Below are 144,179 nucleotides of genomic sequence, written 5' to 3'. Positions count from 1 at the left end.
ACACCTGATGCTGATAATGGTGAAGAAAAGGACGGACTGCAATGTTTAGAAATATAGTCTGTTTCTCTCCAGACAGTCTGGTTGCCCCCTCAGGTACTAGGTGTTGAGGGAAAGGTATGCCTGCTAAGTGGACACCCATGCTGGTGTTATCTGATCTGAGGTTTGCAGGTTCAGTTGTTTCATCTCCCTCATCTAGTCTTTGTCTTCATCTCCTCTCCCCAACACACAACACAGCTGAGGAGATTGCGTTGCAAATGCTGCTGGAGCAATAAGCACAATCAGACAAAACAAGAATCTGGGCTTTCCACCAACAAACAACAAACCAAAGACATTATTAAATCATGTAATGTCTGGTTTGTAATCTCACATCAAGAGAAGGTGTGAGGGATGGAGGAGATAAGAATCTGACCAAGTCAGTGAGGACGATAATGGAAGGAAAAAGACAGGGCAAATGAGTGAAAGATGAGGAGGAGAGGAAGGGGAGAAGAGCTAGATGATTCAGTAGCTTGAAGGAGAAGTTCACTGTGGTCTGATTGGAGGACCATCTGAGGCCAAATTTGACCTTTGACCTCTTAAAATGTCCGGCCAGACATTGGTAGAGAACAGGGCTCTTGTGTTGGAAAACCAGGTAGGATTGTTACACGCACTAACACATATAGACTCCATTGGTTCATTATGTCATACACTGTCTCTGGAACTCAAAACTCCGCTAAAATCAACAACCTATCGAAATAATACCCAATATCCTAAACAAAGTTGAATGGTTAATAAATAAGTTAGCGCCCGGCTCAGGTAACTCACTTCCCAATACGGCTATGCGATTAGAGGGCTTGTGTTGTTTTTTCAGCGTGGTTTCTTTTTGGCCACGTGCACAGCTGGTGCAGAGCACAGCTCCAGTTAGTATGGCAAGTGCTTAATGTGTTATCCAGTTGGCTCGAATGACTGTATCAACAAGACCTGTTCTCTCTGCGTACAATGAATTAGGGCGATACCCTTCGCCAGCAATCCCCACCGGAGAGTCACCACGGTGAGTTCCAAAGCAAGACTCTTAAAAACTGTACCTTGTCACATGTCTAGATTTAGACATGATAAAACCACCCACTTTTTATACATACCTTGCGCAAGAAGGCAGAGGAGAGAGAGAGATACATTGATTGATAGGGAAAAAGTTTCAGGGTCACTATTGAAGACTTGGAGTCTACAGTGTACTAGTGGCTCTTGGCCAAGTGTTTCCCTTTGGTCTGGAGCTTCTGTTCTCCTCTTCAAGAATGTCTGGATCTCAGGACCTCTCTCTCTTTCTTTCCTTTCTCTCTCCTTTTCTCTCTCTTAGTATAAAAAATAAACACAAAGTAGAACAAATAAACAAGCATGGGCCCCATGAAAGAGAGGTCAGAGAGAAAGAGGTAGTGAGAGAAAGAAGGAAAGAGAGCAGAGAGAAAGAGGGGTAGAGAAAGAGAGCGTGAGAGAGAGAGAGAGCACTGTTCCTGGCTGAGTAGCGATGTCTGGAGCTCCAGGTCGGTCCTGAGCTCCTGATTCCACTCCAGCAGTAGGAGGGAGAAGAGAGGATGGAAATGATGGAAAAGAAACAAGAAGTGGGAGGAAAGAAAAGCAAATGTGCAGGAGAGGGGCTAGAGGAGAGGGGCTAGAGGAGAGGGGCTAGAGAGGAGGGGTTAGAGGAGAGGGCCTAGAGGAGAGGGCCTAGAGGAGAGGGGCTAAAGGAGAGGGGCTAGAGGAGAGGGGTTAGAGGAGAGGGGCTAGAGGAGAGGGGCTAGAGGAGAGGGGCTAGAGGAGAGGGGCTAGAGAGGAGGGGTTAGAGGAGAGGGCCTAGAGGAGAGGGGTTAGAGGAGAGGGGCTAGAGGAGAGGGGCTAGAGGAGAGGGGCTAGAGGAGAGGGGCTAGAGAGGAGGGGCTAGAGGAGAGGGGCTAGAGGAGAGGGGTTAGAGGAGAGGGGCTAGAGGAGAGGGGCTAGAGGAGAGGGGCTAGAGGAGAGGGGCTAGAGAGGAGGGGTTAGAGGAGAGGGCCTAGAGGAGAGGGCCTAGAGGAGAGGGGCTAAAGGAGAGGGGCTAGTAGAGAAGTGTAAGTAGAGGGGCTAGAGGAGAGGGGCTACAGGAGAGGGGCTAGTAAAGGTTCTAGGGGAGAGGGGCTAGTAGAGAGGTGCTAGAGGAGAGGGGCTAGAGGAGAGGGGCTAGTAGAGCAGTGCTAGAGGAGAGGAGCTAGAGGAGAAGTGCTAGAGGAGAAGTGATAGAGGAGAAGTGCTAGAGGAGAAGTGATAGAGGAGAAGTGCTAGAGGAGAAGTGCCAGAGGAGAGGGGCTAGAGGAGAAGTGCTAGAGGAGAGGGGCTAGAGGAGAAGTGCTAGAGGAGAGGGGTAAGACAGCTGAATTGAAAGGACAAGATGGTAAAGTGATAACAGGTAAGGAGAGGAGAAGAGAGAGAAAGAAAGGATTGATGAGAAAAAGACGGAGGACGTGAAAAGAGAGGGGAAAAGTGATGAGTCAGCCGGGGTAAATATGTGAGTCGCTGCCTGCATGACGGCCGCCAGGGTAGGCAGCATACACACAGACAGTGATATATACAACGAAGTATCCTGCAGAACCAGCGGGAGCCCCAGGCCCCGACCTTGCCAAAATAAAAGAGCGGTAGTTGTGGTTTGTGTACATGGTGTTACCACGTCGTAAATTTTAACCGTTCCTGTGGCGTGCGGGTCTGGGTGACATCGCCGCACACCGCAGCTTAACTGTGACACATACACACAGTACTGTCAAGGTTGTCATCGGTTGTCTTATTTGATTGGAATAGTGTAGAGATTTGGGTTTGTTCACTTAGTTTACTGTTTGCACTCTCCTCCTACAGTTTCTCTCGTTTTCCCTCCCCGTCACTTTTGATTCATCAGTCATCTGTTTGTCCCACTCCATCCTCTCTCTGTATCTTATTCTCACTCGTTTCTCTCCTTCTCTCTTTTAGTGGTGCTCCAGAACTTTTGTATAATTTCAGACAGTAGTTTTAAAAGCGGTGATCACGAGCAAAAACTGGTCCCCGTTTTGTGTATACTACGTCATCCAATTCGTATAATATGTTATTCATCTAATTTGTACAATATGTTACGAATTTGTTGTACATAAGATCCCAGACTGCATCTTTAAAGACCATAACAGGTACATAGAGTATGTGTTTGTGGTAGAACGGTTTCCACCCCTCACTCAACACCACTGACCCAGGCAGCACTTCCTGTCTGTGACCCCTATCAGATCACAGAGGTGAAAGGTCATACCACTGGACAGATGTCGCTCAGTTAACCTACCCTGTAAACCAGACACACTCTACCTCTCACTTCCTTTCCCTCTACATTCTATCTCTACCTCTCATTCTCCCCCTCTTTCTACCTTTTCTCTCCCCCCCACTCTCCCCCTCTCGCTTTTTCTCCATACACAGTTCCAACCACTCTAACCGCTCCCATGCAGTGAACCTAGAGTAAACCTTCAGTCTCTGCAAGTGAGAGAAACAGAGTGCTGGTCCCGGACCGATGAAATGGAAAACCGCCGCTCTCCCAGGTTTCCCATTTGGGATTTATTGGCTTGATGGATGCAGCCAGGGCATCGGTGAGTGTGGTGCCCAAGGGCTTACCTGCCATCTGGGGAGGAATCCATTTTCAACTCCCCTTGCTCCTCTCATTCCCCATTCTCACTCGAAGCCTCAGAGGCGCACAGAGGACGTGTCACACGAAGATAGGGGCTACTGCACTAGCTCAAACAGTGCAGGCTGAAAGGGGAGAACTGGAGCGATAAGGAGAATGAGAGGCTGTGAAAGAGAGTGAGAGCAAGAGAAAGGGGGAGAGTGAGAGAGAGTGAGAGAGCAACAGAAAAATATCCTCATTTGTGCTACCTATATCCCCCCAGTAGAATCCCCATACTTTAATGAAGACAGCTTCACCATCCTGGAGGGGGAAATCAATCATTTCCAGGCCCAGGGACATGTACTAGTCTGTGGTGACCTAAATGCCAGAACTGGACAAGAACCTGACACCCTCAGCACACAGGGGGACAAACTCCTGCAGCTCTGTCGCACGCTGGGTAGGTGCACAGTCAATGGAAGTCTGAGGGGCCTCCTATGGTAGGCACACCTATAGCTCATCTCTTGGCAGTAGTATTGTAGACTACTTTATCACTGACCTCAACCCAGAGTTTCTCAGAGTGTTCAGGTCAGCCCACTGATACCCTTATCAGAATCACAGTCTACTTGAACAGAGCAATACTCAATCATGTGGCATCAAAGCCAAAGGAACTGAATAATATTAAGAAATCCCTTTTAGACAACTTCCTGGACAAAACGTTCCACTGTAATAGTGAAGGTGTAAACTTGGCAGTAGAAAATCTAAACAGAATATTTGACCTCTTGGCTTCCCTAGCAAATAAAAAAATGTCAAACAGAAAACCGAAGAAAATGAATAACAATGACAAATGGTTTGATGAAGAATGCAAAAACCTAAGAAAGAAATTGAGAAACCTATCCAACCAAAAACATAGAGACCCAGAGTTTACACCTTACATCACTATGGCGAATCACTAAAACAATACAAAAATACACTATGGAAAAAGAAGGAACAGCACGTCAGAAATCAGCTCAATGTAATTGAATAATACATAGACTCTAATCACTTCTGGGAAAATTGGAAAACACTAAACAAACAACACGAAGAGTTATCTATCCAAAATGGAGATGTATGGGTAAACCACTTCTCCAATCTTTTTGGCCCTATAACAAAGAACAAACAGCAAAAACATATACATGATCAAATAAAAATCTTAAAATCAACTATTCAAGACTACCAGAACCCACTGGATTCTCCAATTACATTGAATGAACTACAGGACAAAATACAACCCTTCAACCCAAAAAGTGCTGTCGTGTTGATGGTATCCTCAATGAAATTATAAAATATACAGACAACAAATTCCAATTGGCAATACTTCAACTCTTTAACATCATCCTTAGCTCTGGCATCTTCCCCAATATTTGGAACCAAGGACTGATCACCCCAATTGTAACGGTCGTCGGAGGAAGTGAACCAAAATGCAGCGGGTACGTGAATGCTCATATTTACTTTATTACGAACACCACACAAAAACAACGAAACGAAACCACAGCTAACAGTTCTGCAGGCTAAACATAGCAGTGCACGAATACAACTTCCCACAAAGGGACAGGTGAAAACAGGCTACCTAAGTATGACTCTCAATCAGCAACAACAATGTACAGCTGTTCCTGATTGAGAGCCATACCAGGCCAACACAAAGAAATACACAACATAGATAGAACCTAGAATATGACACATAGAACATAACCCAAAAACCCCGGAATACTCAAACCAAACACCCCTCTACATAAACACACACCCCGAACCGCATAAAACAAATACCCCCCTGCCACGTCCTGACCAAACTACAATAACAAATGACCCCTTACTGGTCAGAACGTGACACCAATCCACAAAAGTGGAGACATATTTGCCCCCAATAACTACCGTGGAATGTGCATCAACAGCAACCTTGGGGAAATCCTCTGCATTATCATTAACAGCAGACTCGTACATTTCCTCAGTGAAAACAATGTACTGAGCAAATGTTAAATAGTTTTTTTACCAAATGGCTGTACGACAGACCACGTATTCACCCTGCACACCCTAATTGACAAACAAACAAACCAAAACAAAGGCAAAGTATTCTCATGCTTTGTTGATTTCAAAAAAGACTGACTCAATTTGGCATGAGGGTCTGCTATACAAATTGATGGAAAGTGGTGTTGGGGGAAAAACATAAGACATAAAATCCATGTACACAAACAAAAAGTGTGCGGTTAAAATTGGCAAAAAACACACACACTTCTTTCCACAAGGCCGTGGCGTGAGACAGGGATGCAGCTTAAGCCCCACCCTCTTCAACATATATATCAACAAATTAGCGATGGCATTAGAACAGTCTGCAGCACTCGGCCTCACCCTAATAGAATCTGAAGTCAAGTCTCTACTGTTTGCTGATGATCTGGTGCTTCTGTCACCAACCAAGGAGGGCCTACAGCAGCATCTACTGTAGATCTTCTGCACAGATTCTGCCACATCTGGGCCCTGACAGTAAATCTCAGTAAGACAAAAATAATGGTGTTCGAAAAAAGGTCCAGTTGCCAGGACCACAAATAGATTATTCCATCTAGACACCGTTGCCCTAGAGCACACAAAATACTATACCTACCTCGGCCTAAACGTCTGACTTCGTCTGACTTCCCTGCCACCAGTTACACACCCCTTACACAAACAAAGTATTGAATGAAGTGTATGAATACTTATGTAATGTGATATTTCAGTTTCTTGTTTTTTATAAATTAGCAAACATTTCTAAAACCTTGTTTTTGATTTGTCATTATGGGGTATTGTGTGTAGATTGATGGGAGGAAAAAACTATTTAATCAATTTTAGAATAAAGCTGTAGCGTAACAAAATGTGTAAAAAGTCAATGGGTCTGACTTCTTTCCAAATGCATTGTATTTGTTATCCTGGCCATGCATTAGCCAAGTAGCCTATCCATAAAAGGCTTCTATATGGTCTATTCGTGAGGCTTTGGCTATTATGCTTTTGCATTATTCACAATTCACCTGCAGTGCATAAGCTACTCCATTCAGGTGTCCCAATTTTCAAAGAGCGACTCTTGTCTGGTTACCAAAGACATGCTCCTCCAAACACAGGCTATTCAAATGATTAATTCCTATAACACCACATCAATGGTCGACCTAGGCTACAGTGGCTTGCGAAAGTATCCCACCCCTTGTCATTGGTCATTTTTCCTATTTTGTTGGCTTACAACCTGGAATTAAAATAGATTTTGGGGGGGGGGTTTGTATCATTTGATTTACACAACATGCCTACCTCTTTGAAGATGCAAAATAAAATAATGTGAAACAAACAAAAAATAAGACAAAAAAACTGAAAACTTGATTGTGCATAACTATTCACCCCCCCAAAGGCAGTACTTTGTAGAGCCACCTTTTGCAGCAATTATGGCTGCAAGTCTCTTGGGGTATGTCTCTATAAGCTTGGCACATCTAGCCACTGGGATTTTTGCCCATTCTTCAAGGCAAAACTGCTTCAGCTCCTTCAAGTTGGATGGGTTCCACTTGTGTACAGCAATCTTTAAGTCATAACACAGATTCTCAATTGGATTGAGGTCTGGGGTTTGACTAGGCTATTGCAAGACATTTAAATGTTTCCCCTTAAACCACTCGAGTGTTTCTTTAGCAGTATGCTTAGGGTCATTGTCCTGCTGGAAGGTGAACCTCCATCCTTGCCTCAAATCTCTGGAAGACTGAAACAGGTTTCCCTCAAGAATTCCCTGTATTTAGCACCATCCATCATTCCTTCAATTCTGACCAGTTTCCCAGTCCCTGCCCATGAAAAACATCCCCACAGCATGCTGCTGCCACCACCATGCTTCACTGTGGATGGTATTCTCGGGGTGATGAGAGGTGTTGGGTTTGCGCCAGACATAGCGTTTTCCTTGATGGCCAAAAAGCTCAATTTTAGTTTAATCTGACCAGAGTACCTTCTTCCATATGTTTGGGGAGACTCCCACATGCCTTTTGATGAACACCAAATGTGTTTGCTTATTTTTTTCTGGTCACTCTTTCGTAAAGCCCAGCTCTGTGGAGTGTATGGCTTAAAGTGGTCCTATGGACAGATACTCCAATCTCCACTGTGAAGCTTTGCAGCTCCTTCAGGGTTATCTTTCATCTCTTTGTTGCCTCTCTGATTAATTCCCTCCTTGCCTGGTCCGTGAGTTTTGGTGGGCGGCCCTCTCTTGGCAGGTTTGTTGTGGTGCCATATTCTTTCCATTTTTAATAATGGATTTAATGGTGCTCCGTGGGATGTTCAAAGTTTCTGATATTTTTTAATAACCTAACCTTGATCTGTATTTCTCCACAACTTTGTCCCTGACCTGTTTGGAGAGCTCCTTGGTCTTCATGGTGTCGCTTGCTTGGTGGTGTTACAGACTCTTGGGCATTTCGGAACAAGTGTATATATACTGAGATCATGTGACACTTACATTACACACAGGTGGACTTTATTTAACTAATTATGTGACTTCTGAAGGTGATTGGTTGCACTAGATCTTATTTAGGGGCTTCATAGCAAGGGGGGTGAATACATATGCACGCACCACTTTTCTGTTTTTATTTGTTAGAATTTTTTTAAACAAGTAATTTTTTTCATTTCACTTCACCAATTTGGACTATTTTGTATATGTCCATTACATGAAATCCAAATAAAAATCTAGTTAAATTACAGGTTGTAATGCAAGAAAATAGGAAAAATGAATACATTTGCAAGGCAATGTATATATTGCTTATTGAGAACGTGCTTCACACATAAATTACAATTTATGGGGAAAAAATATTTTTTATTTGAGGAAAGTGTGATACATAAAAGCCAATTGCCAACATTTTGACTGTCAACAATCCAAACATATTTAGCAAACACTGGATGTTCTTGTTTACTGTTTAATAAACTGAATTAATCCACAATGGACTATGAAGTGAATATTCCGTGCCCCCAGACGAATTTGAGTTGATGACAACACAAAGATCATCACTAGAGACTGTCAATAACCTTGAGACAATGGCATGCAGTATTAAGCCATGAAACACATTGATTAGCCAGTGAGTGCCAAGCCCTCATCACACCTATAATGTCACGCCCTGATCTGTTTCACCTGTTCTTGTGATTGTCTCCCCCTCTTCCAGGTGTAGCTTATTTTCCCCAGTGTATTTATCCCTGTTTTTCTTGTCTCTCTGTGCCAGTTTGTCCAGGCTCTGGTTAACGATGTGCTCCGGGACATGTTGAATCGGTTTGTTTTTGTATACCTCGATGACATCCTGGTTTCCTCCCGTTCTGCCCAGGAACACGTTCTCCATGTTCGACAATTTCTTCAGTGCCTCCTGGAGAACCAGTTGTTTGTTAAAGTGGAGAAGTGCGAGTTCCACCGCTTCACAATCACTTTTCTGGGATACATCATCTCTGAAGGGAATGTTCAGATGGATCCGGAAAAAGTGAGAGCGGTGGTGGATTGGGCCCAACCCACATCCAGAATGCAGCTACAGCAGTTTCTGGGTTTTGCAAATTTTTACCGACGTTTCATTCGGGGCTACAGCTCCCTGGCGGCTCCCCTCTCTGCACTCACCTCTCCCAAGGTACCGTTCACAAGGTCACCAGCAGCAAACAAGGCTTTTGTGGATTTGAAGCAACGATTCACCACTGCCCCATCCTCATCCATCCGGATCCGACCTGTCAGTTTGTGGTGGAGGTTGACGTTTCCGACGTGGGAGTAGGGGCCGTTCTTTCCCAGCGATCAAAAGCTTCATCCTTGTGCCTTCATGTCCCATCGTCTCAACTCGGCGGAGAGGAACTATGACGTTGGCAACCGGGAACTCCTAGCAGTAAAGATGGCCCTGGAGGAGTGTAGGCATTGGCTGGAAGGGGCGGAACATCCATTTTTTGATTGGACCGACCACAAGAATTTGGAATATCTCCGCACAGCCAAGCGCCTTAACTCTAGGCAGGCCCAGTGGGCTCTGTTATTCACTAGGTTTAATTTCACCATCTCCTACCGCCCAGGGTCTAAAAACGTGAAGCCGGACGCCCTTTCCCGCCTGTACAGTTCGCTGCCACACCCTCGGAATCAGAGACCATCCTCCCTGCTTCATGTTTGGCGGCTGCGGTTGTCTGAGTTATTGAGGCTCTGGTTTGCAAAGCACAACGTTCCCAGCCGGACCCTGGGGAAGGTCCGGCTAAACGGATGTTTGTTCCTGATTCAGTCCGGCCCCATGTCCTGGAATGGGCTCACTCCTCCAGGCTTACCTGTTATTCTGGTGCTCGTCTTCCGACAGCACTTCTGGTGGCCCACCATGGCTCCTGATGTCTCGGCCTTCGTCGCCGCATTCATGGTGTGTGCTCAAAGCTAGACTCCACGACAAGCTCCGTCTGGTCTCCTTCAGCCACTTCCTGGTCCCATATTTCCCTGGATTTTGTCACTGGGCTTCCTCTGTCAGATGGCAACACCACCATCCTGATAGTGGTTGACAGGTTCTCCAAGGCCGCCCATTTCATCCCTCTTCCTAAATTACTTTCCACCAAGGAGACTGCCCAGCTCATGGTGCAGCACGTCTTCCGAATCCATGGACTCCCGGTCAACATTGTCTCAGATCAGGGTCCTCAGTTTTCATCCCAATTCTGGAAGGTGTTCTTCACCCTTATCGGTCGTCAGCCAGCCTGTCCTCCGGGTTTCATTCCCAGTCCAACGGCCAGTCAGAGCGAGCTAATCAAGATATGGAGAGGGCACTCCGGTGTCTTGTTGCCAGTAACCCCACCACCTGGAGTCAGCAACTGGTCTGGGTGGAATATGCCAGAAACACTCTCCCCTGCTCGGCTACTGGACTAATGCTCCATGGAATATCAGCCCCTGCTCTTCCCAGAGCAAGAAGCGAAGGTCAACATACCTAAGCCCTTGTCTCAGTCCTTTGTTTTCCGTTTCTAGGCCCATCCCTCCCCAATGGGTCATTGATGGCCAGCCGTAGTATACGGTGAGACGCCACCTGAGGGTTCGACCATGGGGCAGGGGTTTCCAGTACCTGTTTGACTGGGAGGGTTATGGTCCAGAGGAGAGGTGCTGGGTTCCTGCTATAGACATCCTGGACCTGGCCCTCATCGTCAATTTTCATCGCCGGAACCCCTGTCAGCCAGTTATGCACCCGGGTAGGACACCAGCTGGCATCCCTAGGGGGGTAGGTACTGTCACGCCCTGATCTGTTTCGCCTGTTCTTGTGATTGTCTCCACCTCCAGGTATCGCTTATTTACCCCAGTGTATTTATCCCTGTGTTTCCTGTCTCTCTGTGCCAGTTCGTCTTGTATGTTTTCAAGTCAACCAGTGTGTTTTCCCGTGCTCCTGTTTCTATTCTCCTTTTCTAGTCTTCCCGGTTTTGACCCTTGCCTGTTTTTTTTATGGACTCCGTACCCGCCTGCCTGACCCTTCTGCCTGCCCTGACATCGAGCCTGTCTGCCACTCTTTACTTTCTTGGACTCAGAATCTGGTTTTGACCTTTTGCCTGTCCACGACCATTCTCTTGCCTACTCCTTTTGGATTAAATAAACAACAAAGACTCTACCCATCTGCCTCCTGTGTCTGCATCTGGGTCTCACCTTGTGCCCTTATATTATTTATTTAACAAAACCCAGGCCTTTAGCGCCACCACAAGCTATTGCGCTTCCTCATTCCAGCAATGAAAATAGCTAAAATATTTATGACACACCCCCAGACCTATAGCCCCACCACAAGATTTACAATTGCATTAGGTTTGTTAAAATGGAGCCCCAAGAAGGGGCTGGACCATCCATAAAAATATATCACGCTCCTTTGGTAACTCTAATGAACATATCCTCTGCAGCAAAGGTAACCCTCGGTCTTCATTTCCTGTGGCGGTTCAGGTGATTACCTCATGAAGCTGGTTGAGAGAATGCCAAGAGTGTGCAAAGCTGTCATCAAGGCAAAGGGTGGCTACTTTGAAGAATCTCAAATATAAAATATCTTTTCATTTGTTTAACACTTTTTTGGTTACTACATGATTCCATATGTGTTATTTCATAGTGTTGATGTCTTCACTATTATTCTACAATGTAGAAAATAGTAAAAATTAAGGAAAATCATTGAATGAGTAGGTGTGTCCAAACTTTTGACTGGTACTGTATATAAACAGTCTCCTTTTCCTTTCTTTGGAGTGGCACGTGGCGGAAGAGGGTCAGAGCGGGGGCCATATGAGGTAATTCATCCCTGCTTTTAACAAGATCCCCACCTCACACAAAGGAAGCCCACTGTGGCCACTGGGTCTATTTTTAGCTGCCAAACTGCATTCTGGTCCAGGTGGAAGTGTATTAAGTGAGCTAGCTGAGCTCGGGATGTAATCAGTGAGCCTCAACACACACACACACACACAAGCTCTGACACTAGATGAATGAGCACTGTTTTCACCCAGGCACACTGACCCTCTTTCACCATACATAAACCCTGTTTAAAAGAGCTTTTTTACCTCAATTTATGGCCTCTCTCATTGGATAGTATACACGGCAAAGGTGCGCTACAATGGTAAAGATAACACAGGACTGTTTGTGTGTGTGTGTGTCTGTGCATGGGCCCCTGGGCATGATGGATCTGCAGATGTGTGTCTGAGACGTGTCTGACGAACTAGTCAGATGCTTGACATGTAATGAAACATGTAATGAAACATGTAAAAACACATTATAATGCCCATAAATATAAACACATACACAATCTCATACAGTGCTTTCTTGAACAGTTTTGCTTCATTCCCCTACTAATATGGCCTATGTTTGGTGTTGGATTGCGGTCCGTGGTTCAACACAAACTTTCCCAGTACCAGTCCGTGTTTTCAGCAGAGTGGCTATTTTGCAATGCCAAAACAAGAGGGAATGTACTAATACGCATCCACACACAGCAGGGATAAACAAAACCAGGTGAGTTGTATTATTGGTTGCGTCAGGGCTGCAAAGGCTGGATGTATGCGACAGGGCAGTAGTGCCAAAGCCAGGGAGTGAAACAAACACACACACATCTGCACGCATGTACACACTCATGCAAACACACACATATGCATATGCTTGCATGCGCACACACACACACACACACACACACACACACACACACACACACACACACTCCTCCTCGTACCCCCACAAACACAACGTGTGTTTGTAATGAGTGTTCAAAGTTTACAGTGATCGTCAACTGATTCATGGGCTCAGCATATACATCTGGCTAACCGACTATACGGGTGTAAAAAATAATATTGGTGCATCCTGGGAAATGGGCCCTGGCTGGAGGAAAGCCTTCTGATGATAAGGCTGACTGAGATGGATAGGTAGATTAGGAGAAGAGAGCGAGAGAGCGGCCGGCAGGCAGGCATGCACAGACAGACAGCTAAAGGAAAGTTGCTGGATCATCCTCCCACAGTTCATTCTAGCAGACTCCCACAAAAAAAAGACTAAAAAAAGAAACATGCTAGATTGGCTCTATGAACCCAGCAGGCCTCTCCACAGCAGAGTCACAGAGTCTCATATAGACAGTGAGCCAGCTACCCTCTGACTGGTCCTGTACGAAAACACAGCTGTGCCGCTGTGCACCGTGACAGGAAAGGCAAGGTCGAGACATAACGTGGGCTGGATAAGGAGAAGGTCTGGAACCATCGACTGCGGAAGAGAGTGTGGGACGGAGCATGAGTGGACAGTGAGGAGAAAATAGAGAAAAAGAGAAAGGGAGCGTGATAGGATAGTTACAGTCTGTTCAATGTATGTTTGGTGGGACGTTGATGGAATATTCTCCTAACCCTCAGAAAACTGGACACATGAATATTCTTGCGCCGTTCTCATGAAACGTGTTTAGAACATTCAGATCTTATATTCTGGGAACATGGCAACCATGCTCTGTGTATGTTTGATGTGACGTTGATGAAATATTCTCCTGACCCACAGAAAACTGGACACAGGAATGTTCTTGCAACGTTCTCAAAAAAACGTGTCAAGAATGTTAACCTTCAGAAAAATGGACATAGGTATGTTCTTGCAACGTCCCATAAAATGTGTCTGGGACATTAATGTTGTATATTCTAAGAATATTGTAACCACGTTCTAGATAAACTCTGCTTGACATTAAGGGAATGTTCTAACTTTAACACCAAAACATGCTAAAAAAGTTAGCAGAATTGTTTTGCTAGCATAGATAGCATGTTCCCCTAATGGAAAACTGGACACTCAAACATTACGGGAACATTACCGGTAACATTACAAAAACATTCTCTCTCCCTAGAATTGTTAGCTGGGGTTACCATTAAACAGTAAACACATACTCTATGCATTAGCCATCACTATCCTGTGTTTAACAAAGCTTGTTTGAAAAGAGAGACCTTATAGGACATTAAAAATCCGACACTGAATCGTATTTAGTGACCATCATTAATCAGAGAAACGTTAGCTGACACACATACACATCTCTGACAGCGCTATAGGCCTAGCATAAACATCCTGTGGTGTGTGTGCGTGTATATGACATAATAAAGCATTAGGGGTGTGTGTGTGTGTGTGTGTGTGTGTGTGTGTGTGTGTGTGTGTGTGTGTGTGTGTGTGTGTGTGTGTGTGTGTGTGTGTGTGTGTGTGTGTGTGTGTGTGTGTGTGTGTGTGTGTGTGTGTGTGTGTGTGTGTGTGTGTGCGTGTGTGTGGGTGCGTGTGTGTGTGTGTGTGTGTTAATCTCCAGCTGTTGCTTATGGAACACTAGGGAACACAGGCAAAGTGCCAGGAGGGTAAGTGTACACATCTGTCACTAAAGGGATAGAATCTGTCCTCTCTCTCTCTCTCGCTATCTGCTAAGACCTGGGAGAATGAATTTGCTACAAACACTTCATCATACTGTGTGTTGACAGCATAACATCAGCACACAAACCTAACACCTCGCATGCCATGTGCTGGTGGGAATTTAACGTTTCGATTCACAAAATAAGTGGTGGCCAAACTTGATATGGTATTAAATAAATAGTACTTATTTTGAGAATCTGTCATTATACACATTTGCATGTAAAGGGGGAGTTATTATACTTGAATGATGTTGTTATAATGTTTTGTTGCGGTGTTTGAGAGCCAGAGTGTGATTTTCTATTTATACAATGATAAAATAGTAGTAGTTTAGGCCTAGTGGTACTGGGAACTGGACTCAAAACAAGTAAGCCATTCAAAAGAGTTGCTGACACCCAAAAGAGAGAAGAGAAAGACAACTCTTTTCACTTTTTGTGAAATAGTATAACTTTTACTCTTGAGAGGACTTCATGCCAGCAACCACAGTCTCTTTTGTGAAACGTAACACTGGTGCTGAGGTCTTTGGATACAATTATTGAACAGTTAGATTGCACAATCTGAAAAATGACAGCTGGTTGGTTGGTTGGTTATTCAGTGGGCTGGGATTGGACCAGACTCAAGCACCACTTGGCCAATACTGTTGTTCAAGGACAGAGGGAGGACCACCAACTTTTATTTTTATCGTCATTGGAAAGTTATCACATTGTTGCTAATTTAAAGCAGAGACTTTGTTCAAATTCAAACAGAAATGTGAGAATGAAGGACTTTGTTGCATTCGTAGGCCTATTAAAAATATATATACAGTGAGTATACAAAACATTAAGAACAACCTTCCTTTCCCACTCTTTCCACATAGACTGACCAGGTGAATCCAGGTGAAAGCTATGATCCCTTATTGATGCCACTTGTTAAATCCACTTCAATCAGTGTAGATGAAAGGGAGGAGACAGGTTAAAGAAGGATTTGTAAGTCTTGAAACAATTGAGACATGGACTGTGTGTGTGCCATTCAGAGGGTGAATGGGCAAGATAAAAAATGTAAGTGCGTTTAAACAGGGTATGGTAGTAGATGCCAGGCGCATCGATTTGTGTCAAGAACTGCAGCACTGTTGGGTTTTTCACGCTCAACAGTTTCCTGTGTGTATCAACAATGGTCCAGCACCCAAAGGACATCCAGCGAACATCACACAACTGTGGAACGCTTTCGACACCTTGAAGAGTCCATGCCCCAACGAATTGTGGCTGTTCTGAGGGAAAAAGGGGGGTTGCAACTCGATATTAGGAAGGTGTTCCTAATGTATGCAATATTCAGTGTATATACAGGCCAGGCTATAGGACCATGCGTTTTTCTTGATCATATGACCTGAACAGGAAAAACTCCAGACCATATATTCAGTCACATGGTCAGGAAAAACTCCTGGCTCAATTCATTACACCTCCACATATTGGAAAATGAATCTTTGTCACAGCTAACCTGTGTGAGGCCTAAACTAGTCTGCAGCCTCTTCAACGCTATGAGAGACATCTGGTACACTTTAGGTTTTTACAAGGTCCTCTCCTTGTCCTGTACTGTACTTGATCGAAGGCTAGGTAACCTTTGCTGTGGCACCGGGGAGTACCAGGACTGGGGAAAGGCTATCGGCTATATTTTACACACAAACACAACCCTGCTATGGTGTATTCTACACCTCTTAAATCCTGCATTTAGTTGATGGGCTTTTGTGTTCTTTACCCTTGTCTGGATGTTCACAGAACTTTCATAACTTATTGATAGGATGATGAACATCATGCCTGTGGTAGGGATAATGCATGTTTCAATGACCAACGTGTGAGTACTGTGCAAAAGATAATTTCACTGTTAGGTCATATTGCCTGTATGGTTATCCACAGTACCAGGAAAGAGAACGTGCTTTCCATAGACAACATCACATTTTCAGGTGTGGCATTATTCCTCAACAGTGTTGTGACATCTGGCAGATGATATAGTTATCGCTGGAAAAATGTAAGATTGTTGCACATATGGTTTTTGACTTGATGGTGTGTTGTAGCTCATCTAAAATGAAAAAAGACAGACAAAGTGGTGGTCAAAGGCAGGCCACTGGTGAGAGGGTAAAGGGTAATGGGATCCTTTCATATTTACAAATAACTTTTCCCAGCAGCACTATTGCTATCTCTAAAAAATAATTATGATGAAGAAGATCGTAAAACCGCATGATTTTGTAGTGGCCTATGAATTAAACAGTAAAGGATAATGGTGTTGAAACAGTCTAGAGTAAGAACATGTTGAGAAAAAAAATGGAATGGTTAAAGCAGTTGCTACATCCATTATTGGATTTATGAATGAAATGATATGCACCCATTGACTCTTGAAGAATATAACGTATAAATGACTCATGAGTTTAGTTTAACTGTCTTACCTTATCAGAACTCAAAATATAAGCTTGTTTTACAAACACTGTATAGCCTCAAAACATGGTTAAAACTATGATTTTGATATCATGGATGATCAGTCCTTGCATCCATACACTGTCTGTGAATTTGAGCGATTACATTTCTGCAGCCCCATCCCTCAGCTTTTTACCGAAACAGTGGCGGGGAGTCGCTTTGTTATTGTTGTAACTGCTGATTGGAAAAGCATATGCTATGTCTGGAGGCTTCTTATACAGTATAATGGCATGGATGAGAAATTACCTGCAGAAGTTTGTAAATCTCTAAATCTAGTGAACATCGCCCTCTAGAGTAAAAAAGCCAACATTGTTGAAAACGTCATCAACTATGCGACACGTTGGTAAAACGCATGCGCAGGAAGTCCAACGCTAACACATTTCAAACTGGGTGGCGGGTAGAAAGATCTGACGAGAAAATACAATACAGTAAAAGGATATAGCTAAATAGTTCAATAATGACGAGCACACTGAAAGGTATTACCCTGAAAGGAAGCGCTGAGCTTGTGGCCGAGTTTTTCTGTAAGTATTTCACCGACTTGGTTTTATTTGGGCAGTTTTTGTGACTGATCAACAAAAAAAAGGAAAGGCATGCTGCATGAATAACATGGCGAGGATTTTCTTTGTGGACGCTAGCTAACATTGTTTTCAGCTACCACATCCGCATTTGTGCACGGCCATACGTTGTAAATGTATTTGCTTCAATCATAGTTATCAACATTCTGTATTTTGTAGATACGTTAACTAGCTAACTTAACTACCAGTGTGGTTGGTTGTAACGTTTAGCTAGTTACGTTGTTTTTCTCCCTGCAGCATTCGGTATCAACAGCATCCTGTACCAGCGAGGGATCTACCCTCCGGAGACGTTCTCCCGAGTCACCCAGTATGACATGAGCCTTCAGCTCACTACTGACACCAAACTGAAGAACTACCTGACCAACGTGGTATCTCAACTCAAAGGTACAGAATTAAATAAACGTCATTTAGTTGAATTTAGCACATGCGCAGAACGTTATTTGGGGACAGCGACTGCCATATCACACAGTACAGTGATTTTATCTCTGTGATCTTAACTCCGAAAAAACTATCCAATTGTCATTCTGAAGTAAAAGTAGAGATACCCTAATGGAGAATGACTAAAGTGAAAGTCACCCAGTAAAATACTGCTTGAGTAAATGTAGAAGTCATTTAAACTTCCGTATATTAACGGCACCATTTTGTTGTTTTTATTTATGGGGGCCAGGAGTCGAGGGCTGCGGAACCTGCAGTTCTCGACAGAGATCATTGCGGCGCGTTCGGTGTTTTTTAGGCTGGGAGTGGGCGATCAGATTAGACAATTTTGTGAAGAAAATCATTTTGTTGTCCCGCAGATTATTTGGAAACTAGTCTTTATGCTTCGTATGAGTTAGCCTAAGGTTACCTATTGTATGAAAAGCACATCATTGTTGCATTATTTACACACTCAGAATGCACCGCTTCAAGTTAAATCGCCCACCTCTCCTCTTTGTTCACATTGGCAGTGGTGTAAAGTACTTAAGTAAAACATACGTTAAACTGCTAATGTTACTTAAGTATTTTGGCGGGGATAGGTGTACATTTATATTTTTTACAACTATTACTTCACTACATTCCTAAAGAAAATGATGTACTTTTTACTCCATAAAGTTTCCCTGATACCCAAAAGTATTGTTTACATTTTGAAAGTTTGGCAGGACAGGAAATGGTCCAATTCAAGCACTTATCAAGAGAGCATCCCTGGTCATCCCTACTACCTGATCTGGCGGATTCACTAAACACAAATGCTTCATTTGTAAATTGACTGAGTGTGCCCCTGGCTATCCATCAAGTTAAAAAAAACAATGATGTCGTCTGGTTTGCTTGATATAAGAAATTAGAAATGATTTATGCTTTTACTTTAGCATTTACTTTTGATACTTAAGTAGTATTTTACTGGGTGACTTTTACTTTAGTCATTTTCTATTACGGTATGTTTACTTTTACTCAATTGGGTAACTTTTCCACCGCTGCACATTAGCAGTTTGATCCTATTTATTTGGATATCCGATTTGAATCTTTACTTTTTCCTGCAGTCTGAATAAATGTGGCTTGCTATAAATCTGTATCCTGGCCATTTGAATTGTCTGAATGGTCAAATCTGATTGATTTGCATGCAAGTTTTTACTTTAATTTAACCTTTATTTAACTAGGCAAGTCAGTTAAGAACATTTTCTGGCCTACCGGGGAACAGTGGGTTAAACTGCCTTGTTCAGGGGCAGAACGACAGATTTCTTTTTCCTCGTCAGCTCGGGGATTCGATCCTGCAACCTTTCGGTTACTCGCCCAACGCTCTAACCACTAGGCTACCTGTGGCTTGCTAGCTACACTGTTGACATGGTTTACGAACAAATTAGTGAATGTGCTAAATCAAAAGGGGTGCGGTCAAAAGTGATTGATTGAAATCAAATGGAAAGACCCAAGAGCCTTGCCAGACTCTGAAGGACTTTGAGTTAGGGTTCAGCCAGACTTGGGTTTTCACCATCTTGATCATTGTTTTCAATTTTCATTCCCTCACAGTATATCTGTTTTCTTACTGTAGTCTGGTGTATAACTTGTGTCTCTGTATTGCAGAGTGGCTGTTTGACTGCACAGTGCAGAAGCTGGTGCTGGTGATCACATGTCTGGAGACCAACGAGGTGCTGGAGAGGTGGCAGTTTGACATTGAGTGTGACAAGAGTGCCAAGGAGATCAGGTAATGGAGGATAATCCATCAGTGGACCTGACCACCACACACAGCCACTACACTACTTAGAACACGCTGGACTATTTGTAGCCTTATAGTACTTCCCACCAGGCCACTAGGAACAGTGTCATACTTTGAGAATGTGGGTACTTTTTATGAAGAGGTAATCACTTTATGCCCTTTGGCTATTTTTGTTGCATTTGCTATTTCACCGCTTGCCAATGTTGACTTTTCCTATCATGCAGATCGCTGCAGTTAGGACAAGGTTAAGTCATGCCTGACCACTTGGTGCAATAGTGCAGTATGGTTTGACATTGAGAGTAAATGTGTGGTTGTCTTTGTGCGTCTCTTCTCTCAGTGCTCCCAGGGAGAAATCCATCAAGTCCATCCAGGATGAGATTCGCTCAGTCATCAGACAGATCACCGCCACTGTCACCTTCCTACCCCTGCTGGAGACTGCCTGTGAGTACTGTGTGTGTGAACCAGTGTTTCTGTTGTCCGTTAATTGGTGGCTTTTGGCCAATAAAAAATAAAAATTAAATATAAGAAGGCAGACAAACCAAAATATTGCCGGACACGTTGTGTGCCAGAAAATATCCTGATGAAAACAAATATCCTATGTGGTCTTTCTAGAAATAATGAGGCCAATGTGTGACATTGGGATAAAAAAAATATTGTGAAACACAACATTTTAAAGGATTTTCATGCAGTTCCACATGTGTACTGAGAGAAATAAAAGTGAATTGACCCACAACAACAGGCCTAGGATACATCCTTTAATCAGGGTTCATACAGACATCATACAGTGAAATTCAACGACTTTCGGGATTTTTTTCCAAGCACTTAATTGTAATTATAAGGGAGCAGGAGAACTTTTAAATTGGCTCCAATAATTGCAAGGACCTTTCAAGCACCAAATTAAGGAAATGTCTGATTTTCAAGGTAGACCTAAGAGATACTTGAATTTCTGAGCTCCAAGTTCAAGTAGGCTACGTCAAGCCCCTTGTATTGTTTAACATTGCATTTTGTTTTTTGGAAAACAAAATGTATTTGTAATGTTATTTCATTACCACTAGGCTATGTAACTTGTCATTATATCCATAATAATTCATAGGAATAGCTTTGGGTGTTGTGCAATACTCTGTCCTCCACAATTGCGCACAGTGAATGTGCACAAAAACATGAACACATTACCTTGATCCTTCATCTGTTAAATCTAACGAGACCCTGCTGTAAGTCAAGCAGACAATAACAATAACCGACCATCAACGTCAATTTGCTAAGGATATTAGATTCAACGTGGATCCAGACACAACTGTCTTCACCGGCATAACTAATGAGACACCAAATACTCTGGACGTTTCTCACGAACACCTGTTTTCACATGTGCTATCACTACAGCTGTTTGGCACTTGACTGTCATTCGAAAAATTCCTTCCTGGATCAGATGTGTGAAAATATCAAAGCGTAACTAATCAGCTGGACACCAAATGCGCATCCAACAAGTATTGTGCATAATTATTGAAGAACCACGTTAATGACAATATCGATTTAAGTTTTAAGTATCAAGGTAAGATGACTATCGGTTAGAAGCATTCATTTTTGCAATCACATTTATTATTGTGGATTTGTGTGCCTGTGAAACCTGTTTTTGCCCTGTAAACATAAGGAGATATGAAATGTTATGTAGTTATACTGCATTTCTGAGATCTCTATACAAACAACTGTCTGACAGCTAGATCCAGGATTCTTACAGGGTTCAAATTCAATGTCTAATTGAACTTATTAATGCATAAAATATGATAACGGCAACTTACGACATAAATGCAAGGACAGAAAAGGGTTAAACAGGTTTTAAATAAACTTGTGAATTTTTGAATAAAGCTATGATCCCCCTCCCCTATATATTAATGTAATGACAAGAAAAAAATTGGCAGATTTGTTATCAATGATTTATCAACAGCTGTAACTAGTTGTCCAGCGTAGGAAGTCCTCACTGGTACCCTAGGTTATAGAAAGACCCATTGACTGCTTTGTACAAAGAGCCTATGTTGAGTTGGTAGGCTATCATTTCTCCTTGCATAATTGTTGCAGTCACTTCCATGTGGTGTTAATGACATTTTACCACGCTGCCTGATGATGACCCTTGAGCTTTCTCCCCAGGTGCCTTCGACCTCCTCGTCTACACCGACAAGGACCTGGAAGTGCCGGACAAGTGGGAGGAGTCAGGCCCCCAGATCATTGACCAGTCGGAGGAGGTTCGCCTGCGCTCCTTCACCACCTCCATCCACAAGGTCAACAGCATGGTGACCTACAAGAGGACCGACTCAGCCTAGAACCTGACCTCTAACCTATGACCCCCACTGTACATAGTTAACTTTCATGGTCTCCTCTCCCCTGCTGCGTACTATAGGTATGTTGGAGATTGACTACAACTGATCTACAAATCATACTCGGTAGGCAATTAGGATGCCAGGTGATTTGTAGATGAGTCAGTTTGGAGTCGCCGGCTGCAATCTCAAACGCACACAATGCATATGAAAACACTGCCCTCTTCTCCCTTCAACTCATGTCTCTCATTATCTTTACATACAGTGCCTTCAGAAAGTATTCTGGCCCCTTAACTTTTTCCACGTTTTGTTACAGACGTATTCGTATTATGTATTCAATGTTATTTTCCCCCTCATCAATCGTCACACAATACCCCATAATGACAAAGCAAAATAGTTAGAAAAAATTTATTTTTGCTAATTTATAACAAACTGAAATATCACATTTACATAAGTATTCAGACCCTTTACTCAGTACTTTGTTGAAGTACCTTTGGCTGCGATTACAGTATCAAGTCTTCTTGGGTATGATGCTACAAGCTTGGCACACCTGTATTTGGGGAGTTTCTCCCATTTTTCTCTGCAGATCCTCTCAAGCTGTCAGGTTAGATGGGGAGCATTGCTGTATAGCTATTTTCAGGTTTCTCCAGAGATGTTCGATTGGGTTCAAGACCGGCTCTGGCTGGGCCACTCAAGGACATTCAGAGACTTGTCCCGAAGCCACTCCTGCGTTGTCTTGGCTGTGTGCTTAAGGTCGTTGTCCTGTTGGAAGGTGGAACCCCCCCACACACACAGTTTTTCATCTCTCTGTACTTTGCTCCGTTCATCTTTCCCTCCCAGTCCCTGCCGCTGAAAAACATCCCCACAGCATGATGCTGCCACCACCATGCTTCACCATAGGGATGGTGCCAGGTTTTCTCCAGACGTGACACTTGGCATTCGGGCCAAAGACTTCAATCTTGGTTTCATCAGACCAGAGAAACTTGTTTCTCATGGTCTGAGAGTCTTTAGGCGACTTTTGTTTTTAGGTGCCTTTTGGCAAACTCCAAGCGGGCTGTTGTGCCTTTTACTGAGGAGTGGCTTCTGTCTGGCCACTCTACCATAAAGGCCTGATTGGTGGAGTGCTGCAGAGATGGTTTTCCTTCAGGAAGGTTCTCCAATCTCCACAGAGGACCTCTAGAGCTCTGTCAGAGTGACCATCGGGTTCTTGGTCACCTCCCGGACCAAGGCCCTTCTCCCCAGATTGCTCAGTTTAGACGGGTGGCCAGCTCTAGAAAGAGTCTTGGTGGTTCCAAACTTCTTCTATTTAAGAATGACGGAGGCCACTGTGTTCTTGGGGACCTTCAATGCTGCAGACATTCTTTGGTACCCTTCCCCAGATCTGTGCCTCGATACAATCCTGTCTGAGCTCTACGGACAATTCCTTCGACCTCATGGCTTGGTTTTTGCTCTGACATGCACTGTCAACTGTGCGACCTGATATAGACAGGTGTGTGTCCTTCCAAATCATGTCCAATCAATTGAATTTACCACAGGTGGACTCCAATCAAGTTGTAGAAACAACTCACGGATGATCAATGGAAATAGGATGCACCTGAACTCAATTTCAAGTCTCATAGCAAAGGGTCTGAATATTATGTAAATAAGGTATTTGAGTTTTTTTTATTTGTAATACATTTGCAAAAATTGCGTTATGGGGTATTGTGTGTAGATTGAGGATTTTTAAAATGTAATCCATTTTAGAATAAGGCTGTACTGTAACAAAATGTGGAAAAGGTCAAGGGGTCTGAATACTCTCTGAAGGCACTGTGTGTGTATAAATAGTCCTTTTATACTGATGATTCTGTCCTGTCTTTTTCTCTGTGTATCGGGATACTTTGTTCTTCCTGGCTCACTGCTTTGATGTACATATTGCCTGTAAGTGGTCACTGATCCACTTTACGTTCATTTTTTTCTTGTCTTCTATCCAGTTCTGAGCCTCTCTGTTTTAGAAGCTAGTGGTTTGTGTTGTATTTTTAAGAAATATTCCTGAAATATGTGTCCATTTGATCGTCCTCAAGTCTGATCTGTGTGTTACTACTGCAATTGCCCAGAAGGTGGCAAAGTAACACGTTTTTTTTAGTTCTGCTTAGTTATCATCTCTCTGTAAATGTAAAATAAATGGTTGTTTAGACAAGTATGACATTATCCAAAGTTTGTTTGCACAAATGACATGGCACATAGAAAATAAGGAGTATCTTTTTAATGGGATGTACCATTCAACTTGTCTCACAGTGTTCTTCAGAGTCAACGAGAAGGGGGGGGACCCTTCATGTCTTCACACGGAACCATTTCTACATGTCATATTACCTCAGCCTCCACTAACAACCAACAGGTCCGCTGTCCTGTGACTACACATAGCCATCTTTATAGATGCTGTTACTTCACATGCAACACTACAGGTCTATCATTGAAGTAACACATCTTCTCTAGAAATACCAATCTGAGACCAAAGCTGTGTGGAATTGAAAAAAGGAAAAGCAACTATCCTCTTTTTTTCTTTTTTTTAAGCACAAATTCAGGAACTACAGTATTTCTGGAAACTTCTTCAAGTACAAAATACAACCACGGTAACAACTGTGGTCCTCGGAGGGACCACGTACTTCTACACGGATAAGTGCTGCAGTTAGGACATGGTTAAGTAACATTTGGATGAGTTTCTCCTGTGAATGACAGTGACGCAGTTCACATATCTCTACCTGAAAACTACTATAGTATATCATGTGAATGTTGGAGGCAGAAAGTTTAGAGAGAGTGGGTGATTATTCAGTCCTGTCATTCCCTGTATCGGAAGAAATGTAAAATAAAAACTCTATAATGCCATTTTAAAATGTTCCACTACAAATACAAATTACCTCAAGGTAGACTGACATTGCAAATTGATTTTGGGCTTTGACTGTCAAGCTCTGCTTTCAACTAGACACCCCAGCCTCACATTCAACACGTTTCAAAAAGGACCACCTGCTGGGCTCGTCCATTATGAGGGCCAACAGGGTGGACAAGTGGCTACATACAAATGGGTTATTTTTTAAGTGTGAAATTGGACCTTTCATACCTATCATGTCACAGGAAGGCAGTGGAATCTTCTAGACCACGTGTCTAGTCTTTGGCTCCTTTACAATTTGCAAAGTTAAAATAATATAACACCTAAAAATACACATGAATGGTCGAGTGACGTTTTCAAAGCAGAGACATTTGGATCGTTTGGTAATAAAAGATACATTGTTTTATAAAGACGTGTGAGTGTGTGTGTTCTCAACATGAAACTGACGATACAGTATAGAAATCTAATAAATATATAAAACATAAATATGCAATAGTTATAACGAGTGACAATGTTACAAAAATGTACGTTCTCTCAAAACCTTTGTGGTGTGTGCGTGCACCCTGGTGTTACAAACAAGCTTCTTACTGTGGTGCTGTACGGTGTGTAGAAAGTAAAGTTGTATCTGTACTAAGACCTGGGTTCAAATAGTATTTGCAATCTTTAATTGAGCTTTCCTGGTGCAATGGCACCAGTCCATTGTACAAATCCTGCCCCGTCCATCTGGCACTCCAGGCAAGCTCAAATTATTTGCAAGATTTCAAATACTGTTTGAACCCAGGTCTGTCTGTCTACAGTACTATGGCGTCATATTGATCCCTCGGAGCTCAGTAGGCCAATGGTAGCCGCGCACACGCAAACCTCTCTCCTGTCCAGTCTACTTCACTTCTTCCGACTAAGGGATATACTATAGTGAGACTTCCTTCATGTAGGGAGTCGACTTTGTGCAAAAATAAAAAAAGACTATGGTAATAAATATAGCTTAGTGTTGATGCGGTCTGCTCGGGGGTGGGGTGGTGTAGGGTTGGAGTGATAGTGGGGACGGCGGGACGTTGACCATTTCTACACCACTCCGTTGAAGAAGCCTTTGTCGCCCTGTTCGGCCAGAATCTTCCAATTCTGTCTGTTCTTCTGGCAGCCCTCGAGTAGTGGGGAACACGACTCAGACATACCAGCCAGGGTCTGATAGATAGATAGAGAGAGAGAGAGGGGAACAGGGAGAATGATAGCGCACCTTCCTTATGTCAGTGTTTACATGTCATACATGGTATATGGCCAATTGCATTTTTCTTAAACATGACAAAGATCAATCACTGATGTGCCTCACCTCATACAGCTGTGTACAGATGGCATCGATGAATGACACCTGCATGCTTGGAATCTTATCGCGCTTTTCCCGATTCATCAGATCCTAGGAAAGGAAACGAGCTTCAGAAAACATCGATTTTTTTTTTTAAGTCCAAATCTAATTTGCTCTCAAATTGATATCTGACTTATCTTGCCAACTTGTCAAAACCTAGCTCTGCACAAAGTCAGCATGTCCACATGCCAGGATATTACAATCAGAGCCTTGTAATTCAATTTCACAAACCCTGATTTCCAATGGTATTGGCCCAAGTGAGCAATGTAATAGTGCAATACAGAATAATAATTGCAGGTGGTAAGGCATAGAAGAAGTGCTTACTATTGGCTCAATGTTGAGTTCTTGTCTCTCCTTGTCCCCTTGCTCAAAGAACTCTGTAGCCACTAGCTCGGCTATCTGCAAGAGAAGACGGAGAGAGACAGACAAAAAAGAAAGGCAGCTTTTAAAAGTGCCTCAAAGTGGAATGATGTTTCAATCGGGTAAAGGACAAATGGAACCCTCATAGTCTTTTCAACAACCGCGTGCAGAGTCCGGTTTGATAGGATACAACCCTAGGATTGTGTCTGAATAAATGCTTCAGCCAATCGTTTGTCCTATTCAGGCTTTTTAGTTTGTTCGTGCCGTTCGCAGATATCTATGCATTTCAATGGAGTTGTTTTAAATGAATGTGATACGAGGCAGGTCGAGAGGGAACGGAGGCTGGATCGGCAATCGTCCTCCTGTTATGTGGATCAAAAGGAAATTCTCTGTTGCCAATTTGATCTGATGCCCCACAATAGCACTCGCTCAGCGCCCTATAAAGTGTGCCTTGACATTTCTAGCACGGGAATGATGCAATAGCGAGAGAGAGAAAAAAATATAGATAGAAAGAAAAAAGCATCATGGTTTCTGCTTCTGAACAGAGCAACAGCCCTGCTGCATTGACAGACTGTTTCTCTTAACAAGGGATCAATAAGATCTGACTAGGGCCTCGGGTCCCCAATCAAGGAAGTGTGTGTGTGTGTGTGGCAGCCATCTGCGGAACACTGATTGGAGCTGTGTAATCAAGACTAGAGAGCCGCGGGGGTTGGGGGGGAGGGGGGAGGGGGTTCAGTTGAGGAAAGGAGAGAATGCCGGGGGGGGGGGGGGGAAGGAAGGAGAGAGGAGGAGAGACATTTTTGTACACATCTTGGCTGAAATAGCATCAACTCTAATAATATCTACTGAGCTCAACGGAATATGTATGTATGTGAAAGAGACTGTGTGTGTGCACAGATTTTCTGTTAAGACTGTACTGAATTGCATTTGTGTGTGTGTGTGTGTGTGCGCATATCGGTTCTGTAGTTATTATGTAAGGGGAGGAGAGGACAGGGCTACAGCAGTTTGTGTCTATCCTCTAATGAGCATCTAGCTCTTTGATCACACACACACACACACACACACACACACAAAAACACACGGCTAGAGGCCTGTCTGAACCTCTCCCTCCATTGCACCGAGGGAGCCTAATGAGGAACAGGAGAAACAGACTTACACAGGGGAGTTGAAGTGAGACGGGTAGAAGGAGAAAGAGAGCGACAGAAAGAAAGAAAACATAATCTAGTGGGAGAAAAGAAAAGGCAGAGGTACTCATAAAGGAGAAAGACACGTTTGTAAGGATTTCAAAGGAGATACCAGTAACAAGACAGTTTGGTTGATAAAGTGAGTCTTGAGTGTAGTGAAAGTTATCTAACTGGACAGTCTTACCCTCTTCTGTATTGGCCAAGGCTTGGTAATGGCAGAAATATCACATGCAGTCATCAGCATTGACCTTCAGGGGGTAATAAACCAACACAAAAACATTGTAAGACAAGTCGAGAGCTTTACACTGAGTGTTCTTTCCATGACATACACTGAACAAAAATATAAATGGAAAATTAAACAATTTCAAAAATGTTGCTGAGTTACGGTTCATATAAGGAAATCAGTCAATTGAATTAAACTCATTAGGCCTGAATCTATGGATTTGACATGACTGGGCAGGGGTGCAGCCATGGGTGGGCCTTGGAAGGCATAGGACCACCCACTGAGGAGCCAGGCCCAGCCAAACAGAATGTGTTTTTCCCCACAAAAAGGCTTTTCTGATGACAACCCCCCCCCCCTCATTATTAGGAAGGTGTTCCTAATGTTTTGTACACTCAGGTATATTATACACCTGGGTTTAGTGATGGGGGAAAAAAATGTATAGTTACAACTCTCACTATATTTTTTGGACAATATTATATTGATACTTTGACTCCAACTATCGATTTGTTCAAAATAATGATATTTATTTTGCTAGGTAGCGTTAGCTAGAGCTAGTCGGCTGTACCTGCAGCAAAACTCTGGTATTTTCATCCTATAGCTTGTTCTCATCTTCTTTTCAAATGGTGAGTCAGCATATTTTCAGCACTTTAATCCCATGAATAATCAAAACTCACTTTCTCATGTTCTCCTTTGTCTCCCTGCAGCAGACATACTGAGCAATATGTTTTGGAACATCAAATTGCAATACATATCTTATCCGCACCTAAGTGTTGTGATAATATCGTATCGTGAAGTCCCTGGCAATTCCCAGCCCTACCAGGGTTCATGTCAATTCCATCTCAATCCACTCAATTTAGAAAGTGAAATAAAAAAAAAAGGCATATTATTTTCTATGGGGACTTTTTCATTGGGAATGTTTGATAGGGAATTTCAATTGCCTTTCGAAATTGACTGAATTGAAATGGAATTGATCCCAACCTTGACAGACACAGATAATCTATCCCCAGGTGAATGGTGAAGATGGTATACTGTAGGTAGTGTCCACTAACCTCAGTAAGTCTTTATGGTAGTCATCGTCCCAGACAAACTGGCTGTTCTTGGTCAGCTCAAAGAACTCTCCTCTCCTCCTGAAAAGATAAACAGATATCCAATTAACTGCATATCTCCCCTCCGCCTACAGTCTAGTTATACGCCCACACTTCAGACAGGGAGAGAGGGGAAAAAAAGAGAGAGAAGGAGGGAGAGGGAGGGGATATTAGGAGAGAGGTGGGTGTAAAAAAAAGAGATAAAAGTGTGATAGAGGTGGGGGGGAGAGAGAGATACAGTAAATCACAGTTTCAGCACATTATCATAGGATCTTCTAATGAATAAGCCAATGGGTTTCCACTTCCACCTTAACATTTTCCACAGCCCATCAACCTAAGTTGAAGTTATAATGAAAACTGCATAAAATTCGACTTGAATGGGCTCCCTCTGTGAGCGTCCCAGCTGGGTGTGACATTTAACCTACTTCATGTACAGAGCCAGGTCCGTTGCCAGAATAGCCCTCTCGATCATCTTCAGAGTGGCCTTGTACTCATCCAGAGACAGACTGCTCAGAATCTGATTCCCCTGGGGGGGAGAGAGGGAAGGGACAGAGCGAGAGAGAGAGAGGGAGGGAGATGGAGAGAGAGAGAGAGGGAGGGAGATGGAGAGAGAAAGAGAGAGGGAGGGATATGGAGAGAGAAAGAGAGAGAGGGAGGGATATGGAGAGAGAAAGAGAGAGAGGGAGGGAGATGGAGAGAGAAAGGGAGATGGAGAGAGAAAGAGAGAGAGATGGAGAGAGAAAGAGAGCGAGAGGAAGGGAGATGGAGAGAGAAAGAGAGAGAGAGGGAGGGAGATGCAGAGAGAAAGAGAGGCAGGGCGTACAAGTTATTGAGCAAGTTCAACTATAGCATGGGTGCCATGGCAACACAAATTCCACAACACTCGAAATCAATTCAACAATTGGATCTGCTCTCCTTTCTTTGCGATGTGTGTGTATAATGGTGTGTTTGTGTGTGTCAATGTGTGTGTGTGTCTACTACATCCCAGATGAACTAAGTGTTGCTCTCCAGTGAATCTGTGCCCATAAAGATGAAGCACTGCTTTATTACACCATAGAGGAGTGTTATCTCTTGGAGACTAGCAGCTGGAGCTCGTGGACCGCAACCCAAATGACATACTCCCTATACAGTGCACTACTTTTGACAAGGTAGTGAGTGGTAAGAGGTAGTGCACTATATAGGGGATAGGGTGCCATAGGGCACATGGAATTGGCACTAAAGGGGAAATGAGGAAACACTAGCATCCTGCTATGTATCTCAAATACGTTATGGTGAATGATGCCGGCCGTTTTATTGTTCCTGAAGAATAAATGCAGAACTGACTGAATGAGTTACGGTAACAGTGTATTTGGATAGCCCATCTGGAGATGCTCTACAATAACATTTCAACTGACTATCTACTAACCCTAATCCTAACCTTAACCCCTTATCCTAATCCTAACCTTAACCCCTTATCCTTATCCTAATCCTAACCTTAACCCTTACCCTTATTCTAACCCTAAACTTAACCCTTATTCTAAACCTAACCTTAACGTAGCCTTAGCAAGCAGACGCTGATCAACAGATAGTTTGTTGATAATATGACCATCTGTAGAGCATCTACAGATGGACTATCCAAATCAAGTGTGATCTGAGTTCCTGAGTAAATAATGGAATGAGTGAACGTGTGTGTGTGTGTTCTTACTGGGCTGTTGAGGATCATGAGACACTGGTCAAAGTGGTGGTGCTCCATGGTGGAGTGGCAGTAAAGCTGGGCCAGGGGATGGTCACTCCTGATGGAGGTAGTTACACACAAGAACTGTGAGACACACACACACACACACACACACACACACACACACACACACACACACACACACACACACACACACACACACACACACACACACACACACACACACACACACACACACACACACACAATTACAGCCTACCTCTGTATGTAGGAGTTGTTGACTCCTCTGTGGTCCAGGTCGTGACTCAGGGTGGCGATCATCAAGGCCAGGATCTCCAGCTCACTCATATTACTCTGACAGACAGAGAGATGGAGGGAGAGAAAGAGAGGGAGAAGAAGAAAATGAGGCACACCATCCACAAAGATGTCCGTGGGGTTTCCCATTACAAAGACCAAAGTACTAACACACACACACACACACAGACACACACAGACACACACACACACACACAGACACAAGCACCCACGCACCAACTTCCATCATAGGAGGCCATAGGAGGCTACCAGCAAACAAACATAGACACAGGTTCACATATGTACGCCGTATGCATGCATACATACACCCACACACATACATACACATACATGCGCTTTATCTTGGCCAGGTCGCAGTTGTAAATGAGAACTTGTTCTCAACTGGCCTACCTGGTTAAATAAAGGTGAAATAAAAAAATTAAATACACAAACCCACATACATACATACACCCACACACAAACACCCATACATACACCCATACACATACACCCACACACATACACCCACACACATACACCCATACATACTCCCACACACACATACACCCACACACATACACCCATACATACTCCCATACTCCCACACATACACCCATACATACACCCATACATACACCCATACATACACCCCCACACATACACCCATACATACACCCACATGCATACACCCACACACATACACACTCCCACACACACATACACCCATACATACATCCCCACACATACACCCATACATACACCCACACACATACACCCATACATACTCCCACACACATACACCCATACACCCATACATACACCCACACACATACACCCATATACATACATACACCCACACACATACGCACATACATAAACCCACATACATACATACACCCACACACATACGCACACATATATCCCCTCCTCTCCACTACCTCGACGAACGAACACACAGGTGCTTATCAGTCATAAATACGACCAACGAGACACAAATGGTTAGGCAAACAAACTCACACGGCAACTCTCGACAAGCACGCACACACAAACACTCAGACACACGCACAAACAGTTAGTCTCATTACAGAGAGGGGTGTTAGGCTCTTAGCACTGTCTGCTTGAGAAAGCAGCTTACACATGAACTCAACAGCTATTTGTTAGCAACAACGGGAGCGTAACGTTTAACCTACTACTTCCTCTGCATAGTCATCAGAACAGAGCTGGGTGTGAGCACCGAGGGGAACCGGGTTAAACTGGAACTGTGTGTTTGGGATATGTTGAGTTCTGTTTATGTCTGAGACAGTGCTTGCTCAAGTGTCCGTTCAAGTGTCTTCGACTTGCTATTCGTAATAACAATATTCTTCATAATATCTGATCACTTTCAGTTAAGATATCAGAGTAACACATTCAGATGTAGTGGAGAATATTTGGTGTTTTGGTATTTAAATATGGCGGTTACTGGAAGCCAATGCTGACTTGACAAAACACAATGGTCGGACTGACCCAGCCATGGCACAGTTACAGCACGGTGACTCATTAGCCACTGATCAAACTAACACACGTAAGACGTTGCTGCTGGGGTCGGTTATCTACTGATTGGACGGAGTGACCCGGCACCCCTGCCATGCTGGCCATTGATTGGCTGAGCTCACCTGTAACTGGCCAGATTTGAACAGGGCGAACATGCACTGGGAGGTGTTGAAGGCGTGTCTCCAGTTGTGGTAGGCCACGTTCTTCCTGTAGTTCTTCTTTACGCTCAGGATCCACTGGCACAGACTCTACAGAGAGAGAGGGGGGGGGGGATTTTGAGGGATCGCATTAGGAGATAGACAAGAAAAAGTGGGGAGAAAGAGGGAAAGATGTGGGGGAGGAGGAGGAGGAGGGGAGGCCAAAAACAGACAAAACGGAAAACGGTGACAGTGAGTATCTGCACATCCTCATATCGGTAGGGCTTTGATATAATCTGGCCAGCCTGGCATTCTGGCTGGCATTATAGAGAAAACCTTGGCCACACTGCTAATCAAATCAATAGATTCTGTTTATCGTATCTTTATCCAATCTTCCCATGTCCTTCCATTTGCCGGCATCAGCTTCCAAATCAAATCCCCACTAGTTAATGCATAGTAGTGGCTAACACTTTTCACATGACTTGCCAATAATCGAAATGAATTTGATTGGCATTTATGTTGCCCTTTCCTCAACCTCAAAATGCTTTGCATTGTATACTGTTCAAGTCCAATTTATTGTTACTGCTGAAAGAGAAGGTCACTACGGTATCTCTCATACTGTATCCTCTCAATTCTCAATCGTATGGCTGTTCTGAGGCCAGTGATGGTCAACCATGCCTCATAGGAGTGCAGTGGAGCGATCAGCGAGGTACAGCCTGACACTGGACTAGAGAGCTGACCTGCTCTTATTTATACACTTGGGTGGTCAGCATGCCTGCTCTCACTCACAGAGCTGAAGAATAACCGGGCGCTGTGTAGGGCCCTCACAGCCAATCAAAGGCTCTCTTTATGAGCCGTCCGCGCCGCGGGCACTCTGGAGGGCAACTGTGTCGTAAATGGACCTCTTAATAATATATAATGGGGTGAGGGGCTGTATTTTAGGAGGTAAAAACACACACATCTACGTCAACACTTGTATGCACAGTCGCGTATACACACACACACACACACACACACTACCATCAACACACGCACGTCGGTACGCACATATGCGTGCACGCACGCACACGCACACACACACACACCTACCTTGTATTTCATCTGGAAGTTCTGGACCAGGTTGAGGTCTACAAACATGCGTATGGTGGCCTGAGTGGTCTCAGCGTCGGACAGCTCAAAGTCACTGAAGCTGAACTCCATCAGACGCAGAGACTGGGCTGACGGAACAGTGGCTGCCTTCAAACCCAGAGGGAGAGAGAGAGGGGAGAGGAGTGTGTGAGACGGATGTACGCACGCACACACACACACACACACACACACACACACACACACACACACACACACACACACACACACACACACACACACACACGCACACACACGCACACACACACACACACACACACGCACACGCACACGCACACACACACACACACACACACACACATTCATATACGATATGCACGCATGTACACACACACAACACATATACTGTAGGTATGCACACACGCACGCACATAGACACACGCATGCACGCACGCCCACATACCCTCCCTAAACACCAGGGATCTATAGCAGGCATTAATAATCGATGAGAGTCTAAGGCACACAGGAGGAGCATCTATCTGTGTTCGGCTCGCCTCCCCTATAACTGACAGACGGCACATCTACACAGAGCAGACAGGACACCCCCTAATGCACACAGGATCTCTCGCTCTCTCTCTCTCCTCTTCTGCTGTCTCTATCATTCCGTCTCTCACTTCATTTCGGATCACTTCCTCTTTTATCTGTGGTTGTATATTAATCCCCTTCTCCTTCTCCATTTCTGTCCCCCTGTCACCGTCTATATCCGCTGCAGTCCCTCTCTTCCTCTCTCCATCTCTCTCTCTCTCTCTCTCTCTCTCTCTCTGCCCCCTCCTTTCCCCATCTTGCATATATACACTGGCATTTTCTTGACCTCTCTGTCTGGTCGTTTTAATCTCTATCTCTTTCTGGCAGCAGAGCCAGCTCAGACGGAGAGAGACAGAGAGAAGCCGTTGGGACTGAGAGAGATAAAAGAGAGAAAGCAGGGGAATCCCATAATATTATTCTGTCAGACAGAAAGCATAACAGCTTTCGCTACCACCACAGATACAGTATATGCAATTTAGCATACGCTTTTATCCACTTTTTTTTTTACACATGGGTGATCCCAGGAATCGAACCCACAACCCTTGGCATTGTAAGCATCATGTTCTACCAACGGAGCTACAGAGGACATAGAAGTCTGCGCATAGATGTGGACTGTATCATTCTAACTAGGGAAACATCAATACTTCAGAGAGTCAACGCCTCAGCAACAGTGACGGAACACTGCCTGGGGAGGGGGACATGGCCTAAAAAGGAGTCCGTGGCCCAGATTTGATACTGTGCTGTCCCTCCTCAGCCACCATACTACAGCCTCCACTGCCTCAGGGAAAATATATAATTAGATTTCGTCATCAGGCCATTTCATCTCAGGATATGAAAATGCCGTATTATCTTTGGGAAAAGGTCACGCAGTATAAATGAGCATCTAATAGTGTTCGGAGCGGGACCAAGTTTCATAGAAAGCAGTATGGATTTATCCGAAAATGCAACAACAACAAAAAAAAGAAAGGAAGAGAAAGAAAGAAAAGAAGAAGGAAACTAAAAAGAGACAAAGTAAAAGCTAATGAAGGCATAGCCTTAAACAAAGCCCTTCTCCCTATGTGGTCGTACTGTCTCCTCTTGTGCACAGTCAGAATATAATTGGACAAGTCATTAAATGAGTCATATTAACTAAATAGCTGCAGAGCTAAAGACTCTCCACCTAAATGACTTCATAAGGAGTTAAATATGCTGACATCTTAGCATTAGCAGGCAGGAGTCTGATTATTCTCTTAACCCCAATTAATCCTTGAGAATCTTAAAAAAGCAAATGATTCGGGCCTTAAATAGGCTTTCTGGAATGGGTATTGTGCATACTTTCACTTTTGAACCCTAATGTGGCTATTGTGGTCTTTTCGTGATCTTTTTTTCTTCAGTCCATTATCCCCATAGGCCTTAATGTATGTATCAGTGTGAGAGTCGGCCATATTGTGTTACTAATTGGTTGGGTTTACATGCTGAATCAGCGCTGGGTCTCGTTACATGATGGCTGAAGTCCACTCATCTTTGCACTGCCTGAAGGAAGGCATCTGTCTGGCATTGTGTATGGGCGCAAGTGTATGTGTGTGTGTGTGTGTGTATAATGCTAAGTTAATAAATTGTAATTTACCGCGGTTACCTGCAGCGCCCGTGTCTCTTCTTCTGCAGCAGAGGCGTGATACGAGAGGACCTGAGAATGACACACACAAACACACAGCGACTGTTATCCTTAAAAGTCAACACGATCGCTCTGACAAGACTATACAAATAAAAAAAAAATGATTTCACATTTTAGTAGCTGACACTTTCACAGATTTCTTCCCCCATGAGATGTTCCTGACCTCAGGCAGACAGCCCTGCCACACACACACATCCTTCAACCCCAAGTCCATCCATATCAGAGGCCCGTCATTGATAATTGGGGGAGAAAAACTGAGAAAGCTAGAAGAGGTCAGTCCTCGTGACGGCTACAGCGCCGCTGGAGAATGGGCTGAAGTGGTGGCTGCTGGGTAACGGCGGGGAGAGTGTCAGCTGCAGCCGAGAGGGGACGTCACCGGGGAGCCCTGACAGTGACAGCTCCAGAATAGAACAGTCAGGGAGAGAACAGGAGAGGGGGAGGAGCGGAGGAGAGGAGGGGGATACATACGTCACCGAGGGCCGAAGAGGTCTAGGATAGCGTCGGAGTGATTACGCTAGTTCTGTTTTAACGCGGGGGGAAGACGGAGCAGAGCGTGGAGAAGACTAGCCAGACTTTCCTAATGGCAACCATCGCTGTTACTCTCGATCCCCCATGTTTCATGTCTCCATATTGTAGTCGCCTACAGAGGCACCGAGCTAACACTATCTGACAGTACCTTCCCTCAATATTATCGTGAACCATTAGGATGTAAAAGTCCAAACTGACCTGAGACCTGTGTCTCTTACCTCCAGTGTGACCTCCTGTTTGGCCATGGCTCTCTCCACTGTTTCATACATCTGGGTGTTCTGTATACCCAGGCCACAGAAGATGGCGAAGGCCTCCAGGAACTGTTCATCGTTCCGGTTGAAGGACTTCACCTTCCCCGATGCCTCATCCATCTTGTTCACCAACTGACACACACCTTCAAGACCCGACATAACGGGTAAATGTTGGAAACATATCAGGACGTTAATGACACACACACACTCATGCACACACACACACACCAGACAAAACATCGTACTGACACACAGGACAAAAAGGTTTTGTGCTTCTTTTATTAAGTTTCTGTTTTTTTCTCCCACGAACTGACAAACATTCCAGACACTTAGGGGACAAAACTTTCGTTTGCTTCTCATTTTCAATATTCAATAGCTTTCTGTGAGGGACCTCTTGTCTGAAACTAAAAGCTCCATCTACTCCATGACTAATAGTCCCAGAAATGTTTGTTGACAGCAAAGTTCTAATGTATAAAACACCTGCCCTATCCTCAGCCTGGAGACCTACTTACTAGTCACATCATGGAAACGTGTCATCACCAACGCTCTGATCCTTCCCCTTTACCTTCAGCTGCCCTTTCTCCTACACATCCTGCCTGACATTATAGGTGGCTTAACTAATGCAAAGACATAAGTCACATTTTAAAATGTGACTTATCCGGAGCGAGTTACATTAGGGAAAAATGTATATTGCTTCATTAATGTCAGTGTCAGAGCTACTGAGAACATAGAATGTCCACGTTTGAATCAATAAATGAATTCGAAGGGAATTAAGTGGAGTAGAGAAGGGGAAGTATGGTAATAAATTGTATATTAAAGTCTAGTGGCAGAAGGTTGTCTTTTGATCTGAGTGTCTCCTGGACTCTTCAGGCAGTTGGTGGAGAGGCTAAAGGGACCTGTTCTGTTTGATCATTGGGGAGTGGGGGGGACATACATTATGGTTACACCACTGCCCAGCTAATTAATTGATCTATTTGTGCCTTTATTCATACATGCAATTCAAATCTATTTTACAAAAAAGACCTGTTCAGGTCTTGTAATGATCTCAGCTAATGATGTTTGGTTATAATGCAAATGCAAATTATGCTAATGCTAAGGATGCGTTAACGAATGAGAGGGAAGATTTTTGGTTGCGACTAATGAATGAGGATACCATAGGGCAATATCTGTAAACACAAACCATAAGGAGAGAGCGGGAGAGAGAGAGAGAAAGAGAGAGAGAGAGAGGTAGAGAGAGAGAGAGAGAGAGGTAGAGAGAGAGAGAGAGAGAGAGACAGAAGGTAGAGAGAGAGAGAGATAGATAGAGAGAGAGTAGAGAGAGAGGAGAGAGAGATGGTAATAGAGAGAGATAGAGAGAGGAGGTAGAGAGAGAGATGAGGAGAGAGGGTTATATAGAGGAGGAGAGAGAGGGAGAGAGGGTAGAGAGAGAGATGAGAGAGGTAGAGGTAGAGTAGAGAGGTAGAAGAAAGAGAACAGAGAGAGAGCACAATAGAGAGAGAGAGTAGAGAGATCGAGTATAGAGAGAGGAGAGAGAGAGAGAGAGAGAGAGAGGTAGAGAGAGAGGTAGAGAGAGAGAGGTAGGTACCTATTACTTTATCCTTCTTCCCGTTCCTGATAGGAGTACAGAGCAAACTCTTGATCTGGTTACTGGGGTGCTCTGGGTTCTCACTCTGAAGGAAACAAAGAACCACGACTAGAGGCTCTGGACAACAACAAAAAAGATGGCCGACATAGGATCAACATTCTGGAACAGATCATGTTCAGTACTGACCGTCCAGGGAAAGCGTTGGTCTTTGGTGACGTCAGAGATGTTCAGAGGTTCCATGGTGTTCTTCACATACTGGGCATACATGTAGTTTATCTGACTCACGTCACAGTCCCTGCGGGGAACACAACATTGAAATACTTGTTTTATTAGACTGTTGACAACTTCTACATTACTTACACATAAACACCCCAAGCATCCTTAGCGTATGACTGCTCTGTTGAGTTGGGTGGATCTCATCACGTTGCCATTGCATTGGCTGTATTGCATTGTATTGTTTTCTAAGCTTCAGTGAATACGCATGTACATAAGCCAGCGCTCTAGCCAGTGCTGAAGGCTCCATACCTGGACTTAAGAACATCTTGGCTGATTGTCAGAAGGAACTGACTATGATTAAGCTTGGCCAGGCCTGTCACGGCATAATGACTGTTTTTATTATCTCAACTGATGCCAGTACAGACAGAAACATGAATAACTAACACATTCATATACTGTATAATATCCCATTTGTACTACTGCATATGTCTTTACAGACAAGCTCTAACTGCAGCAGCAAAGCTGTGGCACGGTTGAGAAGATGGCCAAAAGACGGACAAAAGCGGAGAACCTTTGTTGCTGTGCTCCGCATCAGCCGGCGTGACGGGAGCGAGTGATATGTCTTTATTTGATCAACTCAGGGTAGGATGAGGGTTAAGGATTAAGAATCGTCTGCAGTGAATTTAAGTTAAAAAAAGTCTACTCTTTTCCAATATGGTTTGCAGTCGCACACTGTTACTTTTCAGTGGCGACACGTCATTCAGGAGCCCCACGTTAGTAAGTTAATAAAAGACTCCATAAAAACATTCTCTTTTTTTGCTTTATTGAGCAAGGTAGCTGCAAAATGCAGGTGTTTCAGCCTAGCTCAGTGCTTTCTGTGGTGGTGGGGCAGCCAGCGGAAAATATGGAGCGTAGGGCTTGGGAATGTTTTCTAGTTGTGCCATAATTGGCTCAGTGTTCTGTCACTCATTGGGACACTACGTCTGCCAAATCTAAGGGTAGAGCTCGAAATTCAAGCCCCTTGGGTGCTGCCATAGAGTTACATTAGAAGTGCCCATCTAAGAAGGCTCAAGGTCATTGGCCACAGATAAAATTACATTAAATCACATTATATATACAGTAGCTTTGATTGGACTGATCATGTCAACATCATACTTTCAAAATCTTAGCTAGCAGTCATCATCATGAATCAAGTCGACAATCTACTGGCAAATCCTTTTTAATCCTTGTCATATGAAGACAAATAATAAAAATAAAATGAAGATAAAACATATCGGTGCTCATCGGCCATTGGACATTACACAACAAGTTGGAAATCGCAAAATCCACAATGAGTGGTTTGAAAGGAATCAGTGGCGAACTGCAAGCACTGCAAAGCAATCACTAGCCTGCTATTCAGTGGAGTGGCTGTGTGGTCCCTATTCTGGGTTTAAGGGTCTCTATTCCAAGCTTAAAATGATAAACATTCAACATTGGCCATGCTCAAAACAACTGTTAACTCGGAACTGGGAAATCTGACTTTAATGAGTTCAAGACAACTGGGAACTCTGGGGGAAAAAACGAGCTCTAACTGGCAAAATATGTTTTGAACGGTCATCCAACTCGGAATTGTTAGTCGGGAACTCGGGACTCTTTCTAGAGCTACCACCCCGAAGATCACTCACGTCTTCATGATTCAACTTTTTTTTCAGTTGCCAGTTGTCTTGAAAGCACCATAAATCTTGAGAATTCTAGACTTTGATGACAAAGTTGTCACACCCTGATCTGTTTAACCTGTGTTTGTGATTGTCTCCACCTCCCTCCAGGTGTCACCCATATTCACCATTATCCCTTGTGTATTTATACCTGTGTTCTCTGTTTGTCTGTTGCCAGTTCGTTAAGGTTTGCAAATACCCACACACAACACACTTGTTATGACTATTTGTTGATGTTTTTAAAATACTATGTTTGATTTGTGTGTTCTATTTCCTTTGGGTTTAGTGAGTTCCATTTGTCTTAGTGCCAAGGTATCTTAAAGGGGCATGCACACACATAGAATTTTCAGAAGTTTTTATTTTCTCAGTTTTAATTAAACACATTAATTATTTTGATAAAGGACTGTAATAAAAACCTGGAATACAACATGTAAGAAATGTTTAACTGTTTTTCATGAATTTGTCTAATATAGTAAGAAACACTTCTTTGAAGGGTTTGTATGACCTCTGACCTCTGTCATGACTTTCCATTGTGGTTTGATCACCTTCATTGGAAAGCCATTTGGATAATGAATTTAAGGTCGTTTGTAATACTGATTTCAAGGTCTTTTGTACTATTGATAATTATGATGACTTTTATACACTGCTCAAAAAAATAAAGGGAACACTTAAACAACACAATGTAACTCAAAGTCAATCACACTTCTGTGAAATCAAACTGTCCACTTAGGAAGCAAAACTGATTGACAATACATTTCACATGCTGTTGTGCAAATGGAATAGACAACAGGTGGAAATTATAGGCAATTAGCAAGACACCCCCAATAAAGGAGTGGTTCTGCAGGTGGTAACCACAGACCACTTCTCAGTTCCTATGCTTCCTGGCTGATGTTTTGGTCACTTTTGAATGCTGGCGGTGCTTTCACTCTAGTGGTAGCATGAGACGGAGTCTACAACCCACACAAGTGGCTCAGGTAGTGCAGCTCATCCAGGATGGCACATCAATGCGAGCTGTGGCAAAAAGGTTTGCTGTGTCTGTCAGCGTAGTGTCCAGAGCATGGAGGCGCTACCAGGAGACAGGCCAGTACATCAGGAGACGTGGAGGAGGCCGTAGGAGGGCAACAACCCAGCAGCAGTACCGCTACCTCCGCCTTTGTGCAAGGAGGAGCAGGAGAAGCACTGCCAGAGCCCTGCAAAATGACCTTCAGCAGGTGGGGTTTGTGCTTACAGCCCAACACCGTGCAGGACGTTTGGCATTTGCCAGAGAACACCAAGATTGGCAAATTCGCCACTGGCGCCCTGTGCTCTTCACAGATGAAAGCAGGTTCACACTGAGCACGTGACAGACGTGACAGAGTCTGGAGACGCCGTGGAGAACGTTCTGCTGCCTGTAACATCCTCCAGCATGACCGGTTTGGCGGTGGGTCAGTCATGGTGTGGGGTGGCATTTCTTTGGGGGGCCGCACAGCCCTCCATGTGCTCGCCAGAGGTAGCCTGACTGCCATTAGGTACCGAGATGAGATCCTCAGACCCCTTGTGAGACCATATGCTGGTGCAGGTGGCCCTGGGTTCCTCCTAATGCAAGACAATGCTAGACCTCATGTGGCTGGAGTGTGTCAGCAGTTCCTGCAAGAGGAAGGCATTGATGCTATGGACTGGCCCGCCCGTTCCCCAGACCTGAATCCAATTGAGCACATCTGGGACATCATGTCTCGCTCCATCCACCAACGCCACGTTGCACCACAGACTGTCGAGGAGTTGGCGGATGCTTTAGTCCAGGTCTGGGAGGAGATCCCTCAGGAGACCATCCGCCACCTCATCAGGAGCATGCCCAGGCATTTTAGGGAGGTCATACAGGCACGTGGAGGCCACACACACTACTGAGCCTCATTTTGACTTGTTTTAAGGACATTACATCAAAGTTGGATCAGCCTGTAGTGTGGTTTTCCACTTTAATTTTGAGTGTGACTCCAAATCCAGACCTCCATGGGTTGATAAATTGGATTTCCATTGATTATTTTTGTGTGATTTTGTTGTCAGCACATTCAACTATGTAAAGAAAAAAGTATTTAATAAGATTATTTATTTCATTCAGAACTAGGATGTGTTGTTTAAGTGTTCCCTTTATTTTTTTGAGCAGTATAGTTCTTAGCCATATTTGTGATTTGGACCAATGTGAAGAAAGAGAGAGCGTTGCCTTTGACTATGGGTAGGCTGCCTTACGTCTATTTTCCTATGACCGTATGGGTACAATTATTTTTCTTTATGGAGTTCTTCAGACTAGTGATTTTAGTTTGATTTTGTTATTTGAAATGTTGTTTTCTTTTTTGACCAATAGTTTTTTTACAAATTACTCACATGGCGAGTTATGTGTCAAAATGGGGGAGGGTACAGTCCTCTGAGGTTTTGGATTGAAGTTTACACACCTTGCGTGATGTGTAGGAGTGTATGGAGTGATATGTGAAGGAGTGTATTGTTGTGTTGTTTGTTCTGTTCTATTCCCGATGGGTTATAGGTATAACTTCCTGATCCTGTAGCTCTGCGATGAAGTTGACAGTGTGATGGGGAGTATAAGCCAATTTGAAAGAATAGTTTCAATAGAATGTGTTGTTATTCTCTTTCACATATGTTTAGACATTTGTAGTATGAATAATTGGTAAAAGTAATAATTTATCATATAGTTAATGAACTGAACTAAACTGTTGTTCTGATCTGTCCTCTCAAGGTTATCATGAAAAGTGACATCAGATGGTATCTTAATGCATGGAAGAGATAATTGGACCGAACAGTGTGTGTACCTCAAACCCCCCTCTAACTGTCTGAAGAAGAGTGACAAAGGCGTTCAATACGGTCCTGTCCGCACAATGAAAACTGTTGACACAGCAGATACTGTCTGCTATGTATTATAGGTATATTTCATACAAATCTGAACCTTGTGAACCATTCTATAGATCTGTTGTTTGTCATGTAGGTTGAAAGGGGTATATCTTGGCTTTAAAATACCTTTGTACTTTTGTCTCGGGGCTCTCAACGAATCATTTGATCTTGAATTGTCGACCAGCCATCATTATCGTAGAGCACTCAATCGATTAACTTTATATGTGTGCGTTGTATTGACCTGCTCCCTTATTAATAAGTGATTAAAGATTTAGTTTAAGTATAACTCTGACTTGTGTGATAAGTTTGTCTCTCCTCATTTGATAGTAAAGAAGTGAACCACCACATCCTGTCTCTCGATTGTTCCTGTTTTCTAGTTTTCCTGGTTTTTACCTTCTCTGTCTGCCCTGACCCTGACCCTGACTGCCATCCTGTACCGTTGCCCCACCTATCTGGATTACTGACCCCTGCCTGCCTTGACCTGTCTTTTGCCTGCCCCTGTTGGATTAATAAACTGTTGTTAATTCGACGTTGTCTCAAACCTGATAGTACGAACTGGCCCTGACTCATCCAGCAGACCCAGGCCAGCTGCGCAACGCCATCTCCTCCCAAGGAGCCACCATTGGTAGGCACGAGGAATTGCTTTGTGGCCTTATGGAGGGGGTTCAAACGTTTGCTAAACGCCATGACCGGGCATTGGACATTTTGCTGGAGCAATTCCACGGGTTGTCTGGGAGGCAGCCTACCATGGTGGTAACAGCAACTCAGCTGTTAGCAGCGGCGTCTCATCGGTCACTCCACCTTCTCGGGAGCCCCACTTACCTCCCCCGGAATGCTTCAATGGAGAGCCGAGCACGTGTCGGGCGTTTCTAGCTCAGTGTGCCCTCATCTTTGAGCTTCAGCCTTCCTCCTTCCCCTCAGATCGCTCCAAGATAGCCTATGTCCGGGAGGACTCTCACCTGGGCTACTGCTATATGGGAACAACAGCCGGCCATATGCGTTAGTCTGAAGGGGTTCGGGGGAGAGGTGAAGAAGGCTTTTCATGGCCCGTTCTCTGGGAGAGAAGCTGCCCGGAAGCTAATCCAACTGCGGCAGGACTCCCGCAGAGTGGCAGACTATTCGGTGGATTTCCGCACGTTGGCGGCGGAGAGTGCTTGGAACCAGGAAGCGCTGTTTGATATGTTCCTGCACGGCATCTCGGAGGTGGTCAAGGACGAGCTTGCTGCTTGGGAGTTACCTATGGATCTCGATTCGCTCATCGCGTTGACCATCTGCATCGATGGGCGATTACAGGAACGACGGAGGGAGAGCAAATTCCACCTTGCCTCCGAGTCAACCCGGAAGTCCCCGATGGTCCCTTTGACGAGAGAACCCGAGGCTTCCTGATCCTTCCCCGAGAGTCGCAGAAGCTGGCCGAGTCACCGCTTCCCGAACCTATGCAAGTAGGCAGAGCTGGGCTGTTGCCAGCGGAACGGCATTACAGGATCAACACGAAGAGTTGTCTGTATTACGGGACTCTTGGTCATTTTGTGTCCTCTTGTCCAGTAAAAGACCAGGTTCACCGGTAGGAGTGAGTACTCTGTTGCGCCAAATTGAGAACTTTTCTGCTTTTGGTGCTCGCACCCCGTTTCATGCCATTCTGCTGTGGGGAAACCAGTCTAAATCTCTCCGGGTCCTCATTGACTCTGTGGCCGATAAGAGCTTTTTGGACGCTACACTGGCTTCCGAGCTGAACATCCCCACTCAGCCTCTCTCCATTCCCATGGATGTTAGCACGCTGGACGGGTCACTCATAATACCACTCCCATCAACCTACAGGTGTCAGGGAATCACAGCGAGACTATTCAAAGTCTCCACAGGTTCCCATGGTTTTGGGATTCTCCTGGCTACAATGACACATTCCCCTCATCAACTGGTGCCATTATGGGCTGGAGTCCATTCTGGCACGCCCATTGTCTGAAGTCAGCGCAACCTGCACCGGGACGTCTTCCTGGGGGCTCGGAAGGTGCCCCGGACCTTTCCACCATCCCTGTGGAGTACCAGGACCTTGGGGAGGTGTTCAGCAAGGCCCGGGCCACTTTGTTTCCGCCGCACCGACCCTATGACTGCGGAATTGACCTTCTCCCTAGCAACTTTTATCGCGGCTTTATCCGGGGTTACAACACCCTGGCTTCCCCCGTCTGCACTCACCTCTACCAAGGTTCCATTCACGTGTTGATCTGCCGCTGACCAGGTGTTCCAGGACCTCAAACACCGCTTCACCACTGTTCCTGCACCCCTGCACCTTCTTCTCCCACTGCCTCAACGACACGGAGAGGAACTACGATGTGGGGAATGGAGAGCTTCTCACGATGAAGATGCCGTTGGAGGAATGGAGGCACTGGCTGGAAGGGCCGGAACATCCGTTCATTGTGTGGACCGACCACAAAAACCTGGAGTATCTCCGCACCACCAAGCGCCTAAACTCCAGGCAAGCGAGATGGGCCCTGCTGTTTACCCGGTTCAACTTTTCCCTCTCTTACCGGCTGGGGTCCAAGAACGTTAAGCCGGATGCCCTGTCTCGCGCTATAGTCCCATGGTTACCACCCCGGAGCTCAAAACCATCTTTCCCACCTCGTGCCTGGTGACGGCACTCAGCTGGGGTATAGGGAAACAGGTCTGGGAGGTGCAGCGGTTGCAGACGAACCCTGTGGGGAGGGGGGGGGCAGATAACCGGATGTTTGTGCCTGACGCTGTCCGCTCCACAGTCCTGGAGTGGGCCCATTCCTCCAGGCTTTCCTGCCACCCGGGCTCCCGTCGAACCCTGGTCTTCGTGCGACAACGCTTTTGGTGGCCTACTATGGTTACTGATGTCGCGCGTTTGTCGCTGCCTACATGGTCTGTGCTCAGAACAAGACTCCTCGGCAAGCTCCGGCTGGTCTTCTGCAACCACTCCTGTCCCTCACCGTCCTTGGTCCCACATATCCTTGGATTTCGTCACGGGTCTCCCCCTGTCTGAGGGCAGCACTGCCATCCTGACTGTGGTCAACCGGTTTTCCAAAGCCGCCCACTTCATTCCTCTCCCCAAAATACCCTCAGCCAAGGAGATGGCCCAGCTCATGGTGCAGCACGTCTTCCGGATCCATGAACTGCCCATGGACATGGTCTCCGACCGGGCATCCTGCACCCTCATTGGGTCTGCGGCCAGCCTGTCCTCTGGGTTCCACCCCCAGTCCAATGGCCAGTCGGAGCGAGCCAACCAGGACCTCGAAACTACTCTGCTCTGCCTTGTCTCCGCCAACCCCACCACCACCTGGAGCCAGCAGCTTGTGTGGGTGGAATATGCCCGCAACACCCTTCCCTGCTCTGCCACAGGCCTATCGCCATTTGAGTGTTCCTTGGGGTATCAGCCCCCGCTCTTCTCTGAGCAGGAAGAAGAGGTCGGCTTACCTTCTGCCCGGATGTTTGTCTGCCATTGTCGTCGTACCTGGAGGAGAGACCAGTCGGCCCTCCTCAAGACCACGTCCAGGTATCGACGACAAGCGGTTCGCCATCGGACCCTGGCACCCCAGTATCGTCTCAGGCAGAAGGTATGGCTATCCACCCGGGATCTGTCCCTCCTGGTGGAATCCCAAAAACTCTCACCCCGGTTTATAAGCCCGTTTCCCATCTCTAAAATGATCAGCCCCTCTGCTGTTTGTCTTCTGTTGCCCCCTACCCTTCGTATACATCCCACATTTCATGTGTCCAGAGTTAAACCCATGTCTCACAGCCCTTTGTCTCCTGTTTCCAGGCCCACCCATCTCCCCCGTCTCATCGACGGCCAACCGGCATACAAGGTGAGGCGTCTCCTGAAGGTTCGACCTCGGGGCAGGGGGTTCCAGTACCTGGTTGACTGGGAGGGTTATGGGTTCCCGCCTGGGACATTCTGGACCCAGGCCTCATCGCGGATTTCCAACGCCGACACCCCGGTCAACCAGGTATGCACCCAGGTAGGACGCCAGTTGGCACCCCTAGAGGTTTTTCAGAGTTCCCAGTTATCTTGAAAGCACCATAAATCCAGAGAATGCTAGACTTTGATGACAAAGTTGTCACACCCTGATCTGTTTCACTTGTCTTTGGGATTGTCTCCACCGCACTCCAGGTGTCACCCATCTTCCCCATTATCCCCTGTGTATTTATACCTGTGTTCTCTGTTTGTCTGTTGCCAGTTCGTTTTGTTTCGTCAAGCCTACCAGCGTTTTCCCCTCTGTTCCTGTCTCTCGATTGTTCCTGTTTTCTAGTTTTCCTGGTTTTGACCTTTTCTGCCTGCCTTGACCCTGCCTGCCGTCCTGTACCTTTGCCCCACCTATCTGGATTACTGACCTCTGCCTACCCTGACCCTGCCTGCCGTCCTGTACCTTTGCCCCACCTATCTGGATTACTGAACCCTGCCTGCCCTTGACCTGTCTTTTGCCTGCCCCTGTTGGATTAATAAACTGTTGTTAATTCAACATTGTCTGCATCTGGGTCTTACCTCAAACCTGATAAAAGTGTACTGTTCAAGTGAGCAAAGCACAACAAGGTGAGTCCAAAATTGTCTTGAATGCTACTGCATAAATTATGTAATATGCCAGGGAGATATGTATACTATAGCTAAGAAAGTAATGCTGTATAGTAAGCTGTTAGTAGCCCATGTGCCTCACCCTAATAATTTGGTCTACTTTCCCCTCTTAATTTTGCCTACTGTTCTGACTTGGTGGTGCACATGTAGCCTATAACCTGTTCAAAATAAATTGAATCATCGGATATAGTAACAGCTTTCATTGTCCGCTTATATGCCCTCTTTATATTTATCCTATGGTTCTGACTTGGTGTACAGGGAGAACACTGTAAGAACGGCCCATGTTCTGAATTCTGTTGCTGTACATTTCAAAAGTGCTGAACAAATAGTTATATTGACTACGTCCGTCCTAGCTTGCTCATTAATGTCTTAATTGAAATTACGGATCGCCTCTTATCCGCTTGTTGTCCCCTTATGCCATAGTTTGTACATCTCAATTGTCAGTATAAACCACATTTGTTTAAGGAAGTCAGCCATATCAGCTATGTTTTCTTAAAGGCAGTAAATGAGGCTGATTGAACTGTTTCGCTGCCAGACAAGGCTCCGCTGATAGCCAGGTGTAGCAGTGGTAAGGTATTGGGACTGCTGGTGGGACAGCTTTATGTAGGCCCAAACAGTTTGTGGGCACCGTTTGTCACGTTATAGTGCAATTAATGTATTGTTTTGTGTTGTGTAGTGGCTTTGCTAGCATGCATGCGCCAAATTTTTGTTTTGTTTGCCCCACCAAGATTTACATGCTTAAATCGGCACTGTTACTTTGATGTGTGTGTGAGAGTGATTGTGACTGTGTGTTGACCATCCTTAAAACGATCACATCTGAGCTCTCGTTTAGCTAGATTAGCAATGATTAGATGGCACTAGAAACTAATGAGAGAGACAGAGCAGCTGGAGAATGTGATGGAATTGGCTGGAACGGTGCTGGACGGGACAGCGTGTGTGTGTGTCTAGGCGCAGTCTTTTGGCTAATTATCAGTGTTAACACATGCTGGCCTCAACGCAACTCTTATATTAGGAATATCGAACCTAAAAAGGAAACTGTGATTATACAGTGAAAACTTAATTTCAATATAAAGGTACAATTAGTCTTTCAATCAAACAAATAACCCAGGAATTTAGAGGATCAATGAATGAATCAATCAATCAAACAAACACTACTAGAGATAATTATACAAAATCAGCTTCAATGAGTAATAGGATTGCATCGATTCAGAACAGGACTGAATTACCCTCTCCGTGACATTCCTCTAGTCCATGCTGTGTAGTTTCGGCCTCCTTCGCCCAGGGCTAATGTCAAGTGTGTGTGTGTGTGTGTGTGTGTGTGTGTGTGTGTGTGTGTGTGTGTGTGTGTGTGTGTGTGTGTGTTCCTAAAAAGCCTCCCACCGACAGTTGACCACTGAGTCATAGCTAACATCCTGCTGTTAGCTGTATCCCATTTGGCATTGGCCCCGCGTGGCAGAGCGCTACAAATGACTGCCTCTTCAGACAGGAGTGGTCCTACAGTATACACAGAACATCCTATTCGGCCCATTAGAAGATGTAAACAGAATAGAAAGCGTTTGGGTCAGCTGAGCCAGAATGTAAAAGAATGAGACACAATTTTGGAAAAAGCAAGCGTGTCTGTTTCATCTCACTTCTGTCCCCCTGGAAGTCTCTCTGTGTCTTGCCTGGGAGCATGCTCTCTCCGGCTGTCTTTCTCCATTTATCTGTCTCTCTCTCTCTCTCTCTCTAGGACAAGTGCACACACTTTCAGACAGGCAGACAGACAGAAAGACAGACACACACACACAACGTACACACACACCGACACCACACACACACACACACACCACTCCTCCCATCCTAATACCCACGCTCCCATCCACATACAATCCTATTGTAAATGGCTGTGAGATGAGAGTTAGTGAGGTGGAGATAGAGATAGAGATTGAAGTGAGCAGTAGGCGCTCCGCTGCCTGGCTGGAGGGCTCCGAGACGTGCGAGAACAAATCACAAATCTTCCCCCAGGATCAGGCTAAAGGGATTTACCTCCCCTCTACATTTCAATGTAAGGCTTATTTATTTTCCCCTGGCAGAGGGCGAGCGGATAACAGCTCTCTCTCCCCCTGTCATCTCATCCTCCCTCTCCCCCTATCTTCCCTCCCCCATTAGAGAGATCTGATAATCTCACCCCCCCATTCCAGATTTTTTTGTTGATAGTTGGTGATGTATGAGCACACAAAAGCTTGTGTGGTATGAACCCAATTGGAGCACGAACCCATGACCTTTAGGTGATTGTGATCTATAGGCCACATGCCTATACGGTCCCTGCAGCACAGCTCCCTGTGCCAATCAGACAGAAAAAATTGCCAACTTCTGTTCCATATAGTCTGCAACCATATCATCTAGAGATATAACATTGCTATAACATACTATTGTCATTTTATTCTTTCAACCAAGAGCGGTTTAGATTAATAGAAGACAAATCGTCTTTCACCTTAGCTGAGGTGAATTCAATTGAGTTCCAAGTTATTAGCCCCAGACCTAGCACATAGAAAGAAGACATGACGTTGAAGGGTTGTTCACTGATTGTTATAATAAATAACACTTGACTTGCCATCTCCCACATAGACCCCCCCATTGAATTCCCTTTATTGGTCTCCGTAGCATTGCTTATTGAGACATGAACCTTAGCTACCCACATGTGCAACCAATACAGCCTGTCAGGCAGCATGACTAGCGCATAGATCTCGGCTGAGCCCTTGGCTTCCGACTTCAAAACAGCCGTGTCCCATGCGTGACGTGCGCTCGTAGGCCCATCTCTGAAAGCCTTCCAAAGGGGAAGAGAAACCTCCCTTCGTCGTAATAGGTTGCTCCTAAACAGATTGTGACGGAGGAGCTGTCCAATGAGTCTCAAAAGGGTTTCTTAGAAAAGTTTTCAGCGTTCTTAGATCAGACAAGAAGTACTCCTCTAACAGGGATAGGGCAGCAGCTCATGATCCGATGTCAAGGCTCTTGCCAAAGGGATGGATGTGGGATTTTTCTTGAAAACATAAGAGACCTCAGAGGACCTTGAGTCAGATCTGTTAAAGTCAGACAGGTCTCAACTAAACATCATAGCTAGGGGCAGGAGCTTTTCCTGACCATATGACCTTTTACCTGACATGGACAAACTCCTGGCCCTACCCCCACCCCCACCCACGTCTCACTACCCACACTCCCACCCACGTACAATCCTATTGTAAATAGATGTGAGTTAGTGAGACAGAGATAGATAGAGATTGAAGTGAGCAGTAGACGCTCCGCTGCCTGGCTGGAAGACTCCAAGACGTACGAGAACAAATCACAAATCTTCCCCCAGGGTCAGGCTAAAGGGATTTACCTTCCCTCCACATTTCAATGTAAGGCTTATTTATTTTCCCCTGGCAGAGGGCGAGCAGCTAACAGCTCTCACTCCCCCCTCATCTCGTCCTCCCTCTCCGTCTCTCTTTCCTCCCCCATTAGAGAGAGCTGATAAGCTCACCCCCATTCCAGATCTTTGGGAAGCTCTCTTTATCTGACACCCCCTCTCTCAAAGGCCTACAAAGACAGTCACTCAATACTAGCTGTACAAATACACACTCAACTCAGTAGAGGTTACGATTGAGAATGAGTATTTCTCTAATTCAAAGCACTTTGTGGCGCAACTCACAGCCCTCTGTCATCAGAGTAATATCACCCACCAGTGTGATACACGGCAGCCGTATTTCTCATATTAGGCAGTATTGGGAGGAACAACCCGTTTCAAATTAGTCATGCTTAACAGTCAGCGGTTATCGCCTTACCTTTTGGGGACGTCTACGGCCTCTCCCAGCTCCTCGTATTCCATGTGAAACACGCTGGAGAAGGAGTTCTGGAACACAGAACCACCACAGTGGTTATTTACCTTACAGCAGCCATTACTGACAGAGGGAGAGTAGGGAGAGAGAGAGACATGCCAGCCCAGCAGGCTTACAGCTAATGCTATTAGTCTCCAGTGACAGTACACACAAATTCAGCATAGCATAGACCTCAGAGAGAGAGAAAGAGAATGTGTGTATGTGTGTGTGTGTGTGTGCAGCGTGCACGCGTGTCAAGTGTGCATGGGCCTTCATGCAAGTCAAAATGTAGACTTCGGAGAGAGAGTGTATGTACGTGTGTGTATATCATGACGTGTGTGTGTGAGAGTTTTCATTCAGGACATATCAGGTTCCCCCGCTCCTATACAAACGATAATAATTGAGGCACTGCCATCCCTACAATCCTCTTTCTGCCCGCTCCCAAAAGAAGAGAGGGAAGTTGATATATTACACATCAGGCCTTGCCAGAAGCCGAGTTTATTTCAGCATTCCAGGACTCACGGTTACTCCCTTATAGGGACTTGTTTTCAACCTGCACTCCCCTAGCAAAGGATCCATTTTCCATGTTTAAGAGCCGGGAGGGTAAGACAGGATGTTTGGATTCTGAGTAAGTCATTCACATGACATTGATGGGGAGAAGTCGTGTTCGTTCGGGGGGGTGTCATTAGTTTACCATTTTATCCTGTCAGGGAATGTTTCCACCAAGTCCTATAGGTTTAACTCTTGGCTTTTGTCTTAGACGTAGGGGTATATGCATCCACCTACTGTAACGGCTGTCTTTGCAAGAAAACCAAGATGCAGCGGAGGTTGTGGATTCATTATAAATATTTAATAAAATGAACCACTATAAACAAAACATCAAACAGCAACAAAAGCTAACAGTCCTGTCTGGTCAAAAACGAACAAGACAGAAAACAATCCCCCACAAAACCCAAAGGAAAAACCTGCTCCTTATGTGTGACTCCCAATCAACAACAACGAACTTCAGCTGTGCCTGATTGGGAGTCACACACAGCCCAAAACAAAGAAATACAAAAAACCTAGAAAAAGGACATAGAACGCCCACCCAATGTAACACCCTGGCCTAACCAAAATAAAGAACAAAAAACCACTCTCTATGGCCAGGGCGTTACACCTACACTACCGTTCAAAAGTTTGGGGTCACTTAGAAATGTCCTTGTTTTTAAAAGAAAGTACATTTTTTTGGTCCATTAAAATAACATCAAATTGATCAGAAATACAGTGTAGACATTGTTCATGTTGTATATGACTATTGTAGCTGGAAACGGCAGATTTTTTATGTAATATCTACATAGGCGTACAGAGGCCCATTATCAGCAACCATCACACCTGTGTTCCAATGGCACGTTGTGTTAGCTAATCCATTACATTTCTAAGTGACCCCAAACTTTTGAATGGTTGTGTATGTCAGCAGAGTATTTGGGACGATTTTTATAGCAACAACACAGGGGACGTTTAACGAGACAGGTCATGCACACAGATGCACACTACATGTTAATGTTTTTAAATGTGTTACAATTGTAAAGTACTTTGTCTGTAAGGTATTTTTCGTTATGTGTCGGACCCCAGTAAGACTAGCTGTTGCCATTGGCGTCGGCTATTGGGGATCCTAATATACAGAACAAGAACATAAACGCAACATGCAACAATTTCAAAGATTTTACTGAGTTACAGTTCATATAAGGAAATCAGTCAATTTAAATAAATTCATTAGGCCCTAATATATGGATTTCACATGACTGGGCAGGGGTGCAGCCATGGGTGGGCCTGGGAGGAGCCAGGCCCACCCACTCTGACAATCCCACAGGTGAAGAAGCTGCATGTGGAGGTCCTGGGCTGGCCTGGCCTGGTTACACATGGTCTGTCATTGTGAGGCAGGTTGGTACTGCCAAATTCTGTAAAATGACGTTGGAGGCAGCTTATGGTTGAGAAATGAACATTAAATTCTCTGGCAACAGCTCAGTTGGACATTCCTACAGTCAGCATGCCAATTGCAAGCTCCCTCAAAACTTGGGCCATCATCTGTGGCATTGTGTTGTGTGACAAAACTGCACATTTTAGAGAGGCCTTTTATTGTCCCCTGCACAAGGAGCGCCTGTTTAATGATCATGCTGTTTAATCAGCTTCTTGATATGCCACACCTGTCAGGTGGATGGATTATCTTGACAAAGGATACAATGCTCACTAACAGAGATGTAAACAATTTTGTGGACAAAAGTTTAGAGAAATAAGCTTCTTGTGCGTATGTAAAATGAACTGGGATCATTTATTTCAGCTCATGAAACATGGGACATGGGACCAGCGTTTATATTTTTGTTCAGTATAAAGAATAAATGTCTCTAATTGTTTGGCGTAATAACTAATCCAGGTCGTTTATAAAGGTCCACGTCAGGCAGACGAAACCCAGTCGCCTTACCTGTCCTGGTTGGTTGTACGTACCACATCGGATAGAGCTCTCGGTTGGATTCAAGTCAGTGTGCGACCTCCCGTTGGGTGAAGCACATGTCGGACCGTGTCAGATATCACATAGAACCACCCCAGCGTCGCCACTTCTAGGGGCTCAGTGGATAATGTTTACAAGTTCCCTAGACAAGTCACAGAACTCAGTTAATGAGGTTTCGGAGCTCTGACTTAGCAAACGATTCGGATGCTTGTTTAAGGCTAGCTTTGTCATTTGCTGGAGTTTACACAGAGGGACATTGTATGTCTTTGTTGAGTTTGTGCAAACCTTTACATTGACGTAAGCATATGGGCTTGTCATACAGATGGACACTAAAAGCTTCAAACTCGTATATCTAGAAAATGTAATGTCTCTACGGTGAAAAAATCCATATATTATTCACGGAAATTCTTGGTAAATTCATCCCTTCGTTGATAGTATAAATGAGTGTTAGTGTTACTTTAATCCTTTACACTAATGGGAAATGGCCTATATGGAAATTGAAATTTATTTCTTACAGAAGAAATATGAAAAACTTATGCATAAGCATAGTAGCAATTGAAAGAGAACATTTTGGAGATTATGTTAACATTTTTAGACCAAAATTTGAGGACATAATAGTTCACCTGACACAAGACTGAAATTTAACATTACAGTACACGGTTCATTGTATGTGCATTTTACATGTACTGTACTTTTCACCTCATTTGTTGATAACGAAATCTGAAAAAATACTCTGGATACATTCAGCAACCTGAACATGTTTGTGTTTACGCAATCTAAAAATGGGCCATTTATAACTCAAAATCTGAGTCAGGTGGGCATCATTTGAAGCTTGTTCTATTACCAAAATGATCTTACAGTGTTAGGCTTTCACAGAGCAATTCAGAGATACAGATCGTAATTTTGAGTTTATATGTTTCACCTGTCTTTGTGTATGTCTCCACCCCCCTCCAGGTGTCGCCCATCTTCCCATTATCCCCTGTTTATTTATACCTGTGGTCTCTGTTTGTCTGTTGCCAGTTCGTCTTGTCTTGTAAGGTCTTACCAGCGTTCTTTCCCGCCTTCCTGTTTCTCTAGTTCTGTTTCCTAGTTTTTCCCGGTTTTGTCCATTCTGCCTGCCCAGACCCCGAGCCAGCCTGCCGTCCTGTACCTGCCTGACTTTGACCTGATTATGAACCTCTGCCTGCCCTGACCCCGAGCCAGCCTGCCGTCCTGTACCTGCCTGACTTTGACCTGATTACGAACCTCTGCCTGCCCTGACCCCAAGCCTGCCTGCCGTTCTGTACCTGCCTGACTTTGACCTCATCACGAACCTCTGCCTGCCCTTTGCATGCCCTGTGTTTCGAATAAATCTTCTGAGAACTGTACTATCCGCCTCCCATGTCTGCATCGGAGTCATATCCTGAGTCGTGATAGTACGAACTGGCCGTGACTGACCCAGCAGACTCGGACCAGCTCCGCAATTGCTGTCTCCTCCCAGGGAGCCACCATCGGAAGACACGAGGAGTTACTTCAAGGTCTTATGGAATGATTCCAGACATGCCTTCAACACATTGCTGGAGCAATTCTGCAGATTGTCTGTGAGTCAGCCCGACACTACAGTAACCCACCAGAATGTCAATTACCCCTCTATCAGCGATGTTTCTCGCCAATCTACACCGGCTTCCCAAGAACCACGTTTACCTCCTCCGGAGCGCTACGCTGGAGATCCCGGATCCTGCCGGGTGTTTCTCTGCCAGTGTTCTCTCATTTTTGAGCTGCAGCCCTCTTAAATTCCCTGGGATCGCTCGAGGATAGCGTACGTGATAACCCTGATGTCCGGGAGGGCTCTTGCCTGGGCTATGGCAGTGTGGGAGCAACAATCCACCGTTTGCCTCAGATTGGAGGGGTTCGTGGTGGAGGTACAGAAAGTGTTAGATTTTCCGTTGTCCGGGAGCAAGGCGGCTCGTAGTGTGGCAGACTACGCGGTGGGTTTTCGCACGTTGGCGGGTGAGAGTGCCTGGAACCCAGAAGCCCTGTTCGACGCGTTCCTTCATGAGTTGTCGGATGTGATTAAAGACGAGCTCACAGCCCTGGAGCTGCCCCTGGACCATGACTCCCTCATAGCATTGACCATCCAGATCGATGGATGGCTACGGGAACGTAGGAGGGAGAGGGAGTCTGTTCCCTGTCGCTGACGGTCGTCCTCGATTTACACCTCGCCTCAGAGGAAACCCGTAAATCCCCGAAGCCCACATTTCCGAGTGGATCCGATGTCAGCCGAAGTCTCTCGGAGTTCACCGAGGGCTGTCGAATCGTCTCCTCCAGAGCCCATACAACTAGGCAGGGCTAGATTGTCTCCTGCTGAGAGCTTACGCAGACGTAACACCTAGAGCTGTCTGTATTGTGGAGCTACGGGAAATGTACGAGGAAAAAAAAATTGATGAAATGAATTGAAATGTATGCATTCACTACTGTAAGTCGCTCTGGATAAGAGCGTCTGCTAAATGACTAAAATGTAAAATGTAAAAATGAAATGCAGTTCCTGCCAATCGAATCCCCTCATGCACTCGTGGTTTTGGGGTTTTCCTGGCTCCAGAGGCACAATCCCCTGATTGACTGGGCTACTGGTTCTATCCTGGGTTGGAGCCTGTTTTGCCATGGGCGTGGCCTGAAGTTGTCGCTACCTGCGGGCTTGGGAAAAGCCCTGGACCTCTCTGTCATTTCCACGGAGTAGCAGGACCTCTGGGAGGTTTTTAGCAAGGCCCGTGCCACCACACTTCCTCCACATTAGCCCATTGACTGCGCCATCCACATTCTCCCGGGCCCTACAATGCCCCGGGGGCAGCTTTATTCCCTGTCAGGTCCGGAGACCAAGGCAATGGAGATGTATATTGAGGACTCCCTGGCTGCAGGGGGTATCTGTCCTTCTGCCTCCCCCACCGGAGCAGGTTTCTTCTTTGTGGACAGAACCCTGCGTCCGTGTATCGACTACGGGGCCTGAATGACATCACGATTAAAAACCGTTATCCGATTCCACTCATCGCCTCGGCTTTCAAGCCTCTTCAGGGGGCTACCATCTTCTCTGAGTTGGACCTCCGGAACGCCTACCATCTGGTACGGATCCGGGAAGGGGATGAGTGGAAGACCACCTTTAACACAGCTAGCGGGCACTACGAATACCTGGTGATGCCGTTCGGACTGACCAACGCTCCTGCTGTGTTCCAGGCCCTGGTAAATTACATTCTCCAGGACATGTTGAACCGGTTCGTATTCGTCTACATTGATGACATCCTTGTGTTTTCCCACTTGGCTCAAGAACATGTCCTCCATGTCAGACAAGTCCTCCAGCATCTTCTGGAGAACCAGCTGTAAGTCAAAGGGAAAAATACGAATTCCATCGCTCCACCATCTCCTTCCTGGGGTATATCATAGCTGCAGGGAACATCCAGATGGATCTTGAAAAGGTGAGAGCGGTGGTGTATTGGCCACAACCCACCTCCAGAGTGCAGCTGCAACGCTTCCTGGGGTTTGCCAATTTCTATCGCTGGTTCATCTGGGGCTACAGCACCCGGGCTTCCCCCCTGTCAGCACTCACCTCTCCCAAGGTCCCGTTTACGTGGTCTCCAGCTGCAGACCAGGCGTTCTTGGACTTCAAACACCAATTCACTATCGCCCCCATCCTAATCCTTCCAGATCCGTCCCGGCAGTTTGTGGTAGAGGTCCCAGTGTTTGGCCCAAGACCAAAAGCCTTGCGTTTTCCTCGTTGGAGGAGTGTAGGCACTGGAACACCCATTCATAGTATGAACAGATCACAAGAATCTGAAATATCTCCACACCGGCAAGCAACTCAAATCCAGGCAAGCTCGATGGGCCCTGCTATTCACCCAATTTAACTTCACCATCTCTTACCGCACGGGGTCCAAGAATGTGAAGCCGGATGTGCTGTCACACCTCTATTGCTACACCATCGGACCCCAAGACCATCGTCCCTACCTCTTGTCTCGCGGCTGCACTCATCTGGGGTATAGAGAACCGGGTCCGTGAGACCAGATGTTTGTCCCGGACTCTGCCCGTTCCTCGGTTCGGGAATGGGCACATTCCTCTCGACTGGCCTGCCATCCTGACTCCCGTCGACCCTGGCTTTTGTACAACAACATTTTTGGTGGCCCACCTTGATTCCTGACATCACTGCGATCATCACCGCCTGCACCGTGGGTGCCTAGAATAAGACTCCTCGGCAAGCTCCGGCTGGCCTCCTTCAACCACTTCCCGTCCCTCACCATTCCTGGTCACATATGTCCCTGGATTTTGTCACTGGTCTCCACCCGTCTGATGGCAACACAGTTATCCCTACCATGGTGGACCGGTTTTCCAAAGCCGCCCACTTCATCCCTCTCCCCAAGCTGCCCTCAGCCAAGGAGACGGCCCAGCTCATGGTGCAGCACCTCTTCCAGATTCATGGATTTCCGGTGGACATGGTGTCATCCAGGTTCCACCCCCAGTCTAACGGCCAGTTGGAGCGAGCAAATCAGGACCTGGAGATGACTCTCCTCCAATCCCACCACCTTGAGCCAGCATCTCGTGTGGGTAGAGTATGCCCGCAACACCCTCCCTTGCTCAGCCACTGGTCTCTCGCCTTTTGAGTGCTCCCTGGGATATCAGCCCCCACTCTTCCTGGAGCAAGAGGATAAGGTCAGCCTACTCTCGGCCTAGATGTTCGTCTGCCGCTGTCGCCGTACCTGAAAGAGAACCAAGTCGGCTTTTCTCAAGACCACCTCCAGGTATTGACGACAGGTGGACCGCCACCGGACCCCGGCTCCCCGTTATCGTCTCGGGCAGAGGTTATGGCTGTCCACTCGGGATCTGCCCCTCTGGGTAGAGTCCCGCAAGCTGTCCCCCTGTTTTATCGACCCGTTCCCCAGCGCCAAGATCCTTAGCCCCTCTGTTGTTCATCTTCTGTTGCCCTGTACCCTCCATATACATCCCACTTTCATGTGTCTAGGATTAAACCTACGTCTCACAGCCCTTTGTCTCCTGTTTCTCTAGTTCTGTTTCCTAGTTTTTCCCGGTTCTGACCATTCTGCCTGTCCTGACCTCGAGCCTGCCTGCTGTCCTGTACCTACCTGACTCTGAACTGATCACGAACCTCTGTCCACCCTCGACCTGCTCTTTGCCTGCCCCGTGTTTCTAATAAATCTTCTGAGAACCGTACTATCCGCCTCCCGAGTCTGCATCTGGGTCATATCCTGAGTCGTGAAATTTTCTTCACAATACACAAACATAGGCTCATTCTGTTCAGAACAACCTAGGGTATGACACCATGCCATCTTGTAACTGTACATCAAAGATAGTGATCATAAACGTTGACACTGTATATGACACAAGTTTTAGGATATGGAAATGTGAAGTGCACATTTGGACTCATGGGTGTTTGACTTGCTTGTATGACATCAAAGCTGTATTTATTATAATCCTCAACGTCTCATCATTCGAAATATACTGCTCAAAAAATAAAGGGAACACTTAAACAACATATCCTAGATCTGAATGAAATAAATAATCTTATTAAATACTTTTTTCTTTACATAGTTGAATATGCTGACAACAAAATCACACAAAAATAATCAATGGAAATCCAATTTATCAACCCATGGAGGTCTGGATTTGGAGTCGCACTCAAAATCAAAGTGGAAAACCACACTACAGGCTGATCCAACTTTGATGTAATGTCCTTAAAACAAGTCAAAATGAGGCTCAGTAGTGTGTGTGGCCTCCACATGCCTGTATGACCTCCCTACAACGCCTGGGCATGCTCCTGATGAGGTGGCGGATGGTCTCCTGAGGGATCTCCTCCCAGACCTGGACTAAAGCATGCGCCAACTCCTGGACAGTCTGTGGTGCAACGTGGCGTTAGTGGATGGAGCGAGACATGATGTCCCAGATGTGCTCAATTGGATTCAGGTCTGGGGAACGGGCGGGCCAGTCCATAGCATCAATGCCTTCCTCTTGCAGGAACTACTGACACACTCCAGCCACATGAGGTCTAGCATTGTCTTGCATTAGGAGGAACCCAGGGCCAACCGCACCAGCATATGGTCTCACAAGGGGTCTGAGGATCTCATCTCGGTACCTAATGGCAGCACATGGAGGGCTGTGTGGCCCCCCAAATAAATGCCACCCCACACCATGACTGACCCACCGCCAAACCGGTCATGCTGGAGGATGTTGCAGGCAGCAGAACGTTCTCCACGGCGTCTCCAGACTCTGTCACGTCTGTCACGTGCTCAGTGTGAACCTGCTTTCATCTGTGAAGAGCACAGGGCGCCAGTGGCGAATTTGCTAATCTTGGTGTTCTCTGGCAAATGCCAAACGTCCTGCACGGTGTTGGGCTGTAAGCACAACCCCCACCTGTGGACGTCGGGCCCTCATACCACCCTCATGGAGTCTGTTTCTAACCGTTTGAGCAGACACATGCACATTTGTGGCCTGCTGGAGGTCATTTTGCAGGGCTCTGGCAGTGCTTCTCCTGCTCCTCCTTGCACAAAGGCGGAGGTAGCGGTCCTGCTGCTGGGTTGTTACCCTCCTACGGCCTCCTCCACATCTCCTGATGTACTGGCCTGTCTCCTGGTAGCGCCTCCATGCTCTGGACACTACGCTGACAGACACAGCAAACCTTCTTGCCACAGCTCGCATTGATGTGCCATCCTGGATGAGCTGCACTACCTGAGCCACTTGTGTGGGTTGTAGACTCCGTCTCATGCTACCACTAGAGTGAAAGCACCGCCAGCATTCAAAAGTGACCAAAACATCAGCCAGGAAGCATAGGAACTGAGAAGTGGTCTGTGGTTACCACCTGCAGAACCACTCCTTTATTGGGGGTGTCTTGCTAATTGCCTATAATTTCCACCTGTTGTCTATTCCATTTGCACAACAGCATGTGAAATGTATTGTCAATCAGTGTTGCTTCCTAAGTGGACAGTTTGATTTCACAGAAGTGTGATTGACTTGGAGTTACATTGTGTTGTTTAAGTGTTCCCTTTATTTTTTTGAGCAGTGTACATAGAGCCCAATTAGAAGGAGGGGTGGGGGCAACTTCATGTCACGTGCGGTGCTCAAGTTCAGAACAGCTGTCAGTCAAAACCCCATACATAGCTGTGAAGCGGAGACCCTGAGCTCTGATGTCATATATAGCATGTTACTGTGCAGCCACTGCCTTCCAATTTGAGAGAGAGAGAGAGAGAGAGAGAGAGAGAGAACCAGCTGGCTCCCTATTTGGGACAGTTTTTTGGGCCAGTTGCTGCAGTACTAATGATGCTACAGTGACAAAGCAACCTTTATGGCCCAAGCTCTAATCTTTGACCAGCAAAAAGCTTATCTACTGTACCATCCTCTCTGAAGGCTTGGGTCAGTGTCCTTTCTGGGCTTGTTTAGATAAGACAACCCCCATATAACTAAATAACAACTGAAGGATGAAACGTGTTGTATATGCTATTAATACTGACTGTTTATGGACATAAGCATTATAGCCAAAATATAATACATGGACTTAGGAATTGTGTCTGTTTTTGATCACAGACTCATATCTTTGTCAGTTATCAATAACAATGACAGCTGCCTGTGAAATGTTACTCTAACAGTAATTAAGAGTAGGTCTGCTTCTAACTACTGTGGAAGATTAATGGCTCAGATGATTTCCGCTCGTTTGCTGGGTAAATATTATGGAGTTAGTGTCTTGGCCACAGCGTGCTGTGGAGTTGCAGTTGTTTGTCTTACTTGCACCCAAACACATGTCTACAGCACAAACATGTGTATGCATACACACACGCACAAAACAAACAGAGTAGGCGCAGCGAGATTGATTAACTTTTACCAGAGGGCCACTCTTATTTCAGTGGCATTGAACAAGTCCCTTTCTCCCCTTTTGATTGTGAAGTTGACTCATTTCGGCAACAAAAATAATAATTCTGCCTTGGACAGAAAAGCTTAAAGCTCCCTCCAGTAAACTCTGTCCTTTCTCCCTCACAGAAAACATATAAACACATCATAAGAGAAGAGAATGGAGATCTCTGGGCTAGCGTTCTCCTCTCCACCTTGCCCACTGCAATAAATCACACTCCCCGTCGTAGCTGAAAGTCCATATTCCAATTTAGTGTGTGTGTGGGGGGGGGAGTGTGTGTGTCAGAAAGGTGAAGTGAAGTGGGAGTGGGGGGGTGTGGGTACTGTGTGTGTGTGTGCGTGTGTTTGTGCGCGTGTGCTTCTCAAAAAGCATTGTGATTGGCTGCTTGGCAGGGATAAATAAGGGGGTGAGTAAGTGAGTGAGGCTGTGCCTCTACCTGTGGATCTGTTCTAAAAGACAGTAGGGTCAATATAAGTCCAGGTAGATGCTCTCCTCTGTCCCACCCAGCTACAGACACCCAACACTGGGCTTCTTCAGAGCAAAGAGATGCTGGATGTCCTTTTTACCACCCTGTGTGTGTGTGGGTGTGGGTGTGGGTGTGTGTGTGAGTGAGTGAGTGAGTGAGTGAGTGAGTGAGTGAGTGTGTGTGTGTGTGTGTGTGTGTGTGTGTGTGTGTGTGTGTGTGTGTGTGTGTGTGTGTGTGTGTGTGTGTGTGTGTGTGCGTACGTTCATTCTTGTGTTTGTGTAACAGGGTAGAGCAAGAAAGGCAGATAGTGGTACAGTAACTTTTCATAGCCACCAGCAGTCACATTTCTTTATCTACTAGTTTCCATAGCCATCAGCAGTTATATTTCTTTATCTACTAGTTTCCATAGCCATCAGCAGTTATATTTCTCTATCTACTAGTTTCCATAGCCACCAGCAGTCACATTACTCTATGTACTAGTTGCAGTTTAGATCTGGACAGACAAGCCAAGTCCCATTCAGCTCCGTTTCTCTCATAATCATAGGAGGCAGAAAGAACACAAACAAGCACTTCTAGAATAATGTTTCTCATTGTCTAGTGGACTGGGCTCAATGGAGCCATTCATTTTTCTCTATTACAATGGCATTTCATATTTCCCCCACTAACAAGGGAACAGAACAGCCTTCAATTGTTAACGCTGATTGCATCGCAAGTACTCGGCTAAATGCTGAGGGCCTCTCAATGGATGCTGTCAGGGATAGTTGAACCCGAAATATAAATTTGTTCAATGTTTTCGTACAGAAGTGGCCGAGCTCAGTCCAAATTCCATGCAGTCTGTTTTGAAAATTCAATAGAGTAGGCCTAGGGGAAATCCATAGACCTTGATCCCGAAATGAATGGGAATTATTTTGAACTCTCCCTTTATTAAGCATCATCATTCATACCAACGATATTGAAGATTGCTGTGTGTCAATGGGCTGTCTGAATAGAAAACCTCAAAGGTATTCAAGGCTGGAGCTACACAAGAGGAATACGGAATAGAATGGGTCTCTATAGAATACTGTGGAAGTCATGTAGTTATTCTCTCCTCACTGAGACATGTCTATTCACTGTCAATACAATCTCTTCCATTTTCTCGTTTATCATTCCTGTCTTTCTTTCTCTTTTATAATTGTTCTCTCGCTCACCATGAAACTGTAAGCAAAGGTGGACTGTGCTGCCCTCTCCGCCTACCCGGTGTCAATCAAAAGCATTCATCCCCTTATTTCTCTCTTTCCGTCATTCTGTGACGCCTCTATTCATTCTCTCTTTTATCTCTTTGAATGTGTGTACACGTGCAAGCATGTGTGCGTGTGTGCATTCGGGTGTGCGCACCTGTGCGCGTGCATGTACAAGCATCAGGCACGTGCACAGATAGGGGTCGACCTGTGCCCGAGCACCTGTCCCTTTGCCTTTCCACTCGCCAAGTAGCCTTTTGGGTGGTGGAATTCAAAATGTTTTCTTCAGTATTTTTTTGTCGTCGTTGTTCTGAACCCAGTGCCCTTATGTCGTTGTGACGTCGTCAAGTTCGCCACCCCTACACCGTTCGTTGGTCTGTCCTGTCCGGAGCTCGCATGCACCCAGTTGTGCCTTTTTATCAGTCTGCCCTGTACGTAGACTGCCCTGTATGGAGACTGCCCTGTATGGAGACTGCCCTGTATGGAGACTGCCCTGTACGGAGACTGCCCTGTATGGAGACTGCCCTGTACGGAGACTGCCCTGTATGGAGACTGCCCTGTACGGAGACTGCCCTGTATGGAGACTGCCCTGTACTGAGACTGCCCTGTACGGAGACTGCCCTGTACGGAGACTGCCCTGTACGGAGATTGCATGCGCCCGGTATCCAAACATGTATGGCTTGAGACGTGGTCACTGGTCGAGTGTGTGTTGCAAGCTCCCTAAATATCCACAGTACTGTCACAGCAGCAAAACATTTTATTAACACTTGATAACACTTGATTTGCACCATCAATTTTCGGTCTGGTTGGCTGATACGTGCATCAGAGAGAGGCAGAAAGACATAGAGAGGAGCGGCAGAATCAACGACTCTCCGACTCCATCCCTTCTTCAGTCAGGAGTTGCACATCCGAGCAGCAGCAACACAGATAGTCTAAAATAGCCACACAAGCAACTAGCCAGGCATATATCATGAGTTAGAATACTGTGAATATTATATGATTAAGTTAATATTTAAGAGCATTTGGAGATAAATCGCAATCTAAATATTAACCAGCAGATTTAAAATCATTGATCGGCTGGTAGCCTACCCCCTTTTCCCGATGTCAATCATGTCTTTAGGAGGCGCTGTATAGCTTGCTTACAATTTGTGATGAGTGCTGTTAGAGAAATAAATAGGCCTATGCTCAAGAATGGTCAAATCTTCGCTACAGAAGCAGTTAGTATGTTATGAATTATGAAAGTCATCGTTTCACCAGTGGGTGCCCTTTTTCCATTTTGAGCACCTGCCCTCTGAAAGCTCTGTGTACTACCCTGGCAAGCATGTGTGTGTGTGTGTGTGTGTGTGTGTGTGTGTGTGTGTGTGTGTGTGTGTGCACGTGTGTGTGAACCCACCATAGAGTCTCCATCAGCTATGAAGACAGTGCAGCCCTGGGCCTGCATAAAGGAGAGGATGGTGCCTGCTATCTTCCTCAGTAACACCTCGAGAGACTGCTGCTCCTCAAAGATCAGACTGGCCAAGTCCAACAGCACCTGGGGGAGACAGACGTAGTAAACCCTTAACACACACAAACATATGACAGCATGAACACACACCCACATACTCATACACAAACACAAACACATGAACACACACTCACAAGAAAGAATGATAACACCCACCCACACACACCTATGCATATGCCAGGGAGATTGTTCCAGAAATTGCATGTCTATCCATCTCCTGAGGACGTTGAGAAATGCCGTCAAAACCTTCCACTAGGGGCAATAGTGAACACTATTTACCATGAAGTAGGCTTGGGTTTTCTAGATTCCACTAGGGGCAATAGAGAGCACTATTATCATGAAGTAGGCTTGGGTTTTGCTAGCTTCCACTAGGGGCAATAGTGAGCACTATTACCATGAAGTAGGCTTGGGTTTTGCTAGGGTGTTGTAAACAGGGGTGGTGGCTTAGTGTTATCCCATGACTCTGGATCAGAAAGTTGTGTGTTTGATCCCAGTCATGGACACAGTTTTTTTTATTTGTATTATTATTACTCTATCCCAAACCTTAACCCTTACCTTAACCATTCGGAATGAGTGCCTAAACTTCGTGTTTTAACCCTATCCCAAACCTTACCTTAACCTTTCGGATTGAGTGCCTAAACTTAACATTTAACTTCAAAATGTGACGTTTGGCGAAATGGAACGATACAGAGCAGCAGGAGCAACAAAAACACTTTGAAATTTGACGTTTGGAGCAACTTCAAAATTTGACGTTTGGAGAATGTGGATGAATGTTGTGGTGGCTAATTTCTGCATTACCAAATGAGGAGAGTTACAAACTTCACACACCCGTCAGAGTTATACTTAAACTACATCTTTAATAATAAGAGTTTTACAAAAGCACTTTGACTTTCAATGATGCGCCATCTCTAATGAACCATTGAAAGTCCCAACACAAAAGTACAAAGAGCTTTTATAGCCAAGATACACCCCTCTCAATGTACATGACGAACCACAGATACATAGAATGGGTCACAAGGTTAAGTTTTGTATGAAAGATATCTATAAAACAGTAGGCAGCAACTGCTGTGTCAACAGTTTTCATTGTATAGACCAGTGTCTGGTCCTCCTACTCCAAACTGGAACCGTCTCTCCCTGGTACGGTATAGAACAGAACCATTAGCTCATGTTATCTGGAATGCTCTTTAGGCTTTATTACCCAAAGACATCATAAATCTCCTCTGTCTGTGCTATCTCATAGAGGCCCATCCTCAGTAAGACACACACACATATGTAGACAATGTTCCATTATGTCCTCTTCCCTTTCTGATATTCTGCATAGCACCAGGGACACGTGAAAGACAAGCCTGACCTCTCCCTTCTCTGGGCCCCAAGTGACTGAGCCCCAGCTAAGGGAAAAGTGCAACTGCCAACATTCATTATCCAAAGGAATACATTCTAATGACAAGTATCTCACATAAGCATATTATGCAAATAAAACATCTTTATTATCTATGTTACCCAACTAATTCTGATTCATCCGCCACAACGTCTAATTCTGCAGTGAGACCGTGAGAGCTTGTTACATATGCACGCACGTACACACACATACACAAACACACTCACACTTTGAGAACATAAAAATCCACACACAGCAACATACCTGATTGCGTCGGTTTTCCAGCTGGGACGTCTCGTAGAGCTGGGCGTTGTGTAGGACGATCCCGGAGAAGGCCAGGTAGGCAGAGAAGTCCTGTCAGGGAAATCAAAGACTATGAGCTTGATTCAGAGCATGGCATTTACAGAGAAAGAGAGCTTTGAACACCAGTGTCTTTCTCCCCCAGTACCTTTTCATCCTGTTCAGTGAAAGTACCGTTCTCTCCACACTTCTTGTTGATGGCCTGAGCCACTCCTACCACCTGGCAGACGAAAGAGAAGAGAGGGGGAATAGAGAGGAGAGAAGTAGATCAAACACACGCAGGGAGAGCATCCATCAAAACGCAGAGCCACAACTACAAAGAGTAGAAAACAGAAAGATGAACAGGAGCAAAAAAAGGAAATAATTTTTCTCTGACCTCAATTGCTCAATTGTAAATTCTGAGGTACAGTGCCTTCAGAAAGCATTCACAACCCTTGACTTTTCCACATTCTGTTGTGTTACAAAGTGGGATTAAAATGGATTGAATTGTCAATATTTGTCAACGATTTACACAAAATACTCTGTAATGTCAAAGTGGAAGAAGAATTCTAACATTTGTAAAAAAAAAAATGTAAAAAAAGATAAAATAACACTGAGTCAATGTTAGAATCACCTTTGGCAGCGATTACAGCTGTGAGTCTCTGGGTAAGACTCTAAGAGCTTTTCACACCTGGATTGTGCAACACTTTCCCATTATTCATTTCAAAATTCTTCAAGCTCTGTCAAATTGATTGTTGATCAGTGCTAGACAACCATTTTCAGGTCTTGCCATATATTTTAACATATATTTAAGTCAAAACTGTAATTCAGCCACTCAGGAACATTCACTGTCTTCTTGCTGAGCAACTCCAGTGTAGATTTGGCTTTGTGTTCTAGGTTATTGTCCTACTGAAAGGTGAATTAATCTCCCAGTGTATGGTGGAAAGACTGAACCAGTTTTTCCTCTACGATTTTGCCTGTGCTAAGCTCCATTCAGTACATTTTTTATCCTGAAAAACTCCCCAGTCCTTAAAAATTTCAAGCATACCCATAACATGATGCAGCCACCACTATTCTTGAAAATATCGAGAGTGGTAATCAGTAATGTGATGTATTGTATTTGCTCCAAACATAACATTTTGTATTCAGGACAAAAATGTCATAGCTTTGCCACATATTTTGCAGTATTACTTTAGGGCCTTGTTGCAAACACGATGCATGTATTGGAATATTTTTATTCTGTACGGGCTTCCTTCTTTTCACTCTGTCAATTAGGTTAGTATTGTGGAGTAACTAAAATGTTGTTGATCCATCCTCAGTTTTCTCCCATCACAGCCATTAAACTCTTTAAATGTTTTAAAGTCACCATTGGCCTCATGGTGAAATCCCTCAGCGGTTTCCTTCCTCTCCAACAACTGAGTTAGGAAGGACGCCTGTATCTTTGCAGTGACTGGGTGTATTTATACACCATCCAAAGTATATTTAATAACTTCACTATGCTCAAAGGGATATTCGATGTCAGCTACCAATAGGTGCCCTTCTTTGCGAGGCATTGGAAATCCTCCCTGGTCTTTGTGGTTGAATCTGTTTGAAATTCACTGCTCGACTGAGGGACCTTACAGATAATATGTGGGGTACAGGGATGAGATAGTCATTAAACAATTATGTTAAACACTATTATTGCACACAGAGTGAGTCCCTGCAACTTATGTGAATTGTTAAGCACATTTTTCAGGCCGTAACATAAAAAAAGTAGAATAAGTCAAGGGGTGTGAATACTTTCTGAAGTATTCACATAGTCTCCCTTGAAACCCATTCAAAACCGCACAGGACATGACACGGAAGTAAAGCGGAAGGGGCATTCACAGTCAATTGTGTCTTACCTCTTCTCTATGGTTCTTGATGGGCATACACAGGATGCTCTGGGTCTTGTAGCCTGTAATCTGATCCACCTCTGCATTGAACCTGGGGTCCTGTGATGAGATACAAACAGTATGAATTACAATCTCATTTAACGTGACCAGACATGTAATCACAAAGCATCTCGTAAGTAGGAGCGCTGACCTAGGATCAGGTCCCCCTCTCTTATTCATTATGATTTAAAAGGTAAAACTGATCCTAGATCAGCCCTGAGACACTTTGGGGCTGATTCAGACTACGCACGCCTTTCCTACGCACTTCTCAGTAGTTGGTATTCAGATTCACCTTATGGAGGAGCAAAACCAGGTTTGTGGGCGTGGTTTCCTTGTGCGCACTGAATACATTTCCTTCAACCCCAGAAAACACATCCCCTGGGTGGCCTACCAATTTCATGTAGGAGTTTTTGATCAATTCGGTTTTTTCTGTTCATTTCTCTGAAGCAAATATGGTGTACCCTTAATTTGAATTTGATCAGCACAAGACTTGAATGTAGACTATAGAGAATGTGTTCAGAATATAGAAAGATAGCCATGAAAGCATTTGCATATTTTTCTCTGTTTCAGAACCCATGGGTAGATTTATAACCCCTTTGATTTTAGACATGATTTGTGTTTTGGGGAATAATCATGAATCCTACTTCATGGAAAAACAGAGCCTCTACGCATGAATAAAAAAAGGTGTTTTGATTCATTCTGAAAGTTGCCACATTAAAGTTCATCAATGTTAGCGTTGGAAGTAGTTTAGCCTACAATATAATTAGAATATGGAGAATAGTATAACGTAGTATGATATAATACATATACCCTAATTGGAAAGGGAAAGGGAGATACCTAGTCAGTTGTACAACTTAATGCCTTCAACTGAAATGTGTCTTCCGCATTTAACCCAACCCCTCTGAATCAGAGAGGTGAGGGAGGCTGCCTTAATCGACATCCACGTCTTCGGCACCCGGGGAACAGTGGGTTAACTGCCTTGCTCAGGGCCCTCACTGATCATGGAACTGTGTGATAGCAAGTTCTAAGTAACGGTTTGAGCTCCATAATGAGCTCCATCATGATTTAATAATTCTGCATGTCCCAATTTTTTTTTTACTACAATTTGTATTTGGCCTTCATTAAACAATATCCACTATTACTTGACCCTCAGCCACAACCAAAATGATGTAACAGCGTTAACAGAGGAAATAAATAAAGCTAGGCTAAATCAAACAATGGAATGTTATGATACCAATGTAGTGAAGGGAACAAACACTAAATTGGCAGTTAAATATACCATATTATGACTTACGGTTGCTACCGATAGTGGCTAACAATAGTTAACATAGGCTATAGCCTACAAATTGAAGGAAACAGGAACATTTGGGGCATTCGATTAAAACATTCTAGAGAACACAAAGGTTGCTTTTGGAGTGGCTCTTTGCCTTGTCATCCAATTTGGCTTGTGTCTCCACATTTTATCCCTGCAGGTTATAAGGTCATACAATTAAAATTCTGCATAATGGCACAGCATTTCATACTTCACTGTGGGGAAGGGGCATAAATAGCCCAAACAGTCATGTTTATATACTTTTCAGTTTCCTGACATATGACTGGTTTCACATTCATCTCCTCGATCATAAGGTAAAATAGATCTAAAACAATTGTCATTTAGCCTACATTTACAATCCCCTTATCATAACGGATTACTCATTTACCTACAGTCCCTTCAGAACGTATTCATACCCCTTAACTTATTCCACATTTCGTTGTGTTACAAAATGGATTTAAAAAAAACCCCATCTACACACAATAGCCCATAATGGCAAAGTTAAAACACATTTTTTAGAAATGTTTGCTAATTTATTGAAAATGATATTCAGAAATATGTTGTTTACATAAGTATTCACACCTCTAAGTCAATACTTTGTAGAAGCACCTTTGGAAGCGATTACAGCCCTGAGTCTTTCTGGGTAAGTCTCTAAGAGCTTTCCACACCTGGATTGTGCAACATTTGCCCATTATTCTTCTCAAAATTCTTCAAGCTCTGTCAAATTGGTTGTTGATCATTGCTAGTAAACATTTTCAGTTATTGCCATACATTTTCAAGTAGATTTATGTCAAAACTGTAACTTGGCCACTCAGGAACATTCACTATCTTCTTGGTAAGCAACTCCAGTGTAGATTTGGCCTTGTGTTTTAGGTTATCGTCCTGCTGAAAGGTGAATTAATTTCCCAGGTTTTCCTCTAGGATTTTGCCTGTGCTAAGCTCCATTCCATTTATTTTTTATCCCGAAAACTCCCCAGTCCTTAACGATTACAAGCATACCCATAACATGATGCAGCCACCACTATGCTTGAAAATACGGAGAGTGGTACTCAGTAATGTGTTGTATTGGATTTGCCCCAAACATAACACTTTGTATTCAGGACCAAAAAATGTATCACTTGCCACATTTTGTGCAGTATTACTTTAGTGCCTTGTTGCGAACAGGATGCATATTTTGGAATATATATATTCTGTACAGGCCTTCACTCAGTCATTTAGGTTAGTATTGTGGAGTAACTACAAGGTTGTTAATCCATCCTCCGTTTTCTCCTATCACAGCCATTAAACTCTGTAACTGCTTTAAAGTCACCATTTGCCTCATGGTGAAATCTCTGAGTGGTTCCCTTCTTCTCCAGCAACTGAGTTAGTTAGGACGCCTGTATCTTTGTAGTGACTGGGTGTATTGATACACCATCCAAAGTGTAATGAATAACTTCACCATGCTCAAAAGGTTATTCAATGCGTGCTTTTTTCATTTTTACCCATCTACCAATAGGTGCCCTTTTTTTGCTAGGCATTGGAAAACGTTCCTGATCTTTACGGTCAAATCTGTGTTTACAGATAATTGTATGTGTGGGGTACAGAGATGAGGTAGTCATTCAAAAATCATGTTAAACACTATTATTTCACACAGAGTCTATGCAACTTATTATGTGACTTGTTAAGCACATTTTTACTACCGAACTAATTTAGGCTTGCCATAACAAAGGGGTTGAAAACGTATTGAAGCAAGGCATTTCAGCTTTTCATTTTTAATTAATTTGTTAAAATTGAGAAAAACATCATTTCACTTTGACATTATGAGCTATTGTGTGTAGGCCAGTGACAACAAATCTCAATTTAATCCATTTTAAATTCAGGCTGTAACATAAAAAAAATGTAGCTCTTATCATATCAATTTATAAATTACATTTCATGGAGAATGCTCTTATTTCTATCTGAAAAAATAAATGAGATACTTTTTTCACTTGGAACCGGCAGGTTTGCTCAACCTTATTCATGGTTTCCTCGTGTGTAAAGGTGGTGGAATTATTAGGTCAGAATATGGCGTATCTGTAGACACACCTCAATTTCTTTGATCTCCACTCCAAACGTGTACCTTGCAGCCACTGGCATTTCCCCCAAGGTCAGAATACGCATAGAGAGAAAAGTGCATAAAAATTGAATAATGTTCCATTTATGCGCACGTAACTCAGGTCTGAATTTCCTCCTTTGTGGATATGGGCCTAGAAACACATGGACATTCTAGACAATTGACTAGACATAAAGGAATACCCACCACATTTTCCCTTTACTGTGAGAATGACCAGACCACTGTTCTGGATCCCTATTTGGTGAGACAGAGGCCGAGTCCCAAATGGCACCCTATTCCCTATATCGTGCACTCATTTTACACAGGGCCCATAGGGCTATGGTCAAAAGTAGGATTTCATATAAGGAATAGGGTGTCATTTGGGATGCATCCAGAGTGGATGGATGTCCTGAAGTACCCTCTCCTCGTGGCTCTGCGACCACCCACACCGTGACCTTTCTTTCTAGATGGTGTGTGCACATGTAAGAGCATGCCTCAGATGCCTAATACACCCGGACACATTTTGTGACTAAACGATGAACATTATACTGATTTCATAAAACACCCACTTTCCAATTCCCATATAAATTCCCTTCTAACCTCCACCCCACATAAACAAGGACCAAATCAACTGCACTCTCTTTCCCAAATGAGTCATTTCTTTTCCTCTAACACTGGACACGCCTCTAAACAGAGGAACTCTTAATCAACTAGAATTTCAGACCTAGGTCTTCAAGAGTCTCAAAGTAGGAGTGCAGATATAGGATAATTTTTGTTGCCATTTAAATAAAAGGGAATACGATAATATACAGTAACTTAGATCAGCACTCCTACTATGAGACACCTTTTGATTGCAGGCCAAAATCTCTATGACTAATGTAGAGATTGAGAATATAATGGCTAGAGCCAGACCAAATCTTTTGAGGCAGACTTTCCTTATTAAAATAATAATCTGCTTTGGTTATTTGAATTCTAAAGTCATTTATATGCCTGATGATATTTTTACAAGAGAAAAGTTATGATTTTGCTATGATTGTGGCTATGATTTTTTAATAGTTCTATCTTGGAGTCAATATTACCTGAGTCGGTCATTAGTGTATAACTTACGCTGGTCACAGAAATCGTTGAAATATACTGAACAAAAATATAAATGCATTACGCAACAATTTCAAAGATTTTACTGAGTTACAGTTCATATAAGGAAATCAGTCAATTGAAATAAATTCATTAGGCCCTATTCTATGGATTTCACATGACTGGTCACAGATATCTAAAATAAAAGTTAGTGGCGTGGAACAGAAAACCAGTCAGTGTCTGTGACCACCATTTGCCTCATGCAGCGCAACACATCTCCTTTGCATTGTGTTGATCAGGCTGTTGATTAAGGACTGTGGAATGTAGTCCCACTCCTCTTCAATGGCTGTGTGATGTTTCTGGATATTGGCGGGAACCAAAAACACGCTGGCGTACACGTCAATCCAGAGCATTCCACACATGCTCAATGGGTGAGCTGTCTGGTGAGTATTGAGACATTTTCAGCTTCCAGGAATTGTGTACAGCATTATCATGCTGAAACATGAGGTGATAGTGGCGGATGAATGGCACGACAACATTCAATTCTCTGTCAACAGCTCTGGTGGACATTCCTGCAGTCAGCATGCCAATTGCACGCTCCCTCAAAACCTGAGACATCTGTGGCATTATGTTGTGTGACAAAACTGCACATTTTAAAGTGGCCTTTTATTGTCCCCAGCACAAGGTGCACCTGTGTGATGATCATAATGTTTAATCCGCTTCTTGATATGCCACACCTGTCAGGTGGATGGATTATCTTGGAAAATAATAAATGCTCACTAACAGGGATGCAAACAAATTTGGGCACAACATTTTAGAGAAATAAGCTTTTTATGCATATCTTTTATTTCAGCTCATGAAACATGGGACAAACACTTTACATGTTGAGTTTATATACACTGCTCAAAAAAATAAAGGGAACACTTAAACAACACAATGTAACTCCAAGTCAATCACACTTCTGTGAAATCAAACTGTCCACTTAGGAAGCAACACTGATTGACAATACATTTCACATGCTGTTGTGCAAATGGAATAGACAACAGGTGGAAATTATAGGCAATTAGCAAGACACCCCCAATAAAGGAGTGGTTCTGCAGGTGGGGACCACAGACCACTTCTCAGTTCCTATGCTTCCTGGCTGATGTTTTGGTCACTTTTGAATGCTGGCAGTGCTTTCACTCAAGTGGTAGCATGAGACGGAGTCTACAACCCACACAAGTGGCTCAGGTAGTGCGGCTCATCCAGGATGGCACATCAATGCGAGCTGTGGCAAAAAGGTTTGCTGTGTCTGTCAGCGTAGTGTCCAGAGCATGGAGGCGCTACCAGGAGACAGGCCAGTACATCAGGAGACGTGGAGGCCGTAGGAGGGCAACAACCCAGCAGCAGGACTGCTACCTCCGCCTTTGTGCAAGGAGGAGCAGGAGAAGCACTGCCAGAGCCCTGCAAAATGACCTCCAGCAGGCCACAAATGTGCATGTGTCTGCTCAAACGGTCAGAAACAGACTCCATGAGGGTGGTATGAGGGCCCGACGTCCACAGGTGGGGGTTGTGCTTACAGCCCAACACCGTGCAGGACGTTTGGCATTTGCCAGAGAACACCAAGATTGGCAAATTCGCCACTGGCGCCCTGTGCTCTTCACAGATGAAAGCAGGTTCACACTGAGCACATGACAGACGTGACAGAGTCTGGAGATGCCGTGGAGAACGTTCTGCTGCCTGCAACATCCTCCAGCATGACCGGTTTGGCGGTGGGTCAGTCATGGTGTGGGGTGGCATTTCTTTGGGGGGGCCGCACAGCCCTCCATGTGCTCGCCAGAGGTAGCCTGACTGCCATTAGGTACCGAGATGAGATCCTCAGACCCCTTGTGAGACCATATGCTGGTGCGGTTGGCCCTGGGTTCCTCCTAATGCAAGACAATGCTAGACCTCATGTGGCTGGAGTGTGTCAGCAGTTCCTGCAAGAGGAAGGCATTGATGCTATGGACTGGCCCGCCCGTTCCCCAGACCTGAATCTAATTGAGCACATCTGGGACATCATGTCTCGCTCCATCCACCAACAGACTGTCCAGGAGTTGGCGGATGCTTTAGTCCAGGTCTGGGAGGAGATCCCTCAGGAGACCATCCGCCACCTCATCAGGAGCATGCCCAGGCGTTGTAGGGAGGTCATACAGGCACGTGGAGGCCACACACACTACTGAGCCTCATTTGACTTGTTTTAAGGACATTACATCAAAGTTGGATCAGCCTGTAGTGTGGTTTTCCACTTTAATTTTGAGTGTGACTCCAAGTCCAGACCTCCATGGGTTGATAAATTGGATTTCCATTGATTATTATTGTGTGATTTTGTTGTCAGCACATTCAACTATGTATAGAAAAAATAATTTAATAAGATTATTTCTTTCATTCAGATCTAGGATGTGTTGTTTAAGTGTTCCCTTTATTTTTTTGAGCAGTATATTTTTTCAGTGTAAAAGTGACCACTGTTCTAGAGACAACACCGTAGGGGTATGATAAGAAAACTTCCCCTGTAAATTCCACATATGGGTCTGGCCTGTGCGGCTGCCAACCACTTTCCCCACAGAGTGCTGCGCCACATCAAACATCCAGAGGGGACTTTTGATCCCGGTTTCACCGACAATTTGAATGCCATCTCAACTGCCCAAACTGGGGCTTAACGAGCCAATCAAAGAGCTAGGAATTCCCTAGGTAGGAGCTACCTCTATGCAGAGTGACGCAGATGCACTTCCTGAAAGCTTTGGCTGTTTTGTAAAAACATAACGCAGGTCCCGTATCAGGTTCTATGGACCCAGCTGGTGGCTTGTTTCGCTACCAGACACACACACACACACACACACACACACCCACACCTCTCCCCTGTCCATACCGGATTAACAAACTAATTGGACACAGGTGTGTTGACAAGAAGCCACTGGCTCTCTCTCTCTCTGTCTTTGTCTCTTCCTCGCTCTGTCTCTTCTAATTTATCTCTTCTTCTCTCTCCCTCCCTCTCCTCCACTCTAGGTCCCTGTAGGCTTGTTTAGGAAAACACCCAGCCACTTCATCAAAATTAAGTGCTATAAATATCACCAATAAAGTCATCGTCGTCAGTCTGAAAACTGTTGGCCGGCAACCAGATGATTGCGTAGCAGCTAGCTAATCAGGGGTAAGGTAGAGTGATGTCACATGAAATTGCATGTGAGTAGACATGGACATGTACACAAAGAAGAAAGAACACTCTCTTTTTCTCTCTCTCTCAAACATCTGCCTTCTCTTTCAAAGACATACTACCTCCACAGGGGGTCTGGCTGAGTGTGTGTGTGTGTGTGTGTGTGTGTGTGTGTGTGTGTGTGTGTGTGTGTGTGTGTGTGTGTGTGTGTGTGTGTGTTTGTATGTGTGTGGGAGCACACGCATGTGCGTGTACGTGCGTGCGAATGTGTGTGTGTCAATGTGTGTGTGTGTGTGTGTGTGTGAGCTCTTCACATTACACATCCTGTCCTCCTTACAGACTCTGGCTTTCATCTCCCTCTCCACCAATTGACACAGCTGGGACCCTACTGGGAGAACACAGAGAAGTTTACATCTCCTAGAGCAGTGGTTCCCAACCAGGGGTACTAGGACCCCCGGGGGTACTTGGCCTATTTACAGGGGGTACTTAAAGGGGTTAAAAAAGGTTGGAAACCACTGTCCTAGAGAGGGGGATCATGTCAGGAAGACCTCTGGTCCTGCTGCAATCTGAGTAGATACACGCGCCATGTACGTAGTCAAATGCATACTGCATGTCTACAATCCTGCTCTTAATGTATATGTGACAGCAAGGTAAAAATGGAATAGAACAGTGGCCACTTGCAGCTGATGGACACACACATGCACGCACGCACACTACACTCAGCAGTCAGCACAACCGTGTATTTTCCATGGCTGAGAGACAGCAAGGAAAGCTGAGCCCTGTTTTAGGCCCTGTGCAGTGACATCACTATGTGGGTCAAAGGTTAAACTCCGGCATGGTCTCCAGGGGCCATGACATTGTAACTGGGCCAAGACTGATACTATTACCTTTAATCATTACAGATCATTACAGCATTACTACCTTTACTCTACTGCATATACTCATGACTGACCATCTTAGACTGCCTTGGTAATGACAGGTTGAAATGGCAAGACGGTTTGATTATTGATTGCAGCAAGAAAGTGATACGTCTTGTAAAACAATACCCAACAGGATCGATATACTCAAACTGTCAAGGGACGATGTGTCATGAGTGAGGTATGTCTGGGCCCTTAAGTAAAAGAAGGTCAACTCGCACCAATTTTTGTGAGTATTTCACTTTAAGTGTGTGTGTGAGAGGGATTGAATGCGTGTCCTTCAGTCCAGTGATGTACTTTTTGACCTACGTGATCCTGTTTGATCTCTAATTTTTAAATTCTCCCTCCCTCCCTCCCGCTCTGTGGTTTATGCTTGGCCAGTCACTCTCAGATCCTGCACTCCGACAGCAAAGACACATACTCTCCAACACAAACAGTGTCCTGATTCAAAACACACACACCAACATCCTCATTATATTCATCATCATAATCCTACCTACGCAAACCTACGCAAACAGCACCGGGTGTCCATATTACCTGACATGCAGCAGAGAAACAAGGGAGGCTGCAAAAAAAGGAGGTCAAAAGAGGATTACCCTTTATTTTACAGTGTTACCTAGGTAGTACTTAGACTGTACACGGGAATATGTTGTAATAATCATTCAATTACCTACTGTGATAACTACCTTTGGGTTTCTTGACGATTCATTGAAACAGGCACCACTACCATGTGATGCCCAGTGGTCATCAATTGTGATGAATTCTTTGAAGTAGGCATCATAAATTATCGCTTTTAACCGCATAATGTTTTTGTAAGTACCAGCTGAAATAGGACAGTAAATGAAAGCCTTACCCAAGAAGGAAAATAAAAAGAGAATGAGACTACAAAAAAACGAGGAAAGAAAGGCTCTGTCTCGAAGAGTGGCGCAGCGGTCTTAGGCACTGCATATCAGTGCTTGAGGCATCACTACAGACCCTGGTTCAATCCCGGGCTGTATCACAACCGGTCGTGATCAGAAGACCCATAGGGCGGCACTCAATTGGCCCAGAGTAGTCCGGGTTAGGGGAGGGTTTGGCCGGGGTAGGCCGTCATTGTAAAATAAGAATTTGTTCTTAACTGACTTGCCTAGTTAAATAAAGGTTAAATAAAAAATAAATTAAAGTCTCACCTCGTAAGCATTCTTGATGTTGAGGGGCTGGCCGGTGGCCGCCACATGACCCACAATTCCCTTGTTCCACTCCAGGCGGATGCAGCTATTAGACACCTCCTCCAGTGTGGAGCCCTCGGCCACATCAAACAGCCTGCTCACCAGGAACTTCCTGTTGGAGCTGTCCTCACCCACCTGGGATCACACAACAAGGAACAGAAGTGAGGTCATACCTATCGAGATTCTACAGGAAGAAACTGTGCAAAATGCTCTACAGTTTACACTACGCCATGATTTGATATGATACTTTACTGTTCATTTGCATGGAAATGTTCTAATTTCTACCTGATACGGTTGTATAATTAGATAGATAAGGATTAGACAGGAATCCAAAGATATGAGCAAATAAAATTCATAGAATAAAAAGGGAAGCTTTACATCTTCCTAAGTCTGAGTGTGGTTTTAACCTTCCTGACCTGGAATTGTATCAAGTGCCGTTTAAGATGAGGGAGGGTGATTTTTATTTCTTTTACAGCATAGTGGATGACTGTCATTCATATTCTATTCACCCAGTTCAATGTAACAGCGATAGGTTTAGGCTACAAAATGTTCTCTTTACCCATCATGAGGTTGCCAAAACCTAGCGTATGAAAGAAAGTTTACAACTTAGGTGCACACAGGTCGAGAGACAAATTTGAGGTGACAGACAGTGACACATGGACAGACAGTGAGATTTAATACCGCCTTTTACACTTGCCTGCATCTAGCTGACATAGGGTGTAATTAATGATGATGATGTCCAGCAGTTGCAAACAAGAGTTTCTATTGGACAAATTCAGGTATGTTAATTTCACGTTATGTTCCATTTAAGAAATGTTTTTCAACAGAATTGGCGGAATGAATACACCCCTGATCGCACGTAAACACTGTTCCCTTTCATAGCAGCCACGTTGTATCCGTTCTCGCATCTCTCCTCCTCTCACCTCTTCCCTTCACTTGTGGCCAAACCGCTACACACAGCCTACATCGTTGTCACCATATTAGCTAAAGTAATGTCATAGTCAGCATAGCTAATAAAACCAACGCGTTAGTAGACCCGCTACAATCATGCAGTAATGTTAGTGTATAGTCAGTAAGCAGTTACACAGGCGGGTCCCGGTGGCAATAAATGAGTAATACCAACAGCTTACCTTGTTGGAAAGTCATATCCAGCTAGCTAACATAGCATCCCTCTGTTTGAGCAGGGTGTTTCAGTAGGCTAAACAAGCTAGCTGCATTTGCTAGCTAAGTAAGTGAAACTGCTTCTCTTGCTTCTCTTGCTTCTCCTTTAATTTGGAAGAAATTAATTTGTTCAAAACTGTTCAATTATTGAATTTCTATCTCTGAGTCAACTACTCACCACATTTATACACTGCAGTGCTAGCTAGCTGTAGCTTATGCTTTCAGTACTAGATTAATTCTCTGATCCTTTGATTCTGTGGACAACATGGCAGTTCATGCTGCAAGAGCTCTGATAGGCTGGAGGACTTCCTCCGGATGTTGTCATAATTACTGTGTTTCTATGGAAGGGGTGAGAACCATGAACCTCCTAGGTTTTGTATTGAAGTCAATGTACCCAGAGGAGGACGGAAGCTAGCTGTCTTCCTGCTACACCATGGTGCTACCCTACAGAGTGCTGTTGAGGCTACTGTAGACCTTCTTTGCAAAAGAGTGTGTTTTAATCAATTATTTGGTCACGTGATTATATTTAGTATAGTTTTTTTAATGTTTTACAATTTATATTTTTATGAAATTCACTGAGGAGGATGGGCCTCCCCTTCCTCCTCTGAGGAGCCTAAACTGCAACACGCTACCCAAGGCTTTTACTTGAAACAAAGTTAGACGAACATGGGTACATATTGAAGATGCACATGCTCATCCCCAGAATCTTTTTACATGTCTATGTTCAAAGGATAAAGCTAAGAACATTAACCACTTCATAGTTAAGAACACTAGAACAATATGGAAGAATATGAAACATATTCTACAAGAACCAATATCACTCCCTAAAAACACAACCCTATGGAACAATCCTTGAATAGCGTTTCAGAATTCACAGATAAATTGATCCACATGGAAAACTAAAGGCATAGAAACCTTAAATGACTTGGTAACAGGAAATACACTACATGACCAAAGTATGTGGACACCTGCTTGTTGAATACAGTGAGAGAATAAAATAATTGATCCCCTGCTGATTTTGTACATTTGCCCACTGACAAAGAAATGATCAGTCTATAATTTTAATGGTAGGTTTATTTGAACAGTGAGAGACAGAATAACAGCATAAAAATCCAGTAAAACGCATGTCAAAAATGTTATAAATTAATTTGCATTTTAATGAGGGAAATAAGTATTTGACCCCCTCTACATCAGAAAGATTTCTGGCTCCCAGGTGTATTTTATACAGGTAACGAGCTGAGATTAGGAGCACACTCTAAAAGGGAGTGCTCCTAATCTCAGCTTGTTACCTGTATAAAAGACACCTGTCCACAGAAGCAATCAATCAATCAGATTCCAAACTCTCCACCATGGCCAAGACCAAAGAGCTCTCCAAGGATGTCAGGGACAAGATTGTAGACCTACACAAGGCTGGAATGGGCTACAAGACCATCGCCAAGCAGCTTGGTGAGAAGGTGACAACAGTTGGTGCGATTATTCGCAAATGGAAGAAACACAAAAGAACTGTCAATCTCCCTCGGCCTGGGGCTCCATGCAAGATCTCACCTCGTGGAGTTGCAATGATCATGAGAACGGTGAGGAATCAGCCCAGAACTACACGGGAGGATCTTGTCAATGATCTAAAAGCAGCTGGGACCATAGTCACCAAGAAAACAATTGGTTACACACTACGCCGTGAAGGACTGAAATCCTGCAGCGCCCGCAAGGTCCCCCTGCTCAAGAAAGCATATATACATGCCCATCTGAAGTTTGCCAATGAACATCTGAATGATTCAGAGGACAACTGGGTGAAAGTGTTGTGGTCAGATGAGACCAAAACGGAGCTCTTTGGCATCAACTCAACTCGCTGTGTTTGGAGGAGGAGGAATGCTGCCTATGACCCCAAGAACACCATCCCCACCGTCAAACATGGAGGTGGAAACATTATGCTTTGGGGGTGTTTTTCTGCTAAGGGGACAGGACAACTTCACCGCATCAAAGGGACGATGGACGGGGCCATGTACCGTCAAGTCTTGGGTGAGAACCTCCTTCCCTCAGCCAGGGCATTGAAAATGGGTCGTGGATGGGTATTCCAGCATGACAATGACCCAAAACACAAGGCCAAGGCAACAAAGGAGTGGCAACAAAGGAGTGGCAAGAAGCACATTAATGGTCCTGGAGTGGCCTAGCCAGTCTCCAGACCTTAATCCCATAGAAAATCTGTGGAGGGAGCTGAAGTTTCGAGTTGCCAAACGTCAGCCTCGAAACCTTAATGACTTGGAGAAGATCTGCAAAGAGGAGTGGGACAAAATCCCTCCTGAGATGTGTGCAAACCTGGTGGCCAACTACAAGAAACGTCTGACCTCTGTGATTGCCAACAAGGGTTTTCCCACCAAGTACTAAGTAGTTTTTCAGAGGGGTCAAATACTTATTTCCCTCATTAGAATGCAAATCCTTTTATAAAAATTTTGACATGTGTTTTTCTGAATGTATTTGTTGTTATTCTGTCTCTCACTGTTCAAATAAACCTACCATTAAAATTATAGACTGATCATTTTCTTGTCAGTGGGCAAACGTACAAAATCAGCAGGGGATCAAATACTTTTTTCCCTCACTGTATCTCATTCTAAAACCATGGGCATATGAAGTTGGTCCCCCTGCTATAACAGCCTCCACTATTCTGGGAAGGCTTTCCACTAGATGTTGGAACATTGCTGCGGGGACTTGCTTCCATTCAGCCACAAGAGTATTAGTGAGGTCGGGCACTGATGTTGGGCCATTAGTGAGGTCGGGCACTGATGTTGGGCCATTATGCCTGGCTCGCAGTCAGCATGTTTTCCTATGGCGATTGCGTGGCTGTGTGCTCGATTCTATACACCTGTCAGCAATGGGTGTTAAAATAGCCGAATCCACTAATTTAAAGTGGTGTCCACATACTTTTGTACATATGTACATTTATTTCCATAATATAATTAAAAAGCAATTTTGGACTGACCAATGTAGATATTTTTAAATATATGCAACTTAAAAGTTACATATCACGAAATTTTGATTAGAAATCTTTCGGATATCAGAGCAACCTTGAGGGAATCTTATTTGAGTCAGAAAAGGATGTTCATATGAGGGAAGATATACAAAACCTTAAAGAGAGCATATCCAACTCTCTTAGAAAAAAATATAAACTATTGGAACCAAGACTTAAAAATAACTGATGTTGGCACAAGATGGAGGAAATGTTGGAGCATAACTAATGAAATTACAGTTAACTAAAATGTATGCTTAATCCAGTATAAACTAATGTATAGAATGTATTATACAAGAGACAAATTTCTCAAATTCTACAGCACAACGGCAGAGTCATGTCTTAAGTGTAAAACTAACAAGGACTCAATAATCCATGCTTTCTGGGACTGCTATGAAGTTCAAAACGTATGGGCAGAGCTAGAAAGTTGGCTGTCAAATGTATTACAATGTAAACGTACTTTTAATCCGTCTGTCTGCATATTTCAAGACATGGCATATCGGGGTGTAGTGAGATAATCATCCAGCTAAATGGGTCTCTTCTCATCTTGAAAAAACGTATAGTAAAAACTTGGAAATCAATCAATCGGCCATCATTAACACAATGGAAAAATCAAATGATTTATTATTGAAATAGCACCGGCGACCGAGATTGATTTATTTTTACAATTTGACACAATGTGGCAAACAATAATGCAGGCACTAGGGATGGAGGTTTGAACATGCGGGTCTGGGCAGATGAGATGTTTGTGTCGTGGTTTGTGTGCGTTTGTAAGTTGTTGTTCGTATGTGTATGTTTGTATCTGGTGTGGGAAAAAATATATATAAAATGGAAAATGTCATTCTAATAATAATAATTTTTTATAATTAGAGACAGCAGGAAGTACACTTGGGAGCCAACTTTTCCAACAGTTTAATTCAGCACCATATAATTGAAATACTAATCCTTCATCATCTCATACTAAATTTGTTTCATGACATAGGCTAACCCGTGCCCTATCCTTCTTTCTCTCATAGGCTAACCCGTGCCCTATCCTTCTTTCTCTCATAGGCTAACCCGTGCCCTATCCTTCTTTCTCTCATAGGCTAACCCGTGCCCTATCCTTCTTTCTCTCATAGGCTAACCCGTGCCCTATCCTTCTTTCTCTCATAGGCTAACCCGTGCCTTATCCTTCTTCCTCTCATAGGCTAACCCGTGCCCTATCCTTCTTCCTCTCATAGGCTAACCCGTGCCCTATCCTTCTTTCTCTCATAGGCTAACCCGTGCCCTATCCTTCTTTCTCTCATAGGCTAACCCGTGCCCTATCCTTCTTTCTCTCATAGGCTAACCCGTGCCCTATCCTTCTTCCTCTCATAGGCTAACCCGTGCCCTATCCTTCTTCCTCTCATAGGCTAACCCGTGCCCTATCCTTCTTCCTCTCATAGGCTAACCCGTGCCCTATCCTTCTTCCTCTCATAGGCTAACCCGTGCCCTATCCTTCTTTCTCTCATAGGCTAACCCGTGCCCTATCCTTCTTCCTCTCATAGGCTAACCCGTGCCCTATCCTTCTTCCTCTCATAGGCTAACCCGTGCCCTATCCTTCTTTCTCTCATAGGCTAACCCGTGCCCTATCCTTCTTCCTCTCATAGGCTAACCCGTGCCCTATCCTTCTTTCTCTCATAGGCTAACCCGTGCCCTATCCTTCTTTCTCTCATAGGCTAACCCGTGCCCTATCCTTCTTCCTCTCATAGGCTAACCCGTGCCCTATCCTTCTTTCTCTCATAGGCTAACCCGTGCCCTATCCTTCTTCCTCTCATAGGCTAACCCGTGCCCTATCCTTCTTTCTCTCATAGGCTAACCCGTGCCCTATCCTTCTTTCTCTCATAGGCTAACCCGTGCCCTATCCTTCTTTCTCTCATAGGCTAACCCGTGCCCTATCCTTCTTTCTCTCATAGGCTAACCCGTGCCCTATCCTTCTTTCTCTCATAGGCTAACCCGTGCCTTATCCTTCTTCCTCTCATAGGCTAACCCGTGCCCTATCCTTCTTCCTCTCATAGGCTAACCCGTGCCCTATCCTTCTTTCTCTCATAGGCTAACCCGTGCCCTATCCTTCTTTCTCTCATAGGCTAACCCGTGCCCTATCCTTCTTTCTCTCATAGGCTAACCCGTGCCCTATCCTTCTTCCTCTCATAGGCTAACCCGTGCCCTATCCTTCTTTCTCTCATAGGCTAACCCGTGCCCTATCCTTCTTCCTCTCATAGGCTAACCCGTGCCCTATCCTTCTTCCTCTCATAGGCTAACCCGTGCCCTATCCTTCTTTCTCTCATAGGCTAACCCGTGCCCTATCCTTCTTCCTCTCATAGGCTAACCCGTGCCCTATCCTTCTTCCTCTCATAGGCTAACCCGTGCCCTATCCTTCTTCCTCTCATAGGCTAACCCGTGCCCTATCCTTCTTCCTCTCATAGGCTAACCCGTGCCCTATCCTTCTTTCTCTCATAGGCTAACCCGTGCCCTATCCTTCTTTCTCTCATAGGCTAACCCGTGCCCTATCCTTCTTCCTCTCATAGGCTAACCCGTGCCCTATCCTTCTTTCTCTCATAGGCTAACCCGTGCCCTATCCTTCTTCCTCTCATAGGCTAACCCGTGCCCTATCCTTCTTTCTCTCATAGGCTAACCCGTGCCCTATCCTTCTTTCTCTCATAGGCTAACCCGTGCCCTATCCTTCTTCCTCTCATAGGCTAACCCGTGCCCTATCCTTCTTTCTCTCATAGGCTAACCCGTGCCCTATCCTTCTTCCTCTCATAGGCTAACCCGTGCCCTATCCTTCTTTCTCTCATAGGCTAACCCGTGCCCTATCCTTCTTCCTCTCATAGGCTAACCCGTGCCCTATCCTTCTTTCTCTCATAGGCTAACCCGTGCCCTATCCTTCTTTCTCTCATAGGCTAACCCGTGCCCTATCCTTCTTTCTCTCATAGGCTAACCCGTGCCCTATCCTTCTTCCTCTCATAGGCTAACCCGTGCCCTATCCTTCTTCCTCTCATAGGCTAACCCGTGCCCTATCCTTCTTTCTCTCATAGGCTAACCCGTGCCCTATCCTTCTTCCTCTCATAGGCTAACCCGTGCCCTATCCTTCTTCCTCTAATAGGCTAACCCGTGCCTTATCCTTCTTCCTCTAATAGGCTAACCCGTGCCTTATCCTTCTTTCCCATCGTGCCCCTACCTACCAGGAAGAGGGAGTAGCGGTCAGCAGCAATCAGCTCGTTGATGTGCAGGAAGATCTTGTAGCACAGAGCCGTCACATCCAGGTGACTCGACACATCCTTCACCAACTCCAACAGCCTGGCACAGCGGTCCAACCCCTGGGCACTGCCCACCTCGTCCATCATCCCCGGGGGGATGCCAAACCCGACCCCTCCCTGCTGGGTTCTGAAGGGCATGGGCGTCCGGATGTCGCCTCGGTCGGGTTCGGCGTCGCAGAGGAAGGTTAGTGAGCCTTCCGCGTCCTTGACCACAATGGGCCTCAGTGGCCTGTCAAACTCAGATGCAGAGATCTTGCGGGTGGGGGTGCTGGGAGCAGGGCTGGGGGCTGGGGAGGGAGAGCGCCCGTCGATCAGGCCCAGGGAAGGGGGCAGGGAGAAGGCTAGGCAGGGACTGTCTGAGGGCTGGGTGGGTCTCTGTGGTGTAAGGGTTTCTTTGGAGGATGACGAGGAGGAGGATGATGAGGAGGGCTGGATGGAGTGGACTCGCTCAGCAAACCAGGCATTCACCATCTCCCTGTACCAACACACAACACACAGGACATTATACGTCATTATAAAAACAATAATCAACATCATACAACAGAAAATAGGAAAATATAAACAATCTGAGGAATTTGTGTATTTGATAAGCATTACACGTGGAGGTAGTGCGAGGAAGTTCTACCAGCTTTCTCCATCTCCTAATAGACAATAGACAGGACATACAGGACATGCCTTACAAGACTTACAATACATTAATCAACAATGTTAGACTTTGTATAAAGGCATATAAGGAGCACTTTAACAAATTTACAATTTTTCATAACAATCGGTAATCGGCATTTTTGGACACCGATTATGGCCGAGTACATTGCACTCCACGAGGAGACTGCATGGCAGGCTGACTACCTGTTATGCGAGTGCCGTAAGGAGCCAAGGTAAGGTGCTAGCTAGCATTAAACTTATCTTATAAAAACAATCAATCTTAACATAATCACTAGTTAACTACACATGGTTGATGATATTACTAGTTTATCTAGCTTGTCCTGCGTTGCATATAATCAATGCGGTGCCTGTTAATTTGTCATTGAATCACAGCCTACTTTGCCAAACGGGTGATTTAACAAGCGCATTCGCGAAAAAAAGCACTGTCGTTGCACCAATCTGTACCTAACCATAAACATCAATGCCTTTCTTAAAATCAATACACAAGTATATATTTTGAAACCTGCATATTTTGTTAATATTGCCTGCTAACATGAATTTCTTTTAACTAGGGAAATTGTGTCACTTTTCTTGCGTTCTGTGCAAGCAGAGTCAAAGTATATGCAGCAGTTTGGGCCGCCTGGCTCGTTGCGAACTGTGTGAAGACCATTTCTTCCTAACAAAGACCGTAATTCATTTGCCAGAATTTTACATAATTATGACATAACATTGAAGGTTGTGCAATGTAACAGCAATATTTAGACTTATGGATGCCACCTGTTAGATCAAATACGGAACGGTTCCATATTTCACTGAAAGAATAAACGGTTTGTTTTCGAAATTATAGTTTCCAGATTTGACCATATTAATGACCTAAGGCTCGAATTTCTGTGTGTTATTATATTATAATTAAGTCTATGATTTGATAGAGCAGTCTGACTGAGCAGTGGTAGGCAGCAGCAGGCTCGTAAGCATTCATTCAAACAGCACTTTCGTGCATTTGCCAGCAGCTCTTTGCTGTGCTTCAAGCATTGCGCTGTTTACGACTTCAAGCCTATCAACTCCCGAGATTAGGCTGGCAATACTATAGTGCCTATAAGAACATCCAATAGTCAAAGATATATGAAATACAAATGGTATTGAGAGAAATAATCCTATAATTCCTATAATAACTACAACCTAAAACTTCTTACCTGGGAATATTGAAGACTCATGTTAAAAGGAACCACCAGCTTTCATATGTTCTCATGTTCTGAGCAAGGCACTTAAACGTTAGCTTTCTTACATGGCACATATTGCACTTTTACTTTGTTCTCCAACACTTTGTTTTTGCATTATTTAAACTAAATTGAACATGTTTCATTATTTATTTGAGACTAAATTGATTTTACTGATGTATTATATTAAGTTAAAATAAGTGTTCATTCAGTATTGTTGTAATTGTCATTATTACAAATATATGCATAAAAATCGGCCGATTAATCGGCGGCAAATTTTTTGGTCCTCCAATAATCGGCATCGGGGGTTGAAAAATTGGTCGACCTCTAATGTACACACCACGCACACACACCACACACACACACACACGTTCCGCCTCACACGGTAACTCACAGACTAATTCTGGTCAGCAGTGCACATTTGTAAAGCATGACTGATATGCACAGTTCCAGCACTAAAAAACACTGTTAACCACAAGGTCCTAGGTTCAAATCCCAACCTTTTTATTTTGTCAAAGACTTTCTTTGGCTGAACAGCCCTACTGAAACCCCAGCGGCTGTAAAACGTATTTGCCATGAAATGTGCCTGTAGATTAGGCTGCCTGCCAGACAAAACTGAGCCCTAACCACACTATGAAATCGCAAGCCGATGGAAGCGGAATGTTATCTCGCCAAGCATAAGAGACAGGAACGTGTGTGTACGTCTGTGTGTGCGTGCGTGACCCCCTAGTGAGAATCCCCCATAGAGCAGCCATAATGTGTCCTTAGGAGCTCTTAGAGAACTGAGTTTCAGACCTAAACATCCGATCTGATGATATGTGCAAACAGATATATTTTGACGTGTCAATCAAATAATGTTTTCTTACATAATGTGGTTACTGTGGATACACACAAAAAAATACTTATCTCCTATTACTTCTCTAAGAGAAATATGTCTGACCTTTTCATGAGCCTATGGAAAACGGGATGGTATCAAATGAGATAAGATTATTTGACTGAAATGTAAATTATGCAAACCTGGACAGGCAAACACTTATTCTGGCTAGACTTAAATGCAAATAAGTAGCCCTAAAGAAGTCTTCACTTTATTATCACAGAATGTATCCACTATCACTTCTCATAACCAACAAGAATGTTTGAACATCAGATCATCAGTTACTTACCCCAATTCCGATTTTAACTTCGACTCATCTGCCCTGGGCTCTTTATGTAATTCCGACCCAATTTTCAGGGTATCCAAGAGGCAGGAGAGGGGGAGTCCTGGCGAAATTAAGCCGTAGGGAAAACTGATCACCTCTTCCCTCCATTCTATTGGCCAATCACTTGATAATAAGATGGATGACCTCTGATCATGGATTTGCTACAAACGGGACTCTCATAACTGCAATATTCTCTGCTTTTCTGAAACATGGCTTTCGGACAAGATACCCCTCATGGCTATCCAACTCGATGGATTCTCCAGTCACCGAGTGGACAGGACAGTAGAGTCAGGGAAATCGAGAGGGGGAGGGAGTTGCCTCTTCATCGACAACAAATGATGTGCTGACACCAGTGCAGTGGAAATCTCAACCCATTGTGGTGATGGTAGGCAACATCACCTCCGCCACGCTGACCCTCAACACGGCGGCCCCACAGGGGTGTGTGCTTAGTCCGTTCCTGTACTCCCTGTTCACCCACGACTGCGTGGCCACGCACGACTTCAACACCATCATCAAGACAGGCCGGTGGTAGGCCTGATCACCGGCGACGATGAGACAGCCTACAGGGATGAGGTCAGTGACCTGGCAGTGTGGTGCCAAGACAACAACTTCTGCCTCAACTTCAGTAAGACCAATGAGCTGATCGTGGACTACAGGAAACAAGGGGGCGAGCATGCCCCTATCCACATCAACGGGGCTGCAGTGGAGTGGGTCGAGAGCTTCAAGTTCCTCGGTGTCCAAATCACTAATGACTTAAAATGGTCCACTCATACGCGCATGGTTGTGAAGAAGGCGCGACAGCGCCTCTTCCCCCTGAGGAGGTTGAAAAAGTTTGGCATGGGCCCTCAAATCCTCAGAAAGTTCTACAGCTGCACCATTGAGAGCATCTTGACTGGCTGTATCACTACTTGGTATGGCAACAGCACCACCCTCGATCGGATGGCTCTACAGAAGGTGGTACGGACAGCCCAGTACATCACTGGGGCCAAGCTCCCTGCCTTCCAGGACCTCTATATCAGGCAGTGTGAAAAGGAGACCCGGAAAATCGTTAAAGACTCCAGCCACGCAAGCCATAGACTGTTCTCTCTGCTTCCTCACGGCAAGTGGTACAGGTGCCAACAGGCTCTTGAACAGCTTCTATCCCCAAACCATAAGACTTAGCTAAAAGAATGGCTACACAAACTATCTGAGTTGACCCTTGTATTACTTTTTGTTGTTGTTGCTCTGTCTCTATACACACTGACACTCCAACACACACATAACATGCACAAACATTTATACTGACTCTACACACACTCACATACAATCATAATTTATGCTGCTGCTACTCTGTTTATCATATGTCCTGATGCTTAGTCACCTTACCTCTAAACATATCTACCTCTTTCACTCCAGTATCCCTGCACATTGTATGGTATTGGAACTGACACTTTGTAAAGCTTCTTACTTTCTCATGTTCTTCTTATTTCGTATGTTTATTTATTGTGTTTTTGTTCTACCTTATGTTATTTTTTGTGCTACATTGATATTGATTACTGCATTGTTAGGTTTGGAGGTTTCAAGAAAGGCATTTCACGGTACGTTGTGCAAGTGACAATAAAAATCGAAACTTGAAACTAAACTAGGACTGATAGTTGTGATGCCAAGGTACCAGCCTCACTATATGGACAGAATATTCCCTTACTGACAGTAAGGCTGCTGGCTTGCTACAACAGGCACCTCACCCAGGAATTGATAGTGTGCTGCTGTGAGATAGAATACTGTAAATAATGACTGTTTACTGACTGTATGTCTAAACATGAACTAATTGTCCTTTTAGGTTCTGTTTGCAATCTATGCAAATATATCCAGCCTATAATGTCTTATCAAAACAGTAACAAAAACTGCACACGAGCCACTGCGATATGTCAAAACATGCCATAACACCTTTATGTTACACTAAAATCAAAACAGCTAATAATGTCAATAGCATCTATTCCAGAAGTTGTGTGGTAACACAACAAAACGTGTTTAACTTTTAATTCACTGCGCTTTTTGGAACAGCGTGGAATGGAATCACCCGAATAAAGGTTAATGATTACACTTACGCTCTCAATTCTCTCGCTATTTTAGTGAATGGTTACTGATTGTAGTGCAGATGGTCCGGCGCAATAATACATGTCAGTAACGTTAGTAGCATGTCGTTTTACGTTGAAACAACTCAGGTAGAATACATTGCGAGTGCCTTTCTATAACCGGAACACATGAATTATCGCCCAGATTGATTAAAATATAATAGACAGCGAGGATGTATCAGAAAATTAGCTATCCCTGTTTCGGAAATGCATTTCATCAGTTACGACTTAAATCTCACCCCGCGCTTACCTTGTAGCCTTCCTGACAAAGTAGGAGTGAGCGAACTCCAAGTGGTCGTCAAGCCACGCTTCCATCCTTTCGTATTCAGGGAGATAGCAGCCCTCCATGCTCAGAGCCAAATTTCCTCAAATGAATCAGATTACCATCAACACTCCGAAGATGGAAGCAAATAATATCAGTCACTGGCAAGCAGTGTGTGTGGTGGTAATCTGTTTTCAAGCGAGCGCTTCCTACATTGTGAGCGCCTGTGGGTAGACTTCTGCAAGAGTCTCATTGCCTTTGCGCAGCAACATCGCCTCAGCAACATGCCCCCCCCCCCCCCCCCCAATAACGGATTCTAAATTCCAAAATGGAAATGCAATGTTTTGTTGTGATTTGTTTGTATGTTTGTTTGACAGAAAAGTAGATATGGGTTTACATCAAAGGGCATAACTTACAATAATATGTGTACATATCCAGGATGGCAGAGATTTTCACATCAGTGAACTAAGTTAATTAATGGAAGATGGTTCAAATGTGCCCTTGATAAATCAGCTGAACATATTTTAAGCCTAATTGTCAACCAAACAGATTGACATTTTCACGATGTGCATATTCTCATGAATACATGGAACTATTTAACATACAGCATGAGCTATGGCTCCTTCCTTACACTCACATGACCTTACTTGCCTCATATATTTCAGTGGGTGTTGGTGAATGCTGATACAAGGGCAAAACAATCAATAGCACCTACAAGGAAGCCTTTTACAAGGAGGGATGACCCACTGGTTCTCCTCAACAACAACAAAAAAACTGTATTTAAAGTTGCTAGCCCATATTGATAAATATATCCCAGATTGGGAATGGTGATCTATGATCAGGCCCCCACCCATCCATATAATACAATACATTATTACCTAAAAAGCAAAATGTATCCTAGATCAGCACTCCTACTCTAAGACGCTTCATGAATACGAACCACTGAGTGTGCCGTGTCAATCAATCAATCACTGAACATGCTCCATTGAACTCCCCAGCCCATTTCGGAGGCCCTCACTGAATTGACAAATAGTAATGGCTTCTACTATATAGTAGTCATTGTCACAGACACTTTAGATCCTGTGTGTCTCTGGTGTCCAGCCAGTGGGACCATGCTGATACTGCGGTGTTACCTTACCGAGCAGATGGTGTCTCTTTTCCCCCTGGGAGCACAGGACCCGCTCCCCAGGCATATGGGAGCTCCCTGGCCTCCTACTAGAGAATCTGGACAGCCCAGAACATTAGGCATCCAGTCTATCTGATAGGGGGATCTGATAGTGGGACCCTTCCCCAAAATTAACACATATATGCCGAGGACACACACATACATACACACACACACACACACACACACACACACACACACACACACACACACACACACACACACACACACACACACACACACACACACACACACACACACACACACACAGGGCCACCCCAGGTTCTCTTCCAGATGTTCCAACAGTGTGTGTTTCAAAACCGAGCTGGTCTAGACATGTCAGGTCTCTCTCTAAATCTCACTGTCTGTCATTCTGCTGCAAAGTGGTCTCAGAGCATTTAGTATAATACGTTATGTTTATTATGGTATGTATTCATTTGTGGATGTCCATCATCCATTTCATATGATATGTTACAAATTTCAATTCGTATGATATGTTACGAATTGCAATTCGTACAATGTAACAAATTTGCAAAACGTAAAATATGTTTCGAATTTGCAAAATGTACAATATGTTTCAAATTTGCAAAATGTATGATATGTTACGAATTCCAATTTGTTGTGGCTAACATTAGCTAGGGGTGGCTAGGTGGCTAACGCTAACGTTAGCTAGGCTAGGGCAGTGGTTCCCAAACTGTGGGGCTTTTAAGGAACTCAGTCCGACTTTCAACTTACTCTCAAAAGTTGTAATAGTAGAATGCACAAGGTGCAATTTCAAAATTGGGTAGTGCATCATCAGTTTGTAATAATGTTTGAGTCACTCAAGTATCACATGAAGACACATTAGACATGGCAAAATGTATAGAAGTGCAAGAAAATGCTTTGGGTTGGTCCCCAAAGCTGGAAGCGGGGCCTAAGTGAAAGTATTTGTGTTAGGGGTTAAAGTTAAGGTTAAAGTTAGGAGGTAGGTTAAAGGTTAAGGTTAGGGGAAGGGTTAGCTAACATGCTAAGTAGTTACAAAGTATCTAAAAAGTAGTAAGTCGTTGAAAAGTTGATAATTAGCTAAAATGCTAAAGTTGTCTGTGATGAGGATCAAACAGCAACCTTTAAGGTTGCCAGACGTTCGCGTTATACGCCCAACCACCCTCCTTTTGTTTATTTTCTGTAACATTTTATACTAATTTGAGTGTCCTGGATTTACGTTTACTATGTCTATGAGACCAGGCTGGGGACCTTGAAAGCATAGGAGTCCTTCTGGAAGTGTATTGGTTGTGTGCGTGTGTGTGCGTGCTTGTATGCGTGCTTGTGTGTGTACATGCTTGCAAGTGCGTGTATGTCCTTCACAGGAACACTGTCCAGGTGTAGTCACTCAGCAGACAGAGAGAGGTTGGGTGTGATGGCTCGGCCTTCACTCACAAGTCAAACAACACTCCCCTCTCCACCATATAATTCCCGGCTCTAGCTTAAACAGCCAGCTCACTATTGTAAACGTGGCCTTCAGTTGTACTCTGAGAGATAACCCCACTGCAGTAAAACTTTCCATATACTGTACATTCCTATCATGGAAGCAATGCTGAGTGCAGTGCACCACATACACTGCTGTCATAGGGAAACAATCCTAATTTTTAACCACAGTGGGCAGTAGCTTGCACCAGCACAATCTAATACATACACAGTTTATACATACACACTATACACTACTCCCCCCTCGCTCTTTCTCACACACTCACTCGAGTGCACACACACACACAAACACACACACACAGACACACAGAGCCTGTGGGATCTCTCTACCTCACCTCTACCCATTCTTAGCTCCTCTCTGGTGGACTTTGCCCTGCAGGCTTTTCCAGTGGAACCATTAAGTAAACATGAGTTATTCTGAAACATGGAGGGACACAACTTTTACTTTATGGCTGTGGCTCATAACGGAAAAAGACCATGGGGTAGAAGGCCTGTATTGTCTTGTTCTAAATGGAGACTCGATATACCTCAGTGTACACTCACTGCACTATAAAGATGTTATTATGGGTGATTATTCTGCTGTTACCGGTATTCGTCATTATTGGTACAGACAGATGGTAGGAAAAGCACACAGAGATGATCAGACTAAATGTATTGTCTAGAGAACGGCTTTAATGTGTGTAATAGAGCACTCATACCGTTATTCTTATCCTTCGTATGCTATTAGTAGTACTTATCATGTACTCTGTGTAAGCTAAGTGTGATGTTTTGTTCCAGTGCAATTTCATGGCCCTTCAGATATCGCAGGTACATATCAGGTCTACCTCTCTGACATATACTACTAACACAAGATGAATAATGTGAGAAGTATCTGCTTAGAAATGCCCCATAGAATAGCTTAGATTGGAATACCTCTCTCTAAGCAGGCCAGTTTGTGTGCTGAAATATATGCAGGCAGGCAGAGTAGCGAAGAAGCATGGGTCTGGGCTGTAATGGCTACTTTCCATGCTTCCTCTCCATATTTGACAAAACACAGAACCGTCTCTGTAGAACGTCAGCCCGGAGCGCACGGTCACTGGTAAATCAAATTGGACGAGAGAAAAAGAGGTTTAAGTTCACAGTCCCGGGGGAGGCTTGGTCTCTGGGATGAACTCCTAACTGACCAAGATGACCTACTACCTCTGTCTATCTGTCCGAAGCAGCTTAGGGGCCTGTTCTGTTTCAATGTTCTCCGAGAACCCGGTTCCCGATGTTATACAACTGTCCTCTATTGCATGGAACCGTGTGTTTACAGTGGAAGACTGGGGGATCACTAAGTTGTTCCAGACAAAAGAAAGTCATTTCCTGAGCCGCTGGAAGCCCACTCACTCAGAAAGAGCACATTTCCATTTGCAGAGCAATATCAGTCATGGTTCGCTTCTGTCTTTTTCTTCTTCTTCTGAGCCTTGACATCAGGACCGGCTTGAGGATGACATGCCTAAAGGGGGCATTTTAAATTCATGGGGGGGGCACAACTAGTATTGCTTTAGAGCCCTGATAAAAGGTAGATTAGTCCTAGTAGTGTTCAAATGTACAAAAAGGAACCTGAAATATAGCCGTACACAGCAACAACTGTCATTTTGTTGAAATTAAGGAGCTAAAATGGATCTCGTTTTCCACAAAGAACCAGGGAGAAAGAAGTTGACCCTCATTTTCCAAAGGGTTTGAATTCAAAAATAGTTATTATGGCCATTCTATTACTACTATTGTCTGATCAGTTTTAGGTGTGTGTGTGTTTGTGCTTGCGTGCCTGACGCCTGTGTGCATTCGTGTCTGTGTGTATATGTGTGTGTGTTTATGTGTGGATGGATGAGTAGGTGGATGGTTGTGAGTGCATGCAAGTGTGTGAGCATGCCTGTGTGTGTGTCCTGCTTAGACAAACAAATCAGGGAGAAGCCATAGGGGCCAGTGAACCTTTCATCGTCTTTCTGACAGACCAAGTTTTTCTTGAGTGATTTTATAATCGCTGCAACACCACCCCGGGGGCAAAATTATGAGCGAGAGGCATTTGGCAAGATTCATTTGAATACATGGCCTTTAAGCGTCACACACATAAACACACTTGATGAGTATTATGCAGATTATGCCAATTCTAAGTAGAAAAACTCAATGTGCTGGATTTGTCAGTGCACCTGCAGTTGTAATAACATGTAGCCAGAGATTTCTGCTACATGTATTAGAAATACGTATTGAATTACTTTTGAAATACTTTTAAGTATTTTGTCATTTGTGTTACACTGGCCTGAACTACAATCCAATGTATTTGGTAAAAAAATACTTAGACCTGTAATTTGTATTTTCAAAATACAAAATACTTTTTTTATATAATTTTTTATAGCGATTCACAATTTGTGGCCCCCTTTCACCCTGCATTAGTATCATAAGTCTGATGGCACTATGGTGTGATAAGAGTGTCTGCTAAAAGACTAAAATGGACATATGAAAATGAACACTTGCAAAGCACATTGGGTGTTATTCTAATGAGCTCCGCCCAGAAACGAGGCCAATAATAACACCCAGTGTATCAGGTGTGAAGGTAAGACCCAGATGCAGACAACGTCGAATTAACAATGGTTTAATAATCCAACAGGGGCAGGCAATAGACAGGTCAAGGCAGGGGTCAGTAAACCAGAGGTGGGGCAACGGTACTGGATGGCAGGCAGGCTAGGCTCAGGAGCAGGCAGAGTGGTCAGGCAGGTGGCTCCAAGTCAAGGGTCAAAACCAGGAGGGCGAGAAAAAGAGAGACTGGGAAAGCAGGAGCTGAGACTCAAAAATGCTGGTTGACTTGACAAACAAGACGAACTGGCAACAGACAGAGAACACAAGTATAAATACACAGGGGATAATGGGGAAGATGGGTGATACCTGGAGGGGGGTGGAGACAATCACAAAGACAGGTGAAACAGATCAGGGTGTGACACAGTGTGCTTTGCAATTGTTCATTTTTACGTTTACATTTTGGTAATTTAGCAGACACTCATCACACCATAGTGCCATCAGACTTCTGATACCAATGCAAGATGAAAGGGGTGATTTACATTTAGTCATTTATCCAGAGGTACTTATAGTCAGTGCATTCAACTACATTAGATAAACAACCACATTCACAGTCAATGTTTTTTGTTACCGTTACTGAAAATGTTGTCGTAGTGAAGGTGTGTACTTGCAAAAGTATTTTGTATTTTAGCCTGATACATTGATCTTTAGAGTATCATGTTATTGTAACAAGATACATTTTTATGTATCTTTTTCCCCCATCTCTGCATGTAGCACTTCTCCCATTGCAATGTGTCACGGCGCTTCAGAGTGACTGACGTTTACGAGTGAAACGGAATACATTACATTTTCAAATTGACATTTTAGTCATTTGGCACAGGGTTTCCCAACCCCTTTCCCAACGTCAAAATAATACCACAAATGTGTAGTAGATGCAGGCAGTTGACAGTAATGGATTGCCTTTACTGTGTATAGAGCTGTACTGCAAGGGTACAGGTGTTTTACATCGTAATGAGGGAAGCCATCCACTGCTAATGTGTAGCATCCACTGCTCAAAACTGATTCAAGTTTTTGTGATCATTATCATCATCATCATACACAGCAGATGCTTTTTAACACACGTAGTCAGTCACTGACAAGAAACTGGAAATTAAACTGAAACTGAAAAAATAAGATCACTTGAATCAATCACATTGCCAATGTTCCCTGTTCCCAGGCTAAAATGAAAAAGAATACTGTGTTTTAGCTGCAACAGTACTGATGTTACCTTGAATACCCCTAATGGGTTTGGTGAGAGAAACTTCAGCTACAAATAGGTGGTTTAAAAACCTTTAATGAACTACTCAATCAGGATGAAGGGATATCATGTTACTCATTAGTGAAATTTTGAGCAATTTTAGTTATCCTTTAAGGTTGCAACATTTAATGAACTACTCAATCAGGATGAAGGGATATCATGTTACTCTTTGGTGAAATTTGGAGCAATTTTAGTTATCCTGTAACGTTGGAATAATCAGTCCAGCTTCAGTTCTGACAGCCTTGCCTCAGAGAATTCTAGTATGCCTATACAGCACATGCTATTCGTAACGGCAGTCGTATAGAGGGGACAAAGGCGCAGCGTGTTGAGTGCTCATAATGACTGTTTATTAAACTCAGAACACTAAAGAAAATAACAAAGAGAAAACGAGCAGCTAACAGTTCTGTCAGGTACCGAAGACTACACAGAACACAACTACACAGAATACAACTGCCCACAAACACACTAGAAAAAATCCCCAACATAAATATGATCTCCAATTAGAGACAACGCGAACCAGCTGCCTCTAATTGGAGATCATCCCAAAAATCTCCAACATAGAAATAGAATACTAGATCAAAACATAGCAATAGAAAACATAGACAAACCACCCAAAACACCCCCTGTCACGCCCTGACCTACTCCACTATAGAAAATGACATCTTACTAGGGTCAGGACGTGACACTATTTTAATTACATCTAACGTGTATTTCCGCATAAATTACGTGTATTTCTATGCCTTCCCTTCCACCATAAATATAGTATGTGCACTAACAATTGCCTTTCCCTATTATCTGTAAACCAGAGGAATTTGGCTTTGAAATAGACCATGTCTGGGAATGCACTCAATGCCCTTTTTCCCATGTATGTTCATCCATCTCAACATCAAAGGGTGCTTGTCAGACATCCCAATTACCAGCCTGATATATTACAGTTTCCATCATTATAAAGGGGGCTACAACTCTGTAAAGATAGATCTAAACTCAGTGGACCTACCCATCTGGAATCTACAGTATCTGCATCTGTCAGTAGATAGAGTAATAATGCATCATACTGTAATATTTGCATCATATACTGCATCATTATACTGTAATACTGCATCTTACTGTAATACTGCATCATACTGTAATACTCTATCATATACTGCATCATACTGTAATACTGCATCATACTGTAAAGCTGCATCATATACTGCATCACACTGTAATACTACATCACACTGTAATACTGTAATACTGCATCATACTGATATACAGTGCCTTGCAAAAGTATTCATCCCCCTTGGCGTTTTTCCTATTTTGATGCATTACAACCTGTAATTTAAATTGATTTTTATTTGAATTTCATATAATGGACATACACAAAATAGTCCAAATTGGTGAAGTGAAATGAAAAAAATTACTTGTTTAAAAAATAATACAAAAATTAAAAATTGAAAAGTGGTGCATGCATATGTATTCACCCCCTTTGCTATGAAGCCCCTAAATAAGATCTGGTGCAACCAATTACCTTCAGAAGTCACATAATTAGTTAAATAAAATCCATCTGTGTGCAATCTAAGTGTCACATGATCTGTCACATGATCTCAGTACATATACACCAGTTCTGAAAGACCCCAGAGTCTGCAACACCCCTAAGCAAGGGGCACCACCAAGCAAGTGGCACCATGAAGAACAAGGAGCTCTCCAAACAGGTCAGGGACAAAGTTGTGGAGAAGTACAGATAAGGGTTGGGTTATAAAAAAATATCTGAAACTTTGAACATTCCACAGAGCACCATTAAATTCATTATAAAACATTTTAAGAATATGGCACCACAACCAACCTGCCAAAAGAGGGCCGCCCACCAAAACTCATGGACCGGGCAAGGAGAGAATTAATCAGAGAGGCAACAAAGAGACCAAAGATAACCCTGAAGGAGCTGCATAGCTCCACAGCGGAGATTGGAGTATCTGTCCATAAGACCACTTTAAGCCGTACACTCCACCTAGCTGGGCTTTATGGAAGAGTGGCCAGAAAAAAAGCCATTGCTTAAAGAAAAAAATAAGCAAACACGTTTGGTGTTCGCCAAAAGGCATGTGGAAGACACCCCAAATATATGGAAGAAGGTACTCTGGTCAGATGAGACTAAAATTGAGCTTTTGGCCATCAAGGAAAATGCTATGTCTGGCGCAAACCCAACACCTCTCATCACCCCGAGAACCCTATCCCTAGTGAAGCATGGTGGTGGCAGCATTGTGCTGTGGGTATGTTTTTCATGGGCAGGGACTGGGAAACTGGTCAGAATTGAAGGAATGATGGATGGCACTAAATACAGGGAAATTCTTGAGGGAAACCTGTTTCATTGTTCCAGAGATTTGAGACAGGGATGGAGGTTCACCTTCCAGCAGGACAATGACCCTAAGCATACTGCTAAAGCAACACTCAAGTGGTTTAAGGGGAAACATTTAAATGTCTTGGAATGGCCTGGTCAAAGCCCAGACCTCAATCCAATTGAGAATCTGTGGTATGACTTAAATAATGCTGTACACCAGCGGAACCCATCCAACTTGAAGGAGCTAAAGGGGGGTGAATACTTTCGCAAGCCACTGTACTTTATCATACTTTACTTTACTGATTTATTGTCCCAATGGGGACATTTTTTTGCAGTATCATGTACACGTTTAAAATGGCATTTAAATACAGTAGAATACAAATTGACAATACAACATTCATAACTGTAACATACCAATAAAAAGAGACTAGCCTGCTGGCCTTACTGGGTCGATAGGAACATTAGCCAGAGCTGTTTAGGAGGGATATCACACCTGGCACAAATGATTGTATAGTTCTGTTTTTCCTGCCGGGAGGTGCCCTATACCTCAAATCAAATCAAATGTTATTGGTCACATACACATGTTTAGCCGATGTTAATGCGAGTGTAGCGAAATGCTTGTGCTTCTAGTTCCGACATTGCAGTAATATCTAACAAGCAATCTAACAAATTCACAACAACTACCTTACACACAAATGTAAAGGGATGGAATAAGAATATGTACATATAAATATATGGATGAGCGATGGCCATGCGGCATAGATACATAGATACAATAGATGGTATGAAATACAGTATATACATATGAGTAATGTAGGATACGTAAACATTATTAAAGTGGCATTATTTAAAGTGACTAGTGATACCTTTATGAAATCCATTTATTAAAGTGGCGAGTGATTTGGGTCTGTATGTTGGCAGCAGCCTCTCTATGTTAGTGATGGCTGTTTAATAGTCTGATGGCCTTGAGATAGAAGCTGTTTTTTCAGTCTCTCAGTCCCAGCTTTGATGCACCTGAACTGACCTTGTCTTCTGGATGATAGCGGGGTGAACAGGCAGTGGCTCGGGTGGTTGTTGTCCTTGATGATCTTTTTGGCCTTCCTGTGACATTGGATGCTGTAGGTGTCCTGGAGGGCAGGTAGTTTGGTGATGAGTTGTGCTGACCGCACTACCCTTTGAAGAGCTTTGCGGTCGAGGGCGGTGCAGTTGCCATACCAAGCAGTGATACAGCCCGACAGGATGCTCTCGATTGTGCATCTGTAAAAGTTTGTGAGGGTTTTAGGTGACAAGCCCAATTTCTTCAGCCTTCTGATGTTGAAGAGGTGCTTGTTGCCTGACACCACACTCCGGTGTTGAATGCTGCGCTGTAGTCAATGAACAGCATTCTTACATAGGTTTTCCTCTTGTTCAGATGTGACAGAGCAGTGTGCAGTGTGATGGCGATTGCATCGTCTGTGGACCTGTTAGGGCGGTATGCAAACTGAAGTGGGTCTAGGGTGGCGGTAAGGTAGAGGTGATATGATCCTTGACTAGTCTCTCAAAGCACTTCATGATGACAGAAGTGAGTGCTATGGGGCGATAGTCATTTAGTTCAGTTATCTTTGCCTTCTTTGGTACAGGAACAATGGTGGCCATCTTGAAACATGTGGGGACAGCAGACTGGGATAGGGAGCAATTGAATATGTCCGTAAACACACCAGCCAGCTGGTCTGTGCATGCTCTGAGGACGCGGCGAGGGATGCAGTCTGGGCCAGCAGCCTTGCAAGGGTTAACACGTTTAAATGTCTTACTCACATCGGCAACGGAGAAGGAGAGGGGGGGCCCGCAGTCCTTGGTAGAGGGCTACGTCGGTGGCACTGTATTATCCTCAAAGCAGGCAAAGAAGGTGTTTTGCTTGTCTGGAAGCAAGACGTCGGTGTCCGTGATGTGGCTGATTTTCTTTTTGTAGTCCGTAATTGCCTGTAGACCCTGCCACATATGTCTCGTGTCTGGGCCGTTGAATTGCGACTCCATTTTGTCCCTATACCGACATTTCTGAGGGATAACACTGTTTATATTCAGCCATATTCCCCAACCTATTTCCATGGTTGAATGCGGTGGTTCGTGCTTTCAGTTTTGTACGAATGCCGCCATCTATCCACAGTTTCTGGTTGGGTTTTAGTCACAGTGGGTACAACATATCTAATGCACTTCCTAATAAACTCACAAAGTCAGCATATAAATCAATGTTATTGTCTGAGGCTTCCCTGAACATTTTCCAGTCCACGTGATCAAAACAATCTTGAAGCGTGGATTTCGATTGGTCAGACCAGCATTGAATGTTTCTAGTCACGGGTACATCCTGTTTGGGTTTCTGCCTATAGGACGGTACAAGCAAGATGGAGTCATGGTCGGATTTGCCGAAGGGAGGGCGGGGGGGCTTGTACGCATCGCGGAAGTTAGAGTAGCAGTGGTCCAGTTTTCTGCTCGAGAGGGTACTACAGTCAATGTGCTGGTAGAATTTAGGTAGCCTAATTCTCAAATTAGCTTTGTTAAAATCCCCAGCTACAATAAACGCAGCCTCAGGATATATGGTTTCCAGTTTACATAGAGTCCAGTGAAGTTCTTTCAGGGCCGTCGAGGTATCTGCTTGGGGGGGGGGGAATACACGGCTGTAACTATAATCGAAGAGAATTCTCTTGGGAGATAATGCGGTCGGCATTTGATTGTAAGGAATTCTAGGTCAAGTGAACAAAATGACTTGAGTTCCTGTATGTTGTTATTGTTACACCATGAGTAGTTAATCATGAGGCATACACTCCCGCCCTTCTGCTTACCAGAGAGATGTTTGTTTCTGTTGGCGTGACGCATGAAGATAACTGGTGGCTGTACTGACTCTGACAACATATCCCGAGTGAGCCATGTTTCCGTGAAACAGAGAATGTTACAATCTCTGATGTCTCTCTGGAAGGCAACTCGTAGTCTAATTTTGTCCACCTTATTGTCTAGAGACTGGGCATTGGCGACTAATATGCTTGGAAGCAGTGAGTGGTGTGCTCGCCTTCTAAGTCTGACCAGGAGGCCACTCTGTCTGCCTCTCCTGCGGAGATAACGTTGTTTTGGGTCGGCCTTCTGGGATTAGATCCAATGTCCAGGATGGAGATCCGAACAAAGGATCCGCTTCTGGAAAGTCGTAATTCTGGTCGTAATGTTGGTAAGTTAACGCTGCTCTTATATCCAATAGTTCTTCCCGGCTGTATGTAATAGCACTTAAGATTTTCTGGGCTAACAATGTAAGAAATAATACATTAAAAAACAAATTACTGCATAGTTTCCTAAGGACTTCAAGCGAGGCGAGCATCTCTGTCGGCGCCATATTGCTAAGACCTGCACCCAGAAGGGAGTAGTTCAAAGTCCAGGTACAGGGGGTGGCTTGGATTGAAAAAGATTTTGTGAGCTTTGCTGAGGGCCCTAACCTTAAAGATCTCATCCAAACCTGTCTGTTTGACTCCTGTGGTCATAATCCTTCTCAGATAATCCTTCTCAGATAATCCTTCTCAGCAGTTCCCGCTCAGCCCAGTCAAAACTGTTCGCTGCTCTGGCACCCCAATGGTGGAACAAGCTCCCTCACGACGCCAGGACAGCGGAGTCAATCACCACCTTCCGGAGACATCTGAAACCCAACCTCTTTAAGGAATACCTGGGATAGGATTAAGTAATCCTTCTAACCCCCCCCCCCACCCCCCCCACCCTCCCCCCCCAAAAAAATATATAGATGTACTATCGTAAAGTGGTTGTTCCACTGGATATCATAAGGTGAATGCACCAATTTGTATGTCGCTCTGGATAAGAGCGTCTGCTAAATGACGTAAATGTAAATTATGTAAAATATTTTCTGGCTGACAGTGGAATTGCCAAACCAACAAACAATACAAAAAGTAAAAATACTCTCAATAAAAGATTTGTAAAACAGAGTCAGTATAGTTCAGTCAACATTAAAAGATACCAGCTTTTTGAGAAAGTACAGTCTCTGTTGACTGTTTTTGTAGATCAGGTCTGTTTATTTACTCAATTGAAGTTTATTGTCCAAGAGGACACCCAGATATTTGTATTCCTCTATGTTCTGACCTCTGATAGATGTTGCAGAAGTAGGTGTTGTTTGCTTCCTGAAGCCTATGCACATCTCTTTGGTCTTGTTGGTATTGAGGACCAAGTGTGATTCATCACACCCCTCTAAAAAGTAATTTGGGACCGGCCATGGTGTTCCTCGTCATTATGCAACAGGCTGATCAAGGCAGTGTCATCAGCGAACTTAACTAGGTGTCTGTCAGGATGGGAACTGCACATACTACATCATACTGCATCAAACTGCATCATACTGTAATACTGCATCATATACAGCATCATACTGTAACATATTATCAGTTACCTCTGTCTGAACTCTGCATTTTGTTAGATGATCCCCATGAGAAGAAATACATTTATTCCCTTTCCTGTTTTGAAAGGACGGTTCCTTGGTTAATACAATCTAAAGTGGTTTATGGGGACATGTGTCAACTTAAGGAATGGATTTGTGTGACTCGTGGGGACTCGGTGAAGCATAATGGAAAAAGAAGTGGACCCGAGTGTCCCATCAGTCGTCTGTGCGACCTAGGTTCTGTTGAGGAGGGATGGGCTATTAGAGTTCACAGACAGCCATAGTGGACAAGCCAGGGAACCCAATTGGAGCTTAAACATTTTAACGGGCACCATCTTGGCTCCAACATGTTCCAAGACAGAATGCAAATTGGAATGTCATTGTCATGGAGCAATTAGTGCCAACATGAAGGATAGCTTCCAAAGCTTTGTATGCTATATATATATATATATATATATATATATATATGGCTCGGGGACCACTAATCTTAGTGTGAATGTCATGGAAAGTAATCTCTGTCCTTGTGTGTGTTGATTAGTGAATGCGTTGATTGAATACAGAGCCTCTTGATGCATGATCTCCAAATCACTCACACTACTCATTAGACACATTACACTAACACACTCACGCACACACACACACGCATGTGTGCACGCACAAACCCACACACACACACACACAAGCATACACATACATACAATGCTGAGTGTTTTCAAACTCCCTTTTCAGGAAAAAAGACTGATCTTATGGTAATCGTCTTGAATCTGCCTTCAGCCTATACAATTTCCCAGACAGAAAGAAAAAAGGAATGACATCAGAATGAGGTGATCTGTTCTTAACCTACCTTTAAACATGTATTTAGTGTGTGTGTGTGTGTGCGCGCGCGTGCATGCATGTGTGTGTGCATAGACAGTATGTGCGCATGCGCATGTGAGTGCGTTCAAGCATGAGCGTGTGCATGTGTGTGGAAAAGGTGTTTGCTTGGTGGAAAACAACACTGGGAAAAATAATTGAGCGGAAACTCAATAATTAAATTGGATCAGTGGTTGTCAACTGGTTTTACCTCGGGACCCAAATTGACCAGGTTGTCCAATATTTGCATCGTAATTTTTTATTGTTCCCAAAATGCAATCTGGAAAACTATATTTATAGTAAGTCTACCAATTATATGACAAGGAACAACAGTCCCACATTCTCCTTGTTAATAATTGTATTTTGCCCATATTCTTGATGAAGAACGTTAAACTCACTGGTTTGAGACCACAAAATCAAACAAATCCGCGAAATTACGCTGCTAATAACTCTATTTTAAAAATACTTTAACTGAAGAAAAACAGTTCCGAGGTTAAATTATATTAAAATATATATATATATATATATAGGTTCCTTATTATTTCTACACACTTTTACGTGGTTTTAGTCGTTTAAGTTCATAATAGTGTTTTTCATTGAAATAAAATAAAATAATATATAAATAAATTTATTTTTTGTATTCTTTTTCTTCTTCTAAGACACTCGCGATCCACTCCAGTCTGAACCAGTTGAGAATCGCTGAGTTAGATAACCAAACATAATCTTTGCATGGCCCGGGGGTAACGTTATTACACACACCGCCTCACAACACATTGCTCACCAGAAGGGCAACCTATGCGTGAGTCCATACCCAATGTATTTCTGAGCACCTCCAGGACAAATTATACCTATTAATGGACTAGTTTCTTTAGACAGAAACGAAAGTAGGGAGATTGGACTTGTACAGTGACCGTCTAACAATACGAAGAGTCGTGTCGGAGAGAACTTCCCCTAACACTGATGTTAACCTTAACCCAATTCAACTAACCTGCTATGTACATTCTGTCAACCTCTGTCGTTTTAGTCATCCTAACCTTTTACGTAAATTATCCTAACATTTGTCGTTAGTTCTCGTAACCACCAACGTAAATTCTCACCGTAATTCTCTTTTTTTTTTTACAACGCAACAAGGGACATGGTATCAGAGAAATACGTATAATACTATATGTCCTCCAAGAGGCATGATAAGTTAGACCATCCAATTCCTATGCTATTGTACGACTGGGTAAGATGTATAATACTATATTTCCTTTAATTCGATACTGTACAACCACTATTCCATTCATAATGTAACCTAACTACTATAGCATACTAAATGGAGAGAAGAGCGTTACATACCAAATCCTAGTGATTGCCCTGAGACCAGATTGCTCTTTGAGGCTCTATGGTACACTTATCTGCAAATCAATCCTGTCTCAAATCATATAGTTCATTACTTTTGGCCAGTGCCACATACTATGCAGACGTACAGCGCTCTGGCCAAAAGTAGTAGGGCCATACTGTATGTCTTTCTACAGTATGTGGCTCTGGCTCTGGACAAAAGTAGTGCACTATATTGTAGGGAATAGGGTCATTTGAGATGTATGCTAGGCTAGATCGACAGGTTTGTAAGGCATAATTATTTCCTAATCTCTCAGAAGCCTCTATATCACCAAGCTTTGTTCTAGTCACAAGTTGTTCTTCTGTTAATAAACAGTGAGTTAGCATTGAGAGAAGCTGGGTCAAATTCATTAGGCACAAAACAGAAGAAAGCAGATTGAAACAAGTCGGGAGTGGGACTTCCCAAACTTGTCCAATAAGAAACACTTGTATACCTTTTCTGTTGTGAAATGTTTTGTAACAGTCAGGTACACTAATGAATACAACCAAGGTCTTCTTTCCAACAATCTGAGGCAGAATTTCTGTGTTTACCAGAAATATAAATACTTTGAAGTACTACTTACAGTGCCTTCAGAAAGTATTCATACCCCTTATTGCACATTTCTTGTGTTACAGCCTGAATTCAAAATTGATTAAATATATTTTTTTGTCTCACCCATCTACACACAATACCCCATAATGACAAAGTGAAAACATGTTTTTAGAAATATTTACAAATTTATTGAAAATGAAATAGAGAAATATCTAATTTACATAAGTATTTACACCCCTGAGTCAATACATGTTAAAATCACCTTTTGCAGAGATTACAGCTGTATATCTTTATGTGTAAGTCTCTAAGAGCTTTGCACACCTGGATTGTACAATATTTGCACATGATTCTTTTAAAAATTATTCAAGCTTTGTCAGGTTGGTTGTTGATCATTGCTAGACAGTAATTTTCAAGTCTTGCCATAGATTTTCAAGCCACTTTAAGTCAAAACTGTAATTAGGCCACTCAGGAACATTCAATGTCATCTTGGTAAACAACTCCAGTGTATATTTGGCCTTGTGTTTTAGGTTATTGTCCCGCTGAAAGGTGAATTGGTCTCCAAGTGTCTGTTGGAAGCAGACAGCACATGGTTTTCCTCCAGGATTTTGCCTGTGTTTAGCTCTATTCTGTTTATTTTTATCCCCCCAAAAACTCCCTAGTCCTTGCCAATGACAAGCATACCCATAACATGATGCAGCCACCACCATGCTTGAAAATATGAAGAGTGGTGTGTTGTGTTGGATTTGCCCGAAACATAATGCGTTGTATTCAGGACATAATGTTAATTTCTTTGCCACATTTTCAGCAGTTTTACTTTAGTGCCTTTTTGCAAACAGGATGCACGGTTTGGAATATATTTATTCTGTTTTTGGCTTCCTTCTTTTCACTCTGTCATTTAGGTTAGTATTGCGGAGTAACTACAATGTTGTTTATCCATCCTCAGTTTTCTCCCATCACAGCCATTGGTAACTGTTTTAAAGTCACCATTGGCCTCATGGTGAAATCCCTGAGCGGTTTCCTTCTTCTCCGGCAACTGAGTTTGGAAGGACACCTGTATCATTTTAGTGACTGGGTGTATTGATACACCATCCAAAGTCTAATCAATAACGTCACAATGCTCAAAGGGATATTCACTCTGCTTTTATTTTTACCAATAGGTGTGCCTCTGCGAGGCATTGAAAAACCTCCCTGGTCTTTGTTGTTGAATCTGTGTTTGAAATTCACTGCTCGACTGAGGGACCTTACAGATAATTATATGTGTGGGGTACAGAGATGAGGAAGTCAACAAAAACCATGTTAAACACTATTATTGCACACAGAGTGAGTCCATCCAACTTATTAAGGACATTTTTACGCCTGAACTTATTTAGGCTTGCCATAACAAAGTGGACGAATGCTTATTGACTAAAGACATTTCAGATTATTTATTTGTATTCATTTGTACACATTTCAAAAAACATAATTTCACTTTGAAATGATGGGGTATTGTGTGTAGGCCTGTAACACAAAATGTAAATGTCATCCATTTTAAATTCAGGCTGTAACACAACAAAATGTGGAAAAGCAATGGAGAGTGAATACTTTCTGAAGGCACTGTAAGGCGTTTTTTTTTAGGGTATATGTACTTTACTATTTCTATTTCTGACAACTTCTACATTTACTTCACTATATTCCTAAAGAAAATATGTACTTTTATACTCCCATACATTTTCCCTGACAACCTAAAGTACCTGTTACATTTTGAATGTGCAGGCACCTATCATTATAACATGTTGTCATCCCTACTGCGTCTGATCTGGCGGACTCACTAGACACAAATGCCGTGTTTGTAAATTATGTCTGAGTGTTGGAGTGTGCCCCAGGCTGTCCGTAAATAAATACAAATTAAATACAAATTGTGCCGTCTGGTTTGCTTAATGAAGAATTTGATTGTGTAGCATTTGCTTTTTACTTTCATGACAATTGAGTACTTTTCCCAACACTGGTGCTGTGTGTGCAACAATTATGTCCCACAACCCTCACTTTCTTGAAAGGTGTTTACAATCCTTGGGAAATAATTGTACACCAAAGTCCCACCGTATGCACACACAGAGAGAGAGAGAGAGGGATGGTGTCATTGCTTATGGACATAAGACTATAAGTAAAGATACGTTTTTCCCGAGAGGAACACGTGTACATTCCTAAAATACCAGCAGCTCACAGATAGTCAGTTTAGGTTAATGAAAAACAGGCAGGCCCGAAACAACAGTAGGGTAAATTGATTTCACCTGTAATAAGTTTGTATGTACGTTTTCAAAACACCTCAATTCATCGTGTAATAATATCTTATCACATTAAAAGAATATCCCCACAGGTACTGCAAATATTTCTATCATGTTTACAAAAGAGTGCTCTAACTTTTAAGTATATCCTAAGTTCAAATGCAATGTTTACTCCTCACATCTTTCATTTATCTTGAAAATTGTTTGTAATGATATTCTCAGTTTTGGAATCCCAGATGTGAAAAAAAGCCTAAACACATTAGACCCTAAATTGTCTTTTAATGTTCCATATTTGGTAACGCCGAGGCTCCTTATACAATTTCAGATATCGTGGGAGGATCGTTGTTGCTTGGCAACTGGGGGCGAGAGGTGGCGGTTTTGGGAGTCCTGCCTTCCCCTTGTTGGTTCAGGAAGAGCCTCTTGGAGGCGTATCAGCAAAACGATGATGCCCCCATTTGTCATCGTTGTGTATTTGTCATATAGGCATGGAGCCGCAGATGGCGAACAACGGATGGGTATATCTGCTGCTAGTTACAGACCTCTGGAGGAGATACTACAGGGATTGGATGATGACGTTATAGGAAAGACCTTGCAAACAATGTGTAGACGAGAGGCTCAACACCTGTCAAAATCTGTCCACGGGTGAATACAGCAATAAGCAGACCGATAACCAGAACGATAAGCAGACCGCCTGCCTTCCCGCCTTTGGGACGACTCCCATTGTTTAGGCGGAGACAAGACCATCTCATCATTATATACAGTATCTCTGTTGACACCCAGCAGGTGATCTACTGTGCACGGCCAACGTTAATCTTGGTCTAACCTGTCCTTAACATGCAAGGCCCTACACTAGTGTAAATGTCACTAACATAGCACAGGGCTACAGGTTTGTAATGCGCTGTCCTACTTTGATAGAACAGTCCTTGGGTTATCTAACTTAATGTGGTTTATGGGGATGGCTCTCTCTTAATTGCTCTCCAAATTGCCATTGTGGGGATCCGGTGGGGCTTAACGAGTGTGCAACTGATTAGCTTTTCTCCCTGGTATGTAATTGATGCCGGTTGATGTCGTTGAGAGCCTTCCCTTGCCTTAATCAGCAAGTCACTGATTAAAGACTTAGATTCCAACCAGTAGATACCTGCCACGTCCATCAAGGACCACAGTCAACCACTCCCGATAAACCATGTCAATTCTTCAAATACTTCAAGTAACTCAAGATTATGGGGAACAATAACACATGAATTAATACCAATTTCCACTTTGAGTTACAATGGCTCTGGGAACGTATTCCTAGAACTCTCTGTTGTTCACTGAGGTAGTAATAATAATAATAATAATATGTTCCTATCCCATTCTCCTGTCAGCCTATCCCAAAGCACTGCCAGAGTACAGTGTTATCAGGTAATAAGTGTCTAAAAAGACTCATAACCTGTTCATTCCCTGAGAGTGGTTCTGAACTTCAGTCGGTAAAAGCCAGAAGCACCTTTGACAGAGCTTTTCGTTGCAGTAATCAGTGACCTAACGCTGGGGTGTTTTTACTGAGGTACACACTGTCACTAGTTAGAGTTCCATGCACAACAACAAGACAAATTCACATCAACATTGCCGATAGGTAACGCAACAACAAGACAAATTCACATCAACATTGTCGATAGGTAACGCAACAACAAGACAAATTCACATCAACATTGCCGATAGGTAATGCAACAACAAGACAAATCGACGTCAACTTTGCTGAACTGGCAAACAGTTTCTTATTTTGATGTAGGAAGAGAAACGGCCACGTGTGATGACAGAGAGAGAGAAATATTTATATTTGAACTAAGTGGTGGTCATGCATTCTTTTCAAATCATGTGTTTTCACAATGTTATTTTCATCAACATGAGCATTTTCAATATGGCTCCAACAATACTATTGTGAGGGTAAACTGCCACTTCCTGAAAATCTACCAGCACAGTGTGTGAGGCAGAACAACCCATCACCGTCATTCCCCCACACCCCATTCCTCCCATTTTAACACATTCTATTAGATGATAAAAAAAAATTATTAAATGAAAACTCCATTAATTCCAACAGAGAGGCCTTGGTGTCTGGTGCAGTGGCAGCAAGCAGCAGGCAGGCAGATCCAGCTATACCCTAAATGAATTAACCTACTGCTGTGTCTGAGCTGTGTGTGGAGCTGTGGGGCTCTGCGGGGCTGGTAGTGGTGGGTGATGAATGTGTGGCATTAGGCGCCAGCCTGCCAGGCTGGGTGTTGGAGATGAGCAGGCTCTTGGGCATCCATCAGCGCCCAGGGAGGTCTGTCTGGGTATAGCCAGATGCCCAGGATGCCTGGTTGGCACAGTCGTCTGGCGGGCACAAACACATGCAGAAAGGTAGAGGGAGATTGTGCAGAAGAGACAAAGAGGGAGACAGAGAGACATGGAAGAGGGAGATGAGAGAGAAAGAGAGCGTGAGCGAGAAAGAGGGGGTGAGACAGAGAGAGTGAGATAGAGAGAGATATAGAGAGGAGGGGGAGAGAGAGAGAGAGAGAGAGAGAGAGAGAGAGAGAGAGATACATAATATGACATTTGAAATGTCTTTATTATTTTTTAAATTTGTGTGTAATGTGCCTTGGCAATGTAAACATATGTATCCCATGCCAATAAAGCCCCTTAAATTGAAATTGAATTGAGACAGAGGGAGAGACAGAGAGATACAGAGAGAGAGAGAGAGAGAGAGAGAGAGAGAAGGAAAGATAGAGAGCACCAGCATCCCCTGGGTGGTTCGGCTCGGCTCTTTCTAATAGATATTAATGACGCTGCCACATTGTTAATAAACCCATGGTTAATGTTTGGTTCTAGAGAGAGTCTGGTAAACATTGTTCAGTTTGTAATGTTTTTGTTTTAGGAATTCGTTCACTTGTCACAGGTGTGAAGAATGCCCTTGATTACTGTGCATGCTTTAACCAATGTGCTCCTAGTTGAGTGCTTGTTAACTCAGTGATGAATTGAGAAATGTGATTGGCACCCTGTTTTTATATCCGCTGTTCTCGTTGTCTGAGGTGCGGCCGCCCAGGGGATAAGATGCAGGGGAGAGGGAAGCTACGTTTGACTGAAGCTGTGGCAGAGCTCTTTCGGAAGCCTTCGGTTTTGTTAAGAGAAGTATGATTTGTTAGATGATGCCCGGAGTTAGTTAGCTGTCGCGCTTTCCCTCCGCCTGCACTGAAACCGTTTTTTTTGTTTGATTTGATTATGTAATTGATTTGCGTTACATCCGCCCTCCATTTTCGTGCAACGCTAACTGGTTTATTTATGGATACTGACAGTTGGAGGGAAATAAAATAAACTGAAGAGTGACCTGCCTCTGACACTCCTTCCATGTTCTTCCACTCAATCCCTAACTAAAATAACCTTTGTAGCCTGTGGTATAAATGCTGTTTAGAGCTCCCTATGCTCTTGGTGTAAACCTAAAGTGGTGTAGTCGGATCTATGGTACTGAATTGAGTTTAGTCACAGCCCCTCTCGGCCAGGGTGAGACACAGTCAACTAAACAAGGTTTATTTCAAAATATAGTAGCCAACCTTCGACGTGAGCAGCAATAAATTGATGTTACCAATTTTGCCCTCTAATGTTTATATCAAATAATAATTCTCAACAGGTGTGTTTCCATGAATAATATTCACTTTAGGAAGCCATCATTGGCCTAAAACTCTTCGACCCACCCCCCCCCCCCTCTGTCAGTTGTCATGTCGTTTAATACAGTGGTTCCCAACTCCGGTCCTCCAGTACCCCCGCAGCACACGTTTGTGTTGTAGCCTCGGACAAACACACCTGATTCATCTCATTGAGGGCCTGATGATTAGTCGACAAGTTAAATCAGCTGTGCTTGTCTGGGGATACAATACAAATGTGTTCTGTTGGGGGTAACGGAGGACTGGAGTTGGGAACCACTGATCTAGTAGACCAGACGCAGACTCATGATGACCCATCTTCCCAGCAGCAACCTCCATCACACACACACGTCTTAGCCCAGGACGGGACAAAATGAAGCACGTGACTCAGGAGAGTGCTAGAGATGGATATGGCCATATTTATGTATCAAATATTCCATCTTCCTCCTCCATCCTTTTTGTTTATTCTCACACACTCAAGAGATTTATTGAATTCAATTTCCTCGCATAAATGCTGAGACGTGTGAAAGTGAGACACTCACCTCGGGAGCGGAAACGTGTCCTAGATTTAGTTCCCGTCTGACAGGGCAAGCGTCAGCGACACGCTATCATAGCTCAGACCTCATAGGAAATACATGGCCTGGTCAGTGTAAGTGTTTGAGCTATACTTTAGTAGTACTCAATCATGTTACCCTTGAGTCAAATCTGAAGTACTTTTTTAGAGCCTGAAAGCTTGGAGTCATGTTTTTCATCTTTTCTGGGGCCCCTGTCAAACCTCCCCAGACCTTAGGTGTGAGGGTGTGAAGCTAAGACGTGAAACCCAGCACTCTGCATAACATAGCAGTCTACCACGTTTGCCCCCATTCCATGCTACCTTACATATACAACCTAAACTAAGCAGCAGTGGCCTTTTCTACATCTGTTAACTTTATCCTCTTCTCTTGTTTGGCCACGGCACTTCTACTCATCTCGTTTCTTGGCTATTTTTAAGCAAGCGGCACTTGGAGTAACTCATGTCCCGAAATTGATATTTGGGACGGACACAATGGGAACTTGGCACTGCTCTGCTACCCCCTGAGGGAAAAAGTGAGTCATGAAACCTCAACAAAAAATGTCAGCCGCCACCGCGTCACTGAGGTCTCACTCCATTACCAGAGAGAAAGGGAGAGGGTGCGTGTGCGCGTGTACGTGTGTGAGACATGTAACGGTCTCCTGAGGGACGTACCGTAGATCAGATATGCATCTTTCAACTTTGCCTTCTGCTTTCCCCTCTGGACGATTGTCATTCCCCTGTGATGAGAAGCACATGGGCTGTTGCTTACATGATTGCATTATGAAGTAATAACTTCCAAGCAGGGCTTGCAGGCCTAATCCAAATGAAGCCTGTGACTTAGCCATTAATAAAACGGATAGAACCCTTTTATTGCTTTTCTTTTGAGCAAATATATATTTATAAACAGAAGCGACACACCAGTATGTGTGTATCTTATCATGGATTTGAAAGCTGAGCTGATTTCCTGGTGTTTTTACAGTCTTTTATGTCTAACAACGAAAATGATAAATAATACAAAAAAATTACATTTCTAATTAGTTTGCTCAGATTACAAATTAAACCACCAGTTGGGGAACCCTGACCTGGATGGAATAATGTGATCCTTCCTTAACCCATAGGAAGTCCCACCTAGTTGACTACTTCAAAACCAAACCTTAACACAACTTACCAATCGAAATGAATGCCTAAACTTAACTCAATGTTAAACCCTTTAACCTAACTCCTAACCCTAACCTTAACCCCTAGCCTAGCTAAAGTTAGCCACCTAGCTAATTCTAGCGTTAGCCACCTAGCTGACATTAGCCACAACAAATTCATAACATATCATACAAATTGTAACATGTCATCTGAATTGTAATTCGTAATATATCCTACGAATTGTAATTTGTAATATATCATACTAAATGGATGATGCACATCCACAAATGAATACATACCATACGAAACACAACATATCATATTAAATGGAGTATCTTGGATTTACATACAGAATAATACAATATGCTCTGAGACCAGGTTGTGAATATTCAAGTCAGACACTGTCAAACCATGAGATCTTATTGCAAAAGACACGATTAACAGGCAATTCTGGTGTTTGAGAGCAGAGTGCAAGACAAAGACTGCAGTCTGATGGAATGTTATTCTGAAGTGAAATGTTGACCATTATCTCTTCAATTTGACCAATCAAATTGCTCTAGTCAAAAACACCCCATCTGCCAAGAGTCACTGCTCCAGCAATACATACATGTACACACCATCAGTATTGGCCACAGGTAGCCTAACATTTAGAGTGTTGGGCCAATAACCCGAAAGGTCGCTAGTTTGAATCCCTGAGCCGACAAGGTGCAACATCTGTCTATGTGCCCTTGAGCAAGGCACTTATCCCTAATTGCTGTAGGGTTGCCATTGATAATGGCAGACCCTGGCTGTGACCCCACTCTCCGAGTGTCTCAGGGTGAAGAAAGAAAAAAAACATGTGTCCAAATAACACATGCATGTGAAACACAGGACAAATATAAGCACCCACCAAATTATTATAATACTTGCTCAGTTACATCGACACACTTTGTCCATCAACATACTCAGCCCTTTCAGAAGATAAAAGAGCTCTCCGCACCCAAAAGCACCAGCAAGGGACCCACAAATCCAAAGAAATGCCCCAGAGACATTTCCACAACCAGACCAACAAAACCAGATTGTTAGGTTTTCGGGCAGAATGAGTAACAGACCAGAACGGACCAAAAAGCTGTGAAGAAGAAGCCATCTATAGTCAGAACAAACAACAAACTCATCCCCAGCATCAGGTACAGTAATCTACTGTGACGGAAGCCTCTCCTATCCCCCGTCACAGATAAGCCAGCAGGACTGCAGGGATACTTAGCCGATAAATAGAACAATGCAAAGAATTCTTCCCCGAGTCCAGTCTTAGGCAGAACTAGAACAACATGTGCAGAGTGCTGATGCCCTCTGATGAAGCACTGTGGTTCAGTTAAGAACAGAGGGAGAGGCCCATAGTTAGTAGGGAAGGATGTGCCTTTTGTGTTTAATGACCTTATAAAATGGGGTGACAAAGAGAGAAGAGACAGTTGGTGGACCGAGAGAAAGGGAGAGAGAAAGAAGGAGAGAGAAGCATGCTGTCTCTAGAGTTTAACAAGGAAACGGACCAGCAGGGAAGCCCTAAGCTACCCCCATACAGACACCAGTCATCACAGGGTTTGGGCAAATCAGGATAGTCCACTCTAAAAGGTTAGGGGTCAGAGGTGATGCTGCTCAGTGGTTTGTATTTTTGGCTCAATAAAAAATGTTTTAGAGGAATCTCTCCCTCCCAGGGTCTGGCACAGACACCGACTCCCACGAACTCCAGCGAAGATTGGCTTCACTCCGCGAAAAGCTGTGTTCCTGGGAGCCACTGGCGATGTTTACTGTGATGTGTTTATTAAAATGGTATTTACATCACCATGGACGTGCATAGGGCAACGCGTAAAAGAGACCCCCACGCTTCTGGCGAATTGAAGCATGAGCTGGGAGCTGTCAAAGAGCGAAAGACAAGAGACTAGACATACGCAGCAAGGTTACACAAAACCACGCCCACTACAGTTGCTAACGCTAAACGAAGGACAATAAATGTAGTCTGGAGGCGACCCGGGAAAAACAAGCCTACACGTTGGAAAAGTCTTGGACTGTGAGTGAATATAAATCATAAGGACGTAAATGCCACTTAAGTTGTTTTTCCGTCTGCCTGGCGTTTCTTCCGCGCCAGTGTAAAAGTTTCACTCAGAAAGAGTTACGTCGTGAGGTTGTTCCATTATGCACAGTCAATTATAGTCACAGGTCTGCTGCGATGCCATGCACTTAAAGTAATGCCGTCTAGCAAACACACATCCACTTGCACACACACGCACCAGAGGAGGCTGGTGGGAGGAGCTCTAGGAGGACGGGCTCATTGTAATGGCAGGAATGAATGGAATGACAAACAAGTTGTTTCCATGTGTTTGGTACCATTCCCTTGATTCCATTCCAGCTATTACAATGAGCCCGTCCTCCTATAGCTCCTCCCACCAGCCTCCTCTGGCACACACACACACACACACACACACACACACACACACACACACACACACACACACACACACACACACACACACACACACACACACACACACACACACACACACACACACACACACACACACACACACACACACAGAGACACACACACACACGCACACACGCACACACAGACACAAGCACACTCCTAAATGCCAGAAGTGTTTCCTGGTTGTGTGTGAGAGCACAGTGTGTTCTCAGTTTCATAGTAGTCCCTTAATATGAAGTGCGCCCATAACTCATCAGAGCTGCTGGGATAAGCACTCGTAAACACACACACGCACATACTCTCCCAGTCACAGCGATGGGAACGATGATAAACTCACAGGCAAATGGTGGTTGCGGTTGGGACGACACAGCATCCCCTCTTATCACTGCAGTACTCACCCCATGGTGGAGGAATGTGTTCCCTCTCTCTTCTGACCACGGCTGCTACCACTGAACACACTCTGACACCGGAGGCAAGGGGTTTCCTCTCTTCTCCGTTCTTTCCTCCTCTCTCTTTTTCTCCTCTCCTCTCGTGTTAAACTTTTCCCCTTTCTGGCGAGGGCTCTGGGAGGACTGGCTGTTTATTTATATCCTTTTTTGGGACTAGAGGGGATGGAGGAATAGAGGGGATGGAGAGAGGGATTCATAATTGCTCCCTCTCTGCCAAGGCGGAGAACTCGCCGGCCCCCACCGCTACAACCCCTTCTTCCACCCATCCACCTCGCATCCTCCCCCTTTACCCCCCTTCCTCCCTACTGTGAAGCCCTGCAGGGATAGAGAGCTGTACTGAGCTGGGACCTCTTGTAACGTGGTCTCTCTCTCCCCCTATCTTTCTCTCTCTCTTTTCTCTCTCTCTCTCTCTCTCTCACACTAACTTTCTATTTCTTTCCCCTTCTCTCTTCTCTTTTCCCTCCCTCTCCATCTCTCCTTTTAATGTATATCTCCCTATCTCCCAGCAAATCTCAGAAGAGACAGGCTCTTCAAACACACCGGCCCATTATTCGTGTGTGTTTATGAGCGAGTAAAAGGGTTGACACTGAACTCTCAGGTCCACCACTCCCACTAACTAGACTCCATGTTTAAGTCCTGGTTGGTACTGGAATTGACCTGCTGGGACAGAGATATTCCCTCTCCACTCCTCTCCTCTGTCCTCTACACTTCCCTAGTAACAAGGAGTTTCAGAAGTTGAAAACAACAGGGAAATCACAGTGTCTGGGGTGAGACATGATGCGACTGTGTGTGTGTGTGTGTGTGTGTGTGTGTGTGTGTGTGTGTGTGTGTGTGTGTGTGTGTGTGTGTGTGTGTGTGTGTGTGTGTGTGTGTGTGTGTGTGTGTGTGTGTGTGTGTGTGTGTGTGTGTGTGTGTGTGTGTGTATGTGAGTCTGTGTATGGGATGTGTTAGCAGTTGGATGTAGTCTGGGGGTTTGGCTGAGTATGCGTGTGCGTACAACCTCACGGGAGTGTGTGTGTGAGTGACGGTGCATGTAAGGTCTACGATGTGTGTGTCACCTGCCGTGGCGCAAGGATGTGTTAAGCTTTGTTCCCGCTGGATGAAAGGAGATCCCAACAGACCCGCTGGGTGGTTGGTCCTCTGCTTCAAAGGTTACGGGGGTTCAAAGAGACATCCTATTCCTACGCCAAATGCTACATTTCTTTGCTTAAATCTGGTTCCTTCAGATGCGTGTCATGTAAAGTCCTCCAAAACTTCCCCAAAAAATTTTTTGTACTCTCTAGTGATTATCTTAGTGTCTTTATAGGTCATCAAAAGGACGACACAACTCAGATGTAGGCCTATCTTGTTTATAGATCATATTTTACCGGCGGCTATTTTTCCCCTCGCTCTAACGTCCTATTTGGTGTCCGTAGAGCTCGTGATAAACTTCCTGCATGTGTGTCTTCAAGGCCAATCACAGAAGCGGACTGTACAGTGTCCAGTTCAGTGTTTAACCAGCATGCTAAGGGCCAAAGGAGAGGGACACCATTTCCTGTGGGCCAATTTTGTCACACGTGATATTTCACTACACACCTCTGGATCTGTCTGTGAGGCAAGGGATCTCACTATCACATACGTCTGGGTAGAACATTGTTCATATCACTAGTAAAGACCAGTGATGCAATAAGGAAGGCTGATACAGGTTATAGAGATAGGGCAGGTAGATTGTGTTAGTGTAGATTTCGATAAGAGATGATGAATATTTAGACTTTGGAGGCTTGCTGATGAGTTTGCTTTGGGATAAGAAGGTGCATGACGCGCGCGTGCACGTACGCATGCGTTCGCGGACAGTTCACATGCGCAGACACACACACGCGTACACACACACGCGCGTACACACACAGTCACCCAACGGTTGTTAACACACAATAACAGGTCCTTGGCTTGTACATTTGAGACAGAGCCAGGCTTGAACGTAGAAATATTCTGGGAATGTACCCAGTCACTGCACACACACACACTCACACGCACTTCTTGTCCTTATTGGACTCCTTCTGCCATTCTGTCACAGCACAGAACCCCCATCACCACTACCATTTTGGCCCACATGGCTGTATTAGTTGCTGTCAATTTCAGGCCAGAGGCAGGCAACTGTCAACATTAGGAGCCCGAATGGGCAACATTCTCTCTACAACAGCTGTTGTTTACCATTTTCACAGTTGGCGCAGCTGTGATCCTTAGCTCCACTCAGTGTGTAGTCATTCAATAAATGATGGCTATATGAACTTCACATTAACACAGTGGTCCACGTGTCAATCAACTGGGCCCAACATCTTGATACAGAAGTTAATTGACGGATGGTTTGTCGTTGTGGAAGTGCCACTATCACATCTCATTTGCCAGGCGGTATGATGCCCCTGAGTTTTTCCAAGACCACACGAGGAAAACACCCTGGTACTGTGCCACCACCGGTGAAGGGAAATAACATGCTTGACTCTTATTCTCGAGTCAACAAATGGAAGGGTTCTTGGAATCAAAAATAGATCCCAATCAAATATGAAGAAATGCCAGCATAGTATCACAACAACAGGTAGAGAAAGAGAAACACGTATCAGTTTAATTAAAACTGAATTCACCCGAGTTGCTATAAAGGACTTATACAAGAGCTTTTTGTGACCTGACAAGGACGTCGTCCATTTTACAATAAGATCCTGGACCAAAACATGATTCATATCCACAGTGACCATAATAGCTTCTGAAATACCAGATAATTAAGTGGACATAATGACAACTGAGAGGAGATAGGGGGACAGACCGGGCAGTCTGTGTGTGTGTGTGTGTGTCCACGCATCCTGTTCTTTCATCTCTATTCTGATCCACTTCTCTTTCTACTCCTCCTCTCATCCCTCCTCTAACCGGTCCCAGTAGTGGTTTGATGTGGGAGGGGAAAAAGAGAAAAGATTAAACAAAACAGACCTATTGAATTCATTGGAGAAGAGACAATCCATTCACCCACAGTTAATCACAGATCAAATTAGTTTTTTTTCTTCTTCTCACCCATAGACTCATTTCCAACTCATAGAGGCAGACGGCAGATATAGATCTGTTTACCATTTGAAACGCCAGTCAGCCCTGTTCAGCTTCAAATGGTCTGCTGGCCATTCACTCTCTTTCTCCTCTCTTTCGCTCTCTCAATCTCTCGGTCTTTCCAGTCCCGGTCTCGCTTTTTCGGTCTCTGAGGAAGTGTGGCTGACATAACTTCAGTCTTGTTAATTTGATGTGGATGATTGGCCAGGAAATGATTGACACAGACCAGTAAAACTGGATGTAAGGAGTAGCCCAAAGGGACACTGTATCCACCGCACAGGAACCACAGGGCGGTAGAGAAACTTGAGAATTGATCTTTGCTCAACTCACTGAAGCAAGGTTGTTCTGAAGAGACCTCTCTACCACTGAGGAAGAACATTGGGCTGTGTGTGTGTGTTGGGGGGGGGGGGGGGTTGCTCACCTCCCTGTGTGTTATGGCTCACTGTGAATCTCTCTTTATACCGTCTTCTCCATGAATATATGTATGAATCTGGCTGTGAGCGTGTGTGTGTTCTATTGCTCCCTTGTCCCCATGCAGTGACCGGTGTGTGTGTGCATGTATGCTCAGTGTCATTTCCGATCAGGGTCTGAGTAAGGTCTTTATGTCCACTCCTACTCACACCGCATTCACTGAAAACACATCAATGAGACTTTCGGATAAGGTTCGGCGGAAGCCACAAGAGGCTGCTGAGGGGAGAGCGGCTCATAATAACGTCCGGTACGAAGCAAATGGAATGGCATCACCTGGAAACCATGTTTGGTACCATTCCACTCCAGTGATTACCACGAGCCCATTCTCCCCAATTAAGGTGCCGCCAAACCTCCTGCGGTGGAAGTAAATAAACTGAAAAGCCACAGGGAATGGTGTCCATGACAGCTACGGGAAGTCATTCTGCCCCCATGTGGCTTACAAAGGAACACAATGAAAATCAATTTGTGTGTCACGCCAGTTCATACGAATGTGCATTTCTAATCAAATGCATATAGGGTAGATTCAACATCTCGTCACCAATTGGCCTCGAATTAAATCTCTGCAGTAGCTTTTGTTCCAAGACAACATTTTATTTAGTAACCAAACACTTACTCAAATGCAGTGAGATCCCACAACTATTCTGGAGGGTTCTGAAAGCTCCTCCATTGTTTATTGCCTGCATTCCTTTTTCTTGGAAGGACATGACTTCAATCTTTAATGTATAAATGTCTTAGTCCAGAACCACATGGAATGGATAAAGGAATCCTTTTTCCTAACTTCCGTATCGTCTGCCCCGCGGGGCAGTGGGAAAAAAAAACCCAACCATTTTTATCCCTCCATCTTGAGCACAGAACTAAAAGGTAATGTCTTTCACCTATTTTGTTACATAAGAGATGTCCTAAAGGCTCAGTTTCAGTTTCATACATAAATCCAGTCAGTTGTATTGACGCAATGGCATATACCTAATTGAGGAAACATCAAGCAATGATCTAAAGTAAAGACTAGAAAACATGCACAGAACATTCAACTACATGTTAAGTTCATCGTACAGACATGCTCATACTGGCACTATAACGGAATTACACATTCGCATAAACCAGGAAATCAAGAATTCAGTGAAATAACATGCGATTCCATCTATATTTGATGCTTTTATTAAGCAAAAACATCATGTACAATTTTTTTAGACTGTCTACAGTACAGAAACCACACATGTAAGATGGCGAGCTCTCACTAGCAACTTCACATCTGCGACACACACATCTCCCTTGCTGTCTGATTGTGAGAGTGGGATTTATTCTGTCATCTTCTTCAACTTGTTGGCTCTGCGCTGGGCCCCAGACTTCCTCTTGGAATTGGACTTCATGGGTTGTTTGGGCAGGTTCCTGCCTCCCTTGGCCTTGGATCTTCTGGGACAGGAGAGAGAGAGCGAGCAAGTTGAGACACACTCACACGTCAGGCAGCCGAACACAATCCGTACGAACACTAGTCGTTTAGACTGCATCAACACTGTACTGATATGGGTAGCACAGGTACTATAGATTAGTGTGTTGGGAAATAAGTTGTGTCAGCCCTGTGCGCACCTCTGTGTGTTTAAGTGTTGTGTCTGGGTATATGACACAGGTAGTAAAACTCACTTGTTATCGGTCCTCCGTTTGTCTTTGAGGGGGCAGGCTCTGCGCTTGTGCTTCAGGCTGCCACAGTTGAAACAGCCTTCCAGACCTGGGCTATTACCACAGGGGTGGTCTGGGAGGGCACAGCGGGCACAGGACTGGCAGTGGCGCCAGGCTGGGGAGGTGATGAGAGGGCAGAGGTAGCAATCAGACCATCACCTCCAACCAAAATCATGAAGATCGGGGTTTGACGGGGTGGTACAGTGTGGCTCAGTGGTAGAGCACGGCACTTGCAACACCAGGGATGTGGGTTCAATTCCTCACGGGGGACCAGTATGATAAAGTACACAACTGTAAGTCGCTCTGGATAAGGGCGTCTGTTAAAATGACAGTCTATGGGATACTCACATGGCTTCACGCACTTCTGACACTCTGAGCAATGCTTCCACACTCTCCCGTCCTGAAAGAAGAAATGAGAAAATTTACGAAAAGCCTGATCGGTTGTGAAAAGTGATATCTGAAAGCTAACCATTTCCTCAAGTTAAACTGTGCAACTGTGCTTTTCCCAGCCTGTGACAGGGAAATGCATACCTTTGAAGGGCACAGGTTGCATTTAGTACAATGCTTGTTCCCAGACCACACATATCGCTCACAGACTTTGCAGAATCTAAAAGAGAAGCAAAGAGACAGATGAATCAAATGTAATCGTGCCTCTTAAGAATTCCTCTAATACTTTCCCACTCCAATGAAATCGCAAATGTGTCCAATGAGCTGTTAACTAATATTTTCCATCTTCCATTTAGGATAACATCTTACTATGGTTACATTGTAATAATATTTTAGCTCATGTGCAATAGGGAGAGGTGGGTTGTACTTTAGGGAGGACGATGTCTCGTGGTGTCAGGTTGGTGTGTGTGTGTATATATACACACTGAACCTGTAACCCTCCTCCTTAGGGAGGACGATGTCTCCTGAGGTCAGGTTGGTGTGTGTATATACTGTACCTGTAACCCTCCTCCCTAGGGAGGACGATGTCTCGTGGTGTCAGGTTGGTGAACAGGCGGACTGGGGACTGCTTTCTACCCGTTTTTCCATGTTTGTAGAGGGGATGGTTGTCATAGTCCACCTAGGAGTTTGAGAAAGCACTACATAAATGCATGTCCCATCAGTATTCTCTATTCATGCAAATAGGCCAATATGCGAATGCATTTGGCGTCTATAAAAAAACATTTATAAAAAAAGGTGGGTAACCTGGTAGTCTAGCATGGTGAAAGAGGGGAAGCACTCAAGGATGCGTGGCTCAAAGAAGTAGGGGAAGATCCACACTATGGGCATCTCCACAACACTGCCCTCTGAGGTTTGCAGTTTCCGCCAGGTCTCTGAGATCTGAGAGAAACTGTGGGCCAGAGGCTTCACCAGGCCCCCGAATGGAGGGTCGGACACCATGATCACCTTCTCTCCATCTTCCTCACCGAGGAAGGCTCGGAGGACCCCACTTGCCGCCTGTGTAAAAACAACACATGGATTTCAAACCTACTTCAAAAAAATGGATTCATCCAAAAGGCTCTAAGACAAACATAAGATTCAAACGTTTACCTCTCCTCCAAAAAAGTGATGATTGAACATGTTGTAGTGACAGAACTCATCCTGGCCATAAAACTGGGCATATCTGGAACAGACACAAAATAGAAAAAAAATGTCATGTTACATTTGCTTCAAATATGTTTTATTATGTTGCCCATAGCAAGTCAATGATTGTGTGACATTGGCTCAAGGTGGGACCCCTACTGTAGTTATCCTCCTCCTGTAGTTCAGAGAAAGTCAACAGAAGTGTATGGGTGTAAATAGAAGTTTACAATCGTGGCAAGATAAAAATCACTGAAGGGCACTTAACAGCAGCACGCACACACACACACACACACACACACACACTTTAGCTTGTCAACGCACCCTTTCCCTTGTTCAACCCGACACATTCCTTGCAGACTAACAGAGAACGGATCAGGAACGGAGTGAGCATCACAGAAACATACCGTACATTATGATTACATCTATTTTTGGGGATTATAGGGCACAGAACACTGCACGACAGGCCCATATACACTAATAACTAACATCACTTATTTGTGAACGTTGAGTCTAGAATGCATTAATTCAAGAGCAGCTAAATTATGCACGAAGAAACAGTTCTGCTATCCTGCAATCAGCAATCCTGCTAGTTACGATTTTGTAGAATCAGCTGTATTTTTTTTTTATGATAATGAAGCCTGGAGTACGCAGGTGTGTTTCAACAGACAAGCCTCGAGACCACATATACCAGCCCCCTAAAACCAGAGGCACTAGTTCACTTCCATAATACAAATCACACTGCCAACACATTGTTACATTTGATTCTGGTTTAAGCTACAACCACATATTGAATGAAGGGGATCGGCAATGCACAACGGTAGCCAATAGATTTGCGCCGCGTCTTACATTCATGCGATTACTACTGACAAGTGTGTACATGTTTTCTAAGCCATGGCAAAGAACGACCCAATAACCGAAGGTCAGAGACCGGTGGTGTCCTCTGGTCCAGACTTCTCTCAGCCCAGAGTGGTGCCATGGCTCCCCCTGTAGAATATCAAGCAGTACTACAGGAAAAGAGGTGAGAGAGGAGCACCCGTCTCAAAATCAAACCGTAATCTGCGCTGCTCGGTTATGTTGTCAACAAGGTTCATCATCCGGAAACATACAACATCTCTTTCCCATTAAATCTAAGTTCTACATCTTCAAACTAGTTTTCATTGGGAAGGCGGATGTAGCATTTATAAAGGCTTCTGTCACTTTTGCATGTGAAAACAGAATCCTACTCATTACTCCACATGCTTAAATTACGTCACTTTTGTTTTGAGCCGACTTCATCGTGGGCTTTGAATGGGGCACCTGGCTCACGCCCGGGAGGTAGCCCGGTTCCAAAACGAATGCAATTAACTTTCACCTGGTGAAAAACACACCTACCAGGGCGCCCAGGACAGATGAATCAAATCCCCTCATTGTCTCCGTCTCCTCCCCTGAGACCATTCATAGGCAGACCTGCCATAGCCAATGACAGGAGAGGGACGAGGCATCTCTGGTCCACCCGGTCATCTCCAGAGCACCCCCACAGTTCGACAACGTCCGCTACGCGCTCGACTGCTGCCGCGACAACGGGGCCGATGCTACCGAGAGGCCGACGTCCGCGGCTGCTCCGCCTGACCTGTGGGCGTGGCCTAAAGCTGCCTGGACAGGAAAGGGGCGGGACAGAGGTGCCAAGCTGGGGCGGAACAGGAACTCGTGGTGCGTGAAGCTTTGGGATGGGCGTCTCTCCGCCCGGCACAACGACAGGCCCGTGGCGTGCTCCACCAGCGGGCGAGCGGTGCCAGGTAGGGTGGGCGAACTACGAGAAGGGCAAACTGGCATTTCAGGATGCCGATACGATGAAGGTGCCGCGGGAGTTTTCTGCAGCCCTGATGCCCGTGTTTGATAGGGTAAATCATCAGTTCACGGAGCCCCTCTACCCTGCGTTCCCCTTCCTAAGACCACCGGAGGGGACAGGTGTGGGCTAGTCATATGGAGATATGGGACGTCAACACTCCCATAGCAATCCATAAACGGCAATAAGCATCGCTCAAAAAGCAATAAGCGCATTCATGTACCATTTAAAGTGTGCGCTCAGCTCTAAATTCTTTCGATGCCTGTTTTGGTCACTCATAGCAAATGCTCATCACTGTTAAAAAAATAAATGCATTGTGTGAGCCAATAAAATAAAACTGACCTGAAGTCAATGTCCAGTAGCAGACTCTTCATGGGGTCACTCTTGCCCTCCTGATTTCTTAGCTTGATCAGCTCATGGAGTCTGGAAGAAACAGTGAATTAAACAAATCAATCATACATAAAACCCTGAGAATAACAAAGCACTTGATTCTAATCTAAAATAACTAGGCAATGTTCAAGAAAACACTCTGGAATGGAGTGAAACGGGGAGGTACTATGTGAACCAAACTGGCAAAACGCTATAATTAACACAATGCCTAATTAATCAACACGACAAGCAAAAAGTCTAAATTAAATCAAACCCCTCACCTGGGTGTTCCGACACAGAGCACCTTCCTGTAGCCCAGCTTGGCTAGGGTATCCAACAGGAAGTGACAGCTGCGATCGGCAAACAGGTACTGGGCGTTACTCTTCTTGTTCTCCAGGGGTTTTAGCATTAGACTGGGCCTGCTCAGCCGGGCCTCTGTGATGTCATCAGCCTGCGACATCTTGTGAGAAGCGTGGATTTCCCATTCCCCTGGTAGGAGGAGGAGCTGACAGTCCTGGCAGAACCTCCTTCCTAGGGGGAGGGCAAGGAACTTTCTGAACCTGGATTGGAAGAAAGAAACTTTTTAATAGTAGTTGTAGCGGTATCTTTTATTAGTGGTAGATCTATTAGTAGTTGTACAACAACTTTTTATGCTGTTAATGTACTTGTTTTATTTAATTGTTATTAGACAGTAGTTGCCAACTTATTCTTGTTACTAAGTACTTGTTTTAAATTCCACTTGAAAACGAGACACTTCAAGAGATTACATCCTGCAAAATGTCAAATTAAATAAAGATACCATGTTTTTGATTGGAAGAACATTATGTTAAGGTTGTGAGATGAGTAGAAAGTGCTCAAGTTAAATACTAATATGATCTTTCTGGCATCTTAACAAAAAAAACATGTACTTACAATGGAGCTGCTATCCACACACCTATTCTGTTCCATTCTAACTTGGAATGGAATAGTTCCGTGGATAGAGTCCGCTTACAGGTCAAGTGTAAGCCATTTACCTGGAGCAGTACTGCTGATGGGTAAAAGGAGGCATCTTTGACCGGTTCTCCTCCTCTCTGGCCAAAAGCCTGGCCTCAGACACCTACAACAACACAGACGCTCGAGTCACACTTGGTGAAAAATAGGAGAGTGTAGCTAGCTATCTGCACGACTATACGTACAGGTATTGCACTGCAGTCAATCAATGGTTGCATGCCACACCATGGACTGTGCAGTTGGGCATCGGATGGCTACATCATGTGGTTAGCGGATTTTAGGCTTTGTTAGATCTGGCATGCGTCTGCAATGTCGTCGGTGAGGAACTCAACCGAGGACTTCCAATAAGCCAAAGGCATCAATTAAGCTACCATAAAAAGGACTTGTAGGCTATTGTAGGAGCCATTTTGGCCTACTTATGTGGCTGTGTAGTCTAGTTTGTCTGTCTTCGTATATTCTACTTACATTTGTACCATATGTTGGGGGTCAGGGGTCACCGAACAGGTTTAGAGCATATAGTCAAAGAAAATATAACTGTTACATTCTAAAATGTATTTGCTGCTAATAAAATGGCCAGAAAAGTCAACTGAACTAAAGAGCGATGCTGGAAAGCGGTTTGTTTTGCTGCAATCTCTGCAAATTTCCAATCCCACCTGTGCCTATCAGGAACTTTTGACTAGGTAGCTAGGCCACAACATGTACAGTGTATTCGGAAAGTAATCAAACCCCTTGACTTTTCCAACATTTTGTTATATTAGAGCCCTATTCTAAAATGGATTAAATTGTCCCCTCGAATCAATCGACACACAATACCCCATAAATCACAAAGCAAAAACAGGTTGACAATTTTGCAAATGCATAAAATAAAAAAATTAAATATGACATTTACATGAGTATTCAGAACCTTTATTCAGGACTTTGTTGAATCACCTTTGGCAGCAATTACAGCTTCGAGTCTTCTTGGCTATGTTACAAGCTTGGCACACCTGTATTTGGGGAGTTTCTCCCATTCTTCTCTGCATATCCTCTCAAACTGTCTAGTTGGATGGGGCGTGTTGCTGCACAGCTATTCTCAGGTCTCTCCAGAGATGTTTGATCGGATACAAGTCCGGGCTCTGGCTGGGCCACTTAAGGATATTCAGAGACTTGTCCCGAAGCCACTCCTGCATTGTCTTGGCTGTGTGCCTAGGGTCGTTGTCCTGTTGGAAGGTGAACCTTCACCACAGTCTGGAGGTCCTGAGCACTCTGGAGCAGGTTTTCATCAAGGAACTCTGTACTTTGCTCCATTCATCTTTCCTTCAATCCTGACTAGTCTCCCAGTCCCTGCCACTGAAGAACATCCCCACAGCATGATGCTGCCACCAACATGCTTCACTGTAGGGATGGTGCCAGGTTTCCTCCAGACGTGACACTTGGCATTCAGGCCAAAGAGTTCAAACTTCGTTTCATCAGACCAGAAAAATCTTGTTTCTCATGGTCTAAGTCCTTTAGGTTCCTTTTGGAAAACTCAGAGCGGGCTGTTATGTTCCTTTTACGGAGGAGAGGTTTCCATCTGGCCACTACCGTGCTGCAGAGATGATCGTCCTTCTGGACGGTTCTGCCATCTCCACAGAGGAACTCTGGAGCTCTGTCAAAGTGACCATTGGGTTCTTGGTCACCTCCCTGACCAAGGCCCTTCTCACGATTGCTCAGTTTGGCCGGGTGGCCAGCTCTAGGAAGAATCTTGGTGGTTCCAAACTTCTTCCATTTCAGAATAATGGAGGCCACTGTGTTCTTGGGGACCTTCAATGCTGCAGACATTTTTTGGTACCTTTCCCCAGATCTGTGCCTCGACACAATACTGTCTCAGAGCTCTACGACCTCATGGCTTGGTTGTTGCTCTGACATGCACTGTAAACAGTGGGACCTTATATAGACAGGTGTGCACCTTTCCAAATCATGTCCAATCAATTGAATTTACCACAGGTAGACTCAAATCAAGTTGTAGAAACATCAAGGATGAGCAATGGAAATAGGATGCACCAGAGCTCAATTTCAAGTCTCATAGCAAAAGATCTGAATACTTCATTTTTATGCTTTCATTTTTAATACATTTGCTAAAATAAAAATACTGTTATCTTTGTCTGAATACTTTCCGAATTTAGTGTATGTGTAGCCCAACTATATTTCAAATCAAATCATTTTATTGGTTACATTCACATGGTTAGCAGATGTCAATGCGAGGGTAGCGAAATGCCTGTAATTTGCCAGTAGATAAAAAAAGCTATCCAGTTAACTCGGATACCTTATCATCTTCCCACTGAAAGAAGGGGCATTCTTTTCTGTCTCTGCACGCTGAGCAGGCATAAAACCTCCGGCCTTCCTCTCCTTTGCAGACCTTCTCAAACAACAAAGTTGGACCTGCATGGGGCAAAAACATCTGCATTACAGTATGCGTACTTCACCGAAGAATTCATTTTTCAGATGTCAATGGTAAAACACAACGTTTTGTGTTTTACCATTCTACAGCTTTGGACTGTAGTTAGCTAGATATGAATCTATGATATAACGTTAGATACTATGGCCGTTTTCCCAAACCTAGCTAAGTAGACGCTAGCTAGCTAACTTTGCAATCATTCAGACATTTGGGTACTTACCATGCACACACGATGGTGGTTTTCGGTCTCCCTGTTGAAGGACGATCTCTATTCCAAAGCCGTCTTCATCTGATCCTTTTAGTTGCATATTCGTAAAAAGTAGCGTAACCAAATATATTTGCTTGATCAAAACATTATACGCATGTCTCTCCTGCCATGCTGTCAGTCGCGAATATTCAACGTCACTCAAGGCAACGCCCCTCCATATCGCGTTGCGTAGTTTTTTTCTTCTTCGATGAGGTTTAACGGCGGTTGGCATCCAATAAATGTTGCATTACCGCCACCTACTAGACTGGAGTAAAACTCCCTTATACTTTGCTTGGAAAAAATAAATAAAAAATAAACAAATACCCTACCACCTAACACTACACTCAAAAAAATACAAGAATCTCCCCCACTCCACTATTTAAATCTATTTAGCCCTACCTCAGGCCAACAACCTGAAAGGACGGGACACCACCTTAACACACCCTGTAACTCTTCTGATGTGAAGTCTCAAATACCTCTCTGCAGCTGCCACCACAACCTCCATTTTCGGCAACTTACATCCCTGCAGTACAGTTGATAACCAATGCTATAAATGCTAAAAGTCCAATCTTACTGAAACATGCATCACTTGTTGGCCTATCCCTTTGTACTGGTACAGATCTACTACTCACAACACTCCTCTCAGGATCCCTCCCCCTTGACCCATCTTCCTCTACTTTCTTCACTGCCTCAGCATATGACAACTTCTGCACTACTCTAACCCTGGAAACCTCAACCTGCCTCTCTCACATGGGACATTTCTCATCCCCAGCCCCATTGGCACCCCATACAATTAACACATTCCACTACTTTCCCCAATGATACACATTCCTTTGTCTCATGCCCTTCTGCACACTTCTCACACCTAGGAACCTCCCTCCTACACACTGCTGCCCATAAGCTTGACACCTGTGACAACGTAATGTATTCGGCATAAAAAGCTAGTACAGGATAACTTATATATTCTAACATCACTTTGTCGTGCAAAGACTCAACATCAAAACTCAAAAGAACAGACAATGACTCTTCTGTTTCACCACTCACGCCACCCTGTCACGATGAGTATCACAAACACCGGGAATCTTCCCCTTCAGTTGGTCAACTTTTACATTTACTGCTACTCCAGTATTCAGTCCTTTCAATGGCACCCTTTTCTTGAGAGCAAAACAATTCACATTTCTTGCCCCCATTCGTTTAACGCGGCGCACCTTCTCCCTCTGACCAGCAGAAACAAAAACAATTATCACAAGACCACTCCTGGTTACCCTCACAGATTCCACAGCGTCCAACTCTGTTTTCACCCACCCTGAAACCACAAATGGATCAGCCAAAAGGCAAGGGTCCACTTCTTCCAAAAACTTCACTCCTACTGTCACAGACTCATCTTTATCCTGACCCTCGGTGCAAGCCTCGGGCTCTGAGAACCTCACCACGCCTACCACCTCCAATACTTCGACCTCATTCACTTCCATTTCTCCTCCTGTCTTCAGCTCACTCGGCTTACACTTTCTATCAATTCTTCTTTTACAAACCATCTCCTTTTTTTCTGCCATTTTTAACCGACTCAAGCTCGCCCTCTTCCTCCCTCTCTCTCTTAGACCTCCTCTGCCTCTCCTTTTCCCTCCATCCCTCCTCTGTATTCCAAGTATACATAAGTCTCCTTGCGATAATACTGCACTTCTCCTGACGTACATCTTGTTCTTGCCTTCTCAAGGGATTCCATTTTACCGTCTGTCACAATCTCCGTACAATCAGCACGATCCCCTTGGGGTGTAACGCTCGACAGCGCATCCCACTTATAAAACAGTCTTGATGCACTTTTTTTTAATCAGAAGCTACCGTAACGCTTTTCCATTTCAAACAAGCGCGCTCTTCCAACCACCTCCATATCGCATTACATTGTTGCCACCCTAAAGTAGAAATAAACTCAGCAAAAAAAAATAAACGTCCTCTCACTGTCAACTGCCTTTATTTTCAGCAAACTTAACATGTGTAAATATTTGTATGAACATAACAAGATTCAACAACTGAGACATAAACTGAACAAGTTCCACAGACATGTAACTAACAGAAATGGAATAATGTGTCCCTGAACAAAGGGGGGGTCAAAATCACAAGTAACAGTCAGTATCTGGTGTGGCCACCAGCTGCATTAAGTACTGCAGTGCATCTCCTCCTCATGGACTGCACCAGATTTGCCAGTTCTTGCTGTGAGATGTTACCCCACCCTTCCAACAAGGCACCTGCAAGTTCCCGGACATTTCTGGGGGGAATGGCCCTAGCCCTCACCATCCGATCCAACAGGTCCCAGACTTGAGATCCAGGTTCTTCGCTGACCATGGCAGAACACTGACATTCCTGTCTTGCAGGAAATCACGCACAGAACGAGCAGAATGGTTGGTGGCATTGTCATGCTGGAGGGTCATGCCAGGATGAGCCTGCAGGAAGGGTATCACATGAGGGAGGAGGATGTCTTCCCTGTAACGCACAGCGTTGAGATTGCCTGCAATGACAACAAGCTCAGTCCGATGATGCTGTGACACACCACCCAGACCATGACGGACTCTCCACCTCCAAATCGATCCTGCTCCAGAGTACAGGCCTCAGTGTAACGCTCATTCCTCCGATGATAAACGCGAATCCGACCAACACCCCTGGTGAGACAAAACCGAGACTCGTCAGTGAAGAGCACTTTTTGCCAGTCCTGTCTGGTCCAGCGATGGTGGGTTTGTGCCCATAGGCGACATTGTTGCCGGTGATGTCTGGTGAGGACCTGCATATCAACAGGCCAACAAGCCCTCAGTCCAGCCTCTCTCAGCCTATTGTGGACAGTCTGAGCACTGATGGAGGGATTGTGAGTTCCTGGTGTAACTCGGGCAGTTGTTGTTGCCATCCTGTACCTATCCTGCAGGTGTGATGTTCAGATGTACCGATCCTGTGCAGGTGTTGTTACACATGGTCTGCCACTGCGAGGACGATCAGCTGTCCGTCCTGTCTCCCTGTAGCGCCGTCTTAGGCATCTCATAGTACAGACATTGCAATTTATTGCCCTGGCCACATCTGCAGTCCTCATGCCTCCTTGCAGCATGCCTAAGGCACGTTCACGCAGATGAGCAGGGACCCTGGGCATCTTTCTTTTGGTGTTTTTCAGAGTCAGTAGAAAGGCCTCTTTAGTGTCCTAAGTTTTCATAACTGTGACCTTAATTGCCTACCGTCTGAAAGCTGTTAGTGTCTTAACGACCGTTCCACAGGTGCATGTTCATTCATTGTTTATGGTTCATTGAACAAGCATGAGAAACAGTGTTTAAACCCTTTACAATGAAGATCTGTGAAGTTATTTGGATTTTTACAAATTATCTTTGAAAGAAAGGGACGTTTCTTTTTTTGCTGAGTTTATGAGGTTATGATGAACAATGTAACCAATGTTTCATCTAAAAATGTTAACTTAGTTGCAACATTGTATATTGTGCTTGTTTTCATCTGAACGAAAAGACATAGCAGCATTGCAGTAAAGCCTGCTCTTTGCCCATCAGGCCACACAAAAAGCATAGGAAAGTAAAATCCTTAGACCTTGAATAACACTTTAGGCTACTGCAGGCCTACTCTACTGTTCTGTATTGTACTCTATACATAGTGTTTTAAAATGTATTGATTTCTGATAGATTTCAAATGAAGAATTGTTGTTTATGAGGTTATAATGGATTCCAATTATTGTGTATAATAACTCAATGAATAATGAATTGATTATCAGTCACGGCCATTGTGCATTTCCATCACTTGAATGTTGGAAATTAAAAGTGATGTAGGCCTATGTAAAATGTCTATAGGCTAATATAATAGGCATAACATAATATGCCTATAGATAGGCCTAAGAAAGGCCAACAATAATATTAGGGGAATTTACTTCTCTCTGAAGAACTAGACATCACTCCAGGCTACAGCATTGTGTCCAAAACATTGGCTGATAAATGACCGTTTTGTCTCCCTTTTCTACGACTGACGAAAGAGCAACTTCGGGAAGAATATATACCGCCGTTGTTGCAGTGCCTCTATCGCACAGTGCAATCCAACACGTTTTGTTTACACCGCGTCGCAGTCGTACCACTCGGAAATTGAAGTCCCTTGAACACTGGTTTCTATTGGTATAAACTACATTTCCCAGACGCCCTTGTTCGTGGGGAGCCCAGTGGAGCTGTTGAGGCGCTATTGATCGCCTGGTTCGCCTGGCTCGAGGGATGCTACTGCTGAAGCAGCGACGCAAGCGTCAAGCGCGACCGTACGCCCACACCCAACCCGTGCTGTCGGAAAGGGAGTAAAACGTTACTGTACCGCACAATACGATATTGCTATATGCCAGTATCAGCTCTTATTGACGGCGGCATAAAATTTCATAGCTTCGACATTGTATTATAGGCTACGTCTCTGAAGAGACATAGAGGAGTCGACTTAAGCATCTTCTGCAGGGAGGCATCATCAATGTGCAGTCTACACTCCTGACCAGAGGTGTGTAGTTGAATGAGGCTATATCCACTGTACATCGGATTGTGAAGAAACATCCTGGGATTACCATGAGCACAGGTAAAGTCTTATTCTAGCCTATACCAGCCTATACTAGACTGTAGTTTATATATGAGTCATGGTTTGATGATAGCAATTCTATGACAATTACCAGTTTGTATGCTGCCATTGTCATTATCCAATGGCACTATCAGCTATTACACAGCAAAGCAGTTACTGAATCAAGACATGCATAATGATAGTCATATAATATCCATTGACAATGTTTACGATAACATGTAAAGCATGCTGCAGATACCAATCTAAGACAAAGGTCCTAATTGAGCTATAGCTCTCCCACTGTGAAACACCATTTTTATGGCTACAGTATGTGGTGTAGAAACGCCCACTAGGCGTCTACTTCCAGGCATTATTGCCTTTGCATTATGTTGCAATGCAGTCTCCCCACATCGACAGGGTCATCCTAGCTACATTGTCTGGAGCTACAGGCTGATACGCTGGTCTCATGTGAGGACATCAGTGTTTCAAGTCTGCTATGTGTCCAACCTGTGTAATATTATATTACTACATATGAATGACTATGGGCATGACAAAAAGCACAGTACAGTAGCTGAATAGTTGAGTAAAGAACATCATTGTTAATAATACCATCATGTCAAGAAGAAGACTTGCTGTGTGATGAGCGTAGGCATCGGGTGCCTTAACCCAGCATTCAGTTCACCCCTTTTGGCGGCCCCCCTTTTGTAGGCCCGTGGATAACCTTTTCCTGTAGTCCACAATTATCTCCTTTGCCTTGATCACGTTGAGGGAGAGGTTGTTACCCTGACACCACATGGCCTGGTCTCTGACCTCCTCCCTATTGGCTGTCTCATTGTTGTCGGTGTTGGAGTCATGCCTGGCCATGCAGTCATGGGTGAACAGGGAGTACAGGAGGGGACTGAGCACGCACCTCTAAGGGTCCCCGTGTTGAGGATAAGCGTGGCAGATGTGCTGTTACCTACCCTTACCACCTGGGGGCAGCCCGTCAGGAAGTCCAGGATCCATTTGCAGAGGGAGGTGTTTAGTCCCATGGTCCTTAGCTTAGTGATGAGCTTTGAGGGCACTATGGTGTTGAACGCTGAGCTGTAGTCAATGAATAGCATTCTCACGTAGGTGTTCCTGATGACTGATGTCACTGGCTGATGTCACTGGGGGCGGAGTTGCAATCTACTGCAGAGATAGCCTGCAGAGTTCTGTCATACTATCCAGGTCTGTGCTCAAACAATTCGAGCAGTCTCTCTGGGGGTGCCACAGGGTTCAATTCTCGGGGTTCAATTCTCAGGCGGACTCTTTTCTCTGTATATATCAATGATGTCGCTCTTGCTGCTGGTGATTCTCTGATCCACCTCTATGCAGACGACATCATTCTGTATACATCTGGCCCTTCTATGGACACTGCGTTAACAAACCTCCAAACGAGCTTCAATGCCATACCACCTCCCGTGGCCTCCAACTGCTCTTAAATGCTAGTAAAACGAAATGCATGCTCTTCAACCGATTGCTGTGCGTGGAGTAAAGAGTTTTTTTCCCCAACTGGTTGCAAATTGAACATGCTGGTAGAAATGAGGTAAAACAGATTTCAATTTCCCTGCATTAAAGTCCCCGGCCACTAGGAGCGCCGCCTCTGTATGAGAGTTTTCCTGTTTGTTTATGTCCTTATACAGCACTTTGAGTGCGGTCTTAGTGCCAACATTGGTTTGTGGTGGTAAATAGACAGCTACGAAAAATAAAGATGAAAACTCTCTTGGTAAATAGTGTGGTCTACAGCTTATCATTTGAAAAAAAACGTAATTTAACTAGGCAAGTCAGTTAAGAACAATAATTATGGAAGGAAAAATGATAGCCTACCAAGTAAACATTGGCTCTTTGCACAATGCACGTCTCCCTCTGTCGATATTTGTTCATTTTTTATTTAACTAGGCAAGTCAGTTAAGACCAAATTCTTATTTTCAATGACGGCCTAGGAACAGTGGGTTAACTGTCTTGTTCAAGGGGCAGAACGACAGATTTTTACCTTGTCAGCTCAGGGATTCGATCTAACAACCTTTAAGTTACTGGCCCAACGCTCTAACCACTAGGCTACCTCAGGGGAGCAAAACCTTGAATCTTCCTTAATATTAGATTTTGTGTACCAGCTGTTGTTTACAAATATACATAGACAGCCACAGCCACCCCTATCTTGCCGATGCAGAGTAAACCCTGCCAGCTGTATGTTATCCGTGTCGTCGTTCAGCCATGACTCGGTGAAACATTTTATTTATTTATTTATTTATTTCACCTTTATTTAACCAGGTAGGCAAGTTGAGAACAGGTTCTCATTTACAATTGCGACCTGGCCATAAGATAAACAAAAGATATTACAGTTTTTAATGTCCCTTTGGTAGGATATTTGAGATCGTAGCTCGTCTATTTTGTTATCCAATGATTGTACGTTGGCTAATAGGACTGATGGTAGAGGCAGATTACCCACTCGCCGTCGGATCCTTACAAGGCACCCCATCTTACGTCCCCGAAATCTCTGTCTCTTTCTCGTGCGAATGACGGGGATTTGGGTCTTGTCGGGTGTCTGAAGTACATCCTTCGCGTCCGACTCATTAAAGAAAAAATCTTTGTCCAGTACGATGTGAGTAATCGCTGTCCTGATATCCAGAAGCTCTTTTCGGTCATAAGAGACGGTGGCAGAAACATTATGTACAAAACAAGTTACAAATAACGCGAAAAAACACACACAATTACAATTTTTAAATGTGGTTGTGCATCAGCAGTTTCTCTTGTTATGTCTGTCACTGACCACCCTCAGAAGGGTCGGTCATAACCGGATGCATCCGGTTTTCAGGGGAAATGAAAAGAGAGCCTGTGACGCGACATCTGCTTTTGGACCTTAAGAGGGAAGGCGGTAGGTGCATCCCAATATGGTGACTGGAGTATGGGCAAGTGAGTGGGTGTGTCGAAAGGAAAGTAATGGGCGTGTGGAAAGCGCTCTGCTATAGGTTAGGCGGTTTTGATTGAGCATTTTTGTTGTTGTTGTTGTTTCTTAACATCAACTACCATACATTGAGCTAGCGTACCGCAAGAGTTTGAACTTCTGTTTTTAAGCCAGAGGATGAGTCTGAGTCATATTTCACTGTTAGTTTTACACAAATAACTGTACATTTTCAGTTATAAAATTGAGAATTGTTTAGTTTTTGATGGGTATATTGTTGCTTCATGCATTGTATGCATGTGCTTACTGTGACTCTCACCCTGATATTGGCTACTAGGTAGCTACTTCCCATGCCGTTGCTTTACACTAGTGCTTGTCAAGCACGAGCGAATGGCACTGTGTCCTTGTGTTGTTGCCGTTCATGCCCTCCACATTGAGCAGTAGATTGTATTTTTGTATGTATCAAGGTGACATCTCAATCAATCAAATGTATTTATAAAGCCCTTCTTACATCAGCTGATGTCACAAAGTGCTGTGCAGAAACCCAGCCTAAAACCCCAAACAGCAAGCAATGCAGGTGTAGAAGCACGGTGGCTAGGAAAAACTCCCTAGAAAGGCCAGAACCTCGGAAGAAACCTAGAGAGGAACCAGGCTATGAAGGGTGGCCAGTCCTCTTCTGGCTGTGCCGGGTGGAGATTATAACAGAACATGGCCAAGATGTTAAAATGTTCATAGATGACCAGCAGGGTCAAATAATAATAATCACAGTGGTTGTAGAGGGTGCAACAGGTCAGCACCTCAGGAGTAAATGTCATTTGGCTTTTCATAGCCGATCATTGAGAGTATCTCTACCGCTCCTGCTGTCTCTAGAAAGTTGAAAACAGCAGGCCTGGGACAGGTAGCACGTCTGGTGAACAGGTCAGGGTTCCATAGCCGCAGGCAGAACAGTTGAAACTGGAGCAGCAGCATTACCAGGTGGACTGGGGACAGCAAGGAGTCATCAGGCCAGGTAGTCCTGAGTCATGGTCCTAGGGCTCAGGTCCTCCGAGAGAAAGAAGAGAAATAAAGAGATAAGACAGGAGAAATACCCCAGATATAACAGACCGACCCTAGCCCCCCGACACATAAACTATTGCAGCATAAATACTGGAGGCTGAGACAGGAGGGGTCGGGAGACACTGTGGCCCCGTCCGACGATACCCCCGGACAGGGCCAAACAGGCAGGATATAATCCCACCCACTTTGCCAAAGCACAGCCCCCACACCACTAGAGGGATATCTCCAACCACCAACTTACCATCCTGAGACAAGACCGAGTAAAGCCCACGACACAACCCAACATCTAAATTGTTGTCAATATTAGTTATTTACTGTGTTTGTTGCTATGCTACTTGAAATAAAATCATGTGAGAGAAAAAAATGGCCATGTTAGCTACTGCCGGTGAAACGACCATGATACCCAGTAGGAAGCGCTTCAAGTCGGCAGGCACGTTGATACAACATCGGTGCACTGGTCACCGGCTTATTGACTCATCGTGCAGCCCAATCAGCCACGCAAAACGGTCTTGAGTGGCAACAAATCTGCCCAATTTTGCCCAATTAGCTCATTCGCTTTCCATATATCCACTGGGTATACCCACTGCTTTCGACACACCCACTCACCCATACTCCAGCTGCTATATTGGGCTGTAGTTACCCATACATGCTTTATTAAGAAGACAAAACTCCATCTTAACTCTTCCTCCACATTTACTGGATTGGTTGAACAGTGCAGAAGATAACCTCCCCCGACAGTTTTTTTCTCTCTCGTCAGGACAAGAAAGAAAGAAGAGCCTAATACGTTAGGTTGGTCACTGACAGTCATTCGATTAGCCCATGTCAACTAAAATTTTTCAGATTGGTAAATTAGTCTAGCGGCCAGCTATCTAAATTTGTACTAGTCATGGTTGAATTACCGACCGGGGGGCCTCGATTTGATTTTGTTAGTCACTCTCACTCAGATATCATATTAAAAATTGCTAACATTTCTCTCCACCCAATGATAAGATGTGTAGAATTGCAGGAAATTAACTCTAAAACTCATTCCAGCCTTTAATAGATCCTCCCACCAGTCTCCTCTGGTAGGTACGCAGACCCGCGAGCCACTGCGGCCCCTCATGATGAGTTCAGATTTTTTGTGGCCCCACCCCCATCAAAGTTACCTATCCCTGGCCTATGGGATCCAAATCATAATAGATTTGATGAAATCAAGGACATAGAAGCTGTCTGAGCTGCCTCTAACTACTGAGACAGAGCAGACGCATGACACAAGCAACACAGGCAAACAGCTTAAATGTGGTAGACCATTAGTCAATACTGGGCACAGTAAGGGCTCTCCTGTTTGCACTGCTGACGAGAAGAGGTTGGAGTTTGTCTGAAATGAAGCAGGAATACGTAGCGGTCCTGGGTTCTCATCAACACTGTCTTGTAAACTCACCCTGAGAGGTGTACTGGGGACAGAACATAAAAAAGTGACATATTCCGTCTTGGACAGGTCGTACCATCTGTCTTCTGTGCCCAATTAATTTTCATGGGACCTGTATGTTAGTGGAAGGATGGATGGATGTTAGAGACTGCTGTTGATGGAACGGTTTGAATTTGAATGGATGGAAAATGGAAAAGTGTTCACCTATGTGGTCACGGCTGGCTTCGACATGGGTTCAGTCATTCTACTGGATCTGGTGTGGGACAGATTGCTCTGTGGTATTTGAATGATAGACTTTGGTTGATATCATATGTTGAGGGAAGCTTTCACTGTAGTATCTCGTCGCTGTCAGAGGAAAACCTCATAACAAATTTTTTGTCCCTTTTCAATTTTTGTTTATTTACTTTAACATGTATAGAAAGCAGTACATTCCCATCTATGCACTCTAAACATTTTATGACTCTAGGACTAAGAAAATGTATTTAAAATAGCTTCTGAAATGTAGTTATTGTATGTTCGTTAATGGGAAAATACGGTCGTTTATTTGTAATTTTCAGGTTTTTGTAGGTTTTGGAGATGAGGTTTTTATCCGACAGCGACGTGGCTCACAAAAAAGAAAAGGAAGCCTGTGCACAGTGAAATACAAGACTAGCCTACTTTTGTCATCAAGGTACAATCATTAAACTTTTTTTATGTTTACATTGGAGTAGACGCTCTTATCCAGAGCGACTTACAGTAGTGAGTGCATACATTTTCATACTGGTCCCCTATGAGAATCGAACTCACAACTCTGGTGTTGGAAGCGACATGCACTACCACCTGAGCCACATAGGAACCCATTGAAACAGCTGAGTAGCTCTTTACTGACTGTGTTTATCGGCTTTCAGAGTTCTTGCGGTTAGCAGACATCAGTTTCTTCTGTAACGGATGGCAATGCTTTAGGATAAATTGCCGTTAGCGTTGAATGCTAGCTAGCTTCGCCGTCCTCAGGGAGTGATTATCAATGACCAACTGGGATGAACGGCTTGTGAATCGCTAAGATAATTCAATCTGTTTCCGCCATTGGTCGAGGGAGAGGCAAGCTGATCAATATCTCCTTTACCAAGCTAAGGCCCTAGGCAGTCTGTACAGGGGTCAATGGCTTCTATCCTTTTTGACCCTTTGACATTTTCCCTCACAATAGACCCAAGTTGGTTATTGGACCCTTTATCAGTTAATTACAATATGCTATGCTAGCCTAGTGTACGTCAGTCAAGCAGTTAGTCAGGGACAATATGAACTCATCGTGTTGGAATGAGGGCTGCGTCATCAGCAGCCATGTTGTAGAATCAATCTGGAGCTACTGGAGTCACTAGAGTCCCTATCCTCCTAACATGGCCCTGTGAACTGGGGCTGTGGCCAGATCACACCCTCTGACTGTGTCTGGATGGATCAGTGTGCCAGGGCTGTGTAGGCCCAGCAGGGTCAAAGTCAAGGGGAAAAGTCAGGCCCATCTTTTGTTATACAGTAGTAATCTAGGCCCATAGTTACTAGTCATGGTTACATAGGACCGAGTTTTGGAAACCCTGCACTGTGGCCTCCCAGGGGTGCACGTTTGAGATTTTGACCTAGCGCTACACAGCTGATTCAAATAGCAAAGCTTGATGAGTTGATTATTTAAATCAGCAGCTGTGTAGTGCTATAGGGCAAAACCAAAATGTGCACCCCTGGGAGGCCCCAGGACATAGTCATGTTTTTTCTAAATGCTCCTCTGATTTACTCAAAATACCCTTGAAATACCAATTTAGACTAGTGTACATACAGTAAAAATAACACAGGATGATCATTGATATAAAGACACTTGACAATACAATAATATGCCTGGACTCTGGAGTGTAGGATGATTGGTGGTTGTTGTGTTTCCACTTAGGCCCTCTGGCTCTGGCTTCCTCCGTCAGAGAAAATGTGTCTAAGGTCATGGTACATGAGTGCAAATGTGCAAGTGTCATGCATTTAGAAGCATGTGCTGCAGGGGATCAGTGTGGAACTGTGCATGCCTTTTTGTCAGTGATGATGATGTGTTTACACGTGTGTGTTGTTTACAGTGTGTGTGTGTTGCCTGTGTCCACGTGTGCGTAGACTATGTGTCTCCCATGAGCATTCATGAGCGTAGGCAGGTACACACACACACACACACACACACACACACACACTAATAGGAGTGGGCTGGTCAGGAGACTACAGCGGTTGGTAGAGACTAGATCAATAGTGATCTCACTGGTGTTAAGCCTGAGCCCAGGCTTTCACACACACCGGCAATTAAGTCTGCTATGTGGCATGGCCCTGTGACATTTCCTCTGCCAACTGTCTTAGTGAAGGCTTTAATGGATAGGCGGAATGGCATGTGCCTTCTAGATGACCCCATCCATCAAATATCAGCCACTGATTGGCTGGGCGAGGCCTGTCATTTGTAAAAGGGGGTTTTAGCAGTTTCAATGGATTTCTTTGAGATATTATTAGCAGATGTAAATCATGGAATATACTGTATGTCATTTTTTCCTGTTGTACCTTTGATGTCCATTGGAGTTTAGTTGATTTCAGTGATAGATCATTAGTGTTACCATTGCCACTATGGAAATACAGCCAATCCAACATCGTGTGAGTGTACTGCCAAAGACCATAAATACTTTATAATATATATTTTGACGCTATTAATTAAACATGAATTAATTAGATTAATCTAAATGATATACCTTTCAAAATATAGCTCTAAAAGCTCTTTTTCTGACACCGTTTTTCCTCATCATACTGTATCAGGGTTGTGATTCTAAAAAACATCTTGCATACCATTACTTATTAATACATTTCATGTATGTACCATGCAGTGCAATCCTTCACTTGTAAAGACCATGTAGAGCAGTGCAGGTTGCTGCCTTAAAGGCCCGGTGCAGTCAAAAAAAAAAAAAATCTGTGTTTTATATATGTAACCGATGTGAAATGGCTAGTTAGTTAGCGGTGGTGCGCGCTAATAGCATTTCAATCAGTGACGTCACTCGCTCTGAGACTTGAAGTAGGGTTTCCCCTTGCGTTGCAAGGGCCGCGGCTTTTGTGGCGCGATGGGTAACGATGCTTCGTGGGGTGTCAGTTGTTGATGTGTGCAAGGGTCCCTGGTTCGAGCCCGGGTTGGGGCGAAGAGAGGGACGGAACCTACACTGTTACATATATATATATATCCACACTATGAGGTTGGAATAATACTGTGAAATTGTGAAAATTATGATAATGCCCTTTTAGTGTAAGAGATATTTGAAAAGACCGCCTGTAATTTCAGCCTGTTTTGGCGGGATAGAGTTTTGGCCTTCCATTGTGACATCACCATGCGGTAAATTAGTTAATAGACCAATAAGAAAGCCTCTCTGCCAAAAACAGCAATAAGAAAACCTCTCTGCCAATAACAGCAAATGTTCAGTTTTCCCCTCCCCACTCATACCACTCCCAGACAGTCCGAGCAAAATTCTTGCTTAAGAAATTGCCCTTTGCTAAGAAACTATTTTTGTTTCGTTTTGACCATTTTAATTGACAACAATCATAGGAAGGTACTTCATTGTTACCCAGAAATGATTTGATATTGAGATAGAAATGGCTGCATTGGACCTTTAAAGGATTTATGTACACGGAAACAAAAATATAAATGCAACATGTAAATTGTTGGTCCCATGTTTCATGAGCTGAAATAAAAGATCACCAAAATGTTCGATTCGCACAAAAAGCTTATTTCTCCAAAAAAAAATCACAAATTTGTTTACATCCCTGTTAGTGAGCATTTCTCCTTTGCCAAGATAATCCATCCACCTGACAGGTGT

The 144,179-nt window shown here is 44.1% G+C and overlaps 3 protein-coding genes across 7 annotated transcripts; 1 reads left to right on the top strand and 2 right to left on the bottom strand.

Moving 5' to 3' along the window:
* Positions 1-17,255: 17,255 nt before the first annotated feature.
* Positions 17,256-22,360, top strand: LOC115194121 (mitotic spindle assembly checkpoint protein MAD2A). The gene is made up of 5 exons (XM_029753513.1): positions 17,256-17,418; positions 17,710-17,856; positions 19,525-19,645; positions 19,995-20,098; positions 21,800-22,360. Exons 1-5 carry the CDS (start codon positions 17,355-17,357, stop codon positions 21,970-21,972), a joined length of 609 nt encoding a protein of 202 aa, XP_029609373.1. The 5' UTR covers positions 17,256-17,354; the 3' UTR covers positions 21,973-22,360.
* Positions 22,361-24,091: 1,731 nt separating this feature from the next.
* Positions 24,092-117,870, bottom strand: pde5ab (phosphodiesterase 5A, cGMP-specific, b). Of its 4 annotated transcripts, XM_029753512.1 has the most exons (23): positions 117,713-117,869; positions 114,392-114,456; positions 85,806-86,355; positions 78,402-78,575; positions 68,660-68,749; positions 66,946-67,017; positions 66,762-66,851; positions 65,009-65,146; positions 51,536-51,603; positions 38,553-38,661; positions 38,367-38,451; positions 36,749-36,924; positions 35,955-36,014; positions 33,767-33,913; positions 32,663-32,788; positions 30,976-31,070; positions 30,726-30,813; positions 29,467-29,567; positions 29,006-29,083; positions 27,918-27,981; positions 26,514-26,588; positions 26,157-26,240; positions 25,875-26,011 (listed from the first exon to the last, which is right to left on the bottom strand). In XM_029753512.1, the coding sequence occupies exons 3-23, from the start codon at positions 86,349-86,351 to the stop codon at positions 25,892-25,894; spliced, it is 2,586 nt and encodes an 861-aa protein (XP_029609372.1). In that variant the 5' UTR covers positions 86,352-86,355; positions 114,392-114,456; positions 117,713-117,869; the 3' UTR covers positions 25,875-25,891. The 4 variants fall into 4 exon arrangements, with proteins under 4 accessions (XP_029609369.1, XP_029609372.1, XP_029609371.1 ...); XM_029753509.1 differs by lacking the exons at positions 114,392-114,456; positions 117,713-117,869 and adding an exon at positions 91,306-91,549 and having other exon boundaries at positions 24,092-26,011; XM_029753511.1 differs by lacking the exon at positions 114,392-114,456 and having other exon boundaries at positions 117,713-117,870.
* A 4,570-nt stretch (positions 117,871-122,440) lies between these two features.
* On the bottom strand, positions 122,441-130,570 carry LOC115194118 (rRNA N6-adenosine-methyltransferase ZCCHC4). 2 transcript variants are annotated; one of them, XM_029753508.1, is made up of 12 exons: positions 130,367-130,570; positions 130,015-130,130; positions 127,754-127,836; positions 127,022-127,300; positions 126,714-126,794; positions 124,514-124,586; positions 124,169-124,420; positions 123,922-124,043; positions 123,509-123,584; positions 123,326-123,377; positions 122,942-123,092; positions 122,441-122,710 (listed from the first exon to the last, which is right to left on the bottom strand). In XM_029753508.1, exons 1-12 carry the CDS (start codon positions 130,452-130,454, stop codon positions 122,599-122,601), a joined length of 1,485 nt encoding a protein of 494 aa, XP_029609368.1. In that variant the 5' UTR covers positions 130,455-130,570; the 3' UTR covers positions 122,441-122,598. The 2 variants fall into 2 exon arrangements, with proteins under 2 accessions (XP_029609368.1, XP_029609366.1); XM_029753506.1 differs by having other exon boundaries at positions 122,441-122,713; positions 130,367-130,569.
* Positions 130,571-144,179: the final 13,609 nt, after the last annotated feature.

The sequence above is a fragment of the Salmo trutta genome, chromosome 5, assembly GCF_901001165.1.
Source record: "Salmo trutta chromosome 5, fSalTru1.1, whole genome shotgun sequence".
Classification (NCBI taxonomy): Eukaryota; Metazoa; Chordata; class Actinopteri; order Salmoniformes; family Salmonidae; genus Salmo; species Salmo trutta.
This window is presented reverse-complemented; position numbering and strand designations above follow the sequence as displayed.

What these genes read in the sequence shown, in the direction of transcription:
- LOC115194121 (XM_029753513.1), top strand. Translation starts at nt 17,355, where the DNA reads ATGACGAGCACACTGAAAGGTATTACCCTGAAAGGAAGCGCTGAGCTT. An exon ending in GCTTGTGGCCGAGTTTTTCT is followed by an intron (nt 17,419 to 17,709) that starts GTAAGTATTTCA and finishes TTCTCCCTGCAG; the next exon opens with CATTCGGTATCAACAGCATC. An exon ending in CGTGGTATCTCAACTCAAAG is followed by an intron (nt 17,857 to 19,524) that starts GTACAGAATTAA and finishes TCTGTATTGCAG; the next exon opens with AGTGGCTGTTTGACTGCACA.
- pde5ab (XM_029753509.1), bottom strand. Translation starts at nt 91,403, where the DNA reads ATGGAGGGCTGCTATCTCCCTGAATACGAAAGGATGGAAGCGTGGCTT. An exon ending in TCACTGAACAGGATGAAAAG is followed by an intron (nt 66,852 to 66,945) that starts GTACTGGGGGAG and finishes TTTCCCTGACAG; the next exon opens with GACTTCTCTGCCTACCTGGC. An exon ending in ACCAACGCTTTCCCTGGACG is followed by an intron (nt 38,452 to 38,552) that starts GTCAGTACTGAA and finishes TGTTTCCTTCAG; the next exon opens with AGTGAGAACCCAGAGCACCC.
- LOC115194118 (XM_029753506.1), bottom strand. Translation starts at nt 130,454, where the DNA reads ATGCAACTAAAAGGATCAGATGAAGACGGCTTTGGAATAGAGATCGTC. An exon ending in CATCAGCAGTACTGCTCCAG is followed by an intron (nt 127,301 to 127,753) that starts GTAAATGGCTTA and finishes CTTCCAATCCAG; the next exon opens with GTTCAGAAAGTTCCTTGCCC. An exon ending in TCAGAAGTGCGTGAAGCCAT is followed by an intron (nt 123,093 to 123,325) that starts GTGAGTATCCCA and finishes TCACCTCCCCAG; the next exon opens with CCTGGCGCCACTGCCAGTCC.